At 43.5% G+C, this 127,312-nt stretch overlaps 1 protein-coding gene across 1 annotated transcript; it reads right to left on the bottom strand.

Moving 5' to 3' along the window:
• Nucleotides 1-11,535: 11,535 nt before the first annotated feature.
• On the bottom strand, nucleotides 11,536-69,107 carry LOC311232015 (uncharacterized protein). Its single transcript, XM_084318678.1, has 21 exons — nucleotides 67,997-69,107; nucleotides 63,201-63,262; nucleotides 61,587-61,625; nucleotides 61,154-61,465; nucleotides 59,830-60,005; nucleotides 58,918-59,135; nucleotides 57,874-57,905; nucleotides 53,141-53,955; nucleotides 52,906-52,940; nucleotides 50,380-50,550; nucleotides 46,316-46,444; nucleotides 44,359-44,397; nucleotides 39,214-39,357; nucleotides 36,017-36,119; nucleotides 34,490-34,524; nucleotides 23,977-24,126; nucleotides 22,264-22,359; nucleotides 19,393-19,545; nucleotides 16,468-16,605; nucleotides 13,500-16,198; nucleotides 11,536-12,083 (listed from the first exon to the last, which is right to left on the bottom strand). The coding sequence occupies exons 1-20, from the start codon at nucleotides 69,068-69,070 to the stop codon at nucleotides 14,948-14,950; spliced, it is 5,172 nt and encodes a 1,723-aa protein (XP_084174804.1). The 5' UTR covers nucleotides 69,071-69,107; the 3' UTR covers nucleotides 11,536-12,083; nucleotides 13,500-14,947.
• Nucleotides 69,108-127,312: the final 58,205 nt, after the last annotated feature.

Consider the following 127,312-nt stretch of genomic DNA (forward strand, 5'->3'; position numbering starts at 1 on the left):
GTATGCTGAGAGTGGGACTGTATCGTTGTGACCAGACTGCAGGTAGATGGACAGTGGACAGATGTGGTCCGGTCGACAGACAGCAGCTCAAGGACCTAAGGAGTAGTCATAAACACAACACAGAAAGCGTCATTATTAACATATACAGAATATGAACTTATACAGAATATGAACTGGTCAATTACACAACGAGTGAATAAAGACACAATAATTGATTAATAAAATAACTATTCACCATTAGCTGGACTCAGTTCCGTTTCACTTGAATGAATCGCTTGGGAGTCAGCAGCAGCAGACCATCGATCTTGTATGCTGAGAGTGGGACTGTATCATTGAGACCAGACTGTAGGTAGATGGACAGATGTGGTTGTGTGGTTGACAGCTCATAGGACCTAAGATGTTCTATATACCAGGAGTCATAGTCTAGACACAGAAAAGAAACCTCGTTATTCACAAGGTAGATCTGTTCTATGTAGACAGCCCACCACTGACTCTGACGGAGAGAAACATTCCACAGACATAGTCTGTGCCATCAATGGTTACCTTTGATGTCTGGTAGATTGTGTCACTAACTGTGTGTCCTCTAATGTGTACCTGAGCTACTGCTGGTAGAGATGAAACCAGAACAGAGTCAACCCTGGATGCCTGGGTTTTTGGCTTGAAATATGATGGTGAAGCAAGATGATATGCCATCATGTGTTGGTGTCTGATTGCCATGAGTGTCATGCACCACTCTTTTGAAAAAGCGGTGCTTGGCCTCAAATCGCATGGTCCAAACATGCAGCAGGGGTCCAAAGCACTTAACTAGAGCGGGATAATGCTCCACAAAGTGATGTTTAGGACGGAGTTTAACTGCAGGGAAAACCTCTAATAGTACCTGTCTATGATCACTGATTTTGCACTGAAAATAGTCTAAGGTTTCATCAGTATATGATGGGCACAATGCTAACTCTAGCACCTCTTTCAGCTCCATCAAAACTGCCCATGCTGCATCACCCACTGGTACTACACTGCCTACAAGTAATGGAAGCAGTCGGAGCAGAGTGGCATTTTCATGCCCATTGCCTCCTATTGTTCCTCGAGAAACAAATGTTTGGGGAATTGGGTGAGGTCTATCCACTTTATCAGCGTGCTGATTAGGGGTGGGAATCATCAGTTTCATCACGATACGATACGATATCGATTCTTTGGACAACGATACGATATTTGCCGATATCACAAAGTCTGCCACGATACGATACGATACGATTCAATTCAGGTGCCTGCGATCGATATGAGGCGATATTATGTGCCCATTTAACACAATCAGTCACATTTAGATCAACAAAAAAAAGGCTACGGAAATATCAATTGATGTATTTATTTTTGAGCTCTTCCAGACATTTAAATGAAAAACAATCTATTGTTTTTAATACAAATAGACCTCCTGTTCACTTTTGTTTTTATATATTGAGCTTTAACACACACACAGACACACACACACACACACACACACACACACACACACACAGTCCCCCACAGCCCCCACCCCTCCTCCTTCCAAGTCCCCTCTTCACTCTCCTGTTCTCTCTCACGGTTAGCTGCTTAGCTTTTAAGCAGCCAACGCGACGTTCATTTAGATATTTAACGCGACGTTGGCATAAAGGAATGGCGACGATGCAACGCCTGTTATATGCATTTGACCCGTTGCGGGGAAAAAACTGCACAGACTTATATCTGCTCGCAAAATAGACGCTCTGTAGTGCTTTACAGCAGACGCAAACACTGCTGTAATGTGTACACGGAGTTTCACAATACTGGGCGCCGGCGGATATGACTCGCGGGGATTTTCAAAATAAGAGTATCGCAATATGAATCGATCTTTTTACGTTGCGTCGATCCTATTTGATTATTGATAATAGATCGATATATCGATCTGTATCGATGTATTGTCCCACCCCTAGTGCTGATACGGGAATGATGCAATCTTTTGGTTCAAATACTCTAAAGTGAAGTACTTTCGCCGAATCATCTCTTTAACACAGAGAGAAAGCTCCACGGGAACCATACCTTCCAGAAGATCGTGAAGTATATCTGGAGGAAACCCTGTGATTGTATGAAAGAAATTCAGGGATTCACGTAAGACACAGCCACCTTTAACACCAAAATGGCTGCTCGAAGTGTCATGTGCAGTTTGTACATGCAGGTCATGGCTGACTTTGGTTCTCTGAGAAAACTCTCCCTCTCTGACTTCAGTTGTTTGAAACTGTTCACTTGTGGCCAGACAGAATCTGCAAACATAGCCTGCTCTAAATGACTCCACAAAGCCACCGAATCCATGAGCGCCCAGATTGTCGGCAGAAACACACCAGATTGTGCCTTTGACATTCTGACCAACTCTTTCAATGAAAACACCATCTTGTTCCAGAGTATGAACATCACGCAGCAATGGAGCAAGTACAGCTGCATATCCATACCTACGGAGGTCTGTCACTTTTACCAGCATTGCCAGCTGTATAGCGTGTAATGCTGATCGGTATTTTGGTGGCACATTGGCGAGGACCCAATATATAGCACAAAGTTTGTGAATTTTACGTGATGTGCCAAGCGGATTGGCAATTTCCAGATCATCTATATATAGCTGAAGTGGTAGGATGAGATTCCCTGTTGACAGTAACTAATTTTCAAGGAAATGGGAGCCATCAGAGCATGACACATATTGACCAGATGTAGTATTTGGTTCTGTAATCTTGTCAAGGATGTCTGTGTTTTTAAACAACTCTTGAATCATTGAAAGGATGGGAACATACATGCTGGTATGTCCTGGTTGCTCCAACTGATACTCTACTGGCATTACACATGGATAGTTGCGCTCCATAAAGCTTTTTCTGCGCTTGGTTGAACACAACTCTGCACCTTCAGAGGTAGATGTAGACAAAACATTGCAGTTCATGACAGCGCCAACAACTTCATCCAGTGTAGGTTCTGCAATATTGTGACCATTTCTCTGCAATATGTCATTAACTGCCTCCTTGATCAATGGCTGAGATAAGGAGAAGACCTGATTCAAGTGGTCTACTATTTCTTGAATAGTTGTGTTTGAGACATGGAGGATAGCCTGCATCTTTAGGAACAAGGAAGATACGTTAATTTTAAGTTGATTTCTTAGATTGTCAGTGTCACATTGATCATCATCCACCACTTCTATGCTCTGGCCTGGACATTCTTCATGCAAATCACTAGTGACCTCAGAAATCCTGTCTTGGGGATCCTCAACAACGACAGCTTTTAAGTCTGATGCAAGACTTAATTGGTGTTCTCTGCTTTTATGGCAATTGAATGAAGAGTAAACATTTGTGCTATAGCTACAATCCTTATATGGGCATGTCACTGTTTCATTATTTTTTAAATGCTTTCTGAGATGACTTAAGAAAATTGATTCAGAAAAGGGTTCCCGAAATGCGCACAAAGGGCATTTTATTACCACAGGGCTCTGACTCTGTTCTGGTCTACTGCTAAGTTGTGCAGTATGATATCTTGACAAATGAGTACTCAATGCATTTAGCGTCTTAAATTTACAGATACAATCAGTATAGAGGCATGGAAGAGGACTGACTCTGGAAAAGTGGCTGTGTTGCAGTCTGTAGTGTTTAAATAACTGTATTCTAGAAGTCAAAGAAGCTGCACACAATTTACACTGCCAGACTACCATATTGGAACTATGAAAAACACTGAGCTCTGTGGAAACAGATTAATAAACTATGTTCTGGTCTCAACGATACAGTCCCATCTCACAAATATGTTTTTATATTTACAAATAATCAGCTTACTGTTTGGCTCATTTGAATATTTCCCAGCAGCACTTGCTACCTGAAAGGCAAGGGAAAAAATACAACGTTTAGACCTCCATGAAACATATACCAGAATAACTTACAACTCAATATAACAAGTTCATACTATTAGCTTACAAAAACATGATCATCATTTTCACAGTTTGAATGTTTAACCATCAATCAGAAGGAGAGAGAGAGAGAGCGGGAGATAGCGGGAGGGAGAGAGTGAGAGAGAGAGAGAGAGAGAAAGGAGATAGAGAGAGAGCGCAGGAGAGCGAGAGAGAGGAGATAGAGAGAGAGAGGAGATAGAGAGAGAGGGAGGGAGAGAGAGAGCGGAGATGAATGAGAGCGTGAATTAATCTCCATCTCTCTCAAACCTCCATCTCTCTCAAACCTCCTTTTGTCATGTACAAAAATATATATCTATTACAAACATCAATTTACAAGCTCAAAGAAATGGAGATATGTGGCTTCGACCATGCATGCCATGAGGACGCGACGCCTGCATGACACTCAACCAATATAACCAAATTAATCTCCCTCAAACCCGATAATAGGACAGAATGTACTAGCAAACAAACCTAAAATGGAGATGCGGCTTGACATGCACCATGCACGCACGAGGGCGACGCCATCTTTACCTATTATTCAACTCGCACTTGCACTTGACCCAATATCGAACTCTTAATATTTTGCATGAAACAACCATGCATCATTTCGGTGTGCCATGTTTTAATTGCACACAGCATGCATGCAGGCAGTTGTTTAAGAAGACAATGGAGACCGAGTTAGCTTAATCATACTGAACAGCCATGCAATTAACTCTAAACTATTAAAAGATGAGCTAGCAGCTCACGCAATTTGCATCTACAAATTGCATATCCGAACAGATTAAATGACCACAGATAACCGCAAATTGGCAAATTTACATATTTATACTCACTATATGAAAGAAACTTGACGTGCTGCTGCTGCATCTCACGACATGCGGGTATGCAGGTATCATCCCAGAATTCCTCCGCAGCTGCGCACAACAGTGGTTTCCTGTTGCTTGCTTGCAGAAATATTATTTTCACATGCCGTTATTTCTCACTTCTCAGAGCTGAGCTAATTCTCTAAACGAATTCTTTAATATAATTGGACTTAATATATAATATAATAACTTTATTAACATCTCTGTCTGTCTGTCTGTCTGTCTGTCTGTGTCTCTCTCTCTCTCTCTCTCTCTCTCTCTCTGTATTAATGTAAAAAAGTTGAATACTCGGAAAATCACTCTACACCCAGTGGCCTAATATTGAAGAAAACAGACCTGGGCTGGAATATGGAACCAACAATCTTGTATCAACTAAAAAAAAATATAAAAATAAAAATCAGGAATGAAAGAAAGACGAAAGAAATGTCTCATATTCATATCTATTTTTGAAATACATGACATTTACATTTAGTCATTTAGCTGCTTTTATCCAAAATGACTTACAAGTTCTGTCAAGTCTGCAGGAAGGGTACAACTCTGCGTATAAGTAAGATTGTTTGTTAAACAGTGTCAAACTTGAGTGCTACAGTCTTGAGTGCATATAGACATTACTTAGTAGCATAATAATAAAAGACAGAAGGTTAGTCGTTTTTTCATGATAACCCTGAAAATGATCCATTCAGGGAATAAAATGACAAACACTAAAAGTGGAGTTATGGAGTTTAAGACATGGACAGTGATCTGAATTAGAGCCAAACCAACCAATGATGGCTTATCACAATATATGGTATCAGCGTGTATGTTACAGATATCCTGCCAATATCCTACCGGTTGATTATGGGCTCTAGCAGGCTCATTTTTATTACATTTAAAGCTAGCAAGAAGTGGTATGAAACTAGAGACTGAGGAGTCCATATATACCAGCCGTGTCATGCTAGCATACAGGCACAGGTCATATGTCAACCGTGTCATGCTAGCATACAGGCACAGGTCATAGATACCAACAGTGTCATGCTATACAGGCACAGGTCATAGATACCAACCGTGTCATGCTACAGGCACAGGTATATGCAACTATATGCATGTATGCCTGTATGACTCCTGTATGAGCTGGTGACTCCTGTATGACTCCTGTATGACGCGTCACCGTATCCGCTAGACAGGAGGCATGACAGGACATTAGCAAGAAAACCCATAAAAAGCTAACACCTCAGGGGGAGCTCCAGTAGCTCACCGCGTATCTCGGCGCTATTTCAGCGTCGGGGACAACCGTGCGCGTCACGGATCTGGGGTACACGAGTTCGACTCCCGGACTCGCCGTATTTTCTCAGTGTCTTTCCCCGATCTATATCCCATTCAACCTGTTTCTGTCGGTCATGCTTGACCAGAAAAAAAAGCGATAAACGCTAAAAAGAACCAGCTGACTGGTCAAAGTAAAAAAAAGAAAAAAGCTAACACCTCTCACACCTCTATACCCATTCTGCAATCTGTTAATAAAGTTGTACTTAAGTTATGCTTTTACATTATACTTACTTAATAAGTGAATAGTTCCAAGTCAATCAAAAACTGAGTTTTATTTACTCAAAACATAAGAACACGTCACACGAACTCAAGACATTCAAGTCAGTAGAACTTTCATAGAATATTGAGTATAACCTACTCAAACTAATTGATTATTTTGAACATGCGGGTTTACAGTGTACTGTAAAAAAATACCCATTTTAAATCCTATTTAACTCATTAGCAATTGAAGGATTATTCCCAAAGCCAAAAGGATCTCTGTCCCTCCCCCCTCCCTCTCTCCCCTTGGAGCCAGCCAGACAAGCTGTATTGAAAATACACGCAACACATATATCTGGAGTCAGCGGTATATCGCTTGACCTAAGGACCTTCCTGTGCCAGGTGCCTTTGGCCCCAGGTCACAGACCGGTCTACGGAGGCTCTCTAGACCAGGAGCACAGGTGAGCATGAAGTGTAGCTAACACAAATGACTGATGATGTGGGCATGCAGATGGACTGGAAGCTCACATATTCCAAACATGACCATATTTAGAACAAGCCTGTTTGCCCTCAGTCATCAACCAGTCAGTCATCTTCTCTAAAAATTTTATTCACAAAAGTATAACCTTGTCTGTTTCTGTTGAAGGCCACCTTGGTGCGCTCCTGCATGAGGCTCCACGCGGGCTGGGTCCAGGCCTGTATTGTCTCTACGTGTGCTTCAGAAGTAAACCATCATTGGCTATTACCAACTTAAATTCCAACTTTGACTCCTGTCTCAACATCTCTGTTCAGCTGTCACGTAGTCAACAAAATAATCCGACATCGAACACAATCATCCATCGATCAATCCATTCAAAATAAATCTAATGCGAGATTAATACACGTTTATTTATTTGTGTGTACATCAACTAATTACAAACTGGATTATTAAACACATTTTCATATGCAGATTTCAACAGCAGAACAGAGCAAACTGTACAGCATGAACAGTCAACATATTGGACGTCACTGAAACAAGATGGCAGCCGACACTCCACTAGGCATGTGGTCAGGAAAACAGGGGGAAGCAAGAAACCGTAAACCTCATTATCACGTTAAGTCAACAGAACGTGTCTCACGTTCTTTGTTAACACCAAGTAAATTTAGGATAAACCTTCATTGTTAACCAATTTTAAATGTTTTAGATATACAGTAGAACTTCAGTCACAACAGTGAACAGTTGGAATAATCTGTTAAATTTTACATATTCAATAATTGTAAAGGAAAAGGTTATTAACCTCAATTGATTGCAATGTCACTATTTCATGCATCACAGTTGAGGATGTTCTCATCATGTTCCTTCCTCCCTCTTGCCGAGAGCAGTCGCATTTTTCTTTCCTCTCCCTAGACCTCCAAGGTCACTCCTATCGCCGGCCCTAACTGCCTCCCTGACGGTGTGGATTCTACTCTTTTCAACAGACTTGGCTCCCTACTCAACTACAATGGATCAACTAGTAAGCTGGTCATTTGCAGCAATTGATGATATTTTCTCTTCAAGGAAGCAAAACGCAGCTGATCCGCTGTGTCCAATCGGGACATATCAAGCGGGCTTTGCGATTGACAGTTGGAATAAATGGCGATCAATATGCCTGTATTCTCTTGAAATTGAGGATGTTGAAGATGTGTACATCATCACAATCCTACTGATCGGCTTGGGAGCGATCGCAATATGGATCTGGATTTGTACAAGAATAATCGGGAAAAGAGACGAACAAAAGGATGATAACCGTGTGGACCACTGCCTGACAGCTGTGGCCAGACTGGAAGTCTCCCACATGGATCTTATTAAAACCAACATGGAACTTGTTAAACGACTCGCTGTCCATTCATCTGACGAGCAGTTGAGAGGTCAAGTCCTGCTGGGGGTCGCGCAGGACATTAAGAGCGCGACGGATCGAATTTGAGTCAAGAACGGTGCTTTTAGGGGTCATTGTCTCCTACTTGCACCCCCCCCCCCCCCCCCCCCACTCTCAAGTCTGTGTGAAACTGTGGGATGCCAAGGTCTGCCTGTCTCGCGGCCTCGAAGAAGGGAGTCAGACGAGATAACAACTGGAATGCGGCGCCTCCCTCCCCAATACCTCACCTCCCCCCTCCAGATCTGGCCTCGACACTCCCCCCCCCCCCACCCCCAGACCTCCTCCCCTCACGTGTTTACGCCGAGCGCTGTAAGGACTGACCTGGACGGCTGCCACGTATGCCTGTTGTAGGAGTGGATCCTAAGACTGTCTCCCGACCCCCGCCTGTCCATCCATCCCTCCCTCCCCCACCTGGCGCAACGACACTTTGTTTAACTACCCTGTTGTTGATGCAGCCTGACTATCACATATGGCGTCTCAGGCATTCTGTAGATGACATGTGTCAACAAATGTACATGTCTGTTTGAATTTATGCTGTGCCATTGTTACTGTAAAAATGTAATGATTGTGATTGTTATAATTATTAATGAGACGATGTGCTGTATGCGTGTGTTGCTGGAATTTCCCTAAGGGGATTAATAAAGGAATATCTTATCTTATCTTATCAGCCCAACTCAGTGACTTCAGATGTTTCCAACAGGTCAGAGCTGTAACCCAAGTCAGTCTCCTATTCAGTCCATGTCACCGTTCCACTTGTTGCCTCAATGACATCACAGAATACCTGACACTGCACACACCCCCCCACACTATTTCCCCTCAGAATTCTAGAACTCTACATAACTTCTAATGAGCAGTACCCTTTATTTTCATCAAGATACATTTTCAACATCACTTCACTGTATATTGTATAGTAGTGTACATAGGACCCAGTGCCTTTAAGTGATTTATTAATATGTCTATTTTATCATGTCTATTCTACTTATTTTATTACTATTGTATTTTTGCACAAATCGTAGCGGGCATGGCCAACCGCATTTCACTGTATGCCCTGGTATGTATGTGATGAATAAACTCTTGAATCTTCTGAGCTCATACCTTTTAATGGGGATAAGATGCAAATTAAAATTTTAAAGGTGGATTTTCCCTTTAACACTTTGGATGCCACACCCGAGATTTCTCTGGTTTACCCCCCCGACCGTTGAATGCCCATCACGAGATTTCTCGTTTAAAAAAAAATTATTATTAGCGTTCTGAAATCATATTGCATCAAGCGAGCCTACCGTTGGATATCCAGGCACCCCCGGCACTCAGATGTGAAATAAGCGCCCCCTATCGTCTCCCAGATGGTAAATCACCCTTTTGGAGTGGACTCAATGAGAACGGATTTCTGACTCCACATTTTACTTCTCACTGATGTAACGGCGAATATGTGTTCTACTGTACACATGATGGATCAATACAATTATCGATTTTTTCGAATGGCGATCGGAAATTGGAATAAACCATTTGGATACCATCTGATGTCAGGTAAGGAATCTATGTTATCAGTCTTAGGATAATCAGACTCGTTTTCACGGAGATATAAGCGTTTCCACTATATTGCTGTTTCACTGTAAAAGCCATCAGGAAATAAGAGCAGATTATCAGCGCGCGGCACGAGCGTGCGTGCGCACACATATACTATCGATCGATCATCTAGTGTTTATTTGAAAACGATTCATAAATAGGCCGACAAATGACAACATTCTGGAATATTCCAGTAAAAGACGATTATCATCATAGGGTTGTTTTTTCCGCGAAAACAAGTGATTTTCAAAATGCTATCAAACGGAAATGAAGCGATAAAAAAACAATCTGCCTTGACAATGTTGAGTGGAAAATGAGTTTTTGATAAGCGACGGGCAGATTAGACACAGACATAATTTAAAACATAGATTAGGCGATATTAAGTTAACATTGGAGTGGGTTTGGGCATCAAGGGGGTACAAAGGAAAACATGGCGTGGCATCCAAAGTGTTAACATAGTACGATAAATGTAAGTAACAAACTGAAGAAAAAGGGCTAAAGAGTAGCAATGAATAGGGATCAGATTCCCAGGTCAGGTTCTCGGCATAAGAACATAGTCTACTGGGTCTGGGCGATATGGACAAAATATATCACTATGCGTTTCTTTGTTTCCAAGGTATACTGGTATTTGACGGTGCAAGTTTTTAATGTCTTTACAGCTTAATTGTGATGGTGCCATTTCGTAAAAATAAAATAAAAAAATCTATTTTCTTTAAAGGGGAACTATTTTACTATTTCTTTCACTATTTGGGCACTTTTACACAATTCCTGTGAATTTATGGAACACCTCTGTAATTTTCTTTTCTTTTTTTAATTCATTGTTTTGTATTTCTAATCAAGTACTCAAAAACAGCATTTTTCTACCTCAAGATCTTAAGCCGTTTTGAGCCTGGGCTCCAACCACTGTGTGGCCTGATGCCACATAGGGCCACATTATTATGCAGCCGAGTCTCTCTGACATCACAAATCAGCACATTTTCAGATGACTCAGTTCAGTGAGGGTGAATATTGTGAGAGGAGAATTGGAAGAATGTGCCAATATGAGAATCAGAGACATAGATCATATTAATATAAGTCCACATAGCTAGGAAACAATGCTAAACACTGAAAAAGTTCCCTTTTAACTTTATTTTAATGCTATTGCAAGGAATTTTCTTTTATTAATATGCATATATGATGGATGACTAGTGCATGGAACCATAACGGTATACCTTCATACAATGCATACCTCCCAGCCCTACAGTCTATACTCTATAGCGTTTAGGGATGCAGCCAAGACCAGTGTTGGGTGGTTTACAAAAAATAAGTAAGGCCCCTGTGTGAATGATCACGTCAGGGTATCACACCTCAAGGAGCTCGGCACAGAACCTCTGGTGTAAAAGCTCAAACTGACAACCAGTGCCCCCATCCCACAGCAGCTTGGTAAGAAGACTTCAGGCTTGATTAAAAGCACAGCTGGTTTAAATGGACAAAGGACAACCTTTTTAAACAACTTGTTGTGCTGTTGTAGGACAGCAGGTGTTTGTGGAAAGCAGGAGACATTGGGGCTCCTCTCAAAGGGGATTAAACAGAGCTGATGATTTTCATTCCAACATTAGGGTCAAGGATTCAACCTGCTTCCATGAAATACATACGGATAGCAAAGTGAAGAAGACGCAGCAGGGGGTGGTAGCGCCCGGCGGTCCCCCCCCCCCCCACCCGACCCTTTCTTCTTCTTCTTCTTCTTCTTCTTCTTCTTCTTCTTCTTCTTCTTCTTCTTATTATTATAAAAAACAGCTGTGATGCGGTATTCAGCTAAACTCTGCGGTGGGCATGATGTAACAGCGATACCGCGGCAGCTCTTCCACGCATTGTTAACCCTCTCAGCGCCCTAGTCCTAAGTCTGCGTAATTACAAGCAGTCCCCATGTCCGAACACAAGCGGACCAGTGTTCGCAATATTCACGAGCGAGCAAGTGGACGAATTGATTAATATAAACTAACCATGTTCCATAGACAATGATGTTGTGCCCAGATGCCATTTCCACTGATTGTAAAATGAAAATGCATGGGTTGTGGATAAAATGTACATCGGCGTTATCTTAATTTTCTTCAATTTCATTCCCTCGCCTAAACCAAGCGCAGTATTTCCATGTGTCCGAGCGCGTCTGAAAAGACAACTCCAGGCACCGCCTGCACCAGGTTCTCAGGGCATTGTCCCGAGTGCATGTCTGAAAAGGGCTTAATACTCATTTTAACACATCAGAGCAATACTGTAAGTGGGCGGAGTCAGTGGTCATTTGGAGGCGACGCCTTGACAGGAACTTCCCGTTTGTTCTTGAAGCTTCTGGTAATATTTCTGAAAGGAGAAGAGAAGAGCGTCAGGGATGTTTGTGTTTCATGCAGTGCATGTGAGCGGATCGGAGCGTGAGCGGCGCGGGGCGCGGAGCGGCCGGTTTTGACGTGAGCGAGGAGTGGGTTTTAAAATGAGTCGGCGCGACGTCCGGAGCGAGAGTTCTCCTCCGCTCCAATCCACTCCAGGCCGCTCACAGTGGTTTAACACTGATGTAATATATACATGCAGTACAATGCCAAAGCAACAGATGGCGATGTACAAACATGAAGGCCATTTTCAACCAATGAGAAGGGTGAACCTGTGATAGGCTGTTCGTTCAGGCTTTGTCACTGTAGAGACGCCCACACTCACTCCAGTTAGAAAAAGTATATCGACGCCATTGTTGTTGACGTTAGCTTACATGCTAACGTTAATGGCAGCGACCATAGCATTGTGGCTCGGCTAGCCTATCATCGCTTAATAGAGATAGTGAATGGATAAACAACGTTATTTAACATTGCAGAATGGCTACAATTACAATGCGGCTCAATACAAACAATTGTTAAGGGGCCCAGGGGGTGTAGACTGTTGTAGTTTGAGCTCATTTACACCATGCTCCAAAAAAAGAAGAAAAAAAACTGCCGAGCGATCTGGCGCGGGGAGCGCTCGATTCAAGGTGAGCGGGGAGCGAGCGGAGAGCGACTTGGGGGCGGGGTCAACATGAGTGATTAGCGGAGCGGACCAAGCTTTAAAGAGCGAAGAGCGGATTTCTCGGCCGCGCCGATCCGCTCACGTGGTCTGGTTTCATGTTTATTTGAATTAACTAATCAATTAGCAGAGAAAATCTCCTTACTGTTAGCTATTAAATCTGAATTAAAATCTGTATAGGCTATTGAAAAGTGTGCATACGTGTGTGTAGGGCTTTAAATTAAGGGCGCCTCTACATCCCAAAATGTAATAAATTGTGTCTGAAGGATAGTAAGAAAAGTAAGATAATGGAGATAAAGGCAAACAGGCAACTAAACCAGTGAGAACATGGATGATAACAAACTAAACTAGTGAGAACATGGATGATAACAGAAACTAAACCAGTGAGAACATGGATGATAATAGAAACTAAACCAGTGAGAACATGGATGATAACAGAAACTAAACCAGTGAGAACATGGATGATAACAGAAACTAAACCAGTGAGAACATGGATGATAACAGAAACTAAACCAGTGAGAACATGGATGATAACAGAAAAACAGAAACTAAACCAGTGAGAACATGCATGATAACAGAAACTAAACCAGTGAGAACATGGATGATAACAGAAACTAAACCAGTGAGAACATGGATGATAACAGAAAAACAGAAACTAAACCAGTGAGAACATGCATGATAACAGAAACTAAACCAGTGAGAACATGGATGATAACAAAAGCACTTCCTGACCTCAGGTTTGAAGGCATCGTCTGATTCGTCCTCCTGGCTGGGTGGGAATGGCTGTGACGCTCGGTCCTGCCCCTCCCTCCTCCTCCACTACAATCTCAATCAGAAGATCTCCCTCCAACTGTCCATCCCTCCTTGTTGTGGTTCAGATGTGTGTCGCTGTTCTTTGATGGTTTGTCCTCTTTAAAAAGTTGCATCGTCTTTCTTAGATGTTCTGTTTTTCCATTCCTCTCAGACCCTTCTTCAGGCAGATAATAAACAGTTGGCTCATCCACAGAATCCAAAATGTGATATGAATTCAGCCATTCCATCCTCCGAGGTGTTTCTTTCCTTCCCGACTCAGAATCTCTGGTGGCTCTTTTACAGCAGCTGTATCGTCTTCATCTGGTGGCTCTTTTACAGCAGCTGTATCCTCTTCCTCTGGTGGCTATTTTACAGCAGCTGTATCGTCTTCATCTGGTGGCTCTTTTACAGCAGCTGTATCCTCTTCCTCTGGTGGCTATTTTACAGCAGCTGTATCCTCTTCCTCTGGTGGCTCTTTTACAGCAGCTGTATCCTCTTCCTCTGGTGGCTCTTTTACAGCAGCTGTATCGTCTTCATCTGGTGGCTCTTTTACAGCAGCTGTATCCTCTTTCTCTGATGGCTCTTTTAAAGCAGCTGTATCCTCTTCCTCTGGTGGCTATTTTATAGCAGCTGTATCCTCTTTCTCTGGTGGCTCTTTTACAGCAGCTGTATCCTCTTCCTCTGGTGGCTCTTTTACAGCAGCTGTATCCTCTTCCTCTTGTGGCTCTTTTACAGCAGCTGTATCGTCTTCATCTGGTGGCTCTTTTACAGCAGCTGTATCCTCTTCCTCTGGTGGCTCTTTTACAGCAGCTGTATCCTCTTCCTCTGGTGGCTATTTTACAGCAGCTGTATCCTCTTCCTCTGGTGGCTCTTTTACAGCAGCTGTATCCTCTTCCTCTGGTGGCTATTTTACAGCAGCTGTATCCTCTTCCTCTGGTGGCTCTTTTAAAGCAGCTGTATCCTCTTCCACTGGTGGCTCTTCCACAATTTCTCTCTTTCATAGAAGTAAAATCATCATCAATGGTCAATCCTCCAAATAATCTACCGATATTCTCCTCTTCCTCTTTAGTTCTACGACAGTTCTAGACAAGCACTATATAAATGTAATTTATTATTATTTAGTAAGTACGTCTATAATGGTTCTGCTCCTCGTTGCTATTTTGTTGTATTCTTTACCCGTTTGCCACTTTCCTTGATGTTTCCCCTTTTCCAGTCTCAGAATCTTTAACAGGAGTGTCACTCTTCTTTGATGGTTTCTCATCTTTTTAGCTGTTCCATCTTTTGTAGTTATGCTTTAGTTCCTGGGATTCAGCAAGTTGTTCTTCAGAGCTGCCATCTTGGTCCACAAGGTGGCCCTCTTTGGTTGCAGTCCCCTCTTGGTCATCCAATTAATCAAGGATCTCGTCATTTTCCTCCTGACCCTCTTCAAGTTTTTCATTGACAGTAGCAGAATAGCGGGTAGTGCGTCTCTGGGTGGTAGATAGTACCGGCTGTGACTTTTTAGCAGGAGTTTTACGGGCAGCTTTCGTCCTCTTCTTTCCTTGCGTCTTGGGGTCTGTTTTACGGTCATCTTCTGTAGCACCAGGATCAAGTGAGGGAGAGGCACCAATCTGGCCGTCCTTCCCTTGAAGAGGTGAGTCTCTCTGGGCTTGGTTTGTTCCCTCTACACCCTCTTTCTCTGGTACTTGTGGTTGTGTGACTGATGCTTCCATTTCTGCCTTGGCAGTTTTCACTTTGGAAACTTCTGCTGACACCTTGTGGTCAGACGTTGCCACTACACCCTCTGTGATTAGTGCTGCTTCAGACACCTGCTCAGTAACAACTTCTTCCATTAGTTGAGATGTGGCAGTGTCATCCGTTACTTCCTCGTTGACTGTTGTTTCAGAGGTTGTATCAGTTGATGCAACAGTAGCAGATGAGCGGGTTGGACGTTTCCGGGTGATGGACCGTACTGACTTCGACTTTTTAGCAGGAGTTTTACGGGCAGCTTTGGTGCTCTTCTCTTGTTGTGACTTGGCGTCTGTCTTGAGGTTGTCTTCTGTAGCACCAGGCTCAAGTGAAGGAGAGGCACCACCCTGGGATTCCTTCCCTTGAGGAGGTGAGTCTCTCTGGGCTTGGTTTGTTCCCTTTACTCCGTCTTTCTCTGGCACCTGTAGTTGTTTGACTGGTGTTTCCATTCGTCTCTCTGACTCTGTAGTTTCCTGGTCCACAAGGTGGTCCTCTTTGATTGTTGTGCCCTCTTGGTCATCCCCTGAATTAAGGATTTCATAATTTTCCTCTTGAGCCTCGTCACATTCAGGTTTTTCATCACCGTATTCTGTAGGTTTTTTTACATCTATTTTGAGGTCGTCTTCTGCAGCGCCAGGCTCAAGTGAAGGAGAAGCACCGCTCTGGACGCCTGTCCCCTGTGAAGCAGAGTCTCTCTGGGCACCTCCCTCAAGCCCAGTTATTACCTCCGTGGCCCCTGCATTTGTCAGGAGGTGCTTGGCGCAATTACGGGCCTCAGGAAGGCGGGAGGACTTGTCACCCTCATCCCCAACCTCATCTACAGTGACCAACTCTTCCCAGTTTAAATCATCCATGTCAGAGGGGAGGTCGAGTTTGTCCTCTTTGAAATCATCTGTTGCAACGCCTGTACCCTGGGGAGAGAAGATATTTTTATTCAGATTTTTTGTATCAATCAATTAACATTGGTAAGAGGGAAGAATAGTGGAAGATAAAATGTCTTGTTTTGTGGCGGGAACATAAACATTTTCCCCTCATAGCAGTGCGCTCTGCCCCTCCCCTGGGGCCTAAACAGTTCAGCTCATGTTGAGAGGGAGGAGGGAGCCACGGTGCGTTTCTCCAGTTATTTTGAAACATCTTTGGTAACTTGCAGAAGATGACAGAAAGATGACTTGTAAGTTACCTCTCTGGTGTTCTCCTCTCTGCTCCTACTAGCTGTGGGGCTCTTGTCGCCCCTGATGGAGTCTCTCCTCTCTGGGCTGGAGCTGGCTCTCCTTCTGCCCCTGGAGTGCTCACCGTGGCGGCCTCTGGAACCGGAGCCCTGGGGGTGGGGTTGAAAGGGGAGGAAAGAGTGAGGAGTTGAGGATGAGAATCTGATAATTTTTTTAATAAAACTTTTTTTTTATCCACTTTTTCTCCCATTTTCTATATTTTCTCCCATCCCAATTTCGTATCATCCAATTCAACCCTCCCCTGTCACGAACGCTGTTTCTTGCCTCCCACAAGCCGGCTGCAATGTGGACTAAGTCATACATAGCACAAGTCCCCTCCGGTACTTGAGGTAACAGCAGTCGCATCTTTTCACCTGCGCAGCTCGATCTCTCAGTGGCGAGGAGTAACGCGTGGGAGGCTCACGCTGCAGGGCTCTACGCTAACCTTTTTCACTAGGGGCACAGGTGCTCCTAAATGAAAAAATTTAGGAGCACACAAAGAAATTTAGGAGCACCCAAAAATATTTAGGAGCACAGTGAAAATATGTCAAGTAACAGAGTTTATTTTTTTTTTCAAAAATAAATGTATATTTGTACTGTGCGTGCATGTGCAAACGGGACACATCTGTGCAATAGCACATACCACCAAAGTCACTGGCCCACTGTGTGTGTGTATCATCTGCGTGTGCAAACGGGAATGGGACAGACATTTGAACTATTAATTAAGTGATTAATGCCTACTATGGCAAAGTTGTAGCCAACAACTAGGCCTAATAAGAAAGGCAGTGATATTGAACAAAAAGGAGACACTGGCTTTACAACCAGGGCCATCAGTAGAGGGGGGAGCTAGTGTTGCTCTTTTAGAAAAATAATCCTTTCAGGGTTGCCTATTGAAATACTGTACACCTCCAGTACAGTAGTTTGCGTGTCAGGTAGACCATTGATTGACAGTCGATTCTGCCAATTACGACGTCACACCGTTGCACTCTGGCTGTCCGGCGATGCAGCTAGACCCTATTGCCACACCGCTTGCACTCTGGCCGTCCGGCGCTACAGCTGGACCCATTGCCCACCTCTGCGGTTGATAACGCTAGCCAAGTTAGCTGTACACACATACACAGTGGGCCAGTTGTAGGGGTGTAACAATGCATCGCAATGCATCGATCCTACTTTGCAATATTTACAAAACATGACATTGTTTTCGAACTCTAGCCATGGGGAAATGTTTAGCCAATTCACATTAAATTTGTATGTCTTCCCTCCGGCTCCAGTGGGTGTAGCTTCGCTAGCTACAGTGGCTACATTGGGTGCTACAGTGGGTGTAGCCTCGCTAGCTTGGCCAACTTCGCTAGCATGCTGGCTAGCGTCAGTATCTTGGTTAACGTTAACCATCACCTCTGTAACATGAGCTGCCTCGCCTGACTTCTCATTCTCCGGTATCTTTCGCGCAAAATAAAAATGAATGGGCTTCGACATGGCTGTATTATTGTTTGACTCAGACAGTGACGCAGCCGCTGATCATTACTTTCGGTTTCCAGTCGCGTGACCACAGGAAACTACTGTGATTGGAACGTTTATGCGGCTGTGAACTGTGGGACTTGTAGTTTTTAACGATTCTCGCAGCGGAGAAAAAAAAGGACGAATGAGAGGCTGTACTCTGCACTCGCTGGCCCCTCTTGCACGCCGTGCGAGTACTTGATTTTGCATGTTCGCACGCACATATTTTTAGGGGCATATGCGAGCAATATGGTCGCACTGTAGAGCCCTGCGCTGCCCCCGACACTTCCTGATTCTACTGTGCAGGCGCACCAACCGACCTGTAGGAGTCGCTGTCCACAACGCCAGATCCCCACCCATCAGTTTCCCACCCCCTAATACGGCCAATGTGTATTAGTATGAACGACCAGCTAAACTGAAAGCAATGTGGAGCGCTGGGCTCGAACAGGCGAGCCCAGCGTCTCCGCATTCGTGGTGAGCGCCTTGCCCACTACGCCACGTAGTCGCCCTTTTTTTAATAAAAAGTTATGTAAGATTACTAAGGATAACTCTGAGTATCTTCGAATAATATGGCAACAAAGACAAAAACCCACAGCACAATAGGTGATTCTGCTAATTCAGACCAGAAATAAAGAATAACAAATGCCATAAAGTAGGTGTTTTTATCGCAATGGATCTCCGACCCTACTCGATTGTAGAGAATGGCGGTTTTAAAGATATGTTGAAAGTGATTGAACTACAAAGCTCCCTCATCCGCATTTCAGCCAGCAAGTCATACCAGGCCTTTATAAACAAACACAAGCTGCAGTTGTCCACAACTCATCCAAGGGCGGCTTCAGATATCGCTCTCACTACAGATGGGTGGACATCTACGGTTACAGAGAGCTATTTAACAGTGACTGCCCACTTCATCACCCCGGAGTGGAAAATTAAAGTCACATTATGCAAACATTTATGAACAGCAGAAAAGCAGAGGAGCTGAAGGAGACCGTGTCAGAATGGAAATTGGAGAGGCACAATGCCTGTTACAACAGACAATGCAAGACATATTGTGAATGCAATCAGCAGAGTTGTGTACCGTTCCACGAAATGTCCATGATTGTGATCATGTCCCAATACCAAGTGAGCCAAATGGATAGAGAGGGAGTGGCTGTTCAGCGTGTAATCTGGTGTTTATGCATTATTTGGTTTCGAAATGTATTGAAGAGAGTTTAGGACTTTTGGCGCCACAGGGTCAGCTGATTATAACGCCCATGAAGGACACTTTCGACAGGAATGTACACATTGGCTGTGGAGGGAATCAAACCCATGACCTTCCCGCTACAGAACTGCCAGGCCAGCTCCTCCATTTCCATGCCATTTCCAGCCATCCCCCTCTCTTTTTTCCACCTATCGTTTACCTCTCCTCTCCTCCTAGCTGTGGGGCTCTCGTCGTGCCTGCTCCTATGTGGGCTAGGAGAGGATCCAGAGGAGCCGGCTCTCCTTCTGCGCCTGGAGGAGTCTCTCCTCCCTGGGCTGGAGCGCTCACCTTGATGGCCTCTGGAACCCGAGTCCTGGAGGTGGGATTGAGAGGGGAGGAAAGAGAGGTAATGGTAAATGCCAATGGTGTATTTATATAACAGCTTTTATCCAAAGCTCTTTACAATTTGTTCCTCACATTTTACACATTCACACACCGATGGCAGAGGCAACCATGCAAGGTGCCAACCTGCACATCGGGAGCAATTAGGGGTTAAGTGTCTTGCTCAAGGACACTTCGACCCACTGCCCGGGAAGAGCGAGAATCGAACCGGGAACCTCCGGATTACCAGACGACTGCTCTACCTCCTGAGCCACTGTCACCTCATCGCGATGATAAGGTAAGGAGAGGTCAGGTAAAATGGTTGGTGGGGACAGGGAAGGATTGCCTGGACCCACACCCTGAATCTCCAAACTTCCTTACTAAAGTAATCCCTGCTTTAAAATAATTTAGTGATTCAGGGTCTGGTGCTGCTTTCCTCATTGGTTCTTTCTCCGGTTGTAGGTAAGTTCAGTGTTGCCTGAACCAAAGGCAATAGTGCCCTTGAGGTCCATAGACATTGCTAGCATTATCTGTACCATTAGCTAGCTAGCTTATTCTCTTGTGTAGGGCTCAATGTTCGCATAGCATACAGTTGCCTGGGGATGAGGTTAGGGTCAGGTACTGTTCACATTTGAACAGATACCGTTACCAGTACCAGTTCCTGGAATTCGGTACCAAACGGTATCTTTTTTTCGGTACTTAACTCTCTCTGTAATAACAAAACATTAAATTTCAGTTGTAAAATAAGTACAAAACACTCAATTTCAACATTTAGTATACATTGTGTTTGTAAATATCTGACCATTCACAGTAAATACAATCTCATGTCAAACCTTTATTTAAACATGAAAGGCAACCTCATTTAAAGTCACTTCGAACTCCTCTGACCTCGTCTGGTCTTTCCAAAGACCCAAGAGATGGGACAGTAATATATATATTTGTGGAAAAGGCTCCCTCTTGTCTAGCATATTACACTCTTATACTATGTAAAGGTACCGAAATGTGGTACCGATTGATCTAGCATGAATCGGTACTCGGTAGTACTGATGTAATTCGGTCGGTACCCAGGTAAAAGTACCAAGTTCGGTACCCAACCCCAGATGAGGTTAAGATAGCTAGACATGAGTCTTGAGTTGCTATGGGTATACGGGTTTCTGCTAGTCATTCTTTTGGCCGGCCAATGTAAGATTCTAATTTACCGGCCAAATGTAAAACGTAAGGGCCATACCATGTAATACACGTGCGGTCGTAAAGAAATACATGAAAACATGGTTAGGGGAAGTATTCAGTACAATAACATTGAATGGTGATCCACGTTGTGAATACTTTAGTTCTCTGGTGTAACTTTGTTGGCAGACGACTCCTTGGCTTCGGACAATCTCACGTTAACACTTTGGGTGCCGGGAAACGCTTAAACACGTCATTCCCGGCCATGCTCAAGTTGCCGAAGACGCTTTACAGCGTCTTTGATATCAATATTTCAAAAATCTGGGATCGGATTCATATGTCCCCTCCGCTGGCCTGAGATCCACCAGGAGGACCCACTGAGCTCTCTGGCGGTTCAGGAGCGCCATCTGGTGGCCGATCGGCGCAATCGCTTAACAGGAAGTGCCATAGAGGTTGTGCTGGGCGGCCGTATTACTTCCGGGCACTCGCTATAGGTCCCGGCATTCTAGCTCGTCACAATACACAGCGATCGATTGCCAATAACTCGATAAACAACATGATTTGGACGTATATACCATTATACAAGCTGGAGATGGACCGCGTAAATCTACATCCCATAATGATAAAATTTCTACTCTACGATGATCGCCCAACGGCGCGCGGAGACTGGGGTGAGTTTTAGCGTGTAAAGTTACCGTCTTCGATACTAACTGCTATTATCAACATTTGACCCACATTAGATGATTGGTATAACGCTGCCCACGGAATTATAAACGCCCCCTAGCCCATCCGGTCAACATCAGATGACGTGTAGTAACTTCTAGAAGTACGTCTAGTTGGAATTTTTTATATCGCGCTGATTGCCATAAAACTGTATTGCATCATCAATATAATGTATTTGGGGCTATAGATCACGTTCTGGAGAAAGCTGCAGAAAGAGATGAAAACATACTTATACATTAGACCATACTTTACTATGAATATGTGAATGAAAAAGTTTAACGTTGCTACACAATGAACAATACATATAGGACTTTGAATGGGCCCTAATAATGGCAATGTAGCAATAGAATTTAAAAAGTTATAGCCCTGCAAAGAAGGGGACTTTCTCTATAGACAAATAGAGCCGGCAACCTACGGTTGATAATGAATTTAACCCATGGCAGCCAAAGTGTTAATACTGACAACATTACCGTACCTGAGCATAGTGTAGCTCATCCTGTGTAATTCATACTTATCGCTTCACTGAAAGTTCCATTTTCTTCACAGGTAACATTACTGCCTCTACTTATATATATTTTGAAAAATATTATTTTCCTTTATTTTAATTTTTATATTTGCCAGCCAATTGAAATTCTAAATGGCCATTGGCCAGTACATACCAGCTGACAGAAACCCTGTTCGCTATGTGATCAGTGTCACTCCGTATAAGTACAGAGAGCCCTCTTTCTTTAACCTCCAGACCACTCTGCTTCTCCGTTCTCTCCTTCTCATCTCATTCCTAAAAGCCATCCCCTCTTTCTCCTCCACACGTGTCATCTACCTCTCTTCTCCTCCTCCTGGCTGGTGGGCTCTCCTCGTGTCTGCTCCTGCGTGGGCTATGGGATCGCTCGCCATGGCGGCCTCTGGAACTGGATCTCTGGAAAGGGAGAGGTGGAGGAGATGAAAAGGTGTAAGGAGAGGCAAGGTAGAATAGGTGGGGACATACTTTGAAATGATCTTGTGACTGTCATTCCTCTGTGGAGTTTGGGGGTGGGGGCGTGGTGTTCGCTGGTTTTCCTTGTGGTGGCGGGGGCACCGGGGTAGATGGAGCGGCCAGTGGGGTTGACATTCCCATCGCCGTGCATGGCGGTGTGAGTGGCGCGCGGGCTGTTTGTGTTTTCCTTCAGTCATGGCGTGCTTTATCGGGGGGTGTATCTTGGATGGGGATGTGGTAGGGATTGATGTGTGAGCTGTTCGGGGGACTGACTGTTTCCGGGGGGATTCACATGCCTTCGAGCAACACTGTACTTTTGTACTTATTTTATGCCTATTCTTAAATCTGCACGTCTACATTGCACTACTTTTATTGTCTTTTATACCTATTCTTATGTCTGAAGTTTATGCAATTATTTATTTTGTCAATTTGTGTGCCGATTCTTTTTTTATCCACTTTTTCTCCTTATTTTCTATTTTTCTCCCATCCCAATTTCGTGTTTCCAATTCTCCCCTCCCCTGTCTTGAACGTTGCTCGCATATGCCTCCCACTGGTCGGCTGTAGGGAGGATAGAAGCCTTGCATCACGTGTCCCCTCCGGTACACAAGGAGGCAGCCTGTCACATCTTTTCCCCTGCCAGTGCGGACTCTCATTGGCGAGGTGTAACGTGTGGGAGGCGCACACTACCCTTGCCATTTCTCGTCTCTGCTGTGCAGGCGTCCCCCAACCGACCTGTAGGAGTCGCTGTCCACAACGTCCAGATTACCACCCATCGACTTCTACCCGCTAACTCTGCCAATGAGTTAGTATGACGGCTGGCCCAAGACGGAGGCAATGCTGACACCCGGATTCGAGACCGGAGTCTCTTGCATTGGTGATGAGCGCAATCTCCGCTGCGCCACCCAGACGTCTTTGTGTGCTGATTTTATGCCTATGTTCATTTTTTTTAATACTAGTTGCTGTGGTGCACTCTGGACTGAGAGTAGTATGTAGATAGTTAATATTTATTATTGTTATATTGTAAAAATGTGTGCATTGAAGTGTCTGTAAAGTCTCGACTACATTGAAAATGAGGGTGACCTCAATTGTAATTTCGAGAATAAATAAAGGTTGATGACTCAGGGTCTATTGAAAAAAGGATTCAGTAAATGCATTACCCTGGAACTGCTTTATCATCTGCTGTAGTGATGCTATGCGATCAGTGTCTTTATCATCTGCTGTAGTGATGCCATGTGATCAGTGTCTTTATCATCTGCTGTAGTGATGCCATGTGATCAGTGTCTTTATCATCTGCTGTCGTGATGCTATGTGATCAGTGTCTTTATCATCTGCTGTCGTGATGCTATGTGATCAGTGTCTTTATCATCTGCTGTAGTGATGCCATGTGATCAGTGTCTTTATCATCTGCTGTAGTGATGCCATGCGATCAGTGTCACTTGTAGATGTACAGAGGGACCCCTCTTTCTCTAACCTGCAAGCCATCACGCTCCTCCATATTCTCCTCATCTCATTTCTAAAGCTATCCCCCTCTTTCTCCGCCACACTTATCATCTACAGTACCCTTCTGGCATTCTCTTCTCTCCTGTGGGAGCAAGTAGAGGATCCAGAGGAGCTGGTTCTTCTCCTGCGCCTGAAGGAGTCTCCCCTCCCTGGATCGGAGCGGTCTCTCCTTCTGCTCCTGAAGGAGTCTCTCCTCTCTGGGCTGGAGCCCTGGGGGTATGGTTGAGAAGGGAGGAAGGGGAGAGGAGGTGAGGATGATGAGGGGCGAGGAGAAGGTAAAACAAGTGACCTAGAGAAACATTTGTCTGGTAATTATGGTTGCAATACCGGTATCAGATATCGGGCCGATACCAGGCTGAACAATGGTATCTGTATTCCCCAATGCTAAGAATCTTCCCATTACCATCGCCTGACCTTTATTTACATGTGCAGACAACATGCCCTGGTTACTGTTGGAGACCAGGCTACGGTTTGATAACCGGTCACTATTAGCGTCTTTGAGAATAAAAATTAAATAAATAAAAGCCCTACAAACAAGGTAAATGACAGTGAATAAATAAGAACTAAACTAAATCGTGCAGATAACTAAAGGGGAATAGAATGGACACATCTACATTCTGCTCTCAGCACCAGCGTTTCCGTTAGCCGGTAATTACCGGTATTTGACCGGCAAAATCTGTTGAAGTCCGACATATTTAATCTCTCCGGTCATAATGTCTGGTGAAAATAATTCCCTCTAAACACAATTAGATTATTTGAATTGTATTAAAATAGACTAAAATTAAATAGCCTATGCGATGAACGAAACAATCATTACATTTGTTTCATCGTTGCTTCACCAAGCAGCCGGTCTAATAATGACACCGCTGTGTCAGCGCGAGCTTGCTGCTCCTAGATTTGTGAGAAGCATCCATCTGCAGCCCCACAGAATGCAGTACTCCAATCCAGCCATTGGCAATTCAGCTGTTGGGTGGGCGGCGCTGCTGAGCCCAGACCCGACCGGACCTAAAAACACCGCTGCTCTGTCGGTCTGCAGCTCCATGCTTCACGTAAATCTAACAACAGCCAGCTCGCGCTGACACAGCGGTGTCATTATTAGACCGGCTGCTTGGTGAAGCAACGATGAAACAAATGTAATGATTGTTTCGTTCATCGCATAGGCCATTTAATTTTAGTCTATTTTAATACAATTCAAATAATCAAATTGTGCTTAGAGGGAATTATTTTCACAGGACATTATGACCAGCACCAAGTCGTTGGGAGGTGGAGTCATCACGCAAACCCACGATAATGTTGCCGTCTCTCTCTGCCAAATTTCTCAGTTCTTCGCTTGATATAATTAATACAAATGTCCAACATAACGGAATTCGTTAGCTCATAAAAATGTGATTATAACAGACTGCTGTTTAATGTCGGGCAGACTGCCCACCAACACCTCAAGTCGGCAGCAGCACGAAGTCTCGAGGGACTTATTTTATTTAGAATATATTAATGACTGTATACGCAAAAGTAGCCTAGTTTTAAGTTAAAATGTTATAAATGCCTTGATGATGTCATTCTTTATATAGGCCTATCAATTGTTTTTAAGCTCAATAAACTCTGACCGGAATTTATCCCATTTGTCCGGTAGATTGAAATCTACCGGACACTCAGACCTGCAAAAAAAAATTCTAACGGAAACCCTGCTCAGCACACCCCATTCCTTTCATGTAGGCTATATATTTAATAATATATATTATAAATAGGGATGTCCCGATCCGATTCCGATTTTCTGAAGATCGGGATCGGCAAAAAAATAAATAAAAAAAATCGGGAATATATATTTATTCAACTAACATGACCATGTTCACGTCTTAAACTCATACTGAGGCCTTAGTTTGTTTTAAATTGCATATCATCATTCATTTATTTATTGTCACACAGAGCAGAAGAATTTTGCCAAAACAAACCAATAGTATCCAGCTGCAGAACGGCAGACCAGACACACTCTCAGACCCAAATAAAAAAAGAAAATGTATCCCAATTTCTCACATTACATTCACCCTGAATGTTGACGTTATCCAGGTGAAAAGTTAACTTCATTCAAGCGAGGCATTGCAATCCTTGACATAAATCATTTGATGTATAATTAAATCAAAGGAAATGCGTTTGGGTCTGAGAGTGTGGCTGGTCTGCCGTTCTGCAGCTGAATACTATTGGTTTGTTTTGGCAAAATTCTTCTGCTCTGTGTGACAATAAATAAATGAATGATGATATGCAATTTAAAACCAAAACTAAGGCCTCAGTATGAGTTTAAGACGTGAACATGGTCATGTTTGTTGAATAAAAATAAATAAATAAAAAAATAAAAATTGTTAATTTTTTTTTATCGGATCGGGAAATATCGGTATCGGTAGATACTCAAAATCACATGATCGGGATCGGATCGGGAGCAAAAAAACGTGATCGGGACATCCCTAATTATAAATCTATAGTTTATTGGCAACAACGCGCCAATAAACTTGTGCTGTATAATGACAATACATTTGAATTTAATCTAATTTTGATCAGTCGCAAATCGCTTCTGCGCTACCTGTTGAATACGGGGATCAGCACAGCCCAGATGCAATGTTTAGCCTTCCTGTATAAGGAGCTGTTCAGTTCAGAATCAGTTTGCACGTGCCCTTATAAAAGGAGCTAGCAAGCGTTTCTGTATGCAAATTCAGGTGTACGAGAAAGCGCTTTTAGTTTAAGAATGAGTGACGTTCTTCATTCAGTAGTGATAATTTTGGCAATTTACAACCACCTCTCCACACGTTCAGGAATCCAGGGAGGACTATCGTAGGTTTCCTCTTACGAACTTCTTACAAGGTTATTTACGAGGAATATTACGAGAATGTTAGTGAATGAGGTCCAATGTCCCCTTTCGTTTGGCAAAGCTTGTTAGTTTTTTTCTGCAAACACACGATTACGTTAACACCCTTCTAATTTAATCTGTTAATCCCTAGCCATATTTTCCGAAAATTCACCTAAAAGTACATACCGTAATTCCTCTAATAGTAACCCCGGCTTGTATTTGTTTCAACCCAGGCTTGTATTAGGAGGAGGCATGTATAAGAGAGAGGCCTATATTTCTAATTTTCAAACAGATCATAATGAATAAATCAACATTTTGTGTCAGTTTGAACCCAGTAAAATGTACTGGGTTCATTTATTGAAACCAAGCAAGTACTGTATGAAATACGGTAGTAAACTGCAATTACAGGTTGTCAAAAAAAGTTAAATAAAGTAAAAGAGTGCAATCACAATACTGGTATAATAATAATAATAACTTCATTTTATACAATTCTGAGGTAGGCTTACTCTCTTGGTAAACATTAACACCATACCATTATATGGTATTTACTGCACAGCCAGGCCAGCATATAACAACAATAACTCTAATATACATGAAACCCGGCTTGTATTAGGAGGCCGGCTTATAATTGCTTAGCTCAACAGCGCACCCGGTCATTAATAGAGACCCGGTTTTTAATTGAATACCGGTTACTATTAGAGGAATTACGGTACCCAAGTAACTTACTTTTTTACTGTATGAAGCACATTCTCAGGGGCTCATACAGAACCAAGCATTTCACTGTAAAGTACATGTACCTTATACAATGGGGGAAATAACACATCAGCATTTTGTCCTGTAAATATATTTGGCCATTCAAGTGAGATTTTCACCAGACTTTATTCACCAGACTTTATTCACCAGGGAATCCAGACAAAATCTAAACATTAAAGTCCATACATAAATAAAGTTATGTGTAATAAAGTGGAATGACAAGTATTGAACACACTAACTGAAATTAATTCAATACTTAGTGGAGAAGCCTTTGTTTGTAATGATAGCTTCAAGGACGCTTTCTGTATGATGTAACTAATCACCTGCAGTATTTAGGTGTGATTTTGGCCCATTCCTCTACACAGATAGTCTTTAAATCTTGAAGATTGCGGGGGGCCTCTTGTGAATCTGGATCTTCAGATGCTTCCACAAATGTTCAATTGGGTTTAAGTCAGGTGATTGACTGGGCCATTCCAACAAGTTGATTTTCTTTCTCTGAAATCAACTGCGAGTTTCCTTTGCTGTATGCTTTGGATCGTTGTCCTGCTGGAAGGTCCCACCCACGTGTCATCCTCAGCATTCTGGTGGATGGCAGCAGGTTCCTCTCAATAATCTCTCTGTACATGGCTCCATTCATTGTTCCTTCAATGATATGAAGTCTGCCAGTACCACAAGAGGAGAAGCAGCCCCACACCATGATACTTCCACCTCCAAACTTCACTGTTGGTATAGTGTTATTCGGGCAGTGTTAAATGTGCAGTGTCATTTCTCCTCCAAACATGGTGTGTTGTGTGACAGCCAGAAAGCAACATTTTGGTCTCATCTGACCAGAGTACATGCTACCAGTAGTTCACTGGCTTGTCCAAATGTTGTTTGGCAAACTTTAAACAAGCTTCAACATGTCTTTTCTTTAGTAGTGGAGTCTTGCGGGCTGAGCGCGCACAGAGATCATGGCGGTGGAGTGCATTGCCTATGGTCCTTTCTAGTGTTGGCAAAAATATCGAAGTAGCGATACATATCGATACTGAATATTTAAAATGGTTTCGATACTCATTTCCCGAAATACCGATGCATACTTTCTGCAGTATCGGTACCAGCTGGCGAGTGTTCTAGCGCAAGTTGTTGACACTCTGTTCAGAGCACGCTTGCCCCTCCGCCTCCTCCGAGTCCAGCCCTCCCCCTCACAGAGCCGTCTTCAGTTTGTAAACAAACATTTAAGCTGAATATGGCAAATGCAGAGCCTCCGCAACTTGTGCTTGTGGATAAAGAAAACAGCAGAAGTGCTGTTTGGAGGTACTTCGGGTTTGAAGTAAACAACGAAGGACAAGCTAAAGATGCACCAATGCTATTTGCAAGCGGTGTTACAGAGCAGTGCCAACGAGGATCTCCATAAAGAAATGAAAGAGGTTCGTGACAGCTGCTCTTTCAACGTCACTGTGACTGAAGCATTAAACCATTAAATCTAGTTTAATACATGATACGTTGTCTACTGATGGCGCATAATATCAACAGCTGATTCGTTGTTAGTAACGTTACAGCTTTCAGCTAACGTTAGCTACTGCTAGCCGTTAGCTCTGTTAGCTTAGCTGGCCACTTTTATAATTACTGCATGGAAACGGAGTAACGTTAACGTTTAAACATTATGTCGAGGTCATACAATACTACAGTCGACATAAGGTTTAACGTTACCCCGTTTCCATGAAGTGTTTAAATAGCAGCAATCTTGTTGAAAATGTAACGTTACTAAAATGCTCCGAGCATAGCCTCTCTCTCTCTAAATAAAAATCGAAACTGTTACTAACTGTAATACAAACAGTTCAGTTTGTCAGGTACATGCAACACAGATTACAGTGTTTACATCTGTCTGCTTGAGAAAATACCATGTTCTGCAATAAAAATGATTGAAGTGAGATGAACAGTTATTTTTAAATGTGTGATCTAAAGATAAACAAAGGGTTTTAAAAGTGTTATATGTATCTTCTCTTATAGTACCAGAGAGAAGCTGAGGAGAATCAACCAGCAACAAAAGCTAAATTTGTTTATAAAAAGAAAACTATATATTGTGGAAGTGAATCAATGAGACGAGCAGACGGAGTATCGAGTCTCTGAACTTTACTTCCAAACAAAACCAACAGAACCAAGGTACAGCCACACCCTTAAGTCAACTCCCTCCTGTCACTCAATCAGTGTCCATTCTGAAGTGAGACACCTCCCTCTAGTGTCCACCACACAGGCCCCCCCCGAACATTCAGAATTGACATTCAGTGCAACACCAAACAAACGGAACTGAACACAACAAACCCCCAAAAACAGTGCACCCAGTGTCTTCAGTCTCTTTTAGGAGGTCTGACCACGCGGCCATAACGACTGTATTTAACAGTCACAGGGAACGTGGAAGGGGAAAGGGTAAGGGTAGGGGCAGGGGGCCGTCCCCGCCGCCGCCGAGGCCTCGCCGGTGGAAAGGTAGGGGTAACAACGGCCGGAGGGCATGGGACAGGGGAAGACTTGGGTGGCCGGCCCCGGCGCCGGGGCTGAGCCAGCTCCACCGGCCCATTTGGGACCACATGAGCAGGCTTAAGACGATCGACTGAGATCTGCTCCTTATTCCCCCCCATGTCCACCACAAAGTACTTGGGGCCCGGCTCGAGGACGCGGAAGGGCCCGTCATAGGGAGCCTGCAGTGGAGAACGGTGGGCATCATGACGGATGAACACATACCTCGCAGTCATCAGGTCCTTAGGAATGTAGGACTGGGGAAGGCAGTGATGTGTGGGAACTGGGGCAAACACCCTCGCTGCGTCCTGGAAGGCAGATCGGTGAGCTGTAGTGGACCAAGGGGCAGAGGAACCAGGAAGGAACTCTCCTGGGACCCTCAGCGGTTGACCAAAAACCAATTCGGCTGAAGAGGCCTGCAGGTCTTCTTTAGGGGCAGTACGCAGGCCCAACATGACCCACGGAAGACGGTCGACCCAGTTGCCATCTGTGAGCGTGGCCCGGAGAGCGGCCTTCATGGATCTGTGAAAACGCTCACACATGCCGTTGGCCTTTGGGTTGTATGCTGTGGTACGATGGAGTTTCACCCCAAGTCTCTCAGCCACGGTGCTCCACAGCTCAGAAGTGAACTGGGATCCCCTGTCCGAAGTCAAGTCCAATGGCGTGCCAAACCGAGTGACCCAGCCGAAGATAAACGCCCGAGCCACCTCCGCAGCCGTTGTTGATGACAGGGGAACAACCTCCGGCCACCTGGTGGTCCTGTCCACCATAGTGAGGAGGTGTGTGAAACCCTGAGACGGGGGAAGTGGGCCCACCAGGTCCACGTGGACATGGTCAAACCGCCTCTCTGGAATGAGAAACGGCTCCAGGGGGGCCTTAGTGTGACGATGTACCTTGGCACGCTGGCACGCCACACAGGAGGCCGCCCATACTTTGACGTCCTTCCTAAGGCCCGGCCAGACGAACTTGGCCGCTACCAGCTTGACCGACGCCTTTACCCCAGGGTGTGAAAGGGCATGAATGGTGTCAAATACCCGGTGGCACCAGTCAGTTGGAACCATGGGGCGGGGCTGGCCAGTGGAGACGTCACAGAGGAGCGTGGCGCCGCAGTCGTGAAACACCACATCCTCAAGTCGAAGTCCTGTCACAGCCGTCCTGAACGCCTGAAGGTCTGAGTCGGTGAGCTGGTCAGCAGCCATGGCAACATAGTCGATGCCCAGGTGCACAGGACTGACGCGCGCCCGGGAGAGGCAGTCCGCCACCTGGTTGTCTTTACCGGCTACATGCTGGATGTCGGTAGTGAACTCCGATATGGCGGAAAGTTGGCGCTGCTGCCGCCCCGACCATGGCTCCGTGGTCTTGGCCATGGCGAACGTTAGGGGCTTGTGGTCGACAAAAACTGTGAACTTGCGGCTCTCCAGCAAGAACCTGAAGTGACGTATGGCGAGGAAGAGGGCCAGGAGCTCCCTGTCGAATGTACTATACTTCCTCTCGTTGTCGCGCAGCTTCCTACTGAAGAAGGCCAGAGGCTGCCAGGCGCCAGCCACCCACTGCTCGCACACCGCACCTACTGCATAATCGGAGGCATCGGTGGTGAGGGCTATAGGAGCAGCAGGAGATGGGTGTGCCAGCATGGCAGCGTTGGCAAGGGCAGCCTTAGAGCCCTCAAATGCCTGGACCCGCTCCGGGGACCAGCCCACGTCATCGTTGGCTCTCTTCCCCTTCAACGCCTCGTACAGAGGTCTCATCAGGTGAGCCGCATGGGCTATAAACCTATTGTAAAAATTAACCATCCCCAGGAACTCCTGGAGAGGTTTGATGGTGAGGGGGCGGGGGAAAGCAGCAATTGCCTCCACCTTGGCGGGTAGAGGAACAGCCCCCTGGGAAGAGACATGGTGGCCCAGGAAATCCATGGCCGGCAGGCCAAACTGACATTTGGCCGGGTTCACGATCAGCCCATGCTCGTTGAGCCGCTCGAACAGTTGACGGAGATGTCCCCGATGCTCCTCCACCGATGCACTGGCTACCAGGATGTCGTCCAGATAAATAAACAAAAATGACAGGCCTCGCAGCACAGAGTCCATCAGCCGCTGGAATGTTTGCGCTGCCCCTTTAAGGCCGAATGGCATGCGCAGGAATTCAAACAGTCCAAACGGGGTGATAATGGCAGTCTTGGGCACGTCGAGCGGATGGACCGGTACCTGGTGGTAGCCACGCACCAAATCTATTTTAGAAAAAATGGTGGCGCCCGCCAGGTGGGCAGAGAAATCCTGGATATGTGGCACTGGGTACCGGTCATGAGTGGTGATGTTATTTAGGCGACGGAAATCACCACACGGACGCCACTTCCCGTCCGCCTTGGGGACCATGTGTAGTGGGGAGGCCCAAGGACTGTTGGACCGGCGCACAATGCCGAGCCGTTCCATTGTGGCAAACTCCTCCCTGGCTATTGCCAGTTTAGCAGCATCCAGGCGGCGCGCCCGTGCATAAACTGGCGGGCCCACCGTTGGGATGTAATGTTCCACCCCATGCTTGGCGACAGAGGCAGAGAAAGTGGGGACAGTCAGAGCAGGAAACTCAGCGAGGAGGCGCTGGTACATATCGCCTGTGGCGAGCATATTGGCCAGGGCAGGCGGCCCCGGCCCCCCTAGTGTGCAGGGGTATGTGTCAAAGGACACAGAGCCAATCAGCCTACGGTTCGCAACGTCCACTAACAGTCTGTGAGCACACAAAAAATCCACGCCCAGTATAGGCACCGACACTGAAGCAATAATAAATTCCCAGCTAAACTGCTGTCCATGTAAACACATAGTTACGTACCTGGTACCAAACGTACGGATGGAAGTCCCATTAGCCGCGTCCAGGGGTGGTCCATGACCGTTTCCCAAGGCGTCCGTGGCCGACGCAGGCAGGATGCTCCTCTGGGCGCCAGAATCCACCAACAGACGCCTTCCAGACAACGTGTCCTCGATAAACAACAGCTCGTTGATATTGACGCCAGCGCTCATAGCCGCTAACGAGCGCCGGCTCTCGCGTTTCCCTGGTTACCAAAGGTGCATGGTGGAACACAGCTCTTCGCTTTGTTGCCAAAACGGCGATGATAATAACAAAGCCCTCTATCATCCCTCTGTGTCTGATCCCTGCGATCAGCCACCCGATCAGACACAGCAGCCACACAGTACTGACGGGAGGCCAGTAGTATTCTATCCGCCTCCTCTGCCAATCCCCGGTAATCCTTGGTGCGCACGAGAGGCGAGCTGGCCAGAGCCGTGCGCACCGGAGTCGGGAGTTGACGCAGGAACAGCTGCACAAAAATAAACGTAGCGTCACCTGAACCAAGCAGTGCTAGCATGTTCTCCATCAGTTCTGTTGGTTTACTGTCCCCCAATCCGTTGAGGGACAATAGGCGCTCTGCGCGCTCTGCATCTGACAGCTGGAAAATGCGCAACAGCTGTTCTCTGAGCGCGTCGTATTTGCCGGCTGCTGGCGGCTCTCTCAGGCATCCCATCAGCCGGCGTGTAGTGGAGGAATCCAATGCCGCCACAACATGGTAATATTTCGTCTCATCCGACGTTATTCCGCGGAGGTGAAATTGTGCCTCGATGTGCTGAAACCACGGGGCCGGGTCATGCTGCCAAAACTCTGGCAACTTGACTGTAGCTGCATACACTGCGGGAACCACAGCCGGTGGATTCTCGTTATTGCTCATATTTCACACGTTTAGGGTCACCACTGTGGAAGTGAATCAATGAGACGAGCAGACGGAGTATCGAGTCTCTGAACTTTACTTCCAAACAAAACCAACAGAACCAAGGTACAGCCACACCCTTAAGTCAACTCCCTCCTGTCACTCAATCAGTGTCCATTCTGAAGTGAGACACCTCCCTCTAGTGTCCACCACAATATATATATTATTATTTTTTATTTATTTTTTTGGTATCGAAATGGTATCGAAGTATCGATACTTTTCAAGGTATCGTATCGAAGTCGAAATTCCAGTATCGTGACAACACTAGTCCTTTCTGGCACAGTTGTACCTGCTGCCTCCAAGTCTTTCTGGAGCTCTTTCCTAGTGGTCCATGGCTCTTTATTTTAATACTTTTTTCCCATTTAATTCCACTTTATTACACATAACTTTATTTACATATGGACTTTAATGTTTAGATTTCTTGAGTTAATACCAAAGTCTGGTGCAAATTTTGCTTGAATACGCTCATTGGAAATACATTTACTGAACAAAATGTTGATGTGTTCAATACTTATTTCCCCGATTGTATGTGACAAATGTGTTCGTACTATGCTTGAATAAATTGTAGTAGAATATAAGTCCCCCCCCCCATGATGGTGAATAACACCATGCTAACATTGACCAAAAGCAAAAAGATGCCACTGAGCTCATTCAGCACCTTCTTGAGATGAACCAAAGGGCAGATCATTTACATGTCTCTCGTTGTTTGAATGAGCTGTTGATACAAGGACAAGAGAACTCACCTCAGAGCGATCCAGTGCTGTGAGCGCCAAACGTGCTGTGGGAAGAAGGGAGACATGAGCAAAGCATATTCTCACTACTCGGCACAAACACGGCATGCAGGGCTTTTTATAATTTCCGATGGGAGGATGAAACAGCGCATTTGTATTTTAGTGCCGTCAAAATATACAGTGCAGGTTGTATTATGATTACAGGAACATTTTGGTTGAAAAACAAAAACCAAGAACTCATGCCATATCAGTTTCGGGTTGTGAAAAAAAAGTTTAAAGTTTGAAAACCACTGCTCTAAAACTATGGCTGGCCCATTTCTTGGGCTTCAAAGCTTCAGTAGTAATTAATTATTGTTGAATAAGCACAGCTTTAGGGCGGCTGGGTGGCGTAGCAGAGATTGCGGTCATCACCAATGCAAGAGACTCCGGTCTCGAATCCCGGTGTCAGCATTGCCTGCGGCTTGGGCCAGTCGTCATATTATCTCAATTGACAAGAGTTAGCGGGTGGAAGTCGATGGGTGGGGATTGGACGTTGTGGACAGTGACTCCTACAGGTCGGTTGGGTGACGCCTGCACAGCAGAGACAGGAAGTATCGGGGGCGGTGTGTCCCTCCTACGCGTTACTCCTCGCCACTGAGAGTCCGCGCTGTCTGGTGAAAAGATGCGACCTCGTGTACCGGAGGCGGAGGGGACACGTGATGCAAGGCTTCCATCCTCACTACAGCCGACCAGTGGGATGCATAGTCTAGCAACGTTCAAGACAGGGGAGGGGAGAATTGGCAATACGAAATTGGAATGGGAGAATAGAAAAATAAGGAGAAAAAGTGGATAAAAAAAAAGAATAAGCACAGCTTCATTCTTCTCAGCGCGGTGGGTAAATGAGAGCTGGTGGGTAAGTGAGAGCTGGTGGGTAAATGAGAGCTGGGTGGGTAAATGAGAGCTGGTGGGTAAATGAGAGCTGGTGGGTAAATGAGAGCTGGTGGGTAAATGAGAGCTGGGTGGGTAAATGAAAGCTGGTGGGTAAATGAGAGCTGGTGGGTAAATGAGAGCTGGGTGGGTAAATGAGAGCTGGTGGGTAAATGAGAGCTGGGTGGGTACATGAGAGCTGGTGGGTAAATGAGAGCTGGGTGGGTACATGAGAGCTGGTGGGTAAATGAGAGCTGGTGGGTAAATGAGCTGGGTGGGTAAATGAGAGCTGGGTGGGTGGATAGGTTTTCTGAAAGTTCATATAAATAAGATTATTATTTCAATTTCTTCTTCTACTGATGTAGCCACATTTGTGGAAAAGGCTCCCTCTTGTCTAGCATATTACACTCCTATAATAAACATGTAAAGGTACCGAAATGTGGTACCGATTGATATAGTGTGAATCGGTACTCTGTAGTAATGATGTAATTTGGTCGGTGGAGTAAAACAACCAAAAACTAAGAAAACCAAGCATTTGAACAGTCATTTTGTCATTGATTATCATGGCAGCGATTGAAACTTCAAAGCGTTCGGGCCAGCTCCCTCTAAAATCCAAATCCAAAAACTGCTCACCAGGTTTGAAAACGTGGAGGTCATATCCTTTAAAGAGGGCGTTCTCTGTAGAGGAACGAAGCACCGCATTCATATCCTCCACTGACTCAAACTCCACATAAACCTGCAATGCACACAGACCACAGACAGAGACATTGTTTTCCAATGATTCCTGAACGCGAGGCAAGACAGGCTGAGGATTGATGGCAGTAGTCTGGGAAATGCATCAGATGGTTTACACTTTTCAGAGGTAATGTATATGTATTCATATATCTTTAGAGCATAAAGTTATCTGTTTTTTGATCCACTTTTTCTCCCATTTTTCCATATTTTCTCCCATCCCAATTTCGTATCATCCAATTCAACCCTGCCCTGTCACAAACGCTGTTTCTTGCCTCCCACAAGCCGGCTGCAATGTGGACTAAGTCATACATAGCACAAGTCCCCTCCGGTACTTGAGGTAACAGCAGTCGCATCTTTTCACCTGCGCAGCTCGATCTCTCAGTGTCGAGGAGTAACGCGTGGGAGGCTCACGCTGCCCCCGACACTTCCTGATTCTACTGCGCAGGCGCACCAACCGACTTGTAGGAGTCGCTTGTTCACAACGTTCGATCCCCACCCTTCAGTTTTCCCCCCCCGTAATACGGCCAATGTGTATTAGTATGAACGACCAGCTAAACTGAAAACAATGTGGAGAGCTGGATTCGAACACGCGAATCCTAGCGTCTCCACACTGGTGGTGAGTGCCTTGCCCACTACACCACCTAGCCGCCCCAGCATAAAGTTATCTGTATTGATTTATTTTAGAGAGCTAGTGTTATCTGTGTTAATTTATCATTAGAGCTTAAAATGATCTTTATTGGAGAGCTTAACGTAGGGCTGGGCGATATGGCCTAAATATGATATCACGATATTTTCTGACCTTTCGGCGATACACGATACGCATCACGATGTTTTTCTTTTTTTCCCCAAACAATTCATTATGAGGCTTACCAAGACAGTATTTGAGTTTGCAAGCTAACATTAAAGACAAAATAAAATACCCATGCATTTAGCATTTTTATATTATATATTAGATTTAGATTATTGGATTATTAGATTATATATTGCATATATTTAGCAATGAGATATTATATGATTTAGATATGAAATATGATGAATTGAAAATGGGGGACCCTGATGTAAACAAGACGAAAGTCTTTCTCTGGTCTGCATCCCCTTAACAATTGTATGTATTGAGCTGTACTGTACCCATTCTGCAATATGTTAATAAAGTTTTAAATCAATCAATCAATCAATCAATAGGATTTTAGCATTTTTATGAAACTACTGTATATTTGTATGTCTCTAAATGTTTTGATGAATTGAAAATGGAGGACCCTTATGTAAAAAAGCCGAAAGTCTTTTTCTGGTCTTCATCCTCCAGTCAGTCCACTGTTGTTGTATTGAGCTGTACTGTATTGTACCCATTCTGCAATCGTTAATAACGTTTTCATTCATTAATCATTCAGCCGGCAACAGAATAATTTTGATTGACAGTCGAGTCTGCCAATTACGTCACACCGCTTGTACCCGCCCTGCTGTTCTTAGCACCAATCGGCAAGCGCTATTATTTTTTTACATTCCTGAATGCCCTCCATTGATTTTAACGAGAGCAGCTCAGCTCAACGACAACAACAACAGCTCACCGCGGCGGACGAGTGATTACTAGCGCACCGCAGCATGACAACGAGGCATAATGATTTTACTGCAACAAATGTTATAATAAAAGCCTTTCCATACATCTGTCTGATTGAAAACTTTATTAACAGACCGCAGAATGGGCACGCACAACTCGGCACGGACTGAGATATGAACAGTAACGCTTGCTATCTGTCGTCATCGGACGTTGCTATGTTTGGGTAAATACGCTGATGTGTAACTATATAACGTGTAACTATATAACGTTAATGCCACAAAACGAATGCCTTTGTTAATCATAAGTACTAACTTTGATGCAGTACTAGTAGTGTGTGTGTGGGAGCGGCGTTGTTCAAAAGTTTGAACGGAGTGGACCAGATTGACGCGACACAATCCTCTTGGGCAAAACATCACGATATCCACGATACGTTAAAAAAGTGTATCGTTAATGAACTGTACCCGATATTTATATAATATCGTCATATCGCCCAGCCCTAGCTTAACGTTATCTGTATTGATCTATTTTAGAGAGCTAATGTTATCTGTATTGATTTATTTTAGAGAGCTTAATGTCAAATATTGTATGCTCACACAAAGGTAATGTATGATGGTGACTTTACACTGTACCAGAAATAAAGGGTTGGTTCCCGTGAATCATAAAAGGATAAAAAAGGTACAACACTTGCTACTGACTCAAAGAATAAGCTCACGATTGGCAAAGATATAACACCATGTCCAGGCGAACCTTTGTCTGTGTGCTTTTTAGAGGGTTAATGTCATCTGTATTGATTTATTTTTAGAGCTTAACATCTGTTGATTTAATTTTAGAGAGCTTAACGTTATCTGTATAAATACATTTTTATAGAGCTTAATGTTAAGAGTTCTGAACATTACAGCAGCTTGTGCCTCTCCTGCTAACATTACAAATCATCCCTTTATCAGCTATGTAACCTCAACATGGGTGTTGCGAGTGCGAGCAGCATGACTGTATACATTTGAATATTGAAGAAATATACTGCTTGCCTCCATGCCACACCATACAGATTGATACAAAAGGAGCCCAGAACAAGTATTGAATGCATATACCGGTACTATATATATACGGTATATATTTTACTCTGTGTAATGAATCTATAATACGGTATATGATTTTCACTTTTTTTATTGAATTACTGAAATAAATGAACTTTTCCTCGATATTCTAATTTATCGAGATGCACCTGTATATGTATTAGGGTTGGGCGGTATCCAAATTGTGATACCATTAAACCTCCCCCGAACATTCTACTGGAGAGACAAACACACAGACAGTGGTGCCGGACAAACGTTCTTAATCTAGGCGTTCTTAATCTAGGCGTTTCTCCGCATCCGCGGAGCTAATGATGGAGCACCGCCGTCGGTTGTGTGATAGTAAAGGGCTAACCTTCTGTATTGTCACAGTGAAAGGGTTAAACGGCTGTCGTGTGGCAGTGAAAGGGTTAATACCGCCCGAACCCTAGTATGTGTGTACGTGTGTGTGTGTGTGTGTGTGGCTGTACCCTGTCCATCAGAGGCAGGTAGTTCCTGACAGGTGCTACTGCCGTGACGGCCTCCCAGATCTCCTGAGACGATCGGGGGTAAGACATGGTCGCACTGCTGATGATCACCAGCCGCCCCTTCAGCGTCGCCATGTCAACCGCAAGCTGGACAGGAAGTAAACATCAACACCAGGAAGTAAAGAGGAGGACAAAGGGACACAACCACACAGATGTGAGTGAGAGAGAGTGCACGAGTGAGTGAGAAAAATAGTGAGGGAGTGAGAGAGCATGTAGCGTTTCTGCTAGAAATTAGGTAGCGTTTTCTTACTTAGACTTATATAATTGTCGTAATGGTTTTATCGTCTAAGTTCACTTGGACCTAAAGCCGAGATAGTGCCGATATGAAAAGAACAGTCTATTCTTATTTCTGACCCGATATTACAAATTAAAAATAAGGAGGGAATTATTTTCTTTTTTTTTTTAAACTTTGACCAGTCAGCTGGTTCTTTTAGCGTTTATCGCTTTTTCATCGCATTCATACTTGGTCAAGTTCGACCGACAGAAGCAGGCTGAAAGGGTTCAGATGGGGGGGAAGACACTCTGGGAAAGGCACGGCTGCCGTCCGGGATTCGAACGCGCTCAGTCCCAGATCCGTGACGAGCACGGTTGTCCACGGCGCTTGTAACTGAGGGGTACAATTCCCTGACTGTATTGATAAGTATGGTATCATTAAACCACTACCGATTATGTACTTTAACTACTGGCCACACAGTACATGATATAGATATGATGAACACTTTCCCACCATGAAACGAAGTCCACACAAATGTATAAATCGAATATTTTATATAGCAAAGGGTATATACAACGTTCACTTAATGACATTTATGATTTGAATGCACTTGTAAGGCAAATGAGTATTCGTAGGCAAATCAACATTGAATGTCCAATCTCTGGTTACGCAGGGAGCAAGTATACAACCTGGTTCTTTAGGGAACTATAGCGATGGTACTTAAATGATTATAGCTGGATACACTAAAGGGGGGTCCCGCTGGTTGTAAGTCAGTAGGGGGGGGGGTTAGGAGAGCCGCCGGCGATATCCCATCTGGCCAACGATTTCTTGGGAGAATTCAGAGTGCTGAACACGGTGCCCACAGAACCTCGGTCCACAGATGAATACAGCTGGGCCCTCTTGTAGACGGTAGCTGCCGGTCCACAACGAAGAGACGTGAGGCGACCTCACTCGGGGTAGAGCGCCGTCTCACCTGGACTCCTCTCGGGGGGTAGTTCCAACACTCACTAGTGTTGGCTGTTATCCATGGCATAATCAAAGCACCCAAAGCAAGTAGATAATCCAAGCCGTGTAGGGCTCGCCGTCGTCCGGGTAAAGTAATCCAATGTGCAGGTCCACTCGTCCTGGCCCAGAACTCCTCGGATGAAAGCACCACACGTGGTCTGCCCAGCCTGGTTAAGACTCTAGATAACGCCAGGAACGATGGGGGTACTGCTCACTTTATAACTCTAACCGAACGATGCACCATACATAATAGACTATTATTAACTTAATAGAAATACGTCCCACTCGACGGTATAGTGCCAAACTATGACAATTCAACTATTAATCCACACGATGTCTCAATGCCTATTCTGAGGCCAAGTAGGCCATACTGCACCACACGTGGGTCGTGGGTGAGGCTTCACGTCTGTTACTAGGTTGGAGGGTAAAGGACTAATGGACTAAAGGACTAAAAGAAAGTTCTACTTTACTTGCGCCATATATATATGCGCTGTGAACAAATAGTACCATTCGTATTTCGCCAGACGTATTCCTACGCGGAACCGGGCTTGTAACGACATGTTCGTCGGCACGATTGAACTTGAACCAAGGGGCTTGGCTGCTGGCGCCAGGTTCTTGTCCAATGAGAGAATGAAACTATTATGGGCTGTTAGTAGACTAAAGGGATATTCAGTGTATATGTACAAGGAATATACAAGGGATATCAAACGATATACAAATACTATTAAATATATATCCATAAATAAATATATATATTCGGTTTAATCTGATCCTTCACAACAGCGCTGAAATAGCACTCGCGGTACGCGGTGAGCTACTGGAGCTCCCGGAGGGAATTATTTTCACAGGACATTATGACAGGAGAGATGTCGGACTGCAACAGATCTTGCCGGTAAAACAAAATGACCGTAATTACCGGCTCACGGAAACCCTGGAGTGAGTATGTAGGTAATGTGGGCTATCCTCCACAGGTAACACCCTGGAGTGAGTATGTACGTAATAGGGATGGCACCAATCCGATACTGGTCAAATTCACGCCACGGGATCGGATATCGGGGAAAAACAGGAAGTATTTTCCGATCTGATACATGCCGTAAAGCGTGCAATCACGTTAACAGTACTAGCAACAGTTAACAACAACGTTAGCGTTAGCTAAACGTGAGCGCCGCAGTCATGTCAGCTGTGAGAGTTATTTTAAGCTCAAAGAAGAAAAAGGCAAAACAGCCTGTGTATGCGTGCAAATACGGCACAGAGTACAGGCCACCGTACTGGGGTCACAGGCAGTTACGCAGAGTAGACTAGGAACGGATAATGGTGGAGATATGGAGCTAACGGCTAAAACTAAAGACACTCACAAATACAGAGGACTCACATGTATGTGGAATAACATGACACAGCCGAGTGTAATATCTGCAACGGAAGTATTTCTAGGGGTGGCAGCAACACTGGGAACTTCAACACCACGGACTAACGTTACATCATTGAAACGGAGTATGCCGAGTTTATACATGCAACGAATGCCAAGAGGAAATGTTTTGGCCACAACTAACTTCGCTGGAAACCATTCAGAAGTGCGAGAAACTCCCTGCAGACGGTAACAAAGCAAAGCTGATAAGAGAAAATAACCAAATGTATTGTGCAGGACGCCCAGCCCCTTTGTAGGAAATGTAACGTTAGGTTTCCGACGCTTAGCCTCGCTTCATGTTGACAAACCGGCATTTTATCTCCAACACGGCTATCCCAAATAAGTACAATGTTGTGTTTCTTTTTCAAATGTAGCCAAGAGTAAAGATCATAACCCTATCATAACAGCAATCAGTGTATATTTTCAGCACTACGTTTGTTTACCAATGATTAAAAAATCTCTGAGCATTGCACCAGAAAACGGGGGCGAGGACAGGAAGCCATCATGAAATCGCTGTAGTCTTTTTTTCTTTTTTTTTTTAAACTTCGTTTTTTAGCGTTTATCGCTTTTCTGGTCAAGCATGACCGACAGTTGTAGGGTGAAACGGGAGAGAGAGCAGGGGAAGACATTCGGCAAATGACGGCAAGTCCGGGAATCGAACTCGGAGTCAACCAGATCCGTGACGCAGCACGGTATTCCGCGACGCAGCGCGGTACATGGTGTGCTACTGGAGCACCCGAAATCGCTGTAGTCTTATTAACTAAAAGATTTTAACAAAATAAAAAGCAGCAGCACTATTGCATAATTGAGTAATGTATGCTAAGTATTTATAATTTTAGGGGAGTAGGATTTGTTTCACAGTTTTAGCATGATGTTTTATAGATGGCTAGGTTAAACAGAGGTTTTTGCAATCCCTAGTGCATAATGTGGGCTATTCTCCACAGATAAAACGTTGGGGGAGGATTGTGTGTCACTGTGCATCATCCATACTCGACTGGATTCTATCCTTCAAAGGTACAACATTAGGGGTTAGTATCGGACTTGGGAACTTGTAATGCAGTCAAACAGCAACATCTAGACAAAAGAGTCCCGCTTGGTACTGCACTTTGTTTAATATTTTTGTTTTGGTCTGATGTGTGGGTTGGAGTTTAGTAACTTATTATACTGTGATTTTCTCCAGACCTCTCTTAGTAGAATGTGAGGTATCCCCACTGAAATCCAACTCTTACATCAGACAAAAACTAAAGAAATGAAAGCGCAATACCAAGGGGGGATTTTTCTGCCTAAATGTCGCAGTTTGACAACATCACAGAGTCTACCTTTAACTCATTCCCCGCCAACAACGAGTTTACCGATATTTTTATTCATTATTCATCCAGGGACCTTGGTGTTACCATAGGGAATGAGTCTGAGATCGCCAAAGTGCAATACCGGCCGCATCCAGCTAGACGGCGGTATCGAGCACCCTTTGAAACCTTGTATCTTGGCTTGTCGGTTGCATTGAAGAGCGTCAAATATCCCCGATCCACATGTTGTGGTGGGTTATGTCGTGGACCAAATGGACATCGGATGTACCAGATGGCGATCAAACAATTGGAATATTATTTTTGGAATACTCCTGATCACAGGTAAGTCAGACTATCTGACGTCAATTCTGGCTTGATCATGCAATGTTTTTATACCGATCGGGCTGCTAAGTGTTTTTAGTGTTCAATACGAATGCCGTTACTGCCAATCAAATAATCAGAAACGACCCCCCCCCCCCTTTCATGCATTCATGATGAAACATAATACCTATGATATAGAATATAGAATTGGTTTCGGAATAGTAGCGTGTACAGGCAAGAAACGGCAACGTTTATAGTAGAATTGACGCATAAGGCTATTACTCAGCCTTTCGGGAATTACCCCAGACCACGCTATAACTATACTTATATTCACCACGGTATAACACAGGAATGTATGGATGGAAAAATTTATTCGTTTTCACATATTGAACAATAGATAGTTTATGTCAAATGAGCCATAGTATTGTATACATAGCTATAATATTATAGTTATAGCTCTACAAATAAGGTGATGCACCCCATTTCTTTTAAAGCTTGGCAGTGCTTAGACAGGGCCCGTCTAATGGCTGGCAGCCAATGAGTTAAGATAGTTGCTAAGTGTTGCTATGGTCACCATCTTTGAAGGATCACATGAAGTTTCTAATGCATAGAGAAATCACTAAAACTTACAAAAAGTAGAGGATGTAAGGGAGAAAAAGGTTTGAAGTTCCTCCCATGAAGGAAGTGAGACTCTGTTGCACCCTTTCACATAAAGAAATTTTTAACCCCAAGATCAGACCGTCAATACACAGTCAACCATGGTGATCCTCACCCGAGGAAGCCCGATTAGTCTAAGTGTATACATGTGTGTTGGGAGTGTGTGTGTGATTAACCGTGTGCAAGTCCATGCGTCTTACCCCATTGCTGAGGCCCATCAGATATGCATAAGCTGCTTCCTGAAACAGGCACATAGAAAATGTTGTGGATTATTCATTTTAAAAGATGAATGGCAATTTACGGGAATACTACAAAAAATAAGAATTCTAAAATGTTATTACCATGGTCTAGGAAAGTTCAATCAATATTTGTCAACACAAGAGCTCCTCTCCTAAAAGTCAGTACCTCCAGGATTTAAACAGTTTTTTGGCAATTGTTTGCAATAAAAGATGCTTGATTTTGCAATGACTTTTCTCAAAACTTGTGCTGAATTTTTTTTTTCTTACAGAATATATTAACATGTAAATCTTTTAATAATTCATTTGAACCTTCCCATTAACCTTTTTGACCCCAACCGTCATTCTGGGATATAAATACCCCTACAAATCTTTTTGTGGCCTCAATTGTCCTTGTTCATTCTCTTCCAACTATTACTATAACGGAACGTAGACCAATCTCAGTCACTCTTATTGTCTCGGACCAAATTCGGCCACGCCCCATTCCCAGTAAAAAGTGGGAATCTCTAGAATGGGTTTTGGGCGACTGTGTTTACGGAAGTGCCTCTCAAGTTGACGATACACAACACTTTCTGTTGTCAGTAGATGGCAGCATTGGTTTAAAATTAAAAGGTGAAAATGTTGAAAACTACATGAATACATTTCCCAAGACCTTTAGCACAGGTCACAGCTCACTGGGACGCGTCTATTCTTTGACGCGATCTGAACAGCGGTAAACTATTAATGCGACCTCAGTACAGTGACCGCGAATGGTAAACTAATTATTATTATTTATTTTTTTTATCTTTTCCCCCCTCCTTTTTCCTCCGATTTTCTCCCATTCCAATGTTAGTCGTTATGCCAATTCCCAATCCCCTTCCTAGTCGCTGCGCACTTAACCCCCACAGTCGGTCTGGGAGAGTGGAGGCTATCACGTGCTTCCTCCGACACACGTCTAGCCAATCAACCGCTTCTTTTCACCTGGCAGCGCGGACTCTCACTGAGAGGGTGTAACATGTGGAAGGATCACCCTTAGATCCTATTAGTGTGAACGGCCAGCCAAGCTGGTGACAACGCCGGAGCTGTGAGCTGGATTCGAACAGGCGAATCCAGCGTCTCCGGTGTTGGTGACGAACGCAATCTCCGATACGCCACCTGACCGCCCGGTAAACTAATTATCTTAACAAAAGTGCATCATTGGGCGGCTACGTGGTGCAGTGGGCAAGGCGCTCACCACGAATACTGGAGATGCTGGGTTCGCCTGTTCGAGCCCAGCGCTCCACATTGCTTTCAGTTTAGCTGGTCGTTTGTACTAATACACATTGGCAGTATTAGGGGGTGGGAAACTGATGGGTGGGGATCGGGCGTTGTGGACAGCGACTCCTACAGGTCGGTTGGTGCGCCTGCGCAGTAGAATCAGGAAGCGATGGGGGCGACGCCCCTCCAAAGCGCAGACCCCTGACGCTGAAAGATCGCGCCGCGCAGGTGAAAAGATGCGACTGCTGTTACCTCGAGTATCGGAGGGGACTCGTGCTATGTATGACTTAGTTGTGGGAGGCAAGAAACAGCGTTCGAGACAGGGGAGGGTTGAATTGGATGATACGAAATTGGGATGGGAGAAAAATAGAAAATGGGAGAAAAAGTGGATAAAAAAAAAAAAAAGTGCATCATTAGCATTATGTTTGTTGTCTAAAGGGAAACAAAATGGTACAATTTAAGATTTTAAATGTTATCCGCATATATAGGACAGATAAAACATCGTTAATTTGTAAGAAACCTCAATGAAAACGGTGCAGGGTAAGTAATATTCACTATTGTTATGAAAATGTGATAGAATCCTATAAGAATGTGGACGCATTTGGTCACCGTGACGTTACCATAGTGCTGTTGACGACAAACACAATCAGAATAATAATAACGTTTTTCTTTTATCAAATGTTACCAGAGAAAAGTTCAATGGCTCCATCACTATGTGGAAGATGAGTGTGGATCCACTCAGGTGACAAGGTTTCCTGCTGAAGGCTCTCATCAGCGCCACCAGGTCCTTCCAATATGGCATCTGAAAAAAGGCCTGGGGGCGGGCAGAAAGTTACAGATGACTGGATCAGTGGTATTCCTAGTAGGGTGCATTTGACTGGCTCCTTACCACCTAGGGCTGGGCGTTTTGACAGTATTTTTCCAGTACAAATTACAATGTGATGAGACATATTTTGTATGTTATGTTGTAATCCAATTGCCATGGTGCCATTTAAAAAAAATAAATGGTCCATTTTCCTTTACTTGTGTGGCGATATCAAAATCATCATAACAACAAATAATAGTGATACTTAACACATTGACCGCCGGGGGTTGTGCCCATCTCATACCCCTCTCTGCCACCGTTAAAAGCCTATGGAGATGTTTACCTTCTTGTAGGGCTATAACTTTATAAATTGTATTGCTATATTGACATTACTATGGCCCATTCAACATCGATTATCATCAGGATGTGGGAACGTTATACTTTTTCATTCATACATTGTTGTGTTAATACCTTCTAGAATAGAAGTATGTTTTTAATCTTTTCTGCTGTAATTCCAAAAACACTAGTTATAGGCCCAAACGCATTATGATAGATTATCGATTGCAGTTTCTTTCCCATACATGCTATATTAAAAAATTCAAATGTATATGATCGGTATACATTATGCTTCATCATGCGTGGAGGAAAGGGGGGGAGGGTCGTTTATAATTCCTTGATCATCAGTAACGGCTTTATGTAGTATGGGTGATATATTGATCAGACTGATTACAAACAAGGAAACGCACAATCGGGCTGAAAATAACGTTACTGTCCCCTTACCGTGGGCCGTTGAGACTGGCGGTGAAAGATCCCAATTATTCGACGCCGATCGCCTAGGTCCATTTCCGGTTTGTATGGCGCAATAAACGCCGAAATCATATCAATTATTAAGTTTAGAAAGCGATCCATATGTACTATAGTGTCTGTCAGGAGTCCTGTAGCGAGATGTGACTGCCGGAGGAATTTCCTCGATGCACCGATGACACTTCCGGTTTTTGCGAGAGTGTAACTCGCCCGACCATCCACCAGGCGGCGGTATTGAGCCGTTGCAGTCCCATCTAGGGCCTAACAAAAATAATAGTTGGTTTCAGGTTGGTTGTCAGTTTGGCCATGGGTAGGTAGGGAATTTATTTTATTTTATTTTTTTATTTTATTCTTTCCCACGGCGACTATGGATAGGGAATTTCTTTATTTAATTAAAATGTTCACAACAACATGGATGCATGTACTCTGCCAGCATGTTTAATATCCATAATACTAAATGTTTGACTAAGATTTCTATGAAACTTTATTCTTAAAAAAAAAAAAAATAAATAAAAAAAAGATTTTTTTTTTTTTTTTTTTTTTTTAAATATATAATTTTTTTTAAAAACTCATAAAATATATTGGGTCGCACCTAAATCGGCAGGGTCGGTCGGCAACCTGAAACCAACCATTATTTTTGTTAGGCCTAGGGTCCCACTAGGGCATCGGGGGTTGGGTGGATGAATTATGAATGCCATGGCGAAAAAAATGAAATATTGATCTCAAAAACGCTGTACAGCGATCTTGGCGGTCAACGCATGGCGGGCAAAAATGCTGAAAAGCGATCTTGGCGACCAATGTGTTAACACATTCACGGCCAACATTCACACGCTATTGGGCGCCAACGGTTAATGGCCAAAAGCATATATATACGTTTTTGGATAGTTTTCCCTTTTTTTCCGATTTGTACCGGGTGCAGTACTGGCCAGATCATGCTAGTAGGCAGTATCGAGAGTGCAGTAAACCCTGTTCAACACCGGGTGCTACACTCAAATGTCTCCGGGCGCATGTTGTGGTGGGTTATGTCGTGGACCAGATGGACATAAGATGGACCAGATGGCGATCAAACAATTGGAATATTCTTTTTGGAATACCACCACAGGTAAGGATTATCCGACGTCAATTTCAGCTTGATCGTGCAAGGTTTTCAAACCCATCCCCCTGATCGGCGTGTGTTGTGGTAATAACGAATGCCGTTACTAGCAATCAAATAATCAGAAACGACCCCCCCCCCCTTTCATGCATTCATGATGAAACATACGGTAATACCTATTATATACATTTGATTTGGAAATAGTAGCGTGTCCAGGGACGAAACGCCAATGCTTTTAGTAGAATTCATGTAGCGCCCTGTAACTTGTTTCCCAGGAATTAGCCCGTATCACCCCGAAACTATACTTATATTCACCACGGGATAACGCATGAACGTATTCATGAGAGAATTTATTCTTTTTTGCATCTTGAACAGAAGATAGTTACTGTCAAATAACCATGGTATTGTATCCATAGCTATAATTTAGAATATAGATATAGCAGGGGCGGCTGGGTAGCGCAGCGGACTAAGCGCCTGCCTACCACCGCAGAGACACTGGCATCGAATCCAGCCGTCAGTGGTACCTCCGGCGTGGTCGGTCGTCCATACTAACACAATTGGCAGTGTTAGCGGGAGGGAAGCCTGTGGGGTGTGTATCCTGGTTGTTGTAAACAGCGACTCCTACTAGGGATGGGCATTTTAAAGAAAAATCCAGATCGATTGATCGCATGCTATACTCGATTGATCGTGTATTACTCGGAGAATTTATTTTTATTTTTATTTTTTTTATTCTTTTTTATTATATATTTTTTTAGCTTATTTTTGTTCATTCACATATATGTTCAAGGAAACCAACAAACAGTTATAATCTTACACATACATGTGAAAAGATATGTAAAAAAAAGTATATATATACCGGTATATATATATATATATATATATAAATAATAAAAAAATCATACAAATTTATAATTTCGCTTTTTTTCTTTTCTCATAGCTACGAGTTTACTCGCGCCCATCCCTAACTCCTACAGGTCGGTCGGGGTGCCTTCTCAGCAAGGAAAATAACAGGAGGAGGTAGTGTGATCCTCCCACGCGGTACACCCCCCAGTGAGTCCTCACTGTCAGGTGAAAAGAAGCGGTTGTCGGAGGAAGCATGTGGTAGTCTTCACCCTCCCAGACCGACGGTAGGGGGTAAGTGTGCAACGACCAGGAAGGGAATTGGCATAACGACTAACATCGGGATGGTAGAAAAAGTACGGAAAAGGGGGGGAAAAAGATAAAACAAATATATATATATATAGCTCTACAAACAAGGTTGTGCGTTCTCGCCCCCTCTCTCTCTCTCGCTCTCTCTCTACATTCAATGATTTAAAGTAGCCAAACGTTACAGACAGTATAAATACTAACTGGATAGTTGATGATAAACATTTAATTTCATTATCTGAAATATTCTAAAATCATTAAGTCTGCTATAAGCCATTATCCCTTTGTGTGTAATTATTATTTTCTCACAGTAGTATATATATATATATATATATATATATATATATATATGTGTGTGTGTGTTTGGCTAAAGTGGATAGAAAACACAGTACTGTGCAAAAAAAGGGCACCCAAGAGTTTTTATATAAATAGTCTTAGATGTAAATAATTTTTTTTATTAGTGTGTCAGTAGACTACTCTTAGTACATTTTCATTAAATTATTTTTTAAAGCATCTTCATGGTTTAATAATGCAAACATATGTTGCAGGGACTTATTATAATCATCATATTGGCGTGACTGTATGCATCAAAGGGTTAAATCAAGCATTTTTAAGTGCTTTAGGAAATGTCAAAATATTGCGATATATATTGTGTATCGTGATATGGCCAAAAAATATCGCAATATCATTTAGAGGCCATATCGCCCAGCCCTACTATAATGGTAAAATAGTTATTTAAAAATTTGCCCCTAAAAAATATTATTTGCCCCTAAATTTCTCATTTAGGGGCAAGTGTGCCCCTAGTGAAAAAGCTTAGCGTACAGCCCTGACAGGATGGGGAAATCGAATGGCCGTGAATGAGTTAAGTGAATAGATTTTTTGTCCCATCCCTAGTTCCTACCATGCGTTGGTGTGGCAGTATGTACAGGCTGTCCTTTCTGTGAATGTATCCGTACTGCTCCAGTAGCATGACGACATCTCCGTGGGTATAGGCTTCATCGTGGTCCCAGTCCGGTAGGTTAGTTATCATCGCCATTTTTGTAAAGCCCATGACGTCAAAACGACTCTTGATCTAAAAACAAACAAAGGACACCGTTTCATGAATGCCCAACAATTTAGCATGGATTGAACTGGATTGGTTTTTAACTAAGTCCACTAGGGGCAGAGTGGCTAACTGAGTGAGTGAACAACTGAATGAATCAATGTGTGAGTGACCGATTGAGTTAGTGACACTGCACGTCTATGAGGTGCTTCCCATAAATAAAAAGAAAAACGTTTTATTTATTAATTTAGAAAATACAGAAATAGGGAGCAGAATCAAGCGTCTTGTTACAGTTCAGGATCCAAAATAATGTGTACCCCACATGACAAGAGTAATATGTCTATTTATTTTAGAATTGTATATTGGCTCTAGGATGATGATGATCAGGATTATCACCATAGGGTTCAGAAACTCTTTTCTACACTGGTATCTCCTTAGGGAACAGCCTGCCTATGCACATCAAGCAAAGCCAGACTAAAGCGTTTTTTTTTTTAAAACAAAAGTAAAGGCGCTTCTTTGGGAAGAAGTGTAGGATTGGAGATTATTAAAATGTTCCAGTTTCTCTTAGTGTAGTGCAGGGTACGAAATGTATTTTATGTCTTGTTGTATTGTGTTTTTATGTTTTCCAACGAGGACCACTTTGGAAATACCGGTAAGTGTTTTAAGTAGTGCTGTCAGGCAATTAAAAAAATGTATCTAATTAATTACAGGATTTGTAATTAATTAATCTAATTAATCGCATTTTAATCGCATAACCATTTTATGCCTGATATTCTATATTCTATAATCATATTTCAAATTGCATGTGTCCGGATGGCAGAATTCAGTACTGTATCTACAAAACCTTCTGTTTAATCATCTTCCATCTATTAATTTGCTTAGATTTTTCAGGTCTGGTCAATTTTAGCATGGTGTTATTCACCGCGCAGATGATTGATTGAATGAAAATTTTATTTTGAGTAAATTGTAATGAACCAAATGAGAATATCAATACATTTTTTTTTTATCCTGAATGAATGAAAACTTTATTTAACAGATTGCAGAATGGGTACAATACAGTACGACTCAATACACACAATTGTTAACACTTTGGATGCCAGCGACGCGTTTTGTCGTTAGTTCATGCCGACCTATGAATGCCACCAACGCTATATAGCGTTTGTTTGTCATATTTTTTCTTTTATTGGCGATTTGAATTCATATTTCATCAATCGAGCCTCAGGTTAGTGCTGCAGAGTCTCTCTGAGCTCAATTGGGAAAATACCGCCCCCTATCGTCTCTCCCTGTGTAACTGCACCCCATTAGTTTAGACTGATGGGGGGGGGGGGGGGGGGGGGCAGTTTCCTCATTTTACTTTTCCGTCAAGCCAACTGAAGAGACCCAAGTTGATCGCCGACCCCAGAACAGCGTGGATTATGTATTTCCAGCACCCAACGCTGAATCAATAAACACGATCGATATTTGGAATGGCGATCAGGAATTGGAATAATCTTTTTGGATAACATCTGGTCTGAGGTAAGGAATCTATTTTACCAGTCTTGGGATAATCAGAGCTTTTTTCACAGATATATGTCAACTTGTCCCATATGTGTGTGTGTGTGTGTGTGCCGCTGATCAGGAAATGAGAGAATCGATGTTTCAGCCCGCTTCTATAGCGTGCATAAGTACACATATACTATCGATAATCTAGCGTTTATTTGAAAACGATTCATAAATAGGCCGAAAAATTTCTGTTTTTGTGTATGCCAGAATATTCCAGTAAATGCCGTTTATCACAGAATCTTTATATTTTCCTGAAAAACGAGGGCTTTTCAAAATGCTATAAAATGGAAATGAAGCGATTAAAAAACAATCCGTTTTGACAATGTTGACTGCAAACAAGTCATTGATAAGCGACGGGCAGATTAGACACATAGCCATGGTGGCTCTGAAAGTGTTAAGGGGATGCAGACCAGAGAAAGACTTTCGTCTTGTTTACATCAGGGTCCCCCATTTTCAACTCATAATGAATTGTAAGTAAGGGTGCTACTTGCACCGTGCAATCCATTCTTTGTGGATCTAGCCCACAGTATTTCTGACACTGGGAATACATTCCCTGAGATTCATAGATGTCCATAGAATCAGACACCAAGAACATGCAAATGGACCATATTAAAAAAAAAATCTGTAAATGTGTATTCTACATTCTTATGGAATGAATGATGAGTTAATTTTCATAACGCGATAATTTGCTGTGTAATTAATTAATCTAATTAACGCGATAAACTTGACAGCCCTAGTTTTAAGTCATGCTTTTAGGTGCAATCCTCTGGAATACATGGTCAGCATGCTTAATTGCCATGTATACTACTTGTAATTAGTCAGATATGACGTGAGAAAACTCACCTGGTCGTAACTTAAACCTTCGGCTCTCATGGACTCTAAAAGAATACAGAAATATAGGAAGGGGGAGAGAGGGGGGGGGTGGAGGGAGAGAGAGGGGGTGGGGGGGTGGAGGGTGAGTAGTTAGATGAGGATTGATACTTGTACTCTAATAAAAACATCACACTATGGTGAAAGAACTAAATCTCTGAAGTCTCGTCTTTCATTTGGACGTCTGAAGCAAAAATGTATCTCACACCTGGATGTCTGAAGCACAAATGTTGGCCTGTCGCTGCATTTGTCATAGAAGCCACATTTGCAGCTTTGGAAGATGTAGAGGAATGTTGAAAATCTGTTTCCATATCAACTTTGGCTGGGGTTGTTGAATCTTTAGGTGCGTCCTTGGTTGGGGCCACTGTAGCGGAAGTATCCACAGGAATGAGTGCAGGATCTCTGGACTCGGATGGCGCATCTTTTGATATAGGCCGATTCTCACTCGTTTTGAGTCGACTGTAATCAGGTTTAACTGCTGATGATGTAATGGAAGAATCATCAGGTTTGGCTTTAGACTCCTCAGGACCTGTAGTTTCAGCCACCTCGACTTTCATAGTGTTGGCAGTTTCTCCTGAAACTTTAGTCTCTACTGCTGCAGACTCTTGGGATTTGGTTTCAGTTTGCTTGGTCTTGAGTTTCTTCACAATCTTGTCAGTTGTTTTAGCCTTGGATGACAATGCTTTAACTGCCATTTTTCTTGCCGCCACTATTACGACCTCCTTGCCCTGTTGTTGTGTCTTAGTCCGTTTCATAGCGACTGCCTTGGCTTTGGAAACCAGTAGCTTAGCAGTACTGGTAGTTGTGAAGCCAGTTCGCTTATAACGTCTCACTAAGGGTTTGATACTGGGAGTAAGTAACAGAGGCCGTTTATCAGTCCTAGGATCCAGAGGATGCAGTAGCTTTTCCTCAAAGGTGGTGGTTGGCAGTTCGGGAGTTGGGAACACAGGCTTTATCATGGTGGTGGTTTTGGATTTAGTGGGAGAGTATTTGGAGGTACTCGAGTGGGAGGTTATATGGATTCTGCGGAAGGGACAGGTAGAGAAAGAAAAATCAATCAATAAAGGCTTATTTATAATGCATATTTCATATAGAATTGCAATGCAATGCGCTAAACAAACATCTAAAGTAGGGCTGGACATCAACATTTGATAAAAATCGCAATATGACCTAGTGCAGGAGGTGCAATGTCAAAATACCATTATAAATTAAATATCGTCACGCTGCAGAGATGTCCTGTGCCCAGTAGTTCAAAACTTTTAATCCCTATCTGATCAAATCAGATTTGGATTGTGGGTAGTTCAAAACCAAAAAACAGGATCAGGTTCACTTTGATATGCGATCAGATAGGGCTGGGCGATATGGCCAAAAACGTTATCGCGATAAAATTATTTTCATATAACTCGATATCGATAATTATCGTCGATATAATGTCTGTCAAGTTTAATTAACTTCTTATGCCCGGCGCCGATGGACGGGCTATTAATAGACTTGTTTTGCTGCTGCGAATGTCTCGAGTTGATGTCGTCATCAGTCCGCGCACGTTAGCAGTTAGCCAGAGCAAGCAGTGTATCCCATGACAATGTACTAAATATCCCTAAAATACTCTGTTCCGCCCCAATACATTGCAACGACGTCCACCGTATACCCCACACTACTATAACCGTGGCGTCAGAATTCACGCCACACACACACTCGGCACGTAAACTATAAAATAGCGCCGTGCAAGCCAATGATCCTAGCCAGCCTTGTTTACTACCCAGAGGTGCAGCGCAGGTCTCATTCGCTCTCGGCCATCTCCTTCACTGATTGGTTGTTAGTGCGTGTGCTCATATCCAAGCTTGGAAAATCGATATATCGAAACTTTGCGACCACGTTTCATGTTTATTTCGAGGAAATAATTTATCGCGATAGTTATCGTTATATCGCCCAGCCCTACGATCAGATCAGGAAATCAAATCCAAGCTTTAATCTGAATTAAATCTTCAAAATGGGTAGTTCAAACCGACACAGGATTGGGATCAGTTTGATCCCAAAAAACTGGATTATCTTGATCCAGAGGGGTGGATTTCCAGTGGATTACCAGAGAAAAATGTACTATACAATTTGTTTAAAAATATGTTTCAATATAAATAAGATGGCAAATTTTGTTAACTGAAATATTACAACAGGCAAATACATTTTATTTGAGATTTTTTGGTCACGTTTGCTGTGGACTATTTTGTTTTCAACCAAATGTTGATGACATAAATGTGTATGCTCATAAAAGTATCACAACCAAGATTGTCAATCACAAATGTAATTTAATAATAATAAAATTATTATTATAAAAAAATAATAAAAAGAAAATAAAAAATAAATAAATCCATCTGTCATCACCTTCAGCAAACTGCAACCTCACTCAGAATTCAGCTCCTCAAAGCATGCCTTTGAATTAATGTTTTTTTTGTTGTTACCCTAGTGAGTATTTTATTACAATTCCATTATGATTTTATGTCCTTTATGTATTTACAAATATAATTAGACATTATAGATGTCTCTGCAATGTGGTCTCTTGTATTCCTTGTATTATTTTTCATATCCACTTGATCAGGGGTGGCCAACCAGTCAGAGACTAAGAGCCACAAAAATGACTGTGGTACCACAAAGAGCCACACCATATACCAGCGTTTCTCAACCTTTTTTTTCAGTCACGGCACCCTTCATGTGTTTATAGGTCTCACCCTCTGGCCTCTGAAGTTGCTAATGTCTTTTTAATTTGGACCTCACAGGGTTAACCTCTTAAGCCCGAGATATACAGTAAAAGTGTATATTTTCAGTATTACGTTTGTTTGCCAATTATTTTAACTGTTATTAGTGAAATAAGATTATAGAGGACATTGAGTCGGAAACCGGCGCATATTGACAGGAGGAAGTGGCACAGCCAAAAGTGAGTGTAGTCTTTTGAAGGAAGAGACTCTGGGCTTTCGAATTTCGAAAAACTACCCTACCCAGCTCACACCAGCCCGTCAATCATCTGACTTCTGGATTTCCTTTTTTTTCTTGGGATTATCTCCCACAAACCTGAACGTTATTGCCATAAAACAGAACGCAGTTGGGGAGCTCCAGTAGCTCACCACGTACCGCGAGTGCTATTTCAGCGCCGTGGACAACCGCGCTCGCGCGGATCTGGGGCTGAGCGCGTTCGAATCCCGGACGGCAGCCGTGCCTTTCCCAGAGTGTCTTTCCCCCCATCTGAACCCTTTCAGCCTGCTTCTGTCGGTCGAACTTGACCAAGTATGAATGCGACGAAAAAGCGATAAACGCTAAAAAGAACCAGCTGACTGGTCAAAGTTTAAAAAAAAAACAGAACGCAGTTAGTTTCTCTACCTTTCTGTGAACGTCTTGCAAAAAACGGTGTTGCAATACGATGAAAAATGGTGGAGAAATTTACATTATAAAAAAGATGGCAGAATTCAGTACTGTATCTACAAAACCTTCTGTTTAATCATCTTCCCTTTATTCATTTTTCAGGTCTGGTCAATTTTAGCATGGTGTTATTCACAGTCAACGATATATATTTTTTTTTAAATAGAATTGATATTCTCCTTTGGTTCATTACAATTTACTCAAGCCTAGTAACAGACACACTATTTCTGACACTGATGTCCCTAGATTCAGATAACAAGAACATGCAAATGGACCATTTAAAAAAAATTGTAAATGTTTATTCTACGTCCTTATGGAATGAGTGACGTAAAAAGAAATTATTATATATTTTTTCTTATGGATGGAAAAGCCGCACATTGACGGGCAAAGAGCCGCATGCGGCTCGCGAGCCGCGGGTTGGCCACCCCTGCACTAGATGGAGATTGGTAGGATTAAAGCAGATATTCAGAATCTAGTAATCTTGAAAAGTCTGGATCTGGATCAGGGTGATCCTATCCTGAATTGCTTTGAAATACCGGGACACAATCTGGCAGAATTGTCTGATACTGGATTACAAAAAAATGGGATTTACAAATCTGATCGGATCTGATTCAGATTAAAAGTTTTCAACTACTGGGCCCTGGTATACAAATCGTATCCTACAGATTTAAGATTATCATTCCCCCTGATAATGTGAATTATATAGCATTTCTCAATTACATAATTTTCCAAATCATTCAGCCCTCATCTAAAGAAGGTATTTAAAAGAAGTGACGAGATAAAATATTCTAAATTACTAGAGGGTAGTATTAAAGGTTTAATAAATGGGTGGAGAGCAAAGTACACGAAAGCTTCTTCAAAACTAAAAAGGTATGTTTTAAGCATGTATTTAAAAACATTGTTCAAGTTTGTTTTTATTTGTCAGATCAAAATACAGAATACTTTATAATGAAATGTTTGTTTCTTATGAGCCCCTGTGTGCTGTCCTCTGTTAATGTGGACTGTTCCAGAGCTTTGGGATTTGATATGAGTGAGTGAGAGGTGCTCTCTAGGAAAGTATAATTTGATTACACAGAGCTCAATTTAAACTAATACATATGCCTTTTCTAACTTGACAACATAAACATCCTAACTAGGCCCCTTTGTATTTCATGTTGCAATGTTTGTTAATACAGTCGTTGACAGGAAATACATGTGGGCCAAAACTGTTCCCCTGGCAACGGGATAGCAACAGCGGCCAAAGCTGTTCCCCTGGCAACGGGATAGCAACAGGGGCCAAAGCTGTTCCCCTAGCAATAGGATAGCAACAGGGGCCAAAGCTGTTCCCCTGGCAACGGGATAGCAACAGGGGCCAAAGCTGTTCCCCTGGTAACGGGATAGCAACAGGGGACAAAGCCGTTCCCCTGGCAATGGGATAGCAACAGGGGCCAAAGCTGTTCCCCTGGCAACGGGATAGCAAGAGGGGCCAAAGCTACACAGCAACAGAATACTTGTGAAAAGGTCTACTGATGAATATTACGATGATTGACTTACTTTTCCTTGTCCGGCTTCTTGAATGAGACGTCCTGTAGACAAAACACACACAAACAACTTAATCAACTGCACTGAAAAATAAGGTGCACCTGCATCACACACAACAGTCAGCAGGTCAGCAGTTTTTGCCAGTGGTGGTTGTTGTGGTGCTGTCAACCTGGCAATATGCAGTCTAGGAAAGCACATTTTACAAATTGTTCCAAATCAACTAACACTCACAGAAATGCCTATGAAAATATCAACACCAACAATGCATTTATTCTACTCTCAATACTCGTCCTACTCTTTCCTACCGTTAGCTCTAAAACAGGAAGCCAACATCTGTCAAGCTTGCAAAAACATATTTCCAAATCTTCTAATGTATTATCATGACTACCAGGGGAATTGCAATTATTACAACATTTTATCCAAAAAGACAACAAGCTCCATTTACCTATTGATCTATTGACAGTAGTGAACAGAACATTGCTAGTTATATTTGAGTCCAGGAAATGTTCATGTTCATCACAACAACAGATGATGCTGACCAAAGCAACTCTGTGTGACATGATTTAACTTCTTTTAGAACAACACGTTCTATGTCTTCTGGATATGAGGTACGAGTTCGGGGCCCGAAAAAAGCCTGATGGGTAGAGCAGTTCATAAATAAATAAATTAAATACAAATTTTGGAGTCAATCAATTGTCGAGACTTTCTCTAGTTGTTAAAATGTAGCAATTTATGCCCAAAGGGCTGAAACGGGGACTTCTCTCCCTCGCTGCTGCTGCTCAGCACCACAGGGTCCACGGTGCTGCTCTGTGCTGCGAGAGGCAGCAGCCAGTGCAGGCGGTGAGTCTGAGTAGCAACAGCAAGACAGAAGACAGTGCTGTTGGAGCTGCAGCCTTTTGACCACAACAGTAGATAAAGTCTTCACAAAAAATTGATCGACTCCAAAATTAGCACCCAAAAATAATATATATATAAAATATTTGGACACAAATGGGCATTCTAAACATTCAGTGAAAGACCTCTAGTCCCAGGGTTAAGGGGTGGAGCAACACTCACCTGAGATTTTAAGGCAGAAGTCGTCTTGCTTGTCGAAGAGGAAGGAGAGGAGGACCTCTTTTGTCCTTTCGAGGGGTGGGACGAAGAGCGCTTTGACCCTTTGGATGAGGAAGGGGAGGAAGATGAAGATTTCATCGTGGTGAACTCAGTCAGCGGAGCTGGGGCCAGAGTCTGCTCCATGTTGTCTGGGCTAGAGCAGTCTGGAATGGGATGGGCGGCTAGAGAGAGAGGGACAAAGAGAGGAAATCAAATCCAGTGTTATTTGTTAAAAGCACCGATACCGGTATCAGATATTGGGTCGATGAGGCGACAGTGTCGGGTTAATTTCTCCCAATAAATGAACCCTTGTGCTGAAGAACCATATACTGTAACTCCATTTAGACATTCTTTGGACAGCGCCCTGTTTGCAGTTGTGAAGACGATCCATATATTTTGGGAGAGTGAATATGATATCAGTACTAAGCAGAGTACGGTAGTCACCATCTACTGTCCAACTGTGAACGAACACAACACTCCTAACTTACCATCTTTAGGTGATAAAAGTTTGAAAACATCCTCTGAGAAACGTTAACAGTGACATGGCTCTTCGTCTGGGGTGATACCAAGAGCTAGTGTTGTGTACAATATGTTACAAAATGTGATACCAAGAGCTAGTGTTGTGTACAATATGTTACAAAATGTGATACCAAGAGCTGGTGTTGTGTACAATATGTTACAAAATGTGATACCAAGAGCTGGTGTTGTGTACAATATGTCAGAAATCGACTTGCATTTTTGTTGCACAAAAGAAAGCTCAAGCTCACAAGGAGCGAAAAGGAAGATTACCGGTAACTTATTGAATAATGTTGTACCAACAACCATTTAAGGGTCCAAGTCTATACGAGTCCCAAAATATGTGTTTTGCCCTTTAACCTGATTTTTTCTTTGCCAGTCTTTCAGCGCTGGTCTCCTTCTGTTGGTGGCTGGAGGACTTTGGTGACAACCGTCTCTCCGAGCTCCTGGACCGGCGGGAGGGGGAGGCAGGAGAGCTGTGAGGGGAGCGATGAGGGAGGCCTTTAGGGGAACCGTGAGGAGAGCTGGAAGAAGACCTGGAGGGATGAGAGACAGGCACACATATTTAACAGAGAGAAGGGGCCTTTCCTTCTGCCCCATGCTAATTTTCTTTGGCACACCATATTCAAATACATATTCATAAGAGAATTCTATGGCACATTTGCATGGAATATCCTTACACCATATTCTAAACTAGATGTCAACTGTAAATGTTGCTTTAAGTGTTTCCGAGTTGTTTGTGTGTTTTCGGTCTTTGCACGAGTATAAATGTGACAGGGCTGGCAAATCAGCACCACTGGATCAGAAAATGCTTTTATTACACGTTATGGTTCCTGAAAGAGCAAGATTATACCCACACAATGATGTAGGTTGGCCCTTACATTTACATTTCGTCATTTAGCTGACGCCTTTATCTAAAGCGACTTTCAAGTTCTGTACGACAAGTCAGCAGGAAGGGTACGACAGTGCGGAAACTTGGGTGCTGCAGTGTTGAGTCGATAGTAGTAAATACATAATTAGTATAGTAGGAAGAGTGCATGATAGTATAAGACAGTAAGAATGTTAGTGTTCTTACTTATATATTTTTTTCTTTCTTCTTTTTAATTAATTTCAGATATTGATTGAAGTAGTGTTTTTAGTCGACTTTAATGAATCTGTGACGAAGGAGGAAACTGCCTTATTGAAGATTGCTCTTGTTTCACAAAGCCTCTGCAAACTAGCTAGCTAACAAGACCTAACAAATTGGATTGTTCCCGAAGACACACAATTGACACTTGCGATGCACACCCTATTACTTTTGAGATGCACACCCTATTACTTTTGAGATGCACATTGCACACCCTATTACTTTTGAGATGCACACCCTATTACTTTTGAGTACACCCTATTACTTTACTTTGAGAAGTACACCCTATTACTTTTGAGAAGTACACCCTATTACTTTTGAGAAGTACACCCTATTACTTTTGAGAAGTACACCCAGTGCAAAAAGGCTCTACAACCAGATGCCCACAACCAGTCATGCTCAGAGCTGCTTTGATGAGAAAGACGCACAACTGTAATTTGGCCTTGTGACCTGTACACCATCTCTACACCATCACCATGTGCTCATACATGCATACGTATGATCTGTCCGTCCGTCTGTGTGTGTGAGTCAAGTTGAGTGTACATGTATCCCACAAACCTGCTTTCGTGTCTAGGACTGCGTGGTGATCGGGAACGGGCCCTGTGCATCTCCCTCGCCTCTCCCGCCGGGCTGGGAGAGTGGGAACAGGAGTAACGCCCCGGGCTGGCATGGCGAGAATGGGAATAAGGCCGGGGACTGCGAGAGTGGGAACGGGAGTAATGCCGGGGTCCGGGAGAGCGGGACCGTGTGTAACGCCGAGGGCTAGGAGAGCGAGATTTGGAACCAGAGTGGGAGTGGCTGCTGCTGGTTGCCTGGTGACGATGCTTAGAACTCTGGGAAGAGGAGAGCTGGACATCTCTACTGGCAGGACTGGAGAGAAGAGACATGAAAGGATTTAATATTCATTCTCAGTATTCAATCAAATAAATGTGGCATATAAATGCATTCCTTCATTCACACATACATGGACATATTGAAAACAGTGACTCACATGGGTGCAGGCGTCGTCTCCCCCTTCCAGTGAGGGTACCTGGGTGAGAATAACAGGCATGTTAAATACAATCTATTCTATAAACCATCAATACAAAAGACATTACTGTTTGTGGTGCACAGAAACGGTCAAGATGCATACCTGCCAACACTCCCCATTTTTTTCAACCTTTTAAAGTTTCTACCGATGTGCTCCCGTTTGATAATTTCTCCTGTTAATCTCGCGTTATAATATTATATTTTTAATAGGGCTGGGACTTTATCGCATTCATTTTGATTAACTACAGAAAGAATTAAAAGTTAAGAAAATTGATGAATTTAAATCGCATGATTTTTCTTTATTGTGTAAGAATGTTAGCTTTCAAAGGAGACCAGACTCATGCATGTGCTATATGTATAAAGTATAATAAATCGCAAATGACCTTTTTTCTTAGTCTGGTTTGTTCATAAAAAAATATTAAATAAGAGAAATTGAGATCAATCAAGAGTTTTTTTTTCTTTCAATGGACAACTGTTCTGGAATGTACTTGAAAGTAGTGCATTTTACTTTTAGCTCGAAAGTGCTTGAGTTTACAAAAGGTCCTTTGCGCTATATATATTATTCCTAAAATTGCTGCACTGTTAAAAATTGCATTGATCTGAGACACGAGCTGAAAAATCGATTCTCTTATTTCCTCATCAGCGATCGTGCACACTTCACACATAGGGCAAACGCTGAGATCTCAGCGAATACAACTCTGATTATCCCAAGACTGGTAAAATAGATTCCTTACCTCAGATCAGATGTTCTCCAAAAAGATCATTCCAATTTCTGATCGCCATTCCAAATATCGATCACGCTTATTGATTGAGTATTGGCTACTGTGAATATATATTCCAGGCTGATTCCCGTCCCGCGATGACTTCCATGTTGGTCAGACTTCTTGCCAGCACAAGGAACCAGCTGGCTCCGCCTCTACATATCTACAGATCCCAGGTCAGTCTAAGCGACTGACCTGCAGTTACACAGGGATAGACGATAGGGGGCGCTTTTTTCCATTCTGAGCTCCTGGAGGAGCTGCTGTACCAACGGGAGACTCGGTTGATGAATATGAAATCAGATCGCTAATAAAACAAAACGATATTTGTCGTCGTGGGCACTCAACGGGGGGGGCTGATAAAACGAGATGTCGTCTGTGGCACTGAAAGGGTTAATTAACTATAAAGTCTTGAATTAATTCTTAATTTAATCAAGTCCCACCACACATTTTTAATAAGAGTGCGCCATAGTGACACAAACTAAGACAGGCTTTCCATGGGGGATATATACTGCCAGATTAGACAGAGACTGTCTTAATATCCGTCATACACTATGCATAATTAATCATGTTCATCAATCAATCATGTTAATTTCAAGAATAAATTAAAAAAAAATTAATCCTGCCCAACCTGGCAACAGAGAGTGAACGTAAAACCACTCAGTAACAGGCAGCCAGCCAGCCAGCCAGTCAGCCTCCGACACGTTGAAAAAATCTGAGCAAATTATGTATTTTTCATTCAACCAATGAACAATTTTTAAAAGCATGAATTGGGCATTCAATGGGATGAAGATAAAGAAAGACAAACAAAGACTGACGCTTTGCGGATGAGTCTGCAGCTCTCGATGTGACCGCAGGAGTTCTGGTGGGAGATCCAATTCTGGTGACCAAAACAAAATGGCAGTTAGACGAGCCTTCATCATTGAAGCCGTTCCATCACCACACTACTAACCGCTTCCATCTTCGCGTTTTTACAGGATCAAGCCATGTGCAGAAACTACTGCCTTATTAAAAAACAATTTCACAGGGTTCACTTTTACAAAGTATGGAAGTGGTCTTCCATGAAATGAGTCGTCCATTTAGTTCCATGAAATTAGTTGTCCATAAAACTGGTAGATTTCAACCAAATGTCCACAAAATATCCATCTCTGCGTTCTGAGTTCATAGCATTGATAAAGGGCTGAAGTGTCCGTGTAATATAGCATTTTGAATTAATGACAGAAAAATAAAAAATAAAGGAAAGTCCACCTTCCATCCTCCATCCTCTACAAAAACAAGGACATGTGAGGCCCTTTGGAATTGAAACACGTGGTGAGCGAACATCGAGAATTCACAACAGAACCATAGTTACATTCTTAGTAACAATCATTGCTATGAAACATTGAGCCACAGTAACAACCATTAAAAAACAGTGTATAATGGTACAACAGTCACATTGTTAGTCACCCATCAAGATCGCTCACAATTTGACCTTTTCCAGAATGGAACATGCAGTTGGGTGGGTCTTAACTCACTGTCGCTGGGCAAGGTTTGGGTCAGTTTGAAACCATTTAAAGTGAAAAGTTACAATGAAAAATACAAGATATGATAACGTTACTAATAACATGAAAGAGCCTGTTTTCATCTGATGGATTCTGTGTTGGATTTCAAATTAGTTTCTTTCAACAAGAGTCGGTGTGTGTATTTGTGTATTTAGAGCTAGGAAAGAAATATAAATATCACAATATTTAGAGGGACTTTTTGTTTATGTACTGCATATCATGTTTGACAAGTCATGTTAGATAAACCAATTGATAATAATAACTATCTATAAATATAGCACCTTTCATACATGCTTCACAGCAAATGGCATAAAATGAACATAGGCATAACATTTGCATAACATTTGCATACAGTTGACAGAATAAAAACTGCATGCATAAAGTGCAGACAATAGGTATAAAAGACAATAAAGGTAATGCAATGTAGAAAGTGCAGACATAAGAATAGGCATACAATAAGTACAGAGTTGCTCAAAAGCATACAGTGAACCCCCCTGGAACAGCCAGTCCCGCAAAGATCAATCCCCACCTTTTACCAACGTGTTCGTGTTTCCGGGTTCCCGTGTTTCGCTCTGATTGGCCAGGTCATGTGACATGTGCGCCAATCATGGGACGGCAAGTTCTGCGCCTATTTCCGGGTCGGAAAGCCTGCAAACTACCTAACGCCTAGTTTATCACTGGTTAAGCTTATGCGACTCTTTCGAAGTTGGTTAAGGGTAGAGTTTGGAATCAGGGCAGGCGTTCTATCGCCATGCTCTAAGACAAACTCTAACCTTAACCAACTTCGAAAGAGCGCCTAAGCTTAACCAGTGTAGAAACTTGCGGTCCCACGATTGGGCATACATGTCACATGACCTGGCCAATCAGAGACGCGGAAACACGAACGCGTTGGTAAAAGCATTCAGGCATCCCCACCACATCCCCATCCAAGACACACCCCCTGAAAAAGCATGTCATGACCGAAGGAAAACACAAACAAACAGCTTGTCCATCATATCGATGTCATAATTTCAATTGACATTCTAATCTTAAGTATTTCAATCATTGTGTGAGAAATGTAACTATATCCCACTATATGATATATGACATCCATTGGTCTTCATGCATTATCCTCCTTACTGGTCAATAATAATCAGTCATACAAAATGTCTACGATATATTGCAAAGAAATTAAAAAAAATGTAAAAAAATTAAATAAAAGGATATAAATAAATACATACATGGAATGATTTACAATTAATTCATCTCACTGACACTCAGTTACAGTAGGATGAGGGTGGATGGAAAGAGCTACAAATCCATTAAATTTTTTAAATAAGAAATATAAAAAGATACAATAACAAAATACTGGCGGAGGGAAATGCCTAACAACGACAACAATAATGATCAAGGGTCAACAGTTGTGGCATATTTACACTTCATTTTCAGGATCTACACAGTAAATTTCGCAGAGTAAATTTTACTCAAACTGAGTCCATTTGAGCCCAAGTGAGTACAATTTTACTCAGTTTGAGTAAAATGTACTCAGTTTGAGTAAAATGTACAGTGTACATGTGTATCTAGCACTTTAATATCATTCTTTCTTTCAAGTTTATCATTTGTCTGTCCCGTTATGACATTCAATTACATATTAATTTCAGCACATCGCTTGCCATGAGTAACTAACAGTGAATAATCACCAGCAGTTAAAACTAAATTCATTATTTTTCAACATCAAAACATTGTAATTAACAGAAAATCATAAATAACACTTCAGATAAAAAAAAATTTAACAACATGTAGCCTTGGCTTTAATAATGATCAAGGGTTCATGATCTAACTAGCACTTTAATATCATACATTCTTTCTTTCAAGTTTATAATTTTTCTGTCCCGTTATGACATTCAATTACATATTCAGCACATCGCTCGCCATGAGCAACTAACAGTGAATTATCACCAGCAGTTCAAACTAAATTCAAGATTTTTCAACATCAAAACATTGTAATTAACAGAAAATCATAAATAACACTTCAGATAAAAACAGGTAACAACATATAGCCTTGGCTTTATATAACCATTAATATACAGTGCGTCTCCCCAGGAGATTGCAATTAGATCTTTTTGCCAAAAGACAAAGTTAATTATAACTGCTAGCAGTGAAGTAGAAGGCTTTGTGCATGTTCTTGTATGATGAAGAATAAGAATTACAATGAGAAATACAAGAAATGCTAAATGACTAAATGCAAGACCTGTACAAATAAACAACTACGAATAAGGCAAGTTCAAAACTGACTGTCATGGTAATTTTCAGAAATCATTGCAATTGTATTTACATGAACACAGTTAGACAAAGAACCACTTATTGTTGACTGCCGGGAGTGTATCCCTTTGCTGGCATTGTCATACACAATTGATCTATCCCAAGCCCTGCCCACTCCTAGTTTGACCGAAGAAAGCAGTCAGTAGTTGTGATTAGAAGGTAAAGAAAAGAGGGCAGAGCTTGGTATAGCTAAATTAATAAATGTAAATTAAAATCAATTGGAGAATATAAGCAGGATCCTTTTCCCCCTCAGGTTAGCTGCACCATTAATTACAGAACAAATAACACATATTCAATGTTTCATTGGCATCACGTATAGTTCCTAATATCTGGAAAATAACTCATTCATAACTCATAATAATAACTCATTAATTTATGTCATTCCATTACATAAAGGTAGAGATAGAAGTAATCTCAATAACTATCAACAATATCCAAGCTATCCTGTCTTGCAAAGATCCTGGAATCACTGGTAAATGATCAACTCAAAACCTCTCCCAGATCACTCTATTAAGCCCACATCAATCCAGTTTTAGAGCAAAAAAGCACCATCACCGCCACTACCCTAGTTGTATACTTGTATAGTATCTGAACTTGACAAAAAATGTGCATATATCGACTGTGAATGGGTCTATTATTGAGAGAGTTAAAGAATATAAATATCTCGCCATCTGGCTTGTTTAGAAATTTACATTTAAAAGCCATGTAGATAACTTTGCAAGTAAACTGCGACAGAAGCCAGGACAAACCCTATTTTCCTATGCTTAGCAGAAGTAGGGTCTGTTTTGGATCATGGAGACGTTGATTATAGACATGCTGCTGCTTCCACTCTAAAGACTTTGGACTCATCATTCTGCCCTTAGGTTTATCACCGGTGACAGTTATGGTTCCATCATTGTATCCTGTATGATGAAGTTGGGTGATCCTCTCCTGTGTCTTGCATTTAGGGCTGTACCGAATGTCATTTTTTAACATTCGAAGCTTCGATTGAAGTATTCGAACGAAGCTTCGAATGTCTATAAAAAATTAAATGTACTTAAAAAGATTAATTTTATTTTATAAACTAAATCCTCAATTTGAATAAAGTGATTAATCTGATTAAATCAGTTTCGTCAACATAAATAATCCAATAAGGGCACGGTTGGTATGAAAGTGATGGTGACGTCTTATAGTATAATATTATAATATTAGTGTAGCCTAATCTTTAACTGCAACTGTGAAGAAAACCCCCCTTGGTTTAAACGGATTGAATAGACACATTTTTTTTTTTTTATTCAAATGTTGATTTAGAATTCGAATGTCAACATTATGATCAAAGCTTCGAAGCTTCGAAGCATTCGGTACAGCCCTACTTGCATTGGCATTTGTTTCTGTATGAAGCCATTATCTTCCACCCTACATCATTACTGGACTGGAACTCTGAACCTAAATCATACCTGCTCTGGTGATTGGCTTATGCTTAAGGTCTGCAGAGTTTGTACTGAATTATGGAAATCTGCTTTTACTTTGTATCCATTGATCAGTTCTATAATAGCCAACCATTTCACCTCAGTCTGTAGTTTTAATTAATTTCAATTGTTTAATTGATTGACATTTCTGTTTATATATTGATTTTGTATTGTGTACTGTACCCCTCGACGTCATTGTAAATGAGAGCTTGCTCTCAATGATCTTTTGAGATTAAATAAAGATTGAATGAATATAGTACTGAAATTACACATTATAGAAAAACGAAATCCTGGAGGGACTTAACCGTGTGGTGCGCTACTCACCTTCATCTGTATACATTCTATGTTACATAGAGAACAGGTATGAGGAAAGATTCTGGGCGCGATGGCAGAATAGTCGCTCATCATCGCTGGTGTCGGCAGCCCCTTGGCTGCCGTCGCTGCCACCTGTGGATTCAGGGGAGGCGGTGGCAACGCCATGTGGGCCAGAGGCGGTGGAGGGAACATCATGTGGAAAGGGATGTGGAAAGGAGGAGGCGGGATGTTCTTGTTTATGGGCGGGTAAAACATAGGTGTACCGTGACCAGCGCCCCCTTGCTCCGGCCCTGTAGCTTTATTATCATCGTGTTCCCTGCTGCCGAGGACCACCAGACCGGGCCGGTCAGGGTTCACTCCACGGACCAGAGTTAGCCGCGGGGGCGAGGTCGTTGTCGAAGAAAGCTTCTTCACTGAATTGGATTTGGAAGGTTTGGACTTGAGGGTCTGTTTGTCCTCGTCTTCCTTTGGAGGCGATATTGGATCCTTGACCAGTATCTGGAACGCGCCGAGGATTGACTGGCTGATCTGCTCTGGCCTCTCGGATTGTTTGGGAGGGACTAAAGGCGTCCTTTTCACTAAAATGGATTTGGGAGGTTTGGGCGTGAGGATCCGGTTGTCCTCGTGTAGCTTCGGAGGAGATATTGGCTCCTTGATCAGTTTATAGAATGCGCCGAGGATCGACTGGCTGGTCTGCTCTGGCCTCGTTTGGGATTGTTTGGGAGGGTCTAGCCTCGCTGAAGTCACTGAGCTCAGCTCCACTCCTGAAGCTCCAAAGCGGTCAGATCCACTAACAACCCTGCTGTTCTGCGGTGGACGGTCCACATCAGACCCGCTGGCAGCAGTGGCCTTCTTGGTTTTACGGTGGAGTATATCTCGTAGGATGAAAGGCAGATTTTCAGGGGTGAGTTTGTCATCAGGATAGTCATTAAGGTGTTGTAAGTCTTCGTTCTCAAGGCCAAAGTTTTGAAGCATGTTGGTGGCCGACTCAAAGGTGTATTTGGGTTGGTTGGTATTGGTGGTCAATGAAGATGAGGGCTGGTTAGACAAGGAGTAATCCGCTAATCCTGGTTTAGAGGACATAGTGCGGCTGCCCCCTTGCTCATTGGATGTGATACGACTGCTGCTACCACCACCACCAGCAGTATAGCTAGTTGTCTGAAATACATTTGAGGACTGGGACAAGAGGGGTGGGGGGGGCATGTTCTGAAATACATTTGAGGACTGGGACAAGTGGGGTGGGGGGGGCATGTTCTGAAATACATTTGAGGACTGAGACAAGTGGGGTGGGGGGGGCATGTTATGAAATACATTTGAGGACTGGGACAAGTGGGGTGGGGGGGGCATGTTTTGAAATACATTTGAGGACTGGGACAAGTGGGGTGGGGGGGGCATGTTTTGAACCGAAGAAGAGGAACAGGAGACATTGGATGTGGAGGCAGCGGAGGTTGCCTGGTAGCTCGATGGCCAGCTCTTTGAGCTCCCACCACCACTCTGCTTCTCTGAGTGTTGTGGAGAACTGAATGATGTAGAGGAAGATGAGGGGTAACGGCTGAGCCCCCCGGCTAGAGAAGACATCTGGGACAGGTGAATGTCCCAGTCTGAAGCCTGTTGCTGCTGACGTTTCTGCTGCACCTTTTTGCTCATTAGCTGTAGCTCGTCTCGAGCTCCTCTGATATGCATGTCTAAGGCACTCCCTGGTTCAGCTGTGTGCGTAGACCCACTCTGCCCTGGTACATAGCTCATGGTCTGGGGATGCATCGATGAGATCATTCCCCCAGGGTTGGTGGAAGGACCAGAGGATGCTCTGGAGGATCCAAGGCCGGACCCGGAGCCCGGGTGAGAAGCCCCAAGAGGGTCAACCCCTGCCTGGTAATTAGAGAGTCCATACTGCCCCTGTGTGGGTCTCTGAGCTCCAGGGGCATAGGGGTTGTAAGGGGGATTGGACATGGTGTTAGCAGCCTTGAGAAGGCTGAGGAGAATTTGGGCTGCAGTTCCTGGGGAAGGGGGCGTTGTAGGGAGATGGTGGGCTGGGGCGCTGGTTTTTCAGGTAACACCTCGTTGTTGGTGTGGTATCTGCGTCAGGGTGAGCTGGGCTTTGATGTGAGCCAGCTGCAGGGAGGTGGCCCTCTAGCCAATCAGAAGGGAGCTCCCTGTGAGCCCTTCTATTAGGGGGCTCGTTAGGGGCCCAGGGGCAGGAGCAGAGGCACAACGCTCTTAATACCAACGTAAAGCTGAAAAGTTTAGCAGACACAGAAATGGGGTTATTGAACTTCTTACCATCATCATAATAATCATCATCTACAGCAGTGGTTTTCCAGAAGAGGGCCAGGTGGGTCACGGGATGAAGGTAAAAGCTAAGTATAGAGCTAAACTAACCTTTTGGCCACCTTCCCAAACCGTCCTGAAGCATATTTCTGCATGTTTGTTTATATTTGTTGACAGACAAAATAGCCAAATAGCCAATCTAAGCGATCACATTAAGAAAGATATGATAATAAAATAACTGACTAGCATTAGAGGTGACAACAATGCGATAGGAGATTGTCATGTGAATCCACACCTATATTTCATTTAACACACACACGTTACACTATAAATGTGTTACACCACATTCCCAAAGAGGTTTGTGGGCAAGTTGACACACAATCAATACAAGTAGAGGGAAAGAGACAAGCAACCGTACAAGTGCAGAAACGTTATGTTAGCTAGAAGTAGAGCCGTGAATGTTCACTGGCCTCACGATTCGATTAGGGCTGGACGATTTGGGGAAATTATCTAATTGCAATTTTTCGGACAGATATTGCGATTGCGATTAAATTTGCAATTATAACTCTTTTTTTAACAGCCCCACAGAGGTTTATTGTAAAATGCGGCTTGCATCTGGCCTACACGGTGGGTCTTTTCAGGACGCCGAGCCTGAAAATGTTTCTTTTTACCTGGGAATCGATACCGGTACCCAACGGTACCTTTTTTTCTGTACTTTACTCTCCCTCTCTGAAGTCTAAACTTCACAACACACAATCTAAAACCCCTTACCTCCCTCTCCCAAACCGATCTTGTATCTCAATGGGACTTCCTGGTTAAAAAAATTAAAATAAAAAATCTTTTTTTTGCGATTTGATTTTGCATCATTCCAAATCACGATTTCGATTTAAAATCGATTAATCGTGCAGCCCTAGATTCGATTACGATTCAGCTGTCCACGATTCGATTCGATTCTACGATGCAGCTCAATAATATATTACATCCTCAATTTATAATCTATATTACTGCACATGGCTACTTTTTTCATCAATTAATACAAGCAGTCGGATAACTTAAAGATGTTCTTAACCCTTTCACTGCCGCACTACCAAAACAGTTAACCCTTTCACTGCGGCAATACACAGAAGGTTAACCCTTTCACTGCCACACGACAGCCGGTTAACCCTTTACTATCACACAACCGACGGTCGGTTCTTGAGTTACGTGACGATATGCCAGACTTCAGAACGCACTGTGGTGGATGAGGAAATGGATTTTGGAAAGCTTTTTTTTGGCATCGGTTTTACTAAAACGTCTCTCAAAGACCCATTTTTGAACAAATTTTTATCAAATTTGGACCCGTACATTTTTTATTAAAAATAAAATGTTCTACATAAGACTTCAGGCTATGGAACCACTGTTTTCCAGCTCATACCTCTATGCTGGAATATTGGAATATGGAATCTTGCAACTAGGGATGCACCGAATGGGAAATTCTTGGTCGAAACCGATACCGAAAATAGAAAACAGTTGGCTGAAAACCGAAAGCCCGAAAATTATTCATAGAATAGATTTTTTTTTACCAATGTTGTTAGGGGTGCACCGATGTATCGGTCGGGTATCGGTATCGGCCGATAAGTGCCTTGTTGACTGCAATCAGCCTATCGGCCGATAAGCTTGAATGTGCCGATGGCAGTAGCCGATAAATTCAGTCGCGTCCTGCACAACGGCGCCGCCCCCAGTCCCCCACACACACACACAAGCTACTGCATCAAAGTTACTACTAAATATTCAACATTCTCTTTTGAGACTCCGCTTCAGACTCTTATCATTTGGCACTAAAAGCTAAACATTGTCACCGATATGGCTGTCCGCAACATGTCATTAATTGTGTACGCAAGGTGGTCGCTCAGTGACTACGTTAACATGAGCTAGGTTAGCTAGCATGAGGTACCGGGAGGCGGAAGACTAACGTTACTGGTGAAAATGTGATTTACGTTGGAATACTCCTTTGCCAACTTGCTGTACTTTGCTTGCAGGTCTGCAGCCATTATTGCTGGATTATGAATAGCCCCAACTTGAGCCAAGGTAACGTTATGGCTAAACCTTTAACGTTAGTTAACGCTAGCTTTCGCTTAGCTGTTCAATTCTATTAATAACACAACCAAGCGAACCCATCACAGCTCCCCGTCAACACCCCTCTCTCGGGAAGATGGCATTTAAGAAAGTATCTGCTGTTAAAATGACAAACATTCGTTTTGTGGCATTAACGTTATATAGTTAGTGTTACACGTTCAATAACATCAGCATATTATTTACCCGAAGATAGCAAGTAAGCAAGGCATTACTCCGTTCATAGGTCAGTTCCATTCCGTTGCTCATTCCGTACCCAACTACCCATTCTGCAATCTGTTAATAAAGTTTTCAACCAGACAAATGTACAGAAAAGCTTTGTTTTATTATAACATTTGTTGCAGTAAAATCATTGTGTCTCGTTTGGTCATCCTGTGGAGCGCTCAGCGCTGGTCGGCGGGCAGCTAACGTATTAGCTTGTTGTGGTTCTCGCAAGCAGATCAATGGCGGCATGCCCGGAAGTAGAAAATTAATAAACACTTGCCGATTGGTGGTAAGAACAGCAGGAGGTGGGTGCTAGCGGTGTGACGTAATTGGCCGAATCAACTGTCAATCAAAATGGTTCTATTGCATTGGTTGAGATCTCTGGTTGAGAGAATAGTATCCATCTGCAGGCCGCCAGACGATACTGGGAGAGGGATAGTGCTACATGGCATGGTGGAATTAATACCATAAACATATTTCTTGATGTTTCCTTTTTTTAAGTAAGTAAAGAGGCCTACAAATACAAACACACATACAAATATACAGTAGTTTCATTAAAATATATATATATATTTTTTTTTTAATTATTAAAAAAAATGACAAATACTTATTTTTTGCCACAAGTATCGGTATCGGCCGATTGTGTTAGTTGAACAATTGGTATCGGTATCGGTGGCCAATTTTCATATCGGTGCATCCCTAAATGTTGTGGAACATTATGATTATGGAAAAATATATGATTATGGCAAAACTTAACTTAAATAATAAATAATCACTATTATGGGTCCATAAAACATTTATTCAGCACTTCTGAATGCATACAGTACATTAATTCCATCTTTTCTCTGGCTGCGCAGCGGACATCTGTGCTCTACTGAGCGCACCTTTCTAGTCCCCAGCTAAATGTGCTCGCTTGACTCGGCACAGTAGACACGCGACAGACAGACAGCGTCAATGTGAGAAACACAATCCCCCCCCTCTCGCTCTGAATAATATGCATATTAGATCACTCAGTGATTAACCGCGACGGGCATATAGTAAATAAGGATATAAAAGCATGTTAAAGACGCATTTATTGGACGTGTTGCGCGCAGAGTTTACATAGAAACAGTGCGACTACCGACAGCGCGACATCATAGGGCTGGGCGATATGACCAAAAACGTTATCGCGATAAAATTATAAAATTATTTTCATATAATTCGATATCGATAATTATCGTCGATATAATGTCTGTCAAGTTTAATTAACTTCTTATGCTGCTGCGAATGTCTCGAGTCGAGTTGATGTCGTCATCAGTCCGCACACGTTAGCAGTTAGCCGACAAGCGGAATATCTCATGACAATGTAATAAATATGACACTAAAATACTCTCTTCCGCCACAATATATTGAAACGACGTCCACTGTATAGCCCACACTACTATAAACGTGGCCTCAGAATTCACGCCACACACATACTCTGCACGTAAATATATAAAACATCGCAGTGCAAGCTAATTAGCCTAGCCAGCCTGTTGCTTCTAAGCGGTGTATTCCATGACAATGTGCTAAATACTCTCTTCCGCCACAATATATTGAAACGACGTCCACTGTATAGCCCACACTACTATAAACGTGGCATCAGAATTCACGCCACACACATACTCTGCACGTAAATATATAAAACATCGCCGTGCAAGCTAATTAGCCTAGCAAGCCTTGTTGTTGAGTGAGTCCTACCCCTGGGTCTCCTTCCGGGTCTCCTTCGCTCTCGGCCACCTCTTTCACCGATTGGTTGTTAGTGCGTGCTCATATCCAAGCTTGGAAAATCGATATATCGAAACTTTGCGACCACGTTTCATGTTTATTTCGAGGAAATAATTTATCGCGAGTTATCGTTATCGTTTTATCGCCCAGCCCTACGACATCATCACAACAACACGCGAATAATATGCATATTAGATCACTCAGTGATTAACCGCGACTAGGGATGGGTACCTTTCACATTTGAACCGATACCGGTACCGGTACCTGTGAATCGATACCGGTACCCAACGGTACCTTTTTTCGGTACTTAAAAAAAAAAAAAAAAAATTTACTTTTTTTTTTTTACTTTTTTTTTTTCATGTCAACGTTCACACGCACAATATATGCTTACCTAGGATTTGACTTGATTCAACAACAAAGCAGTCGGAGCAATGACAAGCCGAAAACTGTCGACATTTAATTTACCTACCTCAGTCGTAAAAAAATAATCCAAACTTCAAATAACTACAATTTCGACAGTTTTCGGCTTGTCATTGCTCCGACTGCTTTGTTGTTGAATCAAGTCAAATCCTAGGTAAGCATATATTGTGCGTGTGAACGTTGACATGAAAAAAAAAGGTAAAAAAAAAAAAAGGGTAAAAAAAAATTTAATAAAAAATATTTTTTTTTATTTTTTTTTTTATTTTTTTTTCGGTTTCTCACTTGATTCGATACTCTGTAGTACCGACGTGTTTCGGTTCGGTACCTCAAAAGTACCGAATTCAGTACCCATCCCTAACCGCGACGGGCATATAGTAAATAAGGATATAAAAGCATGTTAAAGACGCATTTATTGGACGCGTTGCGCGCAGAGTTTACATAGAAACAGCGCGACTCCCGACAGCGCGACATCATAGGGCTGGGCGATATGGAAAAAAATCATATCGCGATAACGATATGATAATTATTTTATTTCTCGATATCGATAATTATCGAATTGTTATAAGTATAAAAAAAATAAAAAAATAAATACATTTTTTTTTTTTTTTTAACAACATATGTATGTTTATTTTGCAGCAATTCTTTGTCATTGCCGCCATCTTTAGTGTTACATCCCCTCACACTCCAGTTCTCAGGCTGCAGCTGGTTTAAAAGCTAAAGTAAACCGGCTTCTCTGCTGGCTGTGGCTCCAGAGGAGTTGAACAGTTCTGGCTCTGCTAGTTTATTTTCGATCTTTTGGCGCTTTTTTGGTGGACAAACCACCACACATGTGCACCGTGACTTGTGACTGGAGTCTAGCTCTGCTAGCACACATAGCCTACTGTGTACAGACTAGGGGTGGACGGTATAAACGGTATACGGTATAAACGGTATTAATTTGCTCTACGGTATGGATTTTGACTATACCGTTTAACCGGTAGAGCAGCTCTAAAATAGCAATGACGTCATGTAACCACAGCGCGACTATTTCAATCGCATTTGCCCCTAAAAATAGATAGAATTAGTCATAGATAATAGATATGTGCAAACTGGAAAAAGTTATTTAGGAGGCTTCGCGCAGTGGGCGTGTCAACACGCAATTGTCATTTCATAATAAACACATATCACCGCGGCGCACAGCAAGTTTCAATTTCAGTTCCTGCCATTTTTAACCAGTGGAGAAAGGTAAGATATTTCCCTATCGTTTTTCTTATATGAATTATTCTACGTTAATAAAACATACCTGGTGATCAACTACAGTTTGCTGTAAACATTACGATATGTGTGTAGTGTTATGATAACGACGGCAGCAGCGGGAGCCGGGAGGAAGGCGTGCAGCAGTGGATTTGCGAATAGCATGCAGCTGCAGAGCCGCAGAGCCAGTGGCTCTTTCAGGTCTGGTCACAGGCCCGTCAAACAGCGCCCCCCCACCCTTGCGCCGTTCTGACCCCCATCGTCTCTAAGCATTTTGTGTGTCAATTTGTTGACACATGTGTCAATTTGTTGACACATGTGTCAATTTGTTGACACAATTGTCAATTCTTAAAGCTGAGGATGAGTGGCACCTTTGTCTCAATTCTTATTCAATTCAATTCGCTCTGCGGCTCTGCAGCTACATATGCTTCTAGCAAAATCCAGCCCCGCTGTTTGCAATGGGAGCAGGAGTCTCGACTCGGGACTTATTTTATTTGGAATATAATGACTTTATACGCAAAAGTAGCCTAGTTTTAAGTTAAAATATTATAAATCTACATGCCTTGAGGATGTCATTCTTTATATAGCCTGCCTATCAGGCAAAAAAAAATATTCTAACAGAAACACTGATACCGTGATATATACCGTTACCGTCTATGCTTCAAATTATACCGTGATATAAATTTTAGACCATACCGTCCACCCCTAGTACAGACGGTTTCAAACTGTATTTTAAATTAGAAAGCAAACAAAATAAATGGACAAGAGAAAAAGAAATCTGAATTTGGTCAGTATTGTCATTTGGACAAGCAAAGCCATTACTTTAAGTTGCAGGCAAGAAAGACAAGTCTGTCCACTGTCTCTGGTTTTAAAACTGCCCTGTTGCAGGTAAAAAAATTAAATATATAAAAAAAAAAAAAAACGATTTTTCGATTTTTTTTTTATTTCGATATTCGATATCGATTATTAAAATATATCGCGATATTTATCGTTATCGTTATATCGCCCAGCCCTACGACATCATCACAACAACACGCAAGGTTGTTAGGTTGTTTCTGTGATATATTTTCGGTGAAAAAACTCTTTCGGCCAAAAACTTTCAGTGCCGAAATTTCTGTGCATCCCTACTTGCAACCATTAAAGAAAAATGTGAGTACACAAGTTCAAGTTCAACTCAAGTTCAGACCTCTGTTATTCTATTTCATTAGCACTAAAAGTGATTTTCCTTTTTTGCATTAGTAACTTCAGAATGTTATCTTTTAAAAGAGACCAGGCTCATGCCGCATGCATGTGCTATAAGTATAAAGTATAAAGCTAAGCTTTGCAGAAAAAGTATGCAGTCCTCAAGTTCAAGTAAAAAAAGCCACTTTTCTGCCTGCCTGTTAACACTTTGAGTGCCAACGACGAGAAATCTCGTTAGTTCATGCCATGCGTTGAGTGCCAAGAACGAGAAATCTCGTTATTTAATCGTTATTTTTTTTATTATCGATGTCCATTCATTTTTCATCAATCTAGCCTCACGTTACCAGTGGGGATCTGTCTGAGCTCGAACAGGGAAAATACCGCCCCCTATCGTCTCTCCGGATGGTATTGCACCCCATTGGATTGGACTGAATGAAATGGATGGGAAAAAAGTGTCCGGATTCCACATTTTACTTGTAGGGTTGGGCACCGAAAACCGGTTCTAATAGGAACCGGTTCCTAACTTCCGGTTCTGGAACCGGAAGTAACATATTTGAATTTCGATTCTATTTTTTTTTTTTTTTTTTTTTTTTTTTTTTAACTTTGTTAATTAATACCATAGTAAAAAAAAATCTCCTTCGAAATAAGCTGTGACCTGTTTTGACCTGCACCTCAAAGAACCGGAATCGAGAATCGGTTAGAACAGGAATCGATATGGAGAATCGGAATCGGAACCGGAATCGTTCAAATCCAAACGATGCCCAACCCTACTTGTCAAGCATGTAACCGGAGATGATCCCACTCATTGCCCACCCTCAGAACAGCGTGGAATCGGTATTTCCAGTACCCAGCGTTGGATCAATAAACGCGATCGATATTTGGAATAGCGATCAGGAATTGGAATAATCTTTTTAGAGAACATCTGATCTGAGGTAAGGAATCTATTTTACCAGTCTTGGGATAATCACCTATATCTCAGCATGTCCCATATGCGTGTGTGTGGCTGTGAGTGTGTGTGCTGATCAGGAAATAAGATAATCGATTTTTCAGCCTGCTTCTCTAGCATACATAAGTACACATATACTATCGATATGGCTGGGCGATTAATCGATTAATTCAAATTAATGATTTAGGACGATTTAAAAAAAGAAAAAAAAATTTTTTTTAGATTTGCACTTTATTAATCCCAATAGGGAAATTCATTCTTGTTTGATGATCAAGAGGCACCTTTTATTTGTTTTAAGTGAAGTTTGGTGAAAAAGCAAGTTATTGCACTATTAATCCCGATAGGGACATTTATCTTTGTTTGATCAAGAGTACTAACCTTTTAGGCCTATATATGAATTACATTTTTTTAAGTGAAGATTTGTGAAAGTTAGGTTTGCACTTCAATCCCAATAGGGAAATTCATCTTAGTTTGATATTTTTTGTGTCAAATAAAAACAAAGCTTATTTGAATGATTTCCTTGGCGTTTCTAGTTTTTAAAGAGATTTTTTTTTTTTTATTAAAATCGTAAATCAGATGTGGTGTGAAAAAATCTGAGATTTTATTTTTAGGCCATATAGCCCAGCCCTAACCATCGATAATCTAGCGTTTATTTGAAAACGATTCATAAATAGGCCGAAAAATGACACGTGTTTTGTGTATTACAGTAAAGCGCGATTCCTCTAGAATCTTTTTTTCCCCCCTGGAAGTTTAAAAAAAACAGCGTTTTTCAAAATGGTATAAAACGGAAATGAACTGATTAAAAAACAATCTGTTTCGACAATGTTGACTGCAAACAATTCATTGATAAGCGACGGGCGTATTAGACACATAGCCATAATTTAAGATATAGTTTATGCGGTCGCAAATGTGATCGCCCTCCATCGACTACAGCGCTGGCACTCAAGCGCTATTTTTGGCTCCCCCTGCTGGCACGGAAAGTGTTAAGAGGTTAAATCATACATCACATGGTAGTGGTGCATGTGATTCAGGATGTCTGGTCGCAGTACTATTCTCCCTGTGGTGCATGTGATTCAGGATGTCTGGTCACGGTACTGTTCTCCCTGTGGCGCATGTGATTCAGGATGTCTGGTCACGGTACTGTTCTCCCTGTGTCGCATGTGATTCAGGATGTCTGGTCACGGTACTGTTCTCCCTGTGGCGCATGTGATTCAAAGTAAGTATGGTAGGCTGCTGGGGTCAAAAAGGGTAATGGGATTAATTGTTAAACGATTTTTTTTTTAAATAAAAAATTCTCAAATATGAATGTGTAATAAATAATATTTGACAGCCCTATTTTTTATAAATGTAAAAATCGCATGTGGTTAAGTTTGTATGTTTGCATTGAGAAATACACACTTCAAAAGTATCAGTAATCTCTGCATTTTCCTTGATAATCATCAAGCGAGTAACCTCATGACACCATTTATTTATTATATTGCAATGGTAATATTGTCATGCATTGCAGCCCTACTTCAAGTAGAAGTAACCACTGAGTCACTGGGTGGAATCCCGAATGGATGGTTGACCCAAAATATAGCTGGCTATAATTCAATTCAAATGAGTTGTCATCGTACAGCACCAGTACAGTACAGCAAAAATAAGTTGCCATCTAACCAGAGTGCAAATGTAACAGTAAAGTGAATTAACAATATACAATGTACAAGTGATTCAACTGGAGTATATATATAAATGAGTACTACTGAGTAATAATAATAATCATTACAATCAAGGTTGAATAAATAATCAGATGTATGTACAGTGTTGTAGTATTATGTACAGCGATTCAGGTACAAAACAATATGGTATTAGTTAGTAAGAGTAGGCAAGGGATATGAGTTAGGCACGGGATATATACAGATATAGTATACAGGTCAGGTATGTACACTCAAAGGATTAATGCATGTAGGTATATTCAGACAGAACACAGACAGTATGCTAATATAAGACATAACACAGTAAGCTAAAACCAGTTTTTGGCTATTTTAATATATACCAATATCCATAGATAGACTTATGCTAGTGGCTTTAACGTTAATGGTTGTTGATGGTGTCTAAATGACGTGTTTGTTCTGGGACAAGATGGGAGGATTAGTTTAACAGAGTCACAGGAATGGGACGTGACGGAAGTAATGTTGTGGGAGCGGGACGGGAGTGAAGATGTCTCTAGAGCGGAGTGAGTATACTACACTAGCAGAGTGAGTATACTACACTAGCAGTGAGTATACTATACTAGCAGCAGAGTGAGTAATCTGAGTATACTATACTTACTAGGGCCAAATGAATTGCATCCCAAGGATGTAAGAATCAGTAGCCAATCAATAATTTTTTTGTAGAGTGCAAAAACTGATATTTATTTTAATTTAGCGTGTTGCGATTGAAAACACAGCATAACAAAACTGTGCATTGTGGTCAGGTTTTTTGGAAGAACACCACACACATTCTAAATAGGCCCCTTTGTATTTCCTATTGCAATGTTTGTTAATACCGTTGCTGACAGGAAATAAACAGGGGCCATGTGTGTTGAGTCGAGTTTGTTATGTTGAGTAAATGGCATATTTACAACAATATTTTCAAATCCACTGAGCTTTTAGCCCCGATTTACTGTAGCCCCCCCCCCCCCCCCCCCCCCCCAAAAAAGACACTTGGCTGGCCGGCCCATAAAAAAATACCTAAATAAGTTTGACCTCATGTTTTCTGTGGGAAACTCTGCACACAGATAATATATACCCCCCCCCCCCCCCCCCCAAACCACACATTCAAACTAGCAATTCCAAAATATTTTGTGAAAAGCTATTTGAATTCAATTAAAGCTCCACAACATGACAAATGATTTCACCTATTCTCTCTTGTGCTTAGACGTGTTGAATAGTACTTATATCCTCAACTTCAATAGTGTAGGTCAAACAGACCAAAATAACATCTAGTGGTCATTTCAAGAATTACTATAAAGCCATATGGAATCTGTGTCAACATCTACCACTTTTCAATGCTCAATTTCATGGTTCCATCCGTGATTTCGTCATTGCAGATACTACAAGGCGCTATGTATCACAAACAGTACTGTATTTGCAAATCTGGTATGTCATAAATGTATACGGTAGATGTAGCAGTACCGTCTATCTGTATGTCGTGTGTGTCATATATGTTATGATGAATTGAAAATAGGGGACCCTGATGTAAACAAGACGAAAGTCTCTCTCTGGTCTGCATCCCCTTAACATTGTATGTATTGAGCTGTACTGTACTGCATCGGCGTATTTAGACCACTATCAGTAGGGCACATACTGATGATCATCTGTGCCCCACTGATTAATTTTTTTTTTTTTTTTTTTTTATATAAACAAACGTTTTTTATTTCCCCTTTTTTAACATGATCAAATGATCATTTAACATGATCAAATAATTATTATAATATTTTTTACTTCACTTTGAAATATTATAGTGAAATATTTTGCAATGTTGTCGCATTTATCTTGTTGAAATCCTCCAACAGGCTCTTTTTGTAAGTTGACTGGTTTGCACACCAATAATACAGTGCAATAATAGAATAGTAGAATAGAAAGTAAAATTATGCAATAGAATGGCCAGAGTAAAATAGTGCTACAGTACAATCAACAGCGGGGTGTATTAGAAGGCTATGGTGAAGAGGTACGTTTTTAGCTTATTTCTAAAAATATTAAGAGATCTAGTTTCCCTAATGTCCATAGGTAGTGTGTTCCATAACTTTGGTGCATAGTTAGCAAAGGCTGCATCCCCGATTTTCTTTAGACTGTGGCTTGGAACCTTCAATAGTAGATGATCGCAATGTTTATACTTTGTATATAAGGAGGAGGACCTTGAAATCAATTCTAAATGTTACCGGAAGCCAGTGTAGGTTATTTACTTGTAACTTTGGGTTTGATCCAAGGAGTAAGTTGCCCCATATTGCTCTGTAACATTTCTCTTTTTGTTATAGGACCGACTAGTAGGATTTCAGTTTTGCCTTCATTTAATTTTAGGAAGTTGTTCGTCATCCATTTGTTTATTGCTAAGAGACAGGCGGAAATGGAGTTTATAGCTGTGTGATCATTTGGTTCAGCGGAGATGTACAATTGTGTGTAATCTGCGTAACTATGGAAACATACATTGTGCTTTCTAATGATGTCTCCTCAATGTTCAATGCAATGTTCAATGCAAGTAAAGCACTTTAAACTTTAAGTATGACTAAATGCTTTCTTGACTATATATATAGTAACTGTTCCAAAATGCATAGATTTCTATGTATTTTAGGGGTTTGGGGGGCTAGCTCGTTTTAATATAAATGTCAGATTGTTTTATTTATTTCATAGATTTCTATGCATTTCAGGAGTTTGGGGGGCTGGCTCCCCCAAATAATTAAATAACATAACCCTAACCTAACCCTAAAACCGAAATAAAGTTTTTAAAAAATAAGTTACAAAATCCACCCATTTTCGCCCACAAACCGGACAAATTTTTGGGTGCTGGGTCTAGATACGCCCCTGCTGTACTGTACCCATTCTGCAATCTGTTAATAAAGTTTTCAATCAATCAATTCAATCAATCCAATCTATGTCTCCACCAGGTCTGCCGCAGGGCCTCCCGTCAAAACTATATAGCCACCGGGGGAAACCCTGCATCATATAAATAATCTGTAGACTTCGAGTGTGTCTCCACTGCAGCACAATGACGCATGCGACCAATTCTATCGATGTCGTTTCGGAGGGTTTCAGGTCAATAGCCACCAAGGTTACAGGCAGACGTTCAAACTGTGGACGTCGTGGGGATAACGTTATGCACAATGATGTATGATACACTACAGCTAGATGTCGTTATTAGCTAGGAGTTAGTCAAAAGTAGACACCGCGCCTCTTCAACAAAGCACAACACGTAACGTTAGCTAGCAAGCTAGACATCATTACCTCCATAATGTCGATAACATTTTGTTTCCAAACATAATAACCCGAGTTAGCTATACAACCTGCAGGCTAGCGAACACTGGTTTCCTGCACTAGCCCCAGTCTCTCGAGCCAGGCCCGTTTCAAATACACTGTCGTTAGCAGGATAATACATCGTTTATTCATATAAATACACAGTCGTATATTTAACTAATGTTTAATTTCTTAGAAAAATACATTTTCGCGTAACATACCTTCCGTTCTTTCTGTTATTGTCACTGTTTAAGACATGCGTTCCGCCGATCCGCGCCTACCGGTAAAATCGATTGTGACATCCGGTTGAAGCCAAGGTTTGTTTTCCTCCAAAATAAAAGCACAACACTGGGCGAGTTAAGGGAGCGAAAGTGGCGTTAGGCGCCACCTAGTGGTTGCTTTTATACAAATTAAAATCACCATACATTTTCCCATAGGGTGACCTTTGGATTAGTGATTGAAAATCAGTAAAAGCTTGAACATTGATCAGAAATTTTGCAACAGTATAATCATATGGATAAGATCAATAATGTAAAAAAAGAATGACACGACTGTCATTAGATTATAAACTCATGAGCTGCAGCATTCCTCTCTCCCCCTCCCTCTGCCTACTTGGGGATACTACTGCTATCAATTTATTAGTCCAGAACACCAAACCCCTACTCGTTTCTCTAGCTGTTGCCAAGAAAACTATCCTCTTAAACTGGAAGACAAGAAAAAAGGTGAATACTGGCCAATGGTTAGGCCTTCTCTCAAATTACATATCACAGGAAACAATCTCAACCGTGGATCACATCGAAGTCTCACAATTTAATAACATCTGGAAATTGCTTGTGGATAATCTAGGCTCCTAATCATAGGAGATTGACCTGTGAGCCATCCACTCCATAACCCACCCTTCTCTCAATCCCCCTCTACTTTACTTACTCCCCTCTCTGCCCCCCCCCCCCCTTTCCCTTGTCATGTGTATTCGTTGTTGTCCTTCATTGTCCTTAGTTGTAATTTGTTTGTCAATATCTAGTCCGAGTTCCCCCCCTCCGAGAGGGCAATGAAATATATATTTTTTAATATTTTTCTTATTTTACTACACTTTTTATTTAATTTTGTACTGTAAATAATTAAAACGTATAATAAATAATAAAGATGTCCCCCGAAGAGGGGGGGGGGGGGGTGGATGGAGTGCCCTCAAAAAAGGGCCGGGAAAAAAGCTAAAAAAAAAACTCTAACTTGACCTTACTAGAAACCTATTGCTATATATTGCTATTGCTATATGCTATTAATACTAATACGGTATATATATACACGCAATGGACGCAGCAGGCGATCACTGCTACTGTTATTCAGCCACGCCAGCCGCCGCGCCGCAGCCGTGCAAGAGGTACATGATTGATTGTGTAGTGACTGTACATAATTCACACAGAACTGTTGGGAATAGTAGTTCCCCCCGGACGATATTGTGTCTAGCACTTCCTGCCTCAAGCATTCTACCTATCGATTCGACTACGTTGACATTGTTGTTATGCTGCTGTTGAATAAAGGAATTAGGTTCAACTTCGATACACCGCCTCCGACTCCTTTATCCCAGCGCTACAATTGATTGATTGATTGATAACTACTGAGCTAACATGAAGCTAACTACTGAGCTAACATGAAGCTAACTGCTGAGCTAACTGAGCTAACTACTGAGCTAACATGGAGCTAACTACTGAGCTAACGAGCTAACTGCTGAGCTAACATGGAGCTAACATGAAGCTAACTACTGAGCTAACATGAGCTAACTGCTGAGCTAACATGAGCTAACTGAGCTAACATGGAGCTAACATGCAGCTAACTAAGCGTTTAAAACTTGACACATATCAACTGAGATTACCAACTAACTATATTGACTGAAAGATTCGAGATGCCATTAACAAGGAAAGATAAAACGATTGCAAAACCAAGCACAGAGGACCCGCCTATGGTCGCGGGATACGTGCGCAAAATAGCAGAGGATATTGACGAGATGGCATCCTCCTCAACCCCTATAAACACCTCCGCAGATACAGAATATATCATCCGGGAAATGAAAAAAATGGAGAAGACAATAACCGAAAAAGTAGATGCTATCAAAGAATCTATCGAATGCAAAATAGAAGCGCTAAGGGTGGATGCCGACGTACATATTAAGCGCACCGTAGCACTGGAAACTGGTTTGGAAGAACACCAACAGAATTTCAGTCGGATCTACAAAGACGTAGCTGATATCAACGATAAACTAACGGCTGAGATGAAGGGAAACTACAAAGAACTCAATACGGAGCTCAACGATATAACGGCTGAGCTTAAGCGAATCAATGAAGGACAAAAAGCTAAAATATTCGAGATGGAATATCAAAATCGCAAGTTGAATATTCGTATAGTCGGACTGGACGAGTCGGTGAGCTGCACACATCCTGAAGCGTTTGCGACAGAATTACAGAAAATCCTGGGACCAACAATCCTTCCTACGGTACCTGAGGTGGAGCAGTGTTACAGATTGGGCACCCGATCCAACGACAACCAAATCAGACCCAGAGTGATCATGGCTGTCCTGCGTCAAGTCAGAATAAAATAAATGATCATTCGGGAGACTCACAGGATGAAAGGCAATCTGAAACACAAGGATATGTCAATACACTTCTTTGAAAATTATTGTCGGGATGTGGTGATCCTGCGGGCCAAGTACAAGACGGTGATGTCTCAACTCTATCTGGAGAAATACAAACCCATATTAATATACCCTGCAAGACTTCGTATCGTCGATAAACAAGGAGAAAGGGTTTTCCTCAACTCGCCTGAAGATGCAGTCAAATATATGGCAGCACAAAATGCAGGATAGTGTATAAACAGCCTTTTAATCTTTGTTAGTGTTCTGAAGGTCCAGATTAACACTGAAAGTCTGCGTTTATTATTTTGTATAACTTATATATTGTTTATATATATAAGATATATATCTTCATGTCATCTGTTTTACGTGCCAGTATTTATCATTCGCCTTTTGTATATGTCCCATTCTTAACGCCGTAGGCGCCAGTGCGCGCCCCTCTAGACATGTTCTCAGAACATGCCCAGACAAGGCCAGAGAGAGCGCATTGATCTGTGTGGGTGAACAGGCTCAGTCCACAGGTAACACAGAGTGAGAGAGAAGTAACGTTGGAGCAGTTGTAAACAGGACGGCAAGGCAACTGTCGTATATTTATCTAAATAAAACCTGTAAATTAAACAATAGAAATTATGCACATATATGAAATAGCAAAGAACTAGGTTATTTTCTCTTAGAAAAATAGAGACTCACAGCCATGCCAAATCACCTGTTAGGTTAACCATACATTTGAGTCAACAAGAAGGCTGTTAACTGGCCTCAGTCTAAATGGTGAAAGATGGCCAAAAGCTACCTTGAGATGTACGGAGGGGAAACACTGAATACAGGTCAGGGAAGGACAAATGTGGATAACCTTCAAATAAGCTGAGACCAGCAGAAAAACGTGTTTGTGTAAGGTTTAGAAGAGATTTTATGACTACACAGCCCCACAGTTCAAAGGAAGGGTGATCGTTTCATACAGATGTACTGAGACCACAGGATGAAACCTCTTTCCCCACAACAAAGTGGGATGGAGGGCCGAATACTTAACTTTAAGTCAGGCCTGAAGGCCAGCCCCAGAGTTCTGTTTACTTTAGCTAAGCAGTCCAAACAGCCCATTATTTCAATCGATATGAGGGTCGCATTCAGGGACACTTGGGTAAATCATTCTAAAAGGAAACTAGTTCATATCCCCTCTGTAAGGTCACCTTGTAACGCTGTTTCGCAAGACCCAAATCACTGAGAGGGGAGACCTTCTAGCCAATAGGAAAGCAGGCTCTCTGGGGTGACGGCACTGGATGGCGCAAGGGCGGGGGGGGGTTCTCTCTTCTCTATAAAACCTACAGGTTGAATGATGGAGGTGAGACAGAGAGACAGAGACACCGAGACGCAGAGAGACACGCAGAGAGAACGGAGAAGCTGAGACGGAGAATCCACCCCACCAGTTCGAGAATAAGAGACGCCACTAAGAAGCCCTCCGGGAAAAGCTGATTAGAGATAGAAAATAATTGATGCTGTGAACCAGATAATTTAAGCTGTTGGATATTCCAATAAAACAACGGTCAGAACCGTTTTCACCCGCAGCGCTGTCTCCGCCTCCACGTGATTTCCAAAGGACCACATTTGAATGAACTGTTACTTTAACGGGAAACACAACGAGCAGAGTAAGCTATTCCACTATACATTAGAGAAAGATCATATAGCTATAACATAGAATCATTGAGAAGATACATTAATCTGGCGCCGTGACTACCGGTCTGTACATCCGAACGGGACCCAGGACAAGGACAACAGAACTTCAAAAACTCTCAGAGCAGAGCAGCGACGCCTGACTACACCATCCTCGAGCAACAACAACCAGCAGAGGCCAAACGGTGAGTTGAAGATGTGTCTGTATTGTCGGGGTTTGTTTGGGCAGATTTCGAACAGGGGTAGAGAATGGTTGCATTGGCGCGATCGAATTAAAACGATTGAGCGCACAGCCGTATCGGCACTAATGAAATGAAGGGGATTGGCGCGATCGGGTTGGACAATAAAATAGTTCAGGTCGCGCACTGCTGAGGGGCTAGAGGATTGCGCCAGGTTAGGCGACAGATACTCTTGTTTAGAATCGTAGGTTCAAATGCAATGACAATAACTGGAGACGTCTGGTTTGTACGTTGCTAAAGACAAATCGACGTTGTACGAATCCGTTTAGTTCTTACGGAACAAGAGCTCTGGAGCGCGTAAGGTAGTCCTCTTAAACCTCGGAAAAATTAGCACTTGTGCACTGGGGGGTTATAAAGATCTGCGCTTATGTTCGAACTAAAAAACTGCACTTAGAAGCGATGAGGCATTATATAAGGACTTTAGTATGTAACAATGTATATATGTTGTTTAGATGAAATAGGATGACACATGTATGGTATCATGGCTATAATCAAACGTACGTCATCATAACGCTAAACGTCGCGGATTACTATATTACAACCAATACGGAATAAGGCCGTTTTATACCCGGGAAGCTACTGCTATACAAAGCAGGGCTAATACATGCTAAGCTACGTTGCAAGCTAACGGGGAATGCTGGGGGTTACTAATGTTTAGTACGACTGTTGTGTTGAGAAGACGGAACTTATAGCTTCATCCATGGTGGCTGAAAGGCTACCAAATGATGCTGCATGATGTACAAGGTTAACCAGTGCTAAGAATGATTAAGTTGCTGAATGGAAGTATGAGTGTAACTGTGTGGATGAGAGAGGATGTGTGTGAATGAGTCTGCTAGAGGTTATGGAGTGGATGCCGGTATTTTTTGTATTATTATGAACCAGCTGGTGGCCAAGGCTGCAACGGAGAAACCACACCCCTGTCCTGCCAGCATTAGCTGGCGCGACGGGACTAGCGTGTGGACGCTGTGTTGCGTTTTCGAGTGAATTGAATGAATGACATGTGAGATGGAACCTAGGAGATGTGTAATGTGCGTTGAAATTTTTCAAATCGGGGCTGTAGAAGTTTAAAAGTAATGTAGTAAAGATCAAAGAAAACTGGGATTTTAGAGCTGGTGACGTCATAGGGAGCGTCGGAGCTTGGGGTGCGTTAGATTTGTAATACGGGGCTAGATCGGGAGCGTTATATTTAAAATACGGAGCCGGCCGGGGCCGGACGGGCGTACAAACGAGAAAATGATACTGTAAGGTTTATGAATGAATGCTTAATAAATTTAAAATTATGTTATAAAGTATGACTGGGTTGTGCAAAACGTCGCGATGTGTTGTGCTGCTCAAATCAACAGGATAGTGGGCCGTATAGGAAACGCTATTGTAAGGGGCTAGGCTAAGCTAACTAGCCGTGCTAGGCTGATCGAGCGATAGCAACATTGAGCTAAGCTAAACGGTATTAAGCTAATGGTGTTGGCAGTGGACAGCTAACTATGCTAAAAATGCTAAGCTAACTATGCTAACATGCTAAAGCTACCTGTGCTAACAATGTTGCATGCTGGGAGTCTCGGGGAATATCGCGTGATGCTATTTTGGCTGGCAGCGGGACCTTGTGTGTGTAAACGTGACGTAAGCCTGTGGCGACGTCTCGCGGGAAGCCATCCTTAATGCCGGACTACGATTCGGTACAGGGAATTCTGGGAATTGGGGTTCATGTTGTGTGAGCACGTCGGCTGACGTCATGGGAGGAGTGGCTGCGTGATGACGCACTTGTCGAATAGAGACAGCAGGGGGCGGTGTTGTCTTTGAAATGGATACACCTCTGCTGTTGCTTCGCCCTCTCTCCCTAGGTTGCCCCCCTCCCTTCCTCCATCCCTCCCTCCCTCCCTCCCTCTCTCCCTCTCTCTCTCTCTCCCTCCCTCCTTCTCCTCTCCTCTCCTCTCTCTCTCTCCCTCCCTCACCTCCTTTTCTTCCTCCATCCCTCCCTCCCATTTCCACTCCCTCCCTCCTTTTTCCCCCTTTTTATGGCTAAAATGGTACAGTATATGAGAGGATACTAGGAGTTTCATCAGGGCCCCCCCTCCCCACTGTAGCCTTCCCTATAGGGTGTGCCCCCTCCTGCACTATTATAATGGGTGCCATCCTGCACTATTATAATGGGTGCCATCCTGCACTATCATAGTGGGTACCACATTCCATTCCATCCTTCCATTTATTATATGGTGTGAGCTCCCTATGGTACAGCTCCTTCTCTGGAATACTTCCTTTCTTTTGTAGTCTCTCCCTTCATAGCTTCTATGGTGTGTGCCCCCCCCCCGCCCCACTGTGGAGATGAGATATCATCTCCCTCTATACCATAGTGTGTGCCCCCCCATGCAGATATAGTACTCTCCCTCCCTCCCTCCCTCCCTCCCTCCCTCCCTCCCTCCCTCCCTCCCTCCCTCCCTCTCCTCTCTCTCCCTCCCTCCCTCTCCTCTCTTTCCCTCCCTCCCTCCCTCCATCCCTCTCTCCCTCCCTCCCTGCCACCCTCTCTCCCTCCCTTTCTCCTTCCCTCCCTCTCTCCCGTTCCTGTGTGCGTATGAGTCACGTGTCCGTTCTAATGTTTGCAAACAATGCACCTTTAGATGTAGTTGTGATGCGCTCTGCTCACGAGGACAGGTTTGTAACATGAGACGCACATGAGGTCTTGTTTCGCATTTAATTTAACCAGGTGTGTGGAGGCTTATTTCCTGATACGGGTTCGAAGATAACTTCACGGTTATTGGCAGTTTGTTTCCTTATATCGCTTCCTCCAGGGTTCCAACTTGTGTTGACAGACGGCAACCCGGCTCAAATACGGAGCGTCAGCGCTCTCGCTGGACTAGAAGGGTGCACTCAGTAGAGCACAGATGTCCGCCAGGACGGCAGCCACACATGATAGTGATAAGATGGGATCCCAGAGTGCTACGCTACAGGTTTAAAACAGTTATAGGGGAGGAATAGAACGTGGTTAATTAGAAACATAGAATAAACGGAGGATTTAAAAAACAAGGGCGATAAAGTTAAAATAGGAGGCTGACAGTCGAAGGCCTTTTTGGACAGGTGGGGTTTCGGCCTGCCTTCTCCCTCCCCCGTCCCCCCCTCCTCCCTTCGTCTCGCCGTTTCCCTCTGTCTTTCCCTCTCTCCCCCTCTCCCTCCCTCCCTCCTTCTCTCCCCCTCTCCCTCCCTCCCTCCCTCTCTCCCTGCATCCCTCCCTCCCCCATTCCCTTCTCCCTCCCTCCGTCCCTTGGGGTATAGTGGTGGCTTTTAGGAACTCCATGCAAAGACCATTAGTTGTATTAAGCTGTGGGTTAACTGGACCAGGCTATACGGTGAAGTCTGATGGTTGATTCTGAATATAGAAAGGAAATGAATAAATCTCCCTTCATAGCATCCCCCCCTCCTTCCCTCTCTGTGCCCCCCCTCCCGTCATAGCTCCCCCCCTCCCTTCATCTGTCCTCCCTCTCTCCCTCCCTGTCTTCCTCCCGTTCTCCCTCCCTCCCTCCCTCCCGGTATCTCCCCTTCCCTCTGTCTATCCCTCTCTCCCAGATGGACTCTGTTGATTGATTGGTTGATTGAAGACTTTTTCAGAATGGGTGCAATACAGTACGGCTCAATACACACGATTGTTAAGGGGATGCAGACCGGGAAAGACTTTCGTCTTGTTTACATCAGGGTCCCCCATTTTCGGTTCATCAGGACATACATGGCATGCAGTTAGTTAGAGTATTCGAGTTAGGTTGCCCTTATGGTGGGCTTGAGGCAGTGGTTGTATTTAAAATAGTGTTTACTTTACGGAAGGATAGGGTAATATTCATGGTCGTTTGGGAACTCCTCTTCCGTATGTATGTCTCTCCCCCCCTGTGTCTCTCCTTCTCTCCCTCCCTTCATTTCTCCACGTGCGCCCCCCCTCGATGCCTTGCCTTCAAATGGATTGTGGGTACGTTACGGACCGTTTCTAGTTGGGGTCCCTCCAACCCCCAGACTGGCCCTCTTGAGTGTGGCGTGTGTGTTTGGGCTGGGGGCAAGGAGTTGGAGCATTTGTTATAAGGGAGATGGGTTTTACATTAGGTTGGTTTTGGTTAGAGACGGTTGTGGCGTGTTTTTTGTTTTTCATTTTAGGGAAGGTGCCAGTCCCCTGGTTTCCCCCTTCGGTTGGGGTCCTTGGAGGCAGGGTTGGCTTTGCGTCTTGTTGTGTGTTATTGGTTGGGTGGTTGTTTTAGACTACGTAGCTGTTATGTATGTAAAATAGGTGCCGGTACAGGTGATGGTTCGACGAGTTGTGATGTTCCTTGGAAGGGGGCTTGGGGTGTTTTCGTTCAGGTTCGTAACTGAGGGAAGATGCTTTGGGCTGTGAAATGACGGGTCTCGGTGGATTCAGGGATCATGGGAAATGTTGCGGTGGGTATAGTACTGGGGTTCATGAATTTAATAACGTGGACAACTGGGCTATGTAACGGTCAGGGGTTTAGTGACCTAAGTTGCTAAAGATAATTGTTTTCCCGTGATAGTGGTTGGAAGCAGTGACGCCACCAAAAGGTTTTTTTTTTGGTGGTGTGAGGGGGTATGTGTGGAAATATAATGTAGAATGGTGTTGTATGAAGAATGTGATGAAGGCGTGAGATGTAAATGTGGTGAGAAATGTAGGAGGAAGTATAGTTTTTGATTTTCATAGTAGAAAGCAAGTAGGGAAGTTAATATTACATTTATACATAGTTAATACGCGGAGCAGTCATTTAAAGTATAAATTATGACAATTTCAACAAAGCAAAAAGAAATTGGAACAGATGGCTAACCAAGTTTACCATTTGTTAGAATTGATAGGTTGTGTGGAACTTAATGATTATGTTCCCCAGAGAACCAAAGGTGAAAGGAACACACAAAGGATTGGAACCTCCAGTTTCCGGTTGGACAAACGGACAAAAACAAGTAAAGCCGTATCGTTATATTCAAGTAGATCACACCGAATCTCTCTAGAAGAATTAGTATAGGAATGCCCGACATTTCCAATGCATAAATATTGAGGAAATGACAAGGGAAATGCCACTGTATTAAGTGTTATGTTTTTGCTTTCTTTTTGCACAGGCTCGGCGAGGACTAGGGCTCTGGCGATTTCAATACCAATTGGGGAAATGGCTATATGAGCCTTGGTATAGTATGAATGATAAGAAAATTGTCAATCCCTGTCTGCACCGGTATAAATCTGATAGTGTGGGTGAATTTTAACTCAAGTAAGTAGAAGTAGTGGAAGACAGAGAAACTTGTTTTTTCAAACGGTGATTACAAGAGTGTGTTGAAAGTGGAATGAATGACAGTAACATAGGAAGTTCACTTTAGTGGGACATTTGATAGGAACAACTGAAGCGTTAAATGCAGTAACAATAGGATAACAACAACAACGATATGGAGGAGGGCCTTAGTGATCGGGCCATTGGGGGGAGTAGGCCGAGGGCCTCTGCAGACATTGCCCAGATAGACTATACCAGTGATGATCTGATTGATTTGAATATGGACTTCTCTCATGTGACCAGTACGACAGAAGGACTTGGAATGATGACTTTGATTCCAACACAGGGGAGTGAACCAGTGACAACGGTGTTACTCCAACCAGAACCGATTCAAGCTGGAGTGTCCATTGCAGGCGACTGCGGTTTAACCAAGGGGCAGAAAAAGAGACTGAGGTTACAGCCGTCCCACGAAGTCCACTCTGGCCGGAGGGCTGGAACTGAGACCGACAGCAGGTATGGAATACACGAACAGTTTCTACAGCCCACCCGTTTCCCACATCCATCCTGCCCTCAGCACCAAAGCCAAGATGAGAGGCGGAGCCCAACGATGGGACGGCAAGCCGCCCGTGCTGAGATGGGGGAAGAGGCAACATACTATAGACAACAGAGAGCGTTTGTGACGGCGTTCGAACAACACGAGGCAGTTCATCGAGATCTGATGAAGACACAGCTGGAGATCGGTCAAGCCGCACACGAGACTCAGAGATTGGAACGGGAACTGGCGAGAAAGACTGTGCTACTAGAAGCGACGGCTGTTGAGATCATGCTTCGGGCGTCTGACCTAGGCCGCTGTGATCAAAGAATGCCCTGTGCTCCGTTGCCCGGACAGGGAGCTGGGCCGCGACAGGGTGAACAGGACCGCAGGAGGGGTGAGTTTCCAGGCCCCTCCCAACAAGAGAAGGCCCGAGGAGAGGCAGCAGAAAAGGACAGGTATGCCCCTCTCTCCTCCAGGCAACAGGACATGCGACCAGAGGACAGGAGAGGGGTGGACCTGGAGAGGACGGTGGGAGGCCAGCCGAGAGACTGTGGGAGTCGTGGTAAACTGGGTGAACTGGAACCCCTGGGATGGCCGGCGTCGGCTGTGTGCTGGGGTTGTGGGGAGGTTGGCCATTTCGCTCGGTCATGTGACAAAGGGTGGAGGCCTCAGCAAACGTCCAGAAAGAAGCAAGAGTCCAAACAGGGTTGCTGGGAATGTGGAGAGTTGGGACATTGTCAGAGGGGGTGTCTGCATAGGTCATAGGTTAATTAAGAACGAGGCAGGAATGCACAAGCGGAGCTAATAGTGCTCGGGAAAATAGAGTTATTAATAAGTTAAAATGGGAAGAAGGACGGATTGGAATAAAAAATAGAATAAAAAATATATAGGAGCGTTGATACATTAGATTATGAGTGGAAGCGACTAAGATGGATGTGCAACTAACAGGGAGAGGTGAGATGACTGACAGATGCATGAGCCAATCGTACTAACAGTTAATTAATAGACAAATCATGGGTTTTCCTTTTTGCTACAGTGTGTCTGATCAACTCTTGCTGTGGCAGTGAGGAAAACGTAAGGGAGAATGGTATGGTGGACGATTTTTGGTATCTCCCACCTGTGCAGCCTGGCCCGGCTGCACAGATTGGAGAGAGAGAGAAAAATGGTCACCGCAATGGCTCTTGTGGTCATGTGAACTCTGACCCAGACGGTGTCAGAGAAGGGTTAAACAGTTGATATTAGACATAATATTAAACAGAGTTAATAACAAAGGACTATTTTAGTAGTGATTATACATGCTTGATCCAAGGGTGGTCAAGGAGAAAAAAAAAAAAAAAAAAAAAAAAAAAAAAAAATAATAATTTAATTTCTTTACTTCATTTCTTTTAAATTTTTAAATTTTTGTTTCTTAGTGATTATGCGGGGGTATTTATGCCTCTAGCTGATAGTTTAGTTCTGTTGATGGGTGTGTTGCATGAAGGCACTCACGAATTTTTGTTTATGTTTGTTTGCAATTTTCTTTGTTTTTGTTTGACACTCTATTTTTTTAGGAACTGACTGGCTGGGAGGGATCTCTCGCCGGTCAGGGATAGCAGGTGGTGGTGACACAGCGGGACTGGTAGGAATGTCTAATATAATGGGCTGGAAACTAAGGGTGGACGGGAGCTGGTTCATGATTTGGTTTTCCGCTCATTGAGAGTCCAGGGGTAGTATCTGGGGAGTTGTGTCACGTTTTTGGGTTTGGTAAGTGTTGGGCGAACGTGTTTCTCTGTTTATAGGTAAGCTCTGTAGGTTTTGGTCGCCATTGGCCAAATAGTTTACAAGTAGGGTGCAGACGTGTGAAATTGATAATTGGCTTATGGGGGACTCTGCACCGGCTTGTTGAGGGCTGGCAGAGTGTGTGGGATGTGTGTTTAAAGGGACTGTGGTTTGTTACCATGCACATAGGTTCTGTTGGTGGTTGACCTCGTCTAGAGCTGGCTGTCCGGACCGAGGAGGCTGTCTGGAAACAAGGTATTGATAGTGTAATAAATGGTTATTCCACTTTCAAGGGTGGAGTGGTGATTGTGTTGAACTTGAGATATTTGATCTAGTAAGATAGTACAGCACAAAAATGAATGAGACAAAGGTGATTTGATTGAATATAAACAATTGAAGCTGTGGAATATATAGATAACGAATTTGGAAAAAGAGTGTTGTCAAATACAGAACAGTAAAAATGTATCTGTGCGAAAATGAGACCTTCCAATCCATTGTGTGTTTGTAAATAACAATCCAAAATGCAAAAAAGGACAGAGGGAAAATCGTTTCCTTCTGTGGAAAATCGGAGCAGTACCAAAAACTGCATACAACAAAGAAGAGGCTGTGGTTAGCACAAAATACAACAAGAAGAAAACAGTCAAAACGAGGTAGCCGAAAAGACCTCAGGAGGTTTAAACAGGGATAACTGACAGGGATGAAAGCGAAGAATAATTGAGGCCTCAGTGGTCTTTTCAAGGAGAAGAGATGATTTATGTTTGCTTGTTTGAATCTCCCTCGATGTTTAGAGTGTTAATCTTTTGGGTAGGATGTATTAATCTTTTCTTGCAGAGTCAATTACACAAAACAGACACATTGAAGATAAGTAAACATGGATAAAATAGTCTAAACAAAAAAGCTGTTATTGAAAGAGTGTTTCCTTGTAAAAACAGGAACAGCTTTCTTAGTCTAGAGTCATAGTAATAACTGATATTGTGTGTGACTGGGGAAGAAGCCAACGGAAAGAGTGAATGATGATTTTGTAACTGTACAGACGGAAATGGGTTTGGTAGTTCGATTTGTGTAAATTTTGGATTTTTTGAATTTTTTGAAAATATTAGCAAAAATGATAATTATGGTTTAACATGTTTAATTTAGAACATATTGGTGCTATATAGTGGGTTATGAAACCCACTAAGGGTGGATTGTCGTATATTTATCTAAATAAAACCTGTAAATTAAACAATAGAAATTATGCACATATATGAAATAGCAAAGAACTAGGTTATTTTCTCTTAGAAAAATAGAGACTCACAGCCATGCCAAATCACCTGTTAGGTTAACCATACATTTGAGTCAACAAGAAGGCTGTTAACTGGCCTCAGTCTAAATGGTGAAAGATGGCCAAAAGCTACCTTGAGATGTACGGAGGGGAAACACTGAATACAGGTCAGGGAAGGACAAATGTGGATAACCTTCAAATAAGCTGAGACCAGCAGAAAAACGTGTTTGTGTAAGGTTTAGAAGAGATTTTATGACTACACAGCCCCACAGTTCAAAGGAAGGGTGATCGTTTCATACAGATGTACTGAGACCACAGGATGAAACCTCTTTCCCCACAACAAAGTGGGATGGAGGGCCGAATACTTAACTTTAAGTCAGGCCTGAAGGCCAGCCCCAGAGTTCTGTTTACTTTAGCTAAGCAGTCCAAACAGCCCATTATTTCAATCGATATGAGGGTCGCATTCAGGGACACTTGGGTAAATCATTCTAAAAGGAAACTAGTTCATATCCCCTCTGTAAGGTCACCTTGTAACGCTGTTTCGCAAGACCCAAATCACTGAGAGGGGAGACCTTCTAGCCAATAGGAAAGCAGGCTCTCTGGGGTGACGGCACTGGATGGCGCAAGGGCGGGGGGGGGGTTCTCTCTTCTCTATAAAACCTACAGGTTGAATGATGGAGGTGAGACAGAGAGACAGAGACACCGAGACGCAGAGAGACACGCAGAGAGAACGGAGAAGCTGAGACGGAGAATCCACCCCACCAGTTCGAGAATAAGAGACGCCACTAAGAAGCCCTCCGGGAAAAGCTGATTAGAGATAGAAAATAATTGATGCTGTGAACCAGATAATTTAAGCTGTTGGATATTCCAATAAAACAACGGTCAGAACCGTTTTCACCCGCAGCGCTGTCTCCGCCTCCACGTGATTTCCAAAGGACCACATTTGAATGAACTGTTACTTTAACGGGAAACACAACGAGCAGAGTAAGCTATTCCACTATACATTAGAGAAAGATCATATAGCTATAACATAGAATCATTGAGAAGATACATTACAACGTATCGTTATAGAGAGCCGAACGGCTAATTAGATACAACCATAATATTGTCGAGCCATTATTGGCACAGTATAGTGACTTGTGTAAGCGAAGTAACGTGGAGAGACTTATAGTTGAACCCAGCGACGTTCTGGACATAACTACTCATTGAAGACTTCCTGCGGGTTAGCTTTAAGTACAAACGGAGCTAACTAGCTATCATCCATGCCAACGGGCTTTGGACTAATAGCTATTAATCCTGCCATCGGGCGCTAGGAATACAAGGACCAGTCCGTACGAGACCCTCTTTCCCAGCGACGACAGGATTATCCCACCAGTCTGCAGTTTCTCTGGAGTCGGAGCTCCAGAGAGAAGTACCGTCTCCATCTACCATCTTGCTTTTCCCTGTACTGCTTCGCTTCGTCTCCGTCTCACTCCATTCAGAGCTCCAACGGTCGGGTACCCGTAGTATAGGAACTATCGTTACCGCGGACATTGTGGCATTGATATTACAGTAATAACAGGAGATCTATGTTCATATTCTATGTATGCTTTCTATCCCTATTAAAGTGATTGTTTAACTCGGTTTCACTGTCCCCTCGCAGTTAATGGAGTGTCCGCCATTTTGTGTAACTATATTGTCTGGCTAACTAATATCTCTAGTAGTGGTTTAATCTAAACATTTCAATACAGTCAGGGTTGTGTAGCCCCCTAGCTACAGTTAGGCATGGACACCATATCGTATAAACTTTAATGAACCGCTGATTTGGGACAGAGAGACCCACAAGCTCTGAGTTATTGAATGTTTTCCCTGTTGGAATTTTATTATTGCGGACATATTGGATTTAAAATTGGAACGATACAGAGAAGATGAGCATGACGTTGAAGCGGTCCTTATTTTAAGAGTATGGAATTCTAACAACATTCCGGAACATACTGGAACATTCTAACACTGTAAAAACGACATATTGGAATAATCTAGAACATTTAAAACATTCTTTGATATATGGAACATTCTGGAATAACAGCAATATGTGGCCAGACATACAGCCAGAAGACCTTCGGGGGAATAACCAATAGCATCTAGCTGCAGAACCACAGAACCATCACAGCAGCGGCTGGCTGAGGACCGGTGGGCCCATCTCGGAATAACATTCTTCACAACAGATCATCGCCCACCCCTGGCCAGGGGAAATGCTGCATATACGTATTTAAAAACAGCTTTTTATTAATTGGAAATATTTCCACTACTTCTCCCATTTATACTCTAGGTGTTTAAGCATAGCAAAGCTCTTTCAAGATCTAAGTTCTGTATCGTATTAGCTCTCGCTCGGCGTCACTCTCTGCACTGTCCTCGCACACGTGCACACGCACTGAATAAAGACCACAATGCACCTTCAATCCCAACATCCGTCTGACCACACCCCCACCAGCCCACCCACACAAGCAGGGGTGGGGCCACCCACTCGCCTCCTTCTCGCTTTCACCACAAGGAAGTGCCTCGGTAGATCCCCACACTTGAAGTGATGTGATGGTAGGAGAAGAGTTGGAAAGCAAGGATACGTTGACATCATATCTTTATTTTCTCTCTCACTATTTTCGAGAAAATACGGCGATATTGTCTTCGTACTGGAGTGTCTGGAAGATGATGATCATTCTAAAAATCCTCCACCGGTTTTCGTATTGGGAGTTCGCGCCGCTACATGCTTTTCCAACTGCAGTCCTTGCTGTGTGCTGGTTGCGGTAAAGGCACAGCTGGGCTGTAGGACGCGCCGCTGTTGTGAGAAGCGGTGGGTTCCTGGGTTGGTGAGTTATGTTTTGCTGGCAGGCTCCACTTGTCTGTTAGTGCTATGGGGGCTAATTGACAATGTTTATGAAAACCGGCCCCAGGCTAGGGTCCTTTGTTCAGCCTCTTAGGCGACAGAAGACCTTGTTCTGAAGCCCATTATAGTTTTAACTAGTGGGCCGCGACCATTAACACTGGTGATCCCTGTGTTTTCTGGACGAGTGGATATCTCTTCTGTCACCGTGTAGCCCCTTCTTTCATATCCAAATGAGAGTTCCTTCACGAGGAGATATGGGCATAGATGTTCGATAGCGGAAGATCTATGTTCAAGTCAGCTACACAGGCCAGTTTGGGTATTGTGCTGGCTCCGTCGGGTGTTGGTAAAATCACCGTTGTAAAGCTGTGTTGACATATTGTTTCTCTTTTCTCTTAAAAAGTGAGGAGGGTTTCAGAACGGCGGCCTGTCTGGGTGAGTGTTATATCATTGTGTACAAGTTCAGGTGATAGCTGCTTAGCTTACGGTTAGCCAGTCAGCTGTTAGCTGCGGCGTTAGCTTGCTGTGATCACTGCGTGGCCTACATATGTTGGGCCTACTGTTAGCCAGTCAGCTGTTAGCTGCGGCGCTAGCCTGCTGTGATCACTAGGAAACGTTAGCTTGCTGCTATCGGCCAAGGCCCAGCGCGGGGTAGCTCCGGCTCCTCGCGCGCCGCCGCGAGCTCCCCTCTGGTCGCGTGCGCCGTTCGCTCGGCGTCTCGCGGGCAGGGGCAGTAGCGACCAACGGTTGGAGCGGCCGTTAGCTTAATGCTACTCTGTTGAACATGCTTTGATTATAACATGTTTTAAACACTCTTGACTACGACGTCATCTTTGACAGAGGATGTTCGTCGAACCTGCCCTGGGCCAGGACGGCAAAGCCTGCGTCAACAAAGGGGACCGTAGCGACGGGTTGGAGCGGCGTCGCTGCCCAGTTCGAACAACACAGGACGGCTGTGTTTTCTACGGGGCCTTGAGACTGCACTTCGTTGATCTACGCTCCGGGTAGGACAAAGGTTTGGCCAGACCTTATACACGTCTTCTGGCTTTACCTTCTACATGTTTTGTAAATAACGATGTTTTCCAAAAACGTGTGTTGCTGCAATACATTTAGGATACAACGCGAGTTTTGTGTGAATTGTCTTGTCACTGGTAATTAGCTTCTCCGTGCAAATCGGGTTGTTGTTACAGATGTGAAAATGATCTGGTTGTTGTGTGAGAAACATCATGTGTGTTTATATGTACCGTGTACTCACAACTAAGGGGTAACTAACCTATGAAGCTATGCTTAGTGACAAATGAGTAAAGAATATTCTTTTCTCAGCCTGTGATGACAATGAACAGTGTGTTCACATATTAACAGGTTTTCCTGTTTTAACTGGCCGTATTAAGGGTAAAGTAGGAGGATTGTGTTTCCCCCCGGTTCCCTGGGGACTTCTTCATCCTCCTATCAGACATGTTGTTGCACTACATTGTGTCTCTGTGTGGTAGGGATGCGATGTAACCCTTAGCTTGATTGCTGAGGTTGTGCTAAGACTGCTGGAGAAACTTTATTTTCCTAAAAGAAAAGATTGTTTGGTCGCTTTCGTGTGTGCTTAGCAAGGCCTGTGGCCGATACTAATCGAGAATTAGGTATTCTCTCATTATGAAAAACGGCGTTCCTCTGTAGAGTGTTTTTGCCATTTTTTGTAGGTGATGATGGGTTGTGTGTGTCATGTGACCTACAACTGGGTTGGACTGGCCACAGAAATTCCCCCGCCATAGAGTACGTCACCGTGCGCGTCTCTGTTGGTAGGACTTCCGTGTGCTGTTCAGGTCCATGTGATGGATCTGTTTTCGGGGGGTGGTCAGGGCTCCTCCTCACCAAGCACCTATTCGGGCCTTCTGTGAGTTCGGACTCCTCCTTCCATGTGAGGGAGCCTCCTTCAGAGTACAGAGCCTCCTCCTCAGATTGTCAAGGTGAGTGGACCCTCTAGAAGGTGTCCTATTCTATTGTGTATGTATTCGATTCAATTAGATTATTGAGTGTGTATGGGTTCAGGCCTCTTCCCCGGAGAGCCCTAAAACCAATTTTTTACATGGCTCAAGGTGTAATATATTCTTTTCAATCTGTACAGCTCGCGTGGGAAGTCTCTCTGGGGATTCCCGTCTCCTTCCTATGGGAGGGTGGTGGGATGTAAAAATGTGAATTTTTTTTTACCCCCGGCTGTGTAGACTGGGATACATACTGTTGGTGCTTCCTTCTTTTCTATTAAAAAAGAGTTGGAGTTAGGAAGTGTCACACCCCTCTTGTCGTTCCCCTGGGCGCCTTGGGGATTCAATGACAGGTCTAAATAGCCTGTTCATTGATGTGGGTGTGTCCCGACGCACGTATAGTGCTAGCTCGCTGTAAACAGGCGACTGACTGGCACGCCTTGGTTGCTTGAGGTTAAAACGGCGTTTTTATAAAGCAACTGGGATGGAGGTTTTTCCTCTTCCGACGACCACATCCCACGACCTGGGTTGGTTATCGACGGATTCTCGTTCATGTCTGGGGGATGATGACGGAATGGATCTGAACATATGTAGAGGGGTCTCACGCCCTGGGGGTGGGCCACCAGGCGCGGTTCGCCCGAACGTCTGGGTGGCGCCTTCTTTTCATGTTAAGATCAACACGCATATCTGCCCTTTCTCCTGGAGTAGGCATGTCGGCGTGGTTAGGGCACGGGACTGGTTCTGGTCACGCTGGTCCGGATCAGTTGAACCCGTTGTCCGCCGGGGATGCAGATCTGCTGTTCTGGTACCCTGAGGGACTTGGGCTTTTTTCAGGGGGAAAAATGCCAGGTTGGTCCGGGTGTCACAGGGTTAAGCGCTATGGAGACCCTGGTTGGGTACGTTTTTTACTCAGCACTGTCGTAATGGCTTACGGCCATGCCAACCTGTACACGCTCGATCTCGTCAGATCTCGGCCGCTACGCAGGTTGGTCCTGGTTAGTACTTGGTTGGGAGACCGCCTGGGAATACCAAGTACGGTGTGCTTAGGGGCGGGTTCTCCATTCTTTTTCGCTCCTCTCTCACGCATGGCGAAGAGGGGCCTGTTGGGGTGGTCTTTGACCTCCTCTGGTGACCCTGTGCTTCCCGTATCGCCAGGCCTGGTCCGAAGTAATGTTTCTTCGACCCGTAGGCCTGGGTTAACCCTTTTTTGAAAACTGAAACACTTGTACTGCGGTATAGCCGGTGTATACCCGCAGGTGTGTTTAAGTTTTTTCTTGAGGGGTTATAGGAACAACCACCGCATTGGGTAACACCAAGGTGGTTGATTCCCTGGTGTGTTGGAGCAGTGTCAACTCCCGGGTTCACCGGTTGAGGGTGCCCCTGCACGTTCATGACGTCTGCCAATCGTGTCAGCCTTTTCTGCCTCAACCCCTCTGGGTGGGGGTTTTTAAATGGAGGCTTGGTCATGCAACAACGCCAGCATACGCCCCTTCCGCTGGGGCGGCTGTGTTCAGCTGTCCCCTCTGGCGCCTGTCTCGTCCGCAGTCTCCAGGCTAGGGTTAACAGCCTGTTGCCTGGTTTTTCCCCGGTGCGCTGCCTGCTTCCGTTGGTTAACCTTTTTTGTGTGCTTACGGCCATGCTGACTGCCTGTTCTGCAGGGTCAGTGTGCCAGGCGGTGTACTATTGGGGGGACAGGGCCCGCTCGGCTGAGGGGCCTTTGTCCGAATACGCTGGCGATGTGGGGGGCGGGGTCACTAAGTGCCCACCTGGTGGGGTCTTGATGCTGGCATCATGGACTTCTCCGGGCCCCCGTTCCAGGGGGTCCAGTCCCTTTGGTGGGTCTGGGTCTTCCTTCGCGCTCCGCTGCTATGGCCTTGCCACGGGGTTGGGTTTGCCCTTGACCCCGTGATTCTGGGGGCAGTAACGAGGTTGTTTCCTCCGTTCGTTCTCGGGTGGCATGCGGGTTGTGCGTGTGTGTAGTCGTGGAGTCAAGCCACGGCTGCTCACCCTGTGCGTTGAGTTGCTTGAGTGCCTCTTCGCACGGTCGGGTCCGTCGTCCTCCCGTGAAGCCCCCAATAGGGGGGGTGCCCTCCATTAGGGTGGGTCGGGGGGGCTCGGCCCTCCCTGTTCTGATGGTTGTGGGGGGCTTTCAGCGGGGGTGTATTTGTCGGCCGATGGCTCCCGCTCGGCCTCCCTTGTGCAGAGAGTGACGCCGAGCGAGAGCTAATACGATACAGAACGTTAGGTTATGACTATAACCAAGTTCTGTTAGTATAGCGACGCTCGGCGTCCGACGCCGCTGCAGCCCTTGATCTCGCCTTGTGGTGGAAGCTTGGGAAGGGGGCGAGTGGGTGGCCCCACCCCTGCTTGTGTGGGTGGGCTGGTGGGGGTGTGGTCAGACGGATGTTGGGATTGAAGGTGCATTGTGGTCTTTATTCAGTGCGTGTGCACGTGTGCGAGGACAATGCAGAGAGTGACGCCGAGCGTCGCTATACTAACAGAACTTGGTTATAGTCATAACCTAACATTAATGTTATTTTTTTTCTTCTCTTTTCTCTGATTTATTGAGGTTCTCTTTTCAGTTCAATACCTCTATATTATTCTTGGGTTATTATAAATTACACAAGTTCTTATAAAATGTAAGTGATTATGGTATGATAATTGAAGCTTATTTTTAGTCTTTATTTTTAGTTTTATCTTACTTTAATTTTTATTTAACGGGAGAGTGGCCAAGCCACAGTTGACATTCTACTTATGGTAGAATTTAGAATGTTAGATCCTATGGTATACATAGGAAAGTTTTTTTTTTGATAAAATTATTTTATTATTACTTACATGAAACAAGACAACACATTAATCACAATCACAATACACAGAACTTCACAGGAAAATAACAAAAACAATAATAATACAGAATATAACAATTTATAAATTATAAAGACAAAAAGAAAAGAAACAGAGTTCAATCTTTTTAAATTTTAAATTCAAAATTCCAGGGGTACTATCTAATAGATGACCAAATAGCGAAGAACTAGCTAAATAGCTGCCCCCAAATAAAATCCCTAGTTAAATTCAAGACATCACAAAAGACAAGACAGACAAGACATTTCCTCCTCCCCCTCCCACGAGACCGCTGGACTCCCCCGAACAAGCACCCCAACCCCGCTCAGCCGCACACGGCGGTCCTAACCTTCTCAGCTGCTGCGAACCATAGGTCAATCCCAGCCTGCCCCACCCCAATCACCCGCGCCGTGGATATCTCAAGATAAATCACATCCAACAGTGTTAGGGACCAGTTAATCACTGTGAGCTTCTCAGGCTCCTTCCATCTCATTGCTATTAGCTTCTTCGCCGCTGTGACACCCGCTAGGACAACCCTTTTCAGTTGTACGGACGCGGGTAGTGTTGTTATATCGTTCAGGAGTAGCGTAACAGCTGTGAATGGGATAGTTAAGCCACACAGATCTGAAAGTTTGTCCGCTATTGACCTCCAGAAGCGGGCCACTGGTGGGCAATCCCAATACATATGCATATAAGTGCCAGTGGCCTTTTGAGAGCACAAAGTGCACCGAGAGTCGGTTATCAGTCCCATAGCAAATAGCTTCCTAGGTGTAAGATAGGTCCTATGAATATAATTAAAATTAATTTGCTGGTGATTGGGGTTGCGGGAAGACAATGCCACATTTGCCCAAACATCATCCCAGTCAAACTCGGGGTCCAACTCCGGGATATCCACACGCCAGATTGTATCCAATGATACATTTTTATACGTGGACTGAATTAAGAGCGTATAAAAGTCTGAGACAAACCCTCTGGAGGTCGTCCTGTCCACTATGAGCCTGAGGAAGGGGTGTGGTTGCAAAGCTTGAGCCCACGGCACGCCATGCGCCCTCAGCGCTGACCTTAGTTGAAGGTAAAGAAAGAAGGACTCGCCGGGAAGATCATAAAATTCTCTTAAGTCCTGAAACGCACGGAGGCCGTTCTTATCATAAATATCCTCCAGAGTATGAACCCCCCTCCTTTGCCATTGAGGAATATTAACCGGCTTGTGCCCAACAAGTAATTGCTGGTTATTAAAAATTGGAGAGTCCAGGTGCCATGGGCATTTAACCCCACACGACTTCTGTACATTACGCCACGTCGGTCCATACCTCAGTCGGCATTTCGAAATAGGGACAGTGGAGTACACCACATCCTGCAATCTTAGCGGTGAGACCGCCGCCGCTTCTAAGGAGCGCCAAGATACAGCATCTACAGGGTCTAGCCAGCACATCAGAGGTCTCAGTGAAAAGGACCAGAAATAAAGCTTAAAATCAGGGATTGCGAGGCCCTTGTTTCCTACGTTGAGTAGTAGCTCTTTTGATTCTCAGGCGTTTGTTATTCCAGATAAACTTAGATACCATCGATTGTACCTTGCGCCAGTGGTCTATTGGAGGGGGCAGGGGGAGCATTGAGCTAACAAAATTTATCCTAGGCAGGACGTTCATTTTGATTATGGAAGCTCTGGCTTGTAAGGAGTTGGGAAGGGACGACCATCTGTCTAGATCCTGGCGTATTTTATCATAAGTACCCGTGAAGTTGTACTTAGTAGTTTGACTCAGCGTGGGGAATATCTCTATGCCTAAGTATTTCAAATGTTCCACTATGGGGATATCAGCTGGTAGTCGCACCGCCTTGGCCAGCTCATTGAGAGGTAGGCAGGCTGATTTGTTCCAGTTAATCTTAAAGCCTGACAATTTACCAAAGTCATCGATTATTCCCAATAATTTTGTGGCCGACCGGGAAGGGTCATCCATAAAAATCAGTAGGTCATCCGCATAGAGAGCAATTTTGTGTGGTGTATTATTGATCATTATGGGGACGATGTCCTCCGATTGCCTAATAAATTGGGCCAATGGTTCGAGGGAAAGCGCAAATAGTCCTGGGCTCAGAGGACAACCCTGTCTAGAAGATCTGGAGACTGGGAAAAGTGTGGAACAGTTTTTGCCTGTCAGTATCATTGCCGACGGCGAGGCATACAGGACTTTAATCATATGAATAAAATTCTTTCCAAGACCCATGACCTCAAGTACCTTCCACAGGTATGACCATTCTAGTCTGTCAAACGCCTTCATGGCATCCAAAGACAGAACTGTGGACGGAGCTGTATTGTCTTTACTGTTATCGACTACATGCAACAGCCTCCTAAGATTATCTGCAGCCAGGCGCCCCGGGATAAAACCAGCTTGATCGCAGTGTACCAATACCGTCATAAATCTCTGCAGGCGGCGGGCCAGCACCTTGGCAAACACTTTTAAATCGGCCCCGAGAAGACTCAAGGGCCTATAGCTACCACAATCATTGGGATCTTTGTCCTTCTTGAGAAGTAAAGAAATCAACGCCATGTTGACATCTCTTGAGAACTCCCCTTGTTCGATAGCGTAATTGATCATATCGAGCATCAATGGACCCAGTTGGTCCCAGAAAGCTAAATACACCTCGGGTGGAATACCATCCCAGCCTGGTGCCTTACCCCTCTGCATTTCAGCAATCGTCTCCCTTAGTTCCGTAAGAGTGATCGGTTTCCCCAGTTCCTTAGCCTCTTCCTCAGAAATGTGGGGTATCTCAAGCCCGCCAATGAACGATTCAAATTTAGAGTCGTCGAGATTAACCTCTGAGCTATATAACTGTGAGTAAAACTCTTTAAAAGTGTCGTTGATCTTTTTCGAATCAGTAGTGACTGTACCCTGTCGCGTCTTGATCGAGGGGATATCCGAGAAATGATCATTCGAGCGTATTTTCATTGCCAATAGATGGCTAGGCCTGGAGCCGTGAAAGTAGTAATTTTGCCTTGTCCTATGTATCAAGAACTCAGACTGTTGTTTAAGTATGGAGTTTATTTCTTTCTTGACTATCTTACGTTGTGTGTTTAGTCGTTCACTATAGTTAGTTTGCAAAGATGCGTATAGGTCCGCATATAATGTTTCCAGTCCTTCTAGTTTTTTTGACCGGGATTTACGCAAATTGGAGGCGAAAAGTGTGACATGACCCCTGATAAATCCTTTCAATGCGTTCCATAGGACCCTGGGGTCATCGACCGTGCCAACATTGATCTGCAAGAATTCAGCTAGTTTACTCCTGAACTCAGAACAGAAATCATCGTTCTTTAATAAGGTTGAGTTAAAGGCGGTTAGGTGGCCGAGCGGAGATTGCGTTCGTCACCAGCCCCGGAGCTGTGAGCTCGATTCGCCTGTTCGAATCCAGCTCACAGCTCCGGGGTTGTCACCAGCTTGGCTGGCCGTCTGCACTGATACAATTGGCTGTATCAGAGGGTGGGAGAAGCTGGCGGGGTGGGTCCGGGTCGTTGTAAACAGCGACTCCTACAGTTCGGTCGGGGCGCCTGCTAAGCGCGGATTGGACGTGAGGGGGATAGTGTGGTCCTCCCACACGCTACGCCCTCTCAATGAGAATCCGCGCTGCCAGGTGAAAAAGAAGCGGTGATTGGCTGGACGTGTGTCGGAGGAAGCACGTGGTAGCCTCCACTCTCCCAGATGATCTGACTGTGGGGGGTAAGTGCGCAGCGATCAGGAAGGGACTGGGAATTGGCATACGACTAACATTGGGATGGGAGAAAATCGGAGGAAAATGGAGGGGGAAAAATACCAATAAAAAAAAATAAAAATAAGGTTGAGTTAAAACGCCACCTGGGAGCTCTCGTGGAGAGCCTGCCAAAGGTTGCCACAAGGAAAATCCCCTTGTGGTCCGAGAGAGCCAGGGGAACCAATGAGACGTCGAAACTATCAAACATATTAGGGGACGCGAATGCATAGTCTATTCGAGAGAAGGTTTTGTGTCTGGCTGACAGGTGAGAGTAATCCTTGAGGGTGGGATTACGTAACGAGGCGAGGATGGAGCGGATAGTGATCCGATTGGCTCTGTGGTTGGAGCCAATGCCCGCCCACAACATAGGCAGCCCACACAGCGATAGCAGAGCGAGTGGAAATCTTCACTTCCTCAAACAGCGAGGCAGATAGTGTAACCCGACACCTCGACTGCACTCTGCGAGGGAGAGAGAGATAGAGAGAGCAGCGTTTGTTTACACAGGCACGGACGCAGCGTTTGTTTACACAGGCACGGACGCAGCGCTTGTTTACACAGTGCTCCGTGCCTCAGTCTCTCTCTATCTCTCTCTGTCTGCCAGTCGCAGACTGTGTGGATGACTGTCACTCAAAGTGCTTATGGGCGGAGCCAGGCCAACACAGCCTGAAATCCAGATGCTGGGAAATGAGGCTTTTGAGTACTTGATTAGAAATATAAAACAATGAATTTTTTGGAATAAAACCTTACAGAGGTGTTCCATAGACTCACAGGAGTTGTGTAAAGTTGCCCAAATAGTGCTAGGATGGGAAATGCACTTACTGTCTTCTCCAGAGTCAGACAAGAAGATAGATACCAATTTCCTCTGTGCGTTCAGTAGAAAGCTTTGTTTACATGAAAAAGTATTGAACATTGAAGTAAAACAGAACTGTATTTGTGTTGTAATGGGCTAAGAAAGCCCATTTCTAGGGCGGCTACGTGGCGTAGTGGGCAAGGCGCTCGCCACGAAATGCTGAAGACGCTGGGCTCGTCAGTTCGAGCCCAGCGCTCCACATTTGCTTTCAGTTTAGCTGGTCGTCCGTACTAATACACATTGGCCGTATTAGGGGGTGGGAAACTGATGGGTGGGGATCGGGCATTGTGGACAGCGACTCCTACAGGTCGGTTGGTGCGCCTGCGCAGTAGAATCAGGAAGTGTCGGGGGCAGCGTGAGCCTCCCACGCGTTACTCCTCGCCACTGAGAGATCGAGCTGCGCAGGTGAAAAGATGCGACTGCTGTTACCTCAAGTACCGGAGGTGACTTGTGCTATGTATGACTTAGTCCACATTGCAGCCGGCTTGTGGGAGGCAAGAAACAGCGTCCGTGACAGGGGAGGGTTGAATTGGATGATACGAAATTGGGATGGGAGAAAATATAGAAAATGGGAGAAAAAGTGGATAAAAAAAAAAAAAAAAAAAAACATTTCTGGTGGTGGCTTGCTCTTCAGTTTTTACTGGCATGAATGTTACAAGAACAATATTGTAATTTGATAAAACATTGTAATAATGATAAAAAAAAGATAATTCATAAAAATAATTCAATAGCAGAAAATACACTGCTCAAAAGAATAAAGGGAACACCTAAACAACACATCCTAGATCTCGATGAATGAAATATTCCAGTTGAAAAACGTTATTCATTACATAGTGGAATGTGTTGAGAACAAAATAACAAGAATTATCAATGGAAATAAAAATCATTAACCCATGGAGGTCTGGATTCAGAATCATACTCAAAATAAAAGTGGAAAAATCAAATCACAGACTAATCCAACTTCTGTGGAAATTCAAGACAATTCTAAATGAGGCTCAGTAGTGTGTGTGGCCTCCACATGCCTGTATGCATGCACTCCCTACAATGTCTGGGCATGCCCCTGATGAGACGACGGATGTTCTCCTGAGGGATCTCCTCCCAGACCTGGATCAGGGCATCAGTCAACTCCTGGACAGTCTGTGGTGCGATGTGGTGTCGGTGGATGGGACATGACGAGACATGACGTCCCAGAGGTGTTCGATTGGATTCAGGCCTGGGGAACGGGCAGGCCAGTCCATAGCATCAATGCCTTCGTCATGCAGATACTGCTGACACACTCAGCCACATGAGGCTGATCATCGTCATGCATGAGAAGGAACCCAGGGCCCACTGCACCAGCATATGATCTGAGGATCTCATCCCGGTACCTAATGGCAGTCATGGTACCTCTGGCTAGCACATGGAGGTCTGTTGATTGATTGATTGAAAATGTTATTAACAGATTGTAGAATGGGTACAATACAGTACGGCTCAATACACACAATTGTTAAGGGAATGTAGACCAGAGAAAGACTTTCGTCTTGTTTACATCAGGGTCCCCCATTTTCAATTCATAAAACTGTGCGGCCCTCCAAGGATATGCCTCCCCAGACCATCACTGACCCACCGCCAAACCGGTCATGCTGGATGATGGCAGCAGAACGTTCTCAACGACTCTGTCACATGTGCTCAGTGTGAACCTGCTCTCATCCGTGAAGAGCACAGGGAGCCAATGGCGAATCTGCCAATCCTGGTGTTCTCTGGCAAATGCCAATCGGGCTGCATGGTGTTGGGCTGTGAGCACAGGCCCCACTTGTGGACGTTGGGCCTGAAAGGATATATCAATCCACCCAAGTCCTTTAGATTGATATTAGTATGAACCAGCTGACCAGAGATTCAAGCGACAAAGTTGTATCAGACGGTGTCTTTATTGTCGAACACAAGAACACACAGAGAAGAGAACTCCTGCAGCCCACGGGCTCAGCCTCTCACAGAATGATGACACGTGGGGATGACATTTATACCCCTCATGGACAAAGGAAGAGAAGGGAGGGGTGCGTGTGCGTGTGTATGTATGTGTGTGTCTGTGTGTATGTATGTGTGTGTGTGTTTGTCTGTGTGTGTGCCTGTGTCAGAAGAAGGGGGGCTAGGAGGTGATGAGTTCCAGATGCAGGGAGAGAGACAGGCCCCTACAAGGGTGCAGCCATGTGACCCAACAATTATCAAAACTCGTATCTTGGAATATACCTGTACACCCCTCTGTATTACTATTGAATGATTTTTTTGAGTTTGCAGTAAATCCACAGCTAAAGAGATTGGTTTTATCGGGTATCACAGTAGCTAAAAAGCTGATCGCATCACGCTGGTTTCAACCGGAAAAAATGTGCCGGAAAGTTTGGTTTCTTACATATCTCGATGTGATTTATCAAGAAATATCTACAGCAAGAATTCTGGGTCTCAATGAATCCAAAATGTCAATGTGGTTAGAAGTGGTGGAGAGAATAAAAGCTAGCTTATAATGGTAGTGTCTGGTTAGGAGCGAGGGATAATGGAGGTACTATCCAAAGAGGGGACCGGGAGGGGGGGGGGATCGAGCTGGAGCATATGTGTGTAGGTTTTTAGATAACAGGTATTAGGGGTATATCCTGTATAAGACATTGGTATAAATGGTAATTTCGTTGGATATACACTGTATATTAATGCTTGTGTATCTTATCGTGTTTTGTCATGTTTGTTTATATGTGTGTTTAAAAAAAAAAAAAAAAAGGGTGCAGCCGTGTGTGTGTGTGTGTGTGAGAATGAAGGGAGTCTCCACTGGCCGAGCAACAGACCCAACAAATCAAAGGGGCCCGACAGCTGTGTGTGTATGTGTGTGTGTGTGTCTGAGGCCGGATGCAGGGAGACACAGAGCCACGGCCCCGATGGTCCTACAGCCTGGATTGTGGGGAGACAATGGGTGCTCAGATACATAAGATATTGACATCAAATATTACTAGATCAATGAACTAAACCTATCAATCCCCCTTTGACATATAAATCAAATATGTCAACACAACAGTTAATTGATGGATCTGTACCCGTCGATTGTCATCCATTACACGCATCACACCTAAACCAGGAGGGATAAATAACGGTCAGAGAGGGGAGAGAGAGAGATAGAGGGAGGGGGGGAAGGGAGAGAGAGAGAGAAGAAAGAGAGAGACACAGATTTGCAACTTTTCAGACAATACACCTAACCCCTTTGGACCCCCCTTACTCAGGTACACCCAATGTCTATCAGGGCGCTTCCTCCCCTCTGTTACAGTACACCCCCCATCTTGGGCCGGTCCCGTCTTCTAGGGCAAGGGCCCCTTCCTGAGCTGGTTCCCGTTCCAGGGCGCGGTCCTATAGGCAAAAGTGTCTCTTCTGGTCTGCTGCCTCAGTGTCTTTGGACTATCTTCTCCGCCTCTCCCCAGCTGGCCCACTGTCTCTTCAGCTCTGCCTCAGTGCCCTCCCACCGCCGCTCCCTCCCTCCTGTCGTAGATTATCTGTGTACCGGCTGTGGTGTCGCTGGGCGGAGGGGATATGGGGCAGCGGTCTGGCCCCTGCTGCTTAGCTGCCTCCTCCTCCAGTCTGCCTCTCTTCATCTCCGGCCTGTCCTCCGTCTCCTCCTTGCTATCTCCTGGTCGAGGGTCGTCTGGTGGTCTCGTCTCGGACGTCTAGGCCCTCATACCACCCTCATGAAGTCTGCTTCTCAGGTTGAGCAGAAACATGCACATTAGTGGCCTGCTGGAGGTCGTTTTCTAGGGCTCTGGCAGTGCTCCTCCTGTTCCTCTTTGCACAAAGGACCAGATAGCAGTCCTGCTGCTGGGTTGTTGTCCTACAGCCCCCTCCACGTCTCCTGGTGTACTGGCATGTCTCCTGGTATCTCCTCCATGCTCTTGACACTGTGCTGGGAGACACAGCAAACCTTCTTGCCACAGCGCACATTGATGTGCCATCCTGGATGAGCTGCACTACCTGAGCAACTTCTGTGGGTTGCAGACACCACCTCATGTTACCTCTAGTGGTGAGGGCACTGGCAAAATACAAAAGTAACAAAAAAAACAGCCAGAAAGGATGAGGACAGGGAAATGGTCTGTGGCCACCACCTGCAGAACCATTCCTTTATAGGGGTTGTCTTGCAAATTGCCTCTCATTTCCACCTGTTGTCTGTTCCATTTGCACAACAGCAGGTGAAATTGATTCACAATCAGTGTTGCTTCCTAACTGGACAGGTTGATATCCCAGATGTGTGATTGAGTTGGAGTTACATTGTAATGATTATGTGTTCCCTTTATTATTTTGAGCAGTGTAGTAAACCCTGGTTTTGTTGTTATTGGTGGTGGTAGTGATGTACGTATGTCTGCCCCTCGTTCCACCCGATAGATGGAAATGATCCGTTATTGATTATTTATATGACAATTAGGGGTGGGCGATAAATCAATATTCATTGCTAATCATATCTTTTTGGAAGCGGGCGGAGTGCAAGAAATACATTGGAGGCCTATGGCATTGGTGAATTGGCAGAAAATACTGTAAATACCAAATTATTCAGTAACTGCAAAAAATTATGAAAAGTTAAATCTATAGCACATTGAGATTAATCCCACACAATATGAAAATAAATGCATTTAGCTCCATCAATATATCTCTTTTATAGTCCATCTGAAGTGTTATCGAGACAATGAAGACACTTAGTTGCAGACTGGACTCAAGTTTACTTAGTTTGACATAGACGCTCATACATACTGGTGCACCCACATATATCGTCCGGGTCGCACCCCGGCATTATATAGTACCTACTGCATATCACTACACCCCCCCTGTTTAGCAGCATTGCCCCATATATACTTTCCCAGAATGCCGAACCTCCCTTAGCAGAACATATATGTAGAACAACACTCTATGTCAATAGTCCACTGAAATCACATCACCAAGTGCAAACCCCCCCCCCACTTTTTTTTGTCTTTTACATTCACCCTTCAAGACCATAATGATAACAAAGTAACAGAGTCCCCATGATGACTTAGCCTTGTGCTCCTGGTGTTGTTCTGGCCCTCTGTAGTGGGCATATTTTGTGCAATATTGTGTGCTCATGTCACATAGTCTTTGTAATAATCTGGTCTGTTTACAACCCTCCCACATCTTGTGCGTCTTGGTCCTGGGCTATTGGGCACCTGTGTGGTACAGGGTGACATTGTAGGTGTTTCCGGTGGGTCACTCTGCATTGTAGGTGTTTCCGGTGGGCCCTCGTGAGTGTCCTCTTGAAGCTGTGGCTCAGCAAAGTGTGTCTGTTTTGGACTTCTCTGCATCTGTGGGATGTATAGCTCACGCAGGTGGCTCCTGCACCGCCTGACCTGGTTGCCATTTGGTGTTTGTACAACATAGCTTCTTGGCTCATTGCATTTTTGTACAATGATAGCTGGATGCCATGGTCCTCTATCCTTGTTCATCACAGTCACATGCTGTGATGCTCAGCTCGGAACTAGGCAAAATCTGCATATGGCTCGCTGATAACAAACTATCATTACACATGGGCAAAACAGAGTCCATTCTCTTTGGTTCAAATAACAAACTCAGCAAGACCGACGGCTTCTCAGTTACAGTGTGTGACAATATTGTCACAAGGAAAGATGAAATTACCTACCTGGGTTCCATCCTAGAGGCAAATCTTTCCTGTGACAAAATGGCATCCAATGTAATAAAAAAAGTCAACCAACGAACTAGATTCTTGTACCGGATCTCCTCTCTGGTACACAAGAATACCCTGAAGACTCTGGCAGGAGCACTCATTCAAGGGTACTACGACTATGCTTGCACCTCATGGTACCAAAGCACCTCAAAGGCGCTAAAAACAAGATTACAAACATCACAAAACAAACTGGTCAGACTACTACTTGACCTTACCCCTAGAACCCACCTCACCCCTGCCCACTTTGACAACCTAGGATGGCTTAGAGTAGATGACAGAGTACAGCAACTTGCAATGGGCCTGGTCTACAAGATACACTATACGACTAAGGTACCCATGTACATGTCAAAATACTTCCCAAAGGTCAGTGAATACCACAACCACTACACCAGAGGAAGCTCAACAAATCATGTTAAACCCAGATTCGGCTCAAACAAGGGACTAAACACGTTTCGCAATTATGCCACATCAATGTGGAACGCCCTACCCAAAGCTGTAAAGGAATGTGAATCCCTACCCACATTCAAAACCGCTCTTAAAGAGCACCTACGGGAGGCTGCAATTCGAAACTGGCCACCGTAAATGCCCAACCCCCCCACCCCCTCCTAATAGACAGTCGCCTCCCCGCCGTATGTATATTTCTCTCCCACCCACCCACCCCCTCCAAATGTACAGTCTTCACCTCACCGTATGTATATTTCTCTCCCACCCACCCCCTCCTAATGTACAGTCCCCTGCCCATCATATGTATATACTCTGTCAGGATCTATGGGTAACAGTACTGTATATTTGAATACCGTTTGTCACAAATGTATCAGTACTAAATACCTGTATGTCCCTATGCCATAAATGTCATGTATGTTGTGTATGTCATAAATGTCAATATGAATTGAAAATGGGGGACCCTGATGTAAACAAGACAAACGTCTTTCTCTGGTCTGCATCCCCTTAACAATTGTGTGTATTGAGCCGTACTGTATTGTACCCATTCTGCAATCTGTTAAATAAAGTTTTCATTCATTCTGTCCGGGGCAGAGTGGGGGTAATTCTCTGCGGCAGCTGCGGTCGTGATGCTCTTTTATGTCCACTGTTCTCTGTTCCATGTGAATCCTATGCTCCTCCCTGCCTGGATCTGCCCGACTTGGCAGCAGGGTGGTGACAGGTCTCCAAAATATCAATTCTGCTGGTGATGGCAGTTTACTGTCAATGGGTGTTGCTCTGACTTGTAGTAATGCCATCTGTAGATTGCCTCCTTGTTCCAGGGTTTCTGTCACAATTGATTTGATGTGTCTCACGTGTCTTTCAATGAACCCGTTGCTCTTTGGGTAATGGGGAGAGCTTGTGATGTGTTTGACTCCCCAGTCTGTTACAAACCTTTTGAAGGCCTGCCCTGTGTACTGTGGCCCATTATCTGTTAGGATCTCATCTACTCTGCCGAACAGTGACAGGTACATCTGCATTTTTTGTGCGACTGCATGGCTAGACACATTAGGCATTTCATCCACCAGTGGATATTTGGAATACCTGTCCACAGTCAGAAGGAACTGGCGACCTTTGACCTTGAATAGGTCAGAAGCGATAGACTGCCATGGTTTGGATGGTATGTGGTGTGGGTGGAAAGGTTCTTTTGGGTTTGCATCTTGATGTTCCACACACTCTGCAGGATCTGCACACTCTTTCAATGTCATCATTCATTTTGATCCAATAGACACTTTCTCTTGCAAGGCGACGCGTTTTCTCAATCCCTTGGTGGCCCACATGTAATTGTTTCAGGATGTCATCAGTCATGGAGTCTGGGATGAGTACCTGTCTACCTTTGAATATGACTCCCGATTCCATTGCGAGCTCATCTCTGAAGGACCAGTAAGCATGCAGGTCCTTTGGCAGGTCTTTGTTGTGCTCTGGCCATCCTTGGTGAATGACTTCTTTGAGGGCATTGAGTTTGAGATCCTTCACAGTTTCGGTACGGAGAGCGTCCTGTTTCTCAGGGGAGAAGTTTATTATTGCAACGGTATGTTGCTTCGGATCCTCGATCTCCGTATCAACTCCATCAATGCGCTCATCTAGTTCCATGTCCCCATGGTTTTCTGGGTTTGGCAACCGGCTGAGGGTGTCTGCCAGGATCATTTGAGTACCGGGTCGGTACATGACTTCATAATTGTACCCTGCACATATGGTGACGAGTGGTTTGTGGTCTGTTACCACGGGAAATGATTTCCCATACAGGTATGTGTGGTATCGCTGCATCCCATATACAATGGTTAGCATCTCTCGCTCTATATTGCTGTATCTTTTTTTTTAATGGTCTTTTTACCCCTTCTTTTTCCGTTTTTCTCCCCTCCCAATGTTAGTCGTTATGCCAATTCCCAATCCCCTTCCTGGTCGTTGCGCACTCTACCCCCTACCGTCGGTCTGGGAGGGCGGAGACTATCACATGCTTCCTCCGACACATGTGTACCCAGCCCACCACTTCTTTTCACCTGGCAGTGCGGACTCTCACTGGGAGAGTGTAACGTGTGGAAGGTCACACTACCTCCCTCCAGATCCTTCCCTCGCTGTGCAGGCGCCCCGACCGAACTGTAGGAGTCACTGTTTACAACGACCCGGACCCACCCACCGGCTTCCCTCCCGCTGACTCTGCCAATTGAGCCAGTATGACGGCCGGCCAAGCCGGCGGCAACGCTGACAGCCGGATTCGATACCAGTGTCTCTTATATTGCTGTATCTTGACTGGCAGTCAGTCAGTGTTTTTGAGCCAAAGGCAATGGGTCTGTTGTTCTGCACCAAAGCAATGCCCAATCCTTTCTGTGATGCATCCACTTCAAGGGTTAAAGGTGTGTTTGGGTCATAGTACTTCAGATACGCATGCTCTGTGACTGTTGACTTCAGGTCCTCGAAGCATTTCTGGTGGTCAGTGTCCCATATCCATGGCGCTTAGTTTTATAGCAGCCCCCTCAAGGTGTGAGCCTTATCCGCAAACTTTGGTATGTAGGGGGACAGGTATGTTAGCATTCCCATGAATCTGTGCAGATCTTTTTGGGGTGTTGGCATGTGTTGTATGTCCCTGATCTTAGCTGGGTCTGGCCTGATGCCTTTGCCTGTGTACAGGTTGCCGAAGAAGGAAATGCTGCTTTGTTTTATGGTGCACTTCGCTGTTGAAAACAACACCTGCCTCGGCTGCTCGTTCCATCAGGTTGGTCAGGTTCTTGTCATGCTCTTCCTCGTTTTCTCCATATACTGCTATGTCGTCAGCTATGCTGACAACACCTTGGAGCCCCTCTAGGATCTGGTCCATCTTGGCCTGGAAGAGGTCTTGAGACACTTCCAGCAGTACCGGCCAAATGGAGTCCGGAATGTTGTTAGGGGTTGCGAGTCTTTGTCTAGGTGTATAGACCAATACCCTGCTTTTGTGTCAAGCTTGCTGAATATTTTGGCATTAGCAAATTCTGGGTTTAATTCCTCCACAGTTGGAATTTTGTGTGGGCATCTCCTAAGGCTGGCATTCAGTTTTTGAGGATTCTAGGCATATTCTAAGGGACCTGTGGTATATTTCTGCATCAAAATGTAATTCCCAAAAGAATCTTCAGCTACGGGTCGGAATTCTATTTGGTAAGGAGGTATAGGAAACGTGACCTGTAGTTTCACTTGGTAAACATAGAGGTTAAAACAATACAACCAGCTGTATTCTGCTAATATTCAATACATTCCTTTTAGAAGATAACCAATAGGCCATATGTGCTGTTATTTAATAGAGTTTCTTAGGAAAATATCAAATGATAAAGCTAGAATGGCAAAATAACTAAACGTAATTACTAGGTATAGTCTGCACTGAGGTATAGTCAGTTAGTTGAATGAACTAAAATCTAAAAGGTGTTTCTCTGGTAACGACAGAGGTTACCAGAGGGCACACACTATTTAAATACAACAGGACTCGGGTCTGCAAGACACAAAATACCAGATACTGTATTTAAATCTATAGGAGCTTGGGTCCAATCTAGCCTACTAAAGTTAACATTTCAATAGATGGCTTTGTTTACTTTAAGCAGGACCTGAAAAGGGCTTGTCAGGAGACTGTACGTTAAGGGTGAGTAACAAGCCAAAGAGATTCTATAGATAATACTTACAGCTGCCCCGGGCTTGGGGGATGTAGAGATAAACCATTTGTGAGACCTACTTCAAAAGAAGATAGGATGCCAGCTGTGTGGGAAACTCTGTTTGCATATAACACAGAGGAACAATTTGGTTTAAAAGTGTGTAACCACAACCAAAACCCTTTATTAATCCAGTATGGAAAATAGCCTCAATAGTTATAAAATAGTGTATTGATTAATATGAGACTAAACCAGACACTTATCAACCATTGCTAAGTTTAATTAAGCCAGTAATATAGTTTAAAATAGAAGATTAAGGTGGCAAAACATGTGTAACTTACTTAGAAGACTAAACTAACTTCATAGACAAAGATTATAGAATATATAATGTTACAGTTTGTCTTAAAACCAATAATAGGTCTAAATTAGGTATCTAGAGGCTAGGGAGGGGATTAGGCCCCCCGAACCTTAGCCTCTAACAGGCGGCAGTGGAATCGGAAGGTTCCGTGGACACGTTAAACATATACTATAGTAGCTGGGGAGATACTGAATGGCCCCCGTGTCTAGAAGGTGACCAACATCTTACTGTGTTACCGTCTAGTCGGCCCAGGAAACGTCGCATGTAAGTAAATGTGGGCACTGGGTGGTACGTGGATGACGATCCACACCTAGTAGCGGGGCAGTGCGCCGGAGGGGGCAAAGCACCTGCTGTGAACAGGCTAGGCTGGTGAAAACGGTCAAAGTTTCCATACCCATAGCTAAGTGGGATGGGGATCAGACCGTAGGTTTCAAAACTGAGTGGCTGATAGGTACTACGGACAGTCAGCCGCTTGGGGTCCTGACTTGATGATGGACTATGAGATCTCTATCGACTGCGACACCGGCCGGTCAGGTGAGCATTATGACCTGATTGGCATAAATGCATCTGGCTCAATGTACAGTCAGGCCACAATAAGCCAAAACCGAATACGTGTAAGTAGGCGATTTCTGCCTCTGTGATCAGCAGGTTTGAAAAGAGCCACTGGGAAGCAGAGGGGTAAGGTGTGTCAATTCAGAGGGATCTGGATTGTCACTCCTAAGATTGGAACGGGACCCAGCCTAACACTGCGCCTGAAGGTAAAATAAGGGGACTTCTTCCGTTCATGAGAGGAGACCTTACCGCCGGAAGTGGAGGCCTGTATCCCTGTTGGGGGAGAGGGGGGCCGGTGTAGGAGGCAAGGCGGCCCTGAAAGGCCGGTTGTCCCACGCTTTGCACCTCCTAAACTCATTTGGGGAGAGGTGCATCCAAGTAGGGGAAGGAGTGCATCCGAACGGGAGAGGGGTACTCTTAACTGGACGGAGGTTGAAAGGGTCAAAGCGCACAGAATTCGGGAAAAGACGTGAGTTAACTGTCTAAAGTAAAGTAATAACTAATATCTAATTATTAAAGTAAAATTAGATACTGTATACCTTTAAACGCTAAACTTTAGAAAGGTAATAAGTCTTCTAAAATAGAAATAGACCTGCCCCTTTAAGAATCAAGATGGCCGACGACCCCAATCCAAAATGGCCGATCAGGCCAATCAGGACGTAGAGATCCGCCCCCTGACGAATCAGTTCGACGTACACTCAGGGGCGGGATTTAGCGGTTAAGAGGGTCTGCACGGAGCAGACGGAGAAAAGCTCTTGGAAATCATATGCACAAGCCGAACGGAGGAGGACCTTATCAGTGAGCTGGATGCAATCCTACCTGGAGGGGAGAGAACAGATGGTAGAGGTAAACGGTACTCTATCCCCCCCCCTCACAGTGAGCTGTGGTGTTCCACAAGGAAGCATACTAGGACCTCTACTCTTCCTAATTTATGCAAATGACATGTCGTCAGCCTGTGACTGCAACTTGTTCCTGTTTGCGGAAGACTCAGCCCTGCTGGTCTCTGACAAGAACAAGTTGCAGGTTGAAAAAACCCTCAGCTCGGAACTAGGCAAAATCTGCATATGGCTCGCTGATAACAAACTATCATTACACATGGGCAAAACAGAGTCCATTCTCTTCGGTTCAAATAACAAACTCAGCAAGACCGACGGCTTCTCAGTTGCAGTGGGTGACAATATTGTCACAAGGAAAGACGAAATTACCTACCTGGGTTCCATCCTAGAGGCAAATCTTTCCTGTGACAAAATGGCATCCAATGTAATAAAAAAAGTCAACCAACGAACTAGATTCTTGTACCGGATCTCCTCTCTGGTAAACAAGAATACCCTGAAGACTCTGGCAGGAGCACTCATTCAAGGGTACTACGACTATGCGTGCACCTCATGGTACCAAAGCACCTCAAAGGCGCTTAAAACAAAATTACAAACATCACAAAACAAACTGGTCAGACTACTACTTGACCTTACCCCCAGAACCCACCTCACCCCAGCCCACTTTGACAACCTAGGATGGCTTAAAGTAGACGACAGAGTACAGCAACTTGCAATGGGCCTGGTCTACAAGATACACTATACGACTAAGGTACCCATGTACATGTTAAAATACTTCCCAAAGGTCAGTGAATACCACAACCACTACACCAGAGGAAGCTCAACAAATCATGTTAAACCCAGATTCGGCTCAAACAAGGGACTAAACACGTTTTGAAATTATGCCACATCAATGTGGAACGCCCTACCCAAAGCTGTAAAGGAATGTGAATCCCTACCCACATTCAAAACCACTCTTAAAGAGCACCTATGGGAGGCTGCAATTCGAAACCCCCACCACCTCCTAATAGACAGTCTCCTCCCCACCGCATGTATATATTCCCTCCCCGCCGTATGTATATCTCTATCCCACCCACCCACCCCCTCCTAATGTACAGTCCCCTCCCCATCATATGTATATACTCTGTCAGGATCTAGGGGTAACAGTACTGTATATCTGAATACCGTTTGTCACAAATGTATCAGTACTAAATACCTATATGTCCCTATGTCATGTATGTTGTGTATGTCATAAATGTCTATATGAATTGAAAATGGGGGACCCTGATGGAAACAAGACAAACGTCTTTCTCAGGTCTGCATCCCCTTAACAATTGTGTGTATTGAGCCGTACTGTATTGTACCCATTCTGCAATCTGTTAAATAAAGTTTTCATTCATTCACCTTTTTGAGACGCTGAGAACGAGAACAGGATTCCTTTGTCTCCCTGGCAACGAGAATCAACAACCGACGCTCCATTGAAGACTGTTACTCTTAACTACTTTTATTAAACTGGACACAAGTGGTCGTGGCATAGTACCTCCTAACTTGTGTTCAGACAACTTCATTTATTGAAACGGAAAATTTTTGTATACTTTGTGGATTTGAATAAACCCACCACTTGAGAAATAAGAAACTCATTGATTCCTTTTCCTCCGCCGTACTACAGAGTTTTGGTAACAGACTTAGAGCTATAGAACACAACGCAATTGAGTAGATATTACGATCAAGAAGGCTCTAGTCGATCTTACATTAGACCCTTCTTTTTTGTGCTGTACATCAGACTGGAGCACCAGTCTGTGTGTTCTTCCACCTTTCTTATCACCTCTTGCTCCACCATTTTATTCAGCTCCGATTTGAGCTCGTCTTCGATTGGATACTGCATTTCCGTGGTGGGTCAATGAAAGGTTCAGCATCCTTTTTCAAAAAGAGCTTAGCGGTTCAACTTCCACTAAAATTGCCTATTTTATCAAACTGGTCTGGGTAAGCTTTCTTTAGCTCTGCGATGGTTGATATCCTCTTCAGTGGTTGTCCCTTTTGCTTGAGCATTTCCCTGGCTGTTGTTAACCTTGTTTACTGTATCAACATTGACAGTTACCAGGTTTAACAGTTCACTGGTTGGCAGTCCGACTACAGCTGGACCTGGTACATCAACATATGTCGTCCGGGTCGCACCCTGGCATTATATAGTACCTACTGGCTACTGCATATCACTACACCATCCATCGATCAAAAATAAATCTCTGATGTGACCATGATCATTTTTATTTATTTCTGTGTACATCAACTAATTACAAACTGGATTATTAAACATATTCATATCCAGATTTCAACAGAACGGAGCAAAAATTGTACAGCATAAACAAGATGGCAGCACACTCCAAGTGAACATACTATAATCAGGATAAAACTGAAAAAGAGAAGATGGGGGGAAAATACCTACAATCAGCAATACCAACTGAGTCACGTGACTAAGTTGCCCCCTATCTGCGCGAGCTGCTGAAAACTGAAAATAACGAACACTAGGTGAACTAAGAATAAACTTTCATTAACTAAAATTGAAAAATATATTTTTGCTGTACAGTAAGGCCTGAGTCACAACAGCGAAAACACTCAAAGGAGCACTTCACCAAAAAACAACGCCGATTTATTTTGCACAATCACGCTTGCATGCAAAAAAACAATTTTGAGTTAGAGAGTAAATTAGTTAGGATATGGCCACCAGTGGTCATTGAATCCTTTACATTACAGCTCCATAAAATGATTTAGATGAAAAATAACAATACCTCATCTTAAATGGACTGCTACCTTTTAATTTAATTTAGCTGTAATTAACACAAGGATTCAATGCACTTGATGCCATCGCTGGTGAGTGGTGATATTCAAACTTTACTCTCAATAACTGTCAAACTATATGAACGTGTACAAAACTGTTGTACAGTTGTTGGACGTGTGATTACTTGCAAAATAAATCAGCAGTTTTTTAGCGAAGTGCCGTTGGTTGTGTGATAGTAAAGGGTTAACCTTCTGTCGTGTGGCAGTGAAAGGGTTAAAGCGGTGTGCATGACCTTCTCCTTTTTCTCAAATGACATCTCTGCGAGGCACCCGTTACTTAGCCAAGTCTTTTGTTCAAGTGTGCAGAAGTATTTTCCTCCTTGTAGCCCATGACCTAAAATGAGTTTGACCACCCCCTGCTTTCATGTCACACGTTTGATGTGGTATCTCGGTAACCGACTTTTGTATGAGACATTCTTGGATATTAATATCCCAAGTTTAAAACATTAGAACGAGACTAAGTGGGCGGAGTCAGTGGTAATTTGGAGGCAGAGCCTTCAGAGGAATTTCCGGAGGCTTCTGGTAATCTGGAAGGACAAGAGGAAAAGAATGTCAGGGATGCGTTTAGCAAATAATTTAAATCTATATAGAATATTGAAAGGTATGCATGTATGTGTACCTAGTGGTTTGTGTGTGTATGGGTTTAAATAAAGGGGCGTCTTTACATCCCGGGATGTTAATAATCGTGTCTGAAGGATACTGATTTAAGGGTGTTACTCGGTCGGTAAATGAAAAAAGCAAGAAACAATTTTTTGATTTGGGACAAACAAAAAGAGAAATCAATTTCAACAACAATACATGCAATTTCCCTGGACGTTTCCTGGTGTTGAGCAAGAAGACGATGGCCAAAAGTGAACGTTAAATACGTAATACACTTAATTCTCAATACATAATACTGTTCTGACAGCACAAATGTCATTAACTCATTAATGGCCAGACCCGAGATATCTCAGGTTTTGATCCTTTGATATTTTTCCTCTGATCCCCGTTCTAAATCATCATTCTAGCCATCCCTGGCTCGTTTGTATATGTTTGAATTGCAATGCCGAACGACTATCACCAGGTGGCAGTATCGTCCGTGTCTGAACTGGAATGGCTTGGGGTTGATACACAGCCTTACTTTTTTTCCCCTTGGTAGTAGTGGCCCCTCCTCCTGCTTGAACAGAAATTCACATTGATCACCTCGAAATTCCATTGCCGAAGCGTATTTGACCATCAAAACGTGTATAGACATTCTATGTCTATTTTACCAAATCTGAAACGTGTTTTTCTAACGATCACAGTTCTGTGTTTCACCGGACGAAAAACATGCTTGGCAAACATGATCACAGTTTTGAGTTAAAACGACCCCCCCACCCCCCCTTGATGATTTTGTGAAGGTACATATATACATCTTATATACCTTTGATTTGGGAGTATTTGGGGTTTCAGGGGATCAACCAGAATGGTTTGGGCTTATTGCATATAACACGTTTTATCTCGCGATCTATGAAAAAAATACTATTATCTTGGAAATGTGCGAGGTTTAGCGTGTAATAAACTACAGCGTGTAGAAACTAACTATTTCCCCATGTTGCACTACAAGTAATGTCTGTCAAAATGAGCCACACCATGTCTCCACAGCTATAATACAGAACACACACACAGCTTCGCAAACAGTGAAACGACTATCAAGCTGGCAATCTAGCTGTAAAGATAAGCATTACACGCGAAAGAGTTAAGATTTAAGAGATTGAAAGATTTAAGAGATTCACTGAATTTATTAAAAAAGAAAATGTATTTATTAATTTGAAATCTTTATTTTGAACATGTAAATACAAACAATATAAAATCAAAACAAATCATTGATCTCTATGAAATGGATTTTCTTTTATAATAAACAACAAAAAACTCAATTTACATGTTCGAAAAGGAGTAGGAAGTATACACTTATTTAATCCTACTACTTTTCCACTACTCAAATGTGTACTAATTTAAAACATTACAAAAGATATATATATATATATATGCAAAAAAAATTATTATATATGTAAAACATGAAATAAATAAAATTAAAATGTAAACACCCATGAATGTCAAATCCCTTCCTCATCCCTGTACCTCGTGAAAATCATTTCCTTATAATTCAGTTTGAATTGTCTCATGTTTGGACATTGCTTTATTTTTTGTGTGTCCAGTCATTTCGACTAGCAAACGTTGTCATAACGTTACCTCAGGATACCACTGTCTATTGTATTTAGTTGGTTAGCTATTTAGCTAACAGCTTTATTTACTAAATTATGGAGGCTTTTTAACACTTTAATCGCCGGGGTTAAATTCATAATTTACCATCCCTCGCGATTGGCGGAGTTGAGCGATCATGGAGTAGACGTGTTTCACGTGAGCTCCCTTCTACCGTGCAGAATATACGTTTCTCCCCATTAGTCTTTATTTTATTTTTATTTGTTTTTTGTCTGGTTGCTAAGTCGTCGTGTTTCAACTACTGTCGTCGACTTTTTTCGACTTTCTGCGATGTCGGTGGTGGAAACCAGATCCATGAGCGCCCCAGCCGGCAAACCACCACCGGGCCTGGCCGCACCATCGCCCGGTGTCGGGGAGATAAGCGAAGCATTGCTCTCGATCATGACCAAACTCCATGCAGAATCTGAGACACGCTTCGCTGAAACACAAAAGAAAGTGCTGGCGGATTTTTGTGTTAACCTTCATCGAGAGATATCAGAAGAAATAAGGTTGGCGGTCGTCCCGCTGATAGACAAGATGGAGTCGCTGCACGCTGTCTCCTCGGCTAATGCTATCGAACTAGCCGAGCTAACGACAGAGGTATCATTACAGGGCTGCGTCTATCGTCTGCGCTGAGACATTCGAGACCCGTTAATATTTACGCACTTTGGTTGTTGTTGCTGTTTAAGTGTAATCGGCTCGCACAATTCAACGGTGATCGGGTCCTTAACTAACTTCTTGTATGCTTTTATTTTTATATCCAGGCTGTTTTGAGCTTTGGGCTCCGGTAGGAGAAGATCGGTTGAATATATATATAAACAAGATATGATAACAGGTTGTGTCAGGTATTGCTTTTTACCATCCCCGGGTTAATGAATGTGTTTAATTCTATTCTTACATAGGTTATGTCATTCCAGCCGTGGTGCCTGATCAGAGGGGCTGTTACAGATGTGCACTTTGACCATAACCCCCTTTTCCCCTTCTTATTATATTGTCGTTGTTTAAATGACATTTGTTTGCACAATTTACCTGGAATCCGATCCTACCTTAGACTATATGCTGGTATGCTCTAATTTAATTTTGTTTTGAATTTTCCTTTATCCATTTGTGCTATAACATTGCGACGTTGATGCGCAGACTCGGAAATAGATGGTTGCAGGGTTGATGTTGAGTTGTTATATAATAATGACTATTTTTTTTCCCATTATAGTTATCTCATGTTAGGGCCAAGGCTCACGGTGGTTTTCGACCGATATCTTTATTGAAACAATATATGATAACAGGTTGTGTCAGGTATTGCCTATTACCATCCCCGGGTTATTGAATGTGTTTAATTCTATTCTTACATAGGTTATGTCATTTCAGCCGTTGTGCCTGATCAGAGGGGCTGTTACAGATGTGCACTTTGACCATAACCCCCTTTTCCCCTTCTTATTATTGTCGTTGTTTAAATGACATTTGGTTGCACAATTTACCTGGGATCCGATCCTGCCTTAGACTATCGGCTTGTATGCTTTAATTTAATTTTGTTTTGAATTTTCCTTTATCCATTTGTGCTATAACATTGCGACGTTGAAGCGCAGACTCGGAAATAGATGGTTGCAGGTGTGATGTTGAGTTATTATATAATAATTAACCACTATTTTTTCCATTATGGTTATCTCATGTTAGGGCCAAGGCTCAGGTGGTTTTCGACCGATATCTTTATTGAATTTTATTTTTATTATTATTTGTGTTTATTGGACTAGTGGGGGTTTAATCAGGGGTTTATCTAGAGGGGGGTCGGAGTGGAGAGCGTCTTATTGGATCCATGACTCCAGTGGGAAATGATAGGAAGATGACCATCCTTAGTGGATGGGGCATAGGGTGGGGATTGGAGAGTGGGTATAGGAGGGCTTATAATAGGACGGGTGGGTTAGGGTTTAGAGTAGAAGGAGGGGGGGTTGTAACTGGGGTGGTATTTTTATGTGTTTTATGTGCTGTTGTCTTATATGTGTGTAATTGTTCCTCCTCTACACTACAACCACTTTTTATACTCCAAAAAAGGGCCATAAGGATAGTTCACATTGCAGGTTATCGTGATCACACTAACATATTGTTTCTGGAGTCA

The sequence above is a fragment of the Notolepis coatsorum genome (assembly GCF_963971535.1).
Source record: "Notolepis coatsorum genome assembly, chromosome: 1".
Taxonomy (NCBI): domain Eukaryota; kingdom Metazoa; phylum Chordata; class Actinopteri; order Aulopiformes; family Paralepididae; genus Notolepis; species Notolepis coatsorum.

Bases quoted from the DNA above. Each gene is read 5' to 3' on its own strand.
- LOC311232015 (XM_084318678.1), bottom strand. From the start codon at position 69,070: ATGTCCTCTAAACCAGGATTAGCGGATTACTCCTTGTCTAACCAGCCC. The intron at 61,626-63,200 runs GTCAGTCTTTGT...ATTCTCACCCAG, and splicing joins TGCAGACTCATCCGCAAAGC to GTACCCTCACTGGAAGGGGG. The intron at 39,358-44,358 runs GTAAGACGCATG...CTTCCTGTCCAG, and splicing joins TGATGGGCCTCAGCAATGGG to CTTGCGGTTGACATGGCGAC.